The sequence below is a fragment of the Urocitellus parryii genome, chromosome 1, assembly GCF_045843805.1.
Source record: "Urocitellus parryii isolate mUroPar1 chromosome 1, mUroPar1.hap1, whole genome shotgun sequence".
Classification (NCBI taxonomy): domain Eukaryota; kingdom Metazoa; phylum Chordata; class Mammalia; order Rodentia; family Sciuridae; genus Urocitellus; species Urocitellus parryii.
The window spans coordinates 265,342,317-265,472,822 of NC_135531.1; the positions used below are offsets into that span (position 1 = coordinate 265,342,317).

General features: G+C 47.9%; 7 protein-coding genes across 11 annotated transcripts; 5 read left to right on the top strand and 2 right to left on the bottom strand.

The window, feature by feature from the left end:
* Positions 1-608: 608 nt before the first annotated feature.
* Positions 609-31,659, top strand: Arpc2 (actin related protein 2/3 complex subunit 2). The gene is made up of 11 exons (XM_026390385.2): positions 609-702; positions 918-999; positions 9,351-9,385; positions 11,349-11,461; positions 15,444-15,489; positions 18,630-18,816; positions 19,921-20,014; positions 26,430-26,556; positions 27,901-28,001; positions 28,340-28,440; positions 31,193-31,659. Exons 2-11 carry the CDS (start codon positions 926-928, stop codon positions 31,215-31,217), a joined length of 903 nt encoding a protein of 300 aa, XP_026246170.1. The 5' UTR covers positions 609-702; positions 918-925; the 3' UTR covers positions 31,218-31,659.
* A 6,494-nt stretch (positions 31,660-38,153) lies between these two features.
* Positions 38,154-39,380, top strand: Gpbar1 (G protein-coupled bile acid receptor 1). Its single transcript, XM_026390434.2, has one exon. The coding sequence runs from the start codon at positions 38,285-38,287 to the stop codon at positions 39,275-39,277; it is 993 nt and encodes a 330-aa protein (XP_026246219.1). The 5' UTR covers positions 38,154-38,284; the 3' UTR covers positions 39,278-39,380.
* A 289-nt stretch (positions 39,381-39,669) lies between these two features.
* Aamp (angio associated migratory cell protein) lies at positions 39,670-44,606 on the bottom strand. Its single transcript, XM_026390345.2, has 11 exons — positions 44,400-44,606; positions 43,784-43,939; positions 42,942-43,061; positions 42,271-42,410; positions 41,876-42,020; positions 41,617-41,700; positions 41,415-41,530; positions 41,173-41,276; positions 40,944-41,034; positions 40,586-40,740; positions 39,670-40,147 (listed from the first exon to the last, which is right to left on the bottom strand). The coding sequence occupies exons 1-11, from the start codon at positions 44,518-44,520 to the stop codon at positions 40,072-40,074; spliced, it is 1,308 nt and encodes a 435-aa protein (XP_026246130.2). The 5' UTR covers positions 44,521-44,606; the 3' UTR covers positions 39,670-40,071.
* Positions 44,607-44,930: 324 nt separating this feature from the next.
* Positions 44,931-47,348, top strand: LOC113183849 (putative thioesterase PNKD). Its single transcript, XM_026390297.2, has 3 exons — positions 44,931-45,034; positions 45,749-45,917; positions 46,977-47,348. Exons 1-3 carry the CDS (start codon positions 44,968-44,970, stop codon positions 47,167-47,169), a joined length of 429 nt encoding a protein of 142 aa, XP_026246082.1. The 5' UTR covers positions 44,931-44,967; the 3' UTR covers positions 47,170-47,348.
* Positions 47,349-49,001: 1,653 nt separating this feature from the next.
* Tmbim1 (transmembrane BAX inhibitor motif containing 1) lies at positions 49,002-64,926 on the bottom strand. 5 transcript variants are annotated; one of them, XM_077803545.1, is made up of 13 exons: positions 64,841-64,916; positions 58,251-58,362; positions 55,323-55,564; positions 54,121-54,215; positions 53,392-53,456; positions 53,206-53,259; positions 52,544-52,594; positions 51,868-51,907; positions 51,553-51,590; positions 51,286-51,373; positions 50,861-50,956; positions 49,834-49,887; positions 49,002-49,443 (listed from the first exon to the last, which is right to left on the bottom strand). In XM_077803545.1, the coding sequence occupies exons 3-13, from the start codon at positions 55,522-55,524 to the stop codon at positions 49,297-49,299; spliced, it is 930 nt and encodes a 309-aa protein (XP_077659671.1). In that variant the 5' UTR covers positions 55,525-55,564; positions 58,251-58,362; positions 64,841-64,916; the 3' UTR covers positions 49,002-49,296. The 5 variants fall into 5 exon arrangements, with proteins under 5 accessions (XP_077659671.1, XP_077659667.1, XP_026246078.2 ...); XM_077803541.1 differs by lacking the exon at positions 58,251-58,362 and adding an exon at positions 62,161-62,296 and having other exon boundaries at positions 64,841-64,894; XM_026390293.2 differs by lacking the exon at positions 58,251-58,362 and having other exon boundaries at positions 64,841-64,926.
* Positions 64,927-88,474: 23,548 nt separating this feature from the next.
* LOC113183846 (putative thioesterase PNKD) lies at positions 88,475-110,224 on the top strand. The gene is made up of 9 exons (XM_026390292.2): positions 88,475-88,758; positions 103,882-103,997; positions 104,125-104,237; positions 104,999-105,057; positions 105,683-105,775; positions 106,075-106,238; positions 107,058-107,144; positions 107,915-108,030; positions 108,255-110,224. The coding sequence occupies exons 1-9, from the start codon at positions 88,598-88,600 to the stop codon at positions 108,426-108,428; spliced, it is 1,083 nt and encodes a 360-aa protein (XP_026246077.1). The 5' UTR covers positions 88,475-88,597; the 3' UTR covers positions 108,429-110,224.
* A 6,680-nt stretch (positions 110,225-116,904) lies between these two features.
* Positions 116,905-122,786, top strand: Catip (ciliogenesis associated TTC17 interacting protein). The gene is made up of 10 exons (XM_026390307.2): positions 116,905-116,929; positions 117,089-117,181; positions 117,428-117,628; positions 117,900-117,955; positions 118,560-118,646; positions 118,833-119,000; positions 120,343-120,467; positions 121,860-121,936; positions 122,254-122,342; positions 122,535-122,786. The coding sequence occupies exons 1-10, from the start codon at positions 116,905-116,907 to the stop codon at positions 122,784-122,786; spliced, it is 1,173 nt and encodes a 390-aa protein (XP_026246092.2).
* Positions 122,787-130,506: the final 7,720 nt, after the last annotated feature.

Below are 130,506 nucleotides of genomic sequence, written 5' to 3' on the forward strand. Positions count from 1 at the left end.
GAAAGGCTCATCTAGGCAGCCTATTAACCTAAAGGACTACTCATTCCTTTCCTCATCGCCCTTTGAGAAGGCACAATTGCGCAATTGAAATTTATTGTTTCAGACTCCAAACTCTAGGAGGGCAGGTCCTCGTCTATTCATTCATCGCAGTATCACCAGCACTGAGCAAGAGCCCCCTAAATACATGTTGGTGAAATGTATGCATGATGGTGCCTCTGGATAGTCACTATCTGGGATGAGGAAGGGGCATCCCCTACAAACTAGAAGCAAAGAATCCCGCTGAGAGATAAGGGCGCGTTTCTTGAGGGGCCTCTGAAATGACAGAACCGGAAGGTGGAGTTGGGCCTCAGGGACAAGCAGGAAGAAGCAGCTGGATGGTGAAGCAACCTCAGGGAAAGGCCAGCTCGGTGGAGAAAACACTAGTAAAGATTTGGATGAGAGGCGGTTCTTTAGGAAAAGAGAGGCATCACACACGCGCAAGCGCGACCTTTCCAGACACACCCCTTACGTGCCTGCGTGCGCGTGCTGGAATCGAAGCGGAAATGGCGCCGCGGGGCCGCGCATTGGGGCGGCGAGCGGAAGTGGGTGTGAGAGCGGAAGTGGCCGGCTAGAGCCGGGGGCTGGGCGGGGACCGGGCTTGTCGGAGAGGCTGCAGCGGTGGCGGCGGCGGCTCGGCAGGCGGGTTCAGGCTTCTGGGGCCAGGTCGGTCAGGTGGCTGGGTATCTCCACAGTCAGTGAGTGTGCGGGCCAATTTGTGCGTCTTCCCCTTCTCCCCACCCCGGTCCCTCTCCCCTTCTCCTCAACCTCCTACCCCACCCAGCCCCCCTCCTCAGGGGGCAGCAGGGCCGCTCCCTCAGTCTTTCCCTCTCTTGCCCACCCTCACCCGCCCTTGTTTCTCCTTCCCCTGCCCGGGGCAGCCGCCGCCATGATCTTGCTGGAGGTGAACAACCGCATCATCGAGGAGACGCTCGCGCTCAAGTTCGAGAACGCGGCTGCTGGGTGAGCGCGCGCCGGGGCCCGGGGGTGGCGGGGGAGGTAGAGTTGACCCCAGTTAATTCCCGGTGTGGTCTAGCCCCCGGGACCTGGAGGAGAGAGATGGGGATCCCGGCAGGGCATAGGGGCTGCACCAGTGGAGTAGACGTGGGAGACTGCCGGGCGCGGTGGGGTGAGGGGAGAGATGCGTGGGGAGAGGCTCGAGCAGGGATGCGGAAGCGGCGAGTGGACTGAAGGAGCGCGCATGCCAAAGGGCAGGAGACCTGTGGGACGTTAGGACAGCAGGAGCCGCAACTCTGGCCGTGGGAGCCCATGCCTCTGGGGCGAGAAGGAAACCCCTTCCCTCTATATTCCCCGATATTGTTGCGAACCCGGAGAGAGCCTGTTAAGGATTGGGTTGGAAGTAGTTTCAGGAATTCCCAGGACTGGAGGTGGGAAGGTGGTTCAGGTCCAGATCACCACCGGCATTCTTGCTCCCCACCCCCACGTCCTCCAGGGAGTAGGAGGGGAAAAGACTGAAAGTAGACCCAGTCTTGCCCCAGAAAAAAAGCCATCTTCCTAGCTTCTCTTCCCAGCTCTCTACTGTGAGAGACACTAGCCATTTTTATAGATTTATTTCTCAAGCAAAGTTAATAGTCCTTTCCTTATCTCTTTTCTGTGATTCTAATGCTCTTTCTCCACCCCCTTGCCTTTACGGTTATCTTTTAAATTTTTAAACAAAACCCTGGTCTGTGATTTCTTCTGTAGTAATCCTGGCCCAGTTACACGCTTCAGCCTCCAGAATCTACGAAGTTCATAGATAACCTTGGGACATATTCCAAGGCTACCTTCTCTGTCAAACACAAAGATGAACCTCTCCTCCTCCAAATCTGCTTTGCTTTTCTAATATAATATTTAAAACATGAGGTTAAGAGTTGTGTTTGAGCTTCTAATTTTTGGCCGTCTGTGACTCGTTCCTCTGCTTCATTTCCCCATCTGTGAGGATGGGGATTCACATCTTGGTTTCACAGTTAGGAAATAAATGCAAACTGTTTCTGGTGAACCGAGAACCAGAAATAGGAAAGTAAGTGCTTAAGAGATTCACTGAGGGAGAGGTTTGATAGAGGGGAAATTCTACATGGTCATAAATGAACTCGTGGCTTGCAGGCATTTTTAAAAGGTACTAACCCACCACTTAAATCGAATATATTGTGGGTCCTGTCTGTTTTATAAGGTCACAGATTTTATCTATAAAACAAAGCACTACTTTCCTTGAATTAATGCATGCTTTCCTGTGCTGTTTCCTGACAAGGGTTGCAGTTGCTTATATTTTAGTTTGATTTCTTGCCTTCAGTGTCTCTTACCAGTCCCTTCACATTTTAAATGTTCAAGTGAATCAGCCTAGGTTCTCTTTGGGTGATTGCTATGCACATTTTTTGAGCAGTGTCACATAGGAGGAAGCTGGATTAACTTCTGCATTTTCACAACTGATCTTAATGCATTCTCAAGTCCAGACTAGTAAAGAATGAGGCCTGGGTGGTTATAAGTTGATCCATGAGATAAATGGCTATATTTTCAAGTAGAGTCACGCCTTTTAATGTAAGAGTACGTTTACACTTATTTGTGTATTAATAACTTGTGATTTCATAGTATGGCATACTATTCAGAACTTTATTTTTCTTTTAGAAAACTTCTTAAAAAGAGCAGCATTTCAGAGAGATTAAAGTAGGCTGTCAAGTCTGTTTTAATTAGAAATTAGAATTCGAGGACTGTTATAAAGGTAAACCTTGTAGTAGTGGTGAATATTAGTTGGGTGGTAGTAAGTTTTGTCTTTTATTTCCCCTTTGAGATGTGACTTTGAATAAATGGGTTCAAGTCATTCTGCTGAAAATTATTTTGAAAATCTTTGAAAAGGACCATTATATTATGATATAGGTAGGATTTTCCTTTGATTACAGATGTAATACCTAGCAGAAGTTAACTTCCAAGCAAGTGTGAGTTTCTAAGCATACCAGTAAGGTGAGGCAACAGTGAAGTAGTGCAGTGTTAATCAAGGTGCATGCATGTACCAGAATTTACAGCAAGGATGACTAGTGTGAGCATCATAAATATTTATGGGATTCTACCAATACCTAGCACCAGGCAGCAATAGAAAAAAAGGGGCCTTTCAAAGTTACAGAGGCACCAAGGGATGAACTGTGTTGGGGTGGAGATTAGAGAAAGAAGTTAAAGAAGAGGAATCACTTAAAGGAGAAACACTGGAGGTTTGAAAGGATTTGCCAGTGTGGGAACCTGCTGGGAGAGGTCAGCTCCACCCTGTATTTTGTACTTGTCAGAATAAACCAACTAGGGAAATTATAGATCAGCATACCTTTTTCCTGAGTACACATTCCAACTCTACAATGTCCAATACAGTAGTTCGTTCTCTGCTTGTGGCTGGTTAAATTTAAATAAAAATTTTTAGAAAGTAAAATTGAGTTCCTCAGTCACATTTCTAATTGCCATATGTGGATAGTAGCTACTGTTTTTGGACAGTGTGGATATAGAACGTTTCCATTATCACAGAAAGTTCTATTGAATGGCACTGATCCAACTACCAAAAATGAATGCTTGAGATAGTCTTTTGTTTATTTATTTGTTTTTTTCTGGACTACTGGGGTTGAACCCAGGGCCTTGTGCATACTAGGCAGATACTCTACCAGTACTACATTCCCAGCCTTTCTAAGATGGTCTTGAGAGTTCTTTTATGGTATATACTTCAGAATACCATTGCACTAATTTCCTTTAGAGGTTAATTTTTTAATGATGCCTCTCAGATCATTTTGCTGGATCTTCTTGCCTTGACCTTCTACTAAAAGTCTTGAAAATCCCTTGGCTGGGGATGTGGCTCAAGCGATAGCGCGCTCGCCTGGCATGCGTGCGGCCCGGGTTCGATCCTCAGCACCACATACAAACAAAGATGTTGTATCTGCCAAAAACTAAAAAATAAATATTAAAAAAATTTCTAAAAAATAAATAAATAAAAGTCTTGATTTCTTTTAGGGTAAAGCAGTTCTGTCATGTACACTATCTAAGAATATATCCGGTCACAATTACCTTTTAATGTAGAGGTAGTTCTGGCAAAGCTTAAGATTCATTCCAAATAAATTTCTTCTTTTTCCTACCACAATGCTGCTACTATTATAACTAGCTTAATGGAACTATCTATATATGTGTTCTCACAAAGGAATGATTATTAGTAAATTGTCTTCCTGGAAGCCTTACAAACTAACAAAATGTGACTGATTAAAAAGCTATACCCAACACTGCAAATAACATCCTATACAGGTCTTACCAACAGCATAGCCTTTTCCATTTAGAAATTCTTACCCAGACCCACAATTAAAGCAGAAGTAATTTGGCAAATTAATTAAATTCTTTTGTTGCTGTGTACACACCAAGAACCTTTTCAGCCTCAAAAGCAAGGCCTGTCAAGTAAGCTGCAGTCTGGAGTTCAGAACCAAGGAAATGCTGTCAGATGCGAATTGCTGTTAATTTTAAGTGCCTGCTGGCTCCTTGCCACACAGCCTGTGCATATTATGGAGAGCTGTGGTTCTGTGAGGGGGAGTGAAGCTCAGTAAGCAAGCAGTGCCAGTTGGGGTGGGCGAGGACTGTGGGAGGAGAAATTTTAGAAAAGAATAAATTAAATCTTGCTGATACCTTGTTCTCAGTCCCAGATATGCTGCATATGTCCACAGAGAGTCAGACTGGTTTAAAGTGAATCAGAATTAGGACATTGTTTAAGCACTTAGAAGAAGTAGGATGTAGTTGGTCTTTTTACAGGACATTATAGCTAACATACTGCTGCCTGTCCTCTGGCCTCCTTGGGATCATGTTGGGTATGAAGCCCCAGAGTTACACTCAGCCAAACCTTATGTGTACAGGGCTGGGACTGAAAAGTCATCGTTGTTTCCCCAGCATTCTCAATATGTATATAGTCAGCTCAATAGAGTGTTTTCTTGAAGGAATAAATGAAGCCACATAGAATGATTATTGATTTCATTAAAAGATTATCACTCTTCTGACACTTTTAAAAATCTCTTTGTTCTCCATATTTTGAGATATAGCTTAGCAAAGAAGAGGACTACTCCTTATCTAATATGATGAACTTCATAGGCTTTCCTCACAAAGAATAATGTTAGCCTTATAGAGGATTTAAGAGTAATCAGAGTGAGCTGAATGCAATATTCCCTCTAATTCAAGACATAGACTGGATAACTCGAAGAGGGACACAAATGCTCCAGGGGGAAGTTGGATCCTAGGATGCATTTAGGAATGAAAAGTGCAGAGTCCTTAATGGAAAAAAAGGATTAGCTAATACACTTGCCAGGAGTTCTTTGTTGACTGATCATTGACATTCCAGAAGCTTCTTTAGAAAAAGAATAGAAATTTTTTTCTAAGGGATTTTAAGAATAACTCAAAAGAATAATTTGCTCAGCACAATAGTGCACACCTGTAATCCCAGCTAATTGGGAGGCTGAGGCAGAAGATGGTAAGTTGGAGACCAGCCTACGCAATTTTAGCAAGATCCTGTCTCTCTCTCTCTCTCTCTCTCTTTTTTTTTTTTTTTTTTTTTTTTGGTACTGGGAATTGAACTCAGGGGCACTTGACCACTAAGCCACATCCCCAGCCCTTTTTTAGAGACAGGGTCACACTGAGTTGCTTAGCACCTCGCTTTTGCTGACGCTGGCTTTGAACTCATGATCCTCCTGCCTCAGCCTCCCAAGTTCCTGGGATTACAGGGGTACACCACGCCCGGCAGATCCTTTCTATTAAAAAAAGACTGGAGGGGTAGCTCAAAGGTAGAGTGCCTCTGAGTTTAATCCCTAGAACCAAGAAAAGAAAAGAGCTCTTGAAGTCCCTCTGAATAAATTGAGCGTGTTTTAATATCTTGGGCTATCCAATCAGTGACTTAAGGACCATCCAGCTGGCTTGTTCTAGGATTCAACAGTCTTACGCTAATAGGAATCTTATTTCTTCTTGTACCACTGCTAACCAACTCCTGATTCTGAGTGCTACCAGTCCTGAAACTTCTCCCAACCACAACTTCACAGTCTAGTCTCCTCTGACTCTATTCGAGGAGAAAAAAAAAACTAATTTTCTGGTATTTTGTGAACGAGGCGCCATGTTAATATGCTTTAACACAATTTTATTAAATTTCAAAAAGTATCTGTGTGAAAATATAGTAGATCATTTAGAATCGAAAGACTGGATTGGGAGAATATAGACATTGAGTAACTAGTGTGTATTAAGGACTTTTTTGTGCTTCTGTCCTTGTTTTTCCTGATCTTCTTTACCATATGGCGCAGACAGAACATATCATATTTGTATGGCCCAGTTAGGTAAATAGTCTGGCCTAAAGATCCTGCCACTGGCTACTCTAAAGGCTGTGGAGATCATTATCTCTATATCTGTGATTTAGTCATGAGACACTGGTTGGGAAACTTTGTTGAACATCCATCGTCTCAGTTAGGGTTCGCAACAGCCCGTGAGGAAGGTGTTTTTATCCTCAGTGATAAAAGAGGAACTTGAGGCTCAACCACTTTTTAGTATCATTGCCTGTGACCGGTCACAAAACCAGTAAGTGACAGAACTTGGAACCATCAACTCTGACGGTCTTACTTTTTCTATAATTAAACTCACCCCCTATATCTGAAACTTTAGCAAATGGTAGAACAGTAAATATCTTTTTGGCCTATTAAATTATATTCTTCCCTTGGAGACCAGTTGTATCTACTCTTCTGTGCCATAATTTTAAACCACGAAAGATAACAACCAACACCTAGTTCTAGGACCGAGAAACAATCCTGTTAATGGTAGGTTCCACCCTGAGCAGTCTCCATGTGGGAACATGGAGTTTCCAGATCTCTAACTCCCAGATGACTTCTGAAGTCTCCTTTGACCTAATTGTGTCCTTGGCAGCCTTTCTTCTTCAAACCTTTTGTTCAGCCATGAATAGTAAACTAAAATATTAATAGCAATGACTTAACAGATATTCCTAAATCACACAGCAAACCACTTTGGATCAATCTTAGCAACTTTTCTCAGTGGGAATCTATGCTCAGGGTATTTTATGCCTAAGCGGGGCGGGGTGGGAGGGAGGCCTAGGAGTCGAATGTTTAGGGCGGGGAGAACCTTTGGAGTCAAATGTTTATAGCCTGGAACCATAAGATTCTTTATTTATAGTTGATTTTTCTCTTCGTAAGAGGGAGAGTAAGAAATTTAGCCCTTTCTTGACTGAGGTAAAGCCAAAAGGTTAAAGGGTAGGTGTGGGGGTGAGTAACCATCTATTAAGTGATGCAATGTGGACTTCTATAAACTCTGAATCTTCAGCACTGCTAGCCTTCTCCAGGAAAAATGTTTTGTGCATCTTCTTCTTGGACATCATTTTAATTTTTATCATTCAAATGGGCCATAGATTAATGTTGCCATTTCTTTGTTCTGTACTTTTGTTTCTAGAGGTGAGGAATGGTTGTTCTTTGTCCTTGTTTCCTGGCTACAGTTTCAAAGTGAAAGATCAGAGGCGATTTAAATTTTCTTTTTTTTTTAAATGATTTACATTTTCATCTAACTCTTTTCTCACATTCTAAACCCACAGCCTTTCGGTAAGTTCACTGAATACGCTAACCCAGCACACATTTCTTATCACATATGTATGACTTTGGAACCTTCTCCTTTTTTTAAACTTGCGGTACTGAGCATTAGAGCCAGGTCCTTGAATGTAAAGCAAGCAATCTACTACTCAGCTACATCCCCAGCCCTTCTTATTTTTATTTTGAGGCAGTGTCTCACAAAGTTCTTAAGGCTGGCCTCAAACTTGGTGATCCTGGGTAGCTGGAAATATAGCGTGCCATTGTGCTTGACTAGGGTGAAACTTTGTATTACGATTCATATAGGTTGATTTTTCCCCCCCAACAGGATTTACATCCTAAATAGAAACCAATTTTTTGAAAGATGTTGTTTAGCTTCTGCATCAGCTTTTTAATAACCATATTACCTAGTATTTTTTAATACCATGTTACCTATTCCGTTATTTCCCTAGAGAGCAAATCTGTCTTGTTTCTTTCACAAGTGAGAGATCAGAAAGAGCATAAAAGATACATACTTGACTGAGAGGTCTTGAGCAAGTTGTTCAAAATTAAATGTGGAGGGGCTGGGTTTGTGGCTCAGCGGTAGAGGGCTCATTTTCCACATGTGAGGCCCTGGCTTTGATCCAAATAAAATAAAGGTATTGTGTCCAACTACAACCAGAAAATAAATATTTTTTTAAAATGTGGAAATACATCCATGCTGTCTATTAGCTCGTAAAACAAAGCAAGATCACTCGAGTTCTGGGAAGCTAGCTGCTAAAGCAGTAGCATTGTCATTGATTTGCTACTATTGGCTTTAAAGAAAAGGAGAAGATGTAAACAATGTTTCACTGGGGGGGATAATTAACCATTATTGTTCATAGATGGCATGTATGTCATGCTTTCTAGGTAATAGCGAAATATGTCAGATAGAAGTGTGTGTGCCAGGCTAAGGAAAAGTAACAGGTAGTTAATTGTTGTTGCTTCCCAATTCTTTCAGGTCTGACCTCTTGTTTTATATGTAGTAGTTCTATGAGGTTAATGGGAACATGTTATTCTCCCATTTTATAGACAAGATGAGAAAACAAGGGTGTAAGGATGTTATTTGTCCCAAAACATGAACATGAAGAAAAAGCTAGAAAAGGTGTTGACTATTCTCAGGGATTTCAGTGTTATTTTGTGCTATACTCTCTATAAGCACAGAGCTAAGATTTCAAAACAAAAGTAAGGTAGAACCAGAGAGGGATTCATAAAGGAGAGTATTAAGTATTTTGGTGATGTGAAGAGCAGGGAAGGATATGTGGAAGACTTGCAGATGGTCCTTGAAACTGAACATAACTTTTTTGTTTTATGGCCCCAAATCATTCTTTCACTTTAAGCAAATTAAAAATCATTCTACATTATACTTAGCCATTTTCTGGTTGAATTTGTTGCCCCCATCACCACTCTGGGGGGGGGCATTGACCAAAAGATGTTGTTTCGTAGTTCACATATATATGTTCTCTGGATTCAGAATTGAAAGTGAGCACTGATCATGGTAAGAGATTACAAACAACAGGTTAAAAAAAAAAAATAGCTGTCCTTTTTTTATTTTCCACTTTAAGCAAGTCCAAAGGTTCAGGTATACAAATGAATTGTATACTCTATTTTAACAGTAAGCCTGAGGTTTATACAGAATGGTCTAATTGTGAATAAAGCACAGGAGCTTTTCCTAGTCCCCTTGAATGCAGCAGTACAGTTAACTGAAAGCCTTTTTGTTTTGTCTTACAGAAACAAACCAGAAGCAGTAGAAGTAACATTTGCAGGTAAGTGTCTTTCAAACTATTAAGAAAAGATACATAGAAAATAAAATTGTTCCTAAAATAATAAGCTCTGATATCTTGGATTCTGTCCCTTGATTGTCAAGTCTTTTTGATTCTTTTGGTGTTCGATTTTTATTGAGAGTGGGGGAAGTCAAAGGATTTCATCCAGGAGTGCTTTACCATTGAGCTAGATCTTCAGCCCTTTTTATTTTGAGACAGGGCCTCACTATGTTGCTGAGGGCTTTCCTAGGTTGCTGAGGCTGAACTCAAATTTATTTATGATCCTCCTGTTTAAGCAATTAGAGTCACTGGGATTGCAGGTATGCATCACTGCACCCAGCTGAGGTCTTTATTTTAGATGACCACTTCATGGATTTGATTATTTGACAACTGACTTTGGAGTTTGGTAAACTATATAAGATTACTTGTGTCTTAGAAGTTTGGGGTTCATTTTGTAAGTAAGTTCTTTTTAATTTGGAAGTTTCACAGTATTATCTTCTAGTAGCCATTGTCTTAGTGTACCAAATAGAGTTGTGGGGAGACAAGAACATGCTAGAACCTTCCTTGTTCAAGTCAGAGATGACTGTTGCTTTCTATTACCTGTAAAGAATTGCATATCGAGGGCTGGGGTTGTGCCTCAGTGGCAGAGTGCTCGCCTAGCATGCATGAGGTACTGGGTTCGATCCTCAACACCACATAGAAATAAAATATATTTGAAAAAAAAGAATTGCATATTGATACAACTCTCTTGCTCTTTGAACTTTAAGGACTTTTATGATCACTCTTTATAAAGTACAAGTGCTTGACTAGATGATCTTGAAAGACTTCTAGAGTTCTGAAGTGCCATGTGTGGCTTGGAAGGCAGGCACCGTCTCTGTCCCCTCCTACTAACTAGCAATGTAAGATCTCCCTTTGATTCTCTTTCCAGCTGTCTGTGCAATGGCACTCAGCACCTAGCTTCAGAATTACACAGACTAAATCAGTCTACTGTAGTGCAGGAAGACAGCAACTGAAAAGGGCATAGGCCTATAGATAAGAAGAGGTTTAAATGATAACCATATGCAGTAGTAGATCTTCTTGGGTAAAACAGTAATGTTTACAGAATTTTTGAGACAATTGGCTGGATATTTAATATTAAGAAATTGTTTTTAAAAATTACGCCTAACATGGTATTTTTTTTAAGAGAGAAAGAGATATTTTTTTTAATATTTATTTTTTAATTTGCGGTGGATACAACATCTTTGTTTGTATGTGGTGCTGAGGATCGAACCTGGGCCGCACGCATGCCAGGCAAGCGCGCTACCGCTTGAGCCACATCCCAAGCCCCTAACATGGTATTTTTAAAAATCAGACCTGCCACTTAGCTACATCCTCAGCCCTTTTTTATTTTGAGACAGTGTCTCTCTAAGTTGCTGAGACTGACCTTGAACTTGTGGTCTTTCTGCCTCAGCCTCCAGAGTTGCTGGGATTACAGGTGTGCACCATGCACCACCATTCCCAGCATGCACCACCATTCCCAGCTTATAGTTTTTTGTGTTTTTTTAATAGTTTATCTCCTGAAGATATGTTCTGGAGTATACATGGGTCAAATGGCATGATGTCTAGGATCACCTCAAAATAAATCATTGGGGAGGGGTCTAAATGAAATAAGATTGGCACCCTTGGGCTCAATCTCCAATACCAAAAAAAAAAAAAAAAAAGCATTACAATAGAAGTGTTGGGGGGGTTGTTGTTGTTATTGTTGGCTTTGGGTTTCTTTGAAATTTTTTAAATAAGTTCCCTTAGCACCAAGCTGTGGTTAGGGTAAGAAAAGATTTGGCACAACGTTGTTTCTGCTGACTTCCTGCAGACTTCATTTTACTTATATGCCTGTTTATCAGAAGTCTTCCTTATGGCCTGCTCTAAGGTAGGTACTTAGATTGTTTCCTATTCTCAGGGTAAGAAATCTTACTTACTTTCCTCACAGATTTTGATGGGGTCCTCTATCACATTTCAAATCCTAATGGAGACAAAACGAAAGTGATGGTCAGTATTTCTTTGAAATTCTACAAGGAACTTCAGGCACATGGTGCTGATGAGGTAAGAGTTCCACATCATTTTCCTTAGGACTTTTGTTTCTTCTTCATATTTTGTGGGCAGCTTGCCACTCTTAGAAGATCTATGACCCTAAGTCATCCTCATGGGCACCAGCTACTCCATATAGCTTGCCCACCCAACCATTTCCCATATGACTCCATTTCGTATAAACATGTAAAGAAATGTTTTCTAGAAAAGGTTTTGGTTCTTTATTTGCTTGCTTTTTATATTGGAGAGATAAAGATGTTCTTTAACCAAAGTTTAATGACTTTTATCTTAGAGGGATTTGCCTTTTTTCAGATAACAAAGGATCAAGATTTTATAAAAGCAAAACACCTTAGTTCTCCAAAAACAGAGCAAAGAATATGTTCTTGACTAGTACAAAAGTAGCTACCAGAAGAATGAGACAGGTTCTATTCTATTTTTATCACATTATCACGGCAGCTATATAATCAAGGCTTAAATTTTATACTCTCAGTTTCTTATTCTGCAAGTTTAGGTACAAATTATTGCCCTTTAAGTTAAGTTGCTGTTCTTTAGAGTTGGCTTCTTTAAATATCTCTTCTTCCTTACAACTATTTTAGGAGAAACAAGAAATGTCCAAGCCTTGTGAAATTCTTGATGGCCATACCTGATACACTGCTGTCTTGCAGTAGCTGAAGTAGTAGGTTTGGTTCCTGTTGAACTGTAGTTGTTCTAGGGAGAGCCATTTATGGAAGAAAGAAAACGCTGTTACACCAGTGTGCACACATTGTGGTTGGGTCTCAAAGCAGGAAGTATGACTCAGTTCCTGAATCAGTTTTCAAACTTCTTAGTTTTAACAAACTAGACTCGCCTTACTCTTTTGAATGAAGATATAGGAAATAAATAAATATTTCCTTTCTAAAATCGAATAGTAGCTTTTGAATAATTTTAAAATTAAATAATGAAAAGTCTCTTTGTAAAGGAGTATAGTCCAAAACTTAATAAATATTTTGATATAAAAACTAAAATTGGTCTTAACTAAAGGGAATTCCAGTAGCCACAGATAGTCACTTCCCTTAGTTATTCACATGCAGTTGATTTGCCCAGTTCCAGGAAAGAAGGAACATTTATAGAATTTGGATTCAGGGTACTTTAAGAGGAAGACCTAGTCTTGTAAAGTTGGTAACTAACTCTTCTCACCAGATAAAGAACACAAGTAAACAAGACAACTGCTTGAAGGAAGTGTTGAACATTTGAACAGATAACTAAAAAGTTGTATAATCATTTTTCCATAGACAACCCTTTCTAAAAAGCTAGGTGCCGTAATAATCCTGGAAGAGAATACAGCATTGAAGTAGTTGTTTTGTTTTGCACATGCCAGCAAGCAGTCTTCCACCAAGCTTCTTCCCCACCTCCTGAACTAGATGTCTTAAATTTTCTTTCCATTCCTTGCTTTGCTTACAATGGAACTATAGAACATATTGCTATTCTTGTCTCTACCAGAAGGGTCAAAGAACCAGCCCCACCCACTCAAGTGGGTGGAGTAAGTAATGTTAAGTGTTGGAGCTGAGTGCATAGTAAATGGTTCCCTGCCTTGGTTGAACAGTGACCAGCCTGTGATAACCACAGGAAGCTTGTTACTTTGTCATGGGCCCATTTTAAAAGGCTTTTTAATCCGCCTTCGCTGCTGTGTGGGAACATTAACAGTGATGAGTGACAGGTTGCCTCCATCCATCTCCTGGTGTCAGATTGAGAGAGATGGCACAAATTTAAATGTGAATCATAGTTAAAAATGCAAGTGAAGTAATAGGGAATGGCTGGTAAAGCCAAGGAGAGGGTGCAGAGGAGTTGAAAAGGGTATAAACCTGACTCTTTAGTAATGACTGAGTAAGCTTAGAGTTAAACTAAATTGAAGGAACTGTGGTTTCTCACACATCTGATTTCCCCTTCCTCCAAGTACCTCTAAGTAACGGTAGTATGCAGTGCAGAATTGTAACTCAGAGATAGCACAAACTCTTGTGGATGTGGATATTACTTTTCCCCAAAGCCTTTAGGAGAAGTGGCACATGGGACGTCTGAAGGTCAAATACTGTATTCCACCAATAAACTCTGTGCCTTTGAATCTATCCCTTCAGTTCCTGTCTGTAAAAGATCCCTCATAGTGTCCATAACTAGTTCACTAACTAGGAACTACACATGGCATTACTTAACCTGTTACCTTTAACAGTGTGATCATGGACCCATGCTATAACCCAAATTTTCAGATTGGAAATTTCTTCTAGCTATTGGAAAATAGCTAGAAAGTTTATTATTAAATAAATGTGTAAAATACTAGGAAATAATTGTGCAGTGGACTATTTGCAGGCCATTTCTAAGACATTTCTAAAGAATATTTAAGCACAGGCACAGACTTGTGGATATAGCTCAGTGGTAGAATGTTTGCTTAGCATGTGAGGTTCTGGATTCAATCCCCAGCACCCCTCCCCCCCAAAAAAAAATGGGCTATTAGAGAAGAACCTCACTGTTTAATAATTTTTCAAATGGAACATAAAATATATGGTTTATTCCTAGGTTTTGTTTGTTTTTAATACTAGATAGTCCATTGGACATAGATGAAAAGAAAAACACTATTCCTTCAGATGGTTATTGCTCTGCTGAGCACACAACTGTGAATAAGACAAGGGCCTGCTTACATGTAGTATGACTCAGTGCTACCTGTGTTTACAGTGCTTTTCTGTGGCTACTAAAATTCTACTAAAAACACAAAAGCTTGTGTTTTTCATTTTTAATTTTGTAATTCAGCATAGATTAAATACTCTTTAGTATCCCCAAAATACTAAAGGCTTATTTGTGGTGAGAGAGGTAAGAAATTGACTGGCTGTCTATTGACAAAATTCTGCAACCTGTTATACTACTGAGTTTTAGTATATTGGCCTCATTTTTATATTGCCCTTACCTTCTAAGGAATACTGATGACATCTTTCCTCCCATAAGTTTTTAATGGGCTTTAGTCATTATTCCAAGTCTATATTTTGACTTAAAAGTACAAAGACTGCTAAACGCTGGAAAGCTTATTAGATTGTTACTGACTTGAACAGCTACTTTTTTTTTAATACTTATTTTTTAGTTATAGGTAGCCACAATGTTTTTGTTTTATTTTATGTGGTGCTGAGATTCGAACCCAATGCCTCACGCATGCTAGGCGAGCGCTTTACCTCTGAGCCACAACCCCAGCCCAATAGCTACTTCTTTTGTAGCTCCAAATAGCGGCTTGTCCACTGCTTGATGTACCCCATATAACTTTTAAGTCAGAACCATGCCTTCCAAAATAAAAAGCATGTCTCCTTAACCATATAATTTGAGAAGCAGATTCCACCAAGAGAAGTAGTCTTACTGACAGAAAAAATATGAAGGTGTAAAGGGGGCTTTGGTTTTGTCATTTACTTCAAAAAAAAAAAAAAAAAAAACCAGAAAACTACAAGCAGTAAGTTTGGTTTGGGGGCAAAGCCAGATAGAGTGCCACCAACTTGTTGAACCAGTTATTGGTAACTGAGATTCCATTATCTACTGTCCTGTCTTAAAAGCTTTTTATGAGCTAAGTAAATTTAAGATTAGCAGGCTAACAGAAATTAGTTTCCAACAATCCTGTTTTTTATTTGTTCACCCGGGTTGTGGCTTGGCGTACATTCAATTGGTAACTATCAATCTGTTCTCTATGATAGCAATTATCATCCTTCTGCTCTCTCAGAACCAAAAGATGATTGAGTGCAATGCAGAATATGAAGGAGAACAGAGTATCTGAGTCTAATCAAATCTTTGAAAGATAGCTCCTAAACTGATCCAGTTTTAAGAGGCACCTCTTTGGTGACTTAGATAAATTTGCTTCCCCTTCTAGCTTTCCACTTGCCAAATAAAAGTTAAAAAGAATGCTAGCTGAGAAGAACTTGTCAAGTACTTTGAGCCTCAGAAATATAAAAATTATCATGGACTTTGGATTGACTTTTTTTTTTTCCCTTCCTAGTTATTAAAGAGGGTGTACGGGAGTTTCTTGGTAAATCCGGAATCAGGTATGTAGTCATGTGAGCAACTATGAAATAACATGAAGAGATGTGTCCTGTTTGTGTTATGATTTTCCTAACCAAAGGATTTTATTTAAATACTATTCATTTGTCTGCAGAGGCCCAGTCCTGGTTCCACTTCCTCCATAAAAGTAACCTTTAAAGCAGTCTGTTTACAGGTACATAGTGGAGTGTGCAGAATTCATGTTTATTATTAGCATTTTCTTTTTTTTTTTTTTTTCAGAGAAGGGGGGAGAGAGAGAGAGAGAATTTTTTAATATTTATATTTCAGTTATCGGCGGACACAACATCTTTGTTTGTATGTGGTGCTGAGGATCGAACCCGGGCCACACGCATGCCAGGCGAGCGCGCTACCGCTTGAGCCACATCCCCAGCCCATTAGCATTTTCTTGATGGGGCTAAAAATGATTCTTCCTTAATCTTTCAGCCAGGGGGCCACCTCTATTGAGTATGGTGACTAAAATGTCTTTTGAGAAGACTAATAAGCAAATATTGATTCCACTCACAGCCCCTGGCAATTCCTTTCCCTGTACACTGCATATTTGGAGAAGAAATAGAAATATTCGTCAACACTATTTTCAAGTAACAAAAATGTCAGCCCCCTCTTCAGTCCATTTTTCTGAGAGATGATAGATGTGTTTCTTTAAAGAAATTGAAATGCACCATGCCATTCATGAGTAACACGGCTGTGTTCTTTTGCTTTAAAGGAGGTTTAAAGTGTAAAGACAGAATAGCATTTTTAACCCCTGTGACCCAATGGCATGCCTCAGCTTAGAGGATTTAGCAGGGTCCCAGAGTGAGATCCACATAGTAGGATCATTTGAACATAGTATTTATTCCTCAAATATTGTTACTTTATACCTTGACTGATAAACTGTTCTGAGAAGGAAGGTCTCTGTTTGTGTGTCTCCTATTCTATTACCAAGAGTTACTTTGGCTAGTTTTTGTTCCCCAGACCCCCTTAAAATTTGATAAATTCACAACATGACTGCCTCCTGCCCCCATTAGAATTTATGTCTCCTATATTTTTGCTTTTGGTGGGGGGGCACTAATAAAGGTGCCTTTGGAATGTGCCATGTTACTAGGAATATTTGTGGGTGAAGTTTTTGTTTTGAGAGGCTGCCAGGGATCAAACCCAGGGCCTCACATGTTAGGCAAGTCTCTACAAGTGCTCTACCACTGAGCAACATCCTGGCCTATGGATTGAAGTTTTTGGAGTCCATAAATAACACTGAAATTTGTTAATCCTCAAATTAATGTAACAAATGTATCACAGAAATACAAACCAAGATAAATAACACTGTAGGCTTGAGGAATCCAGAGTTTAACAGAGAGGACTAAAGAAACAAACAGATCTAGAACATATGTTGGAACTCTTGAGCATGCTTGTCACAGCCAAGATCCCAACATAGGGAGTTGGTGTTTCTCTCCCTTGGTCTTCTCTTCCATCTCTTGCTATAGCATAAATATTGCTAGATTGCAGACCCTGAGTTCCTACAAGTATAAACATGTGAAAGTAGCATCTTTTCTTCACTTTGTTCGTTGGATTTACTAAGGCAAGTTTAGAAAACTCAACTGGCTATAATAGATTGTTACTTTTCTTCATTCTCAGTATGTCCTATTCATGTCAGAAGTCTTAAAATTTAAGGTTAGACTTTAGTTATAGTTTTATTTGATTTGATTTCATAGACCCAGCAAATCTCTGTTTGCTTGGTTTTCAGGTGCACAAAATGTAGCAATGATTACTATTATTTAATACCAGAATGCCAAAATATGCTAAGAATTACCTAGAATAGATTTACATGGCCTATGCTCACAAAGAGAGTAGATCAGCAAAAAAAAACATAGATCTTAGGAATGCTCTTGGGAAAAAATAAAATAGTGTATATAAGTTTGAGATTTTCAGAATTTTAAGATCAATAAAGTTCTGGTTAAATTATTTCAGTCAGTTGCCTAGAATGTGAAATGATCCTCAGTGATGTACTAATATTCTTACAAAAACATATATAGGCTTTTGGGCACTTATTATGTCACTTGATTATATAATCAAATGGTCCCAGCCCTGTTTTCTGGAATCTGTAATCCACATGCCATAAGAGGCAGAATGTTCTATTGATCAGCAAACTGATTTCAGTTCTTTTCTGTCCCATTTATTGATGACCTGCTATGTTCCAGGTATTTAAATACTATATATTCTTTTAATATTTACAGTAGTCTCCTCCATTTACTTACACCTTTTTTTAATATATGTGGGAATTGCCCAGGTTAGGCAATTTTCCGAGGTCACAAGGCGGCAAGGCCAAGTTTGGACCCCGTTCTGTTCAGCTCAAAATAGAGCCTGTACTAGTCTGTCATGCTGCTGCATTTGGCAAATCACTGCTCCTTTGAACCTCTCTTTCCCTCTGTAAAATTAGAATAACCTTATCTGGCCTGCTGTCAAAGAATTATTGCAGAAATCAAATGCAGCAAAGTGTTTTTAAAAGAACTTTGAAATTTTTACAATATATACAAATAAAAGCTATAGGGAATGTATATATGAGCAGACACTTGGATTTTCTTCCTTGTCTCCTTTCAAAAGGGGTTTACAATAGCATGTTAAAAGGATGTATTTTATTGGAAAGACACCCAACTCTGACAATGTTGGCACATCAAACCAGCAGAAAAAGATTATGTATTTCATTATAAGTCGACATCATGTATGGTTTCTTTTGCAGGACTCTCAGGAACACTAAATTTCTAATCAAATTTTCTAGATTTTGACTTCCATTCCATGTTTATAATATCTTTGATATTGATCCAAATTTTTGCTTAGTGGGTTTTTTTTTAATTTGTTTTAATTAGTTATACGTGCCTAGTGTTTTTTAATTAGCTATAAATATTTACAGGGATTTTACAAGAATTAAGATTTTTATGGAATTGGCCAACATTCTCCCCTTGGTGAAAACTATAGACACTGAGAGAAAGTGAAATATCATCAGAACCTGAAATGTTATTTTGTTATTATTGCTGTAGATTTGTTTTGTTTTTGTTTTTAATTCCTCTAGTCTGTGTTTGCTTGAGAGATTTGGTTTCTTTACAGGAGGTTTTTGTTTTTAATGTGGCTGCTGGGTGATATTTTCCCCCTCCAGGATACAATGTCTCTTTGCTATATGACCTTGAAAATCTGCCTGCATCCAAGGATTCCATTGTACATCAGGCTGGCATGTTGAAGCGAAATTGTTTTGCCTCTGTGTTTGAGAAATACTTCCAATTCCAAGAAGAGGGCAAGGAAGGAGAGAACAGGGCAGTTATCCATTATAGAGATGACGAAACCATGTGAGTATAGAATTTGGTCTTAAAACCTGTTTGTGGCTGTTACACCAGAACGGTACTTAGTGAAAGAAATATAGTATGGTCAGATTTTAAACTCTATCGTATTTATCCCCCTGAAATGCTTTTCTCGTGCTACTTTTTTCTTTTTCTTCTTTTTAAAAATTTGTTCTTTTTAGTTATACATGACAATAGAGTGTATTTTAACATACATACATGGAGTATGACTTCCATTCTTGTCATTGTATATGACATAGAGTTACGCTGGTGGTATAGTCATACATGAACATAGGAGTTTTGGCATTGGCTTATTTCACTTAGCATGATAGTCTCCAGTCCCTCTATTTGCCTATAATGCCATAATTCCATTCTTTACGGCTGAGTAATATTCCATTGTGTGTATGTACAACATTTTCTTTATCCATTCATCTGTTGAAGGGCACCTATGTTGATTTCGTAACTTGGCTATTGTGAGTTGAGCTGCTATAAACATTGATGTGTCTTATACAATTTCTTAAATGATGTAGATGGTAGGGGGGGAAATAGTCTACTTTTCCTAATTTTCATATATTCAGAGTGAACAAAAGATGAAAAGAAAATGCCAGGCTTTCCTTTAAGGAATTAATATTATGAGTCCTGTTTAAGAAAATAGCCCTGAGCTAGGTGTGGTAGCTATTAGACCTGTAATCCCTAGGACTCCAGAGACTGAGGCTGGAGGATTAATAATAGTTCAAGGCCAACTCAAGAGAGACTAGCAGATCATTAGGCAGCATAGGCTGACCATAAGTTAAGTGGCATTCTGAGAATCACTAACTCTAGATTCCATGTCATGCCTGATAATACAAGTTAATAAAATCTACTTTTGATGATTTACACTTCCCACCTCTTAGGATGCATTTATTACACTGACTTTGTTGGCCACAAATACTAGTCTCTTGGCATGCCTTTGCTTTTATGGATTCAGGAATTCCGAAACTTAAAAACTGTAGTCGTCTTTACTTGTAGATGAAGTTATTTTCTTTTTTTTTTTTTTTTTTTTTTAAGATGACCTTATTGCCAGAACCCCCTTCTGATTCTGTACTTAACTCTCCTTGATTTTGTTCCTTTCAGGTATGTTGAATCTAAAAAGGACAGAGTCACAGTAGTCTTCAGCACAGTGTTTAAGGATGACGACGATGTGGTCATTGGAAAGGTGTTCATGCAGGTATGAAGTGGACATCTTGGGGGAAAAACAACGGCATGGTGACTTACATCTTTGCACCAAAACACTGCAAGCATAGAAGCAAGAACCAGCAGCTCTGTTGATGTTGGAACTTGTTGAAGATTTAATAAATACCCTCAACCAAACTCACTGAATGTTACATTTTAGTGGTTTCAGCCTTGTAGGACAGGGCAAGAGGGTGAATTGGGTATTAAACATACTAACGATGACTAAATATTAAGTATAGAGTCTTAGATCTAAATCTTTGGTCACATTTCCTCAGATTCTTAACAAGGTCTATTCTTGGCATGTATTGTTGTACAGTCTTTTAAGCATGGTCTATGGTAGCCAGATACAGTGGTGCATGCCTGTATCCCAGCGGTTCAGGAGGCTGAGACAGGAGGACCATGAGTTCAAAGTCAGCCTCAGCAAAAGCAAGGTGCTAAGCCACTCAGTGAGACCCTGCCTCTAAATAAAATAGAAAATAGGGCTGGGGATGTGGTTCAGTGGTCGAGTGCCCCTGAGTTCAATCCCCAGAACCCCCCCAAAAAAAAAATGGTGTATGATAAATTCTTAAGTAGTAGACCACTGCATTCATAGATGAAGTTGTTGATCTGGTAAAGAGGCTCAGCTTGAGTTGGAATCACTGTAGAATGCCTCCCTAAGAAACTGTGCTTCTGCCAAAAAGGGTAATGGTGTGTCAGGACACTTTGTGATTGGAGTTTTGGTATAGTTTGATTCATTTCATCCATTGTAGCTGAGGCATCTTGTCTGCTAGCCAGTTGCTGACTATAGGAAGAGAGCTAATTGTTGATGTTGGTTTCTAATTGTTGAGGCTGGTTTCTTCTGAGGTAGCTCAGCATTCAAAATAGAGTATAGTAGTTAAAATTTTTTTTTTTTTTTTTTTTTTTTTTTAGTTTTTGGTGGACACAACATCTTTGTTTGTATGTGGTGCTGAGGATCGAACCCGGGCCGCACGCATGCCAGGCGAGCGCGCTACCGCTTGAGCCACATCCCCAGCCCGTAGTTAAAAATTTTTAAGACCTCAGTACATTATCATTTTATTCCTTGTCAGAGTAAGATTTTAAAATTTTGAAACAAAATCTTTTTTGCCAAGTAGAGTTGAAAGACAGCTGTGGGGCTGGGGATGTGGCTCAAGCGGTAACGCGCTCGCCTGGCATGCGCGGGGCGCTGGGTTCAATCCTCAGCACCACATAAAAATAAAATAAAGATGTTGTGTCCACTGAAAACTGAAAAATAAATTTAAAAAAAAAAAGACAGCTGTGCTTAATATACTGAGATTATGTGTTGGTAGCCCTCAGTGACTAGGAAAATCTTCAGAACATGTCCTCAGTTTGATCCATCTCTAGTAACTTTTTGTGTTTTGGCTAATTAATCAAACTGGTTTGAGAGTCTCTGCAAAAGAATTTGAAATACTAACCACTTTGGCATTGATAGTACTAATACACACAAACACACACACACACACGCAAATTTTGAAGGTCCTTAAAGTAAGCCTTGAGACAGTTATTTCATGTATTTTTATGCAGAATTGACAGGGAAATTTAATGCAGTAACTTAGAATTGGGCTAAATCCAAACTAAGGCACTAATTTTAAAAGCTATGAAATATATATTTAGACTTGGCTGGGGTTTCCCCCCACACCAGTCTTGTTCCATTTTATTCCAGGAAATATCTTAACTTATTTTTATACTTTAAACAGGCCTTATCCTGGAGAGTTTATTGGAGATGTTTTCCTTCGGAGTGTTTGTTTGTTTGTTTGGTTGGTTGGTTTTTGTTTTTAATGAATTTAAACTCTTTCCTCAAACTCAAATGGTAGGGTTAGGGGTGCTTACCTAAAAGGAGAAACCGGCTCTGTTGCATTTTTTTAATTGCCATCTTTCCAGTTAGTGACTGTCCATTCTAGTAATGGGAAAAAATTGAGTTCAGAAGCCATCTGTCCTGCCACCCTTTCCAGATTAAGAAGCTGGGGTAATTTTTTGGAAGTGTCCATAACAGTGGACTTTACTTAGTTTGTCCCAAAGTAAATTGTCTGAATTTTTTTCCCTAGGTCTAGAATTTTAAGTTTCTAGGAAAGAAGAGTAGATGCTCAGTACAGAATATTGTGACTTGGAAATATAGTTTGAAGTTCCTGATGGTCACTAATCTGCTTGCTGTGGGCCATTGTGGACTTTCCCCTGCTGGCATGCACCAACAGCCCAATCAGCACAAAAGTCCTGCTTTTGTCACTTACCATGAAGTCTCTGAAGGCTGCTTACTGCCTTTGGGAGAAAGATTAGGAATTGTGTTCCCCCACTCACAGGGTTGCCTTGCTACCAAAGTGTGTTGTCTTTGTGGGTGTACCAGCCAAGCCCTGTAGGGAGCCTAGTAGGTGTCAACCTTTCAGACTCATTCCATGAAAAGCAATAGGACCAGCAGTATGCTCCTAGAGAACTAGAATTCTTTTCATATTATAAAATATTAAAGTCAAGCTACTGAGAAAAGTGAAGTAGAAACCACTAGTTTCTTTATGTTCTGGGACAAGATAGTCTACCTTTTAGGCAGTTCTGAAAGTGCTTTTTGAGGGCACTTTCTATCTATATTTCCTAAAATGAGAACACCATGTCAAAGTCAGTAATTTTGGTAGATATTGCCAAGTTCTTCTCTTTGAGGGGTTGTACTGTTTTTCCCCGAACCAGCAGTGGATGAGTGCCTATTTCTGCTGTGTGCAGTCAAATTTTTGGATTTCTGCTGCTGATACATTAACAGTGATTACTACTACATCTTCTTACAAGTGAGGTCAAAATCTTTTGTTTCCAGGCATGATGGTGCATGCCCGTAAACTCAGCAGCTCAGGAGGCTGTGGCAGGAGGATCATAGGTTCAAAGTTAGCCTCAGCAACTTAGCAAAGCTGTGAACAACTTAGTGAGACCCTGTCTTAAAAATAAATAAAAAGGGCTGGGTGTTTGGCTCAGTGGTTAAACGTCCTTGGTATCACTGATACCAAAAAAAAAAAGAATTTTTTATGTTAAAGACCACGTATTTTTCTTTTTCTCTGAAGTGACTCTTTATGTCCTTTGCTCATATTCTCAATTTCTATATATTTTATATATTTTTTAGTAGTAGATGGACACAGTATCTTTATTTTTATGTGGTGCTGAGGATCAGACCCAGTGCCTCACCATGTAAGGCGGGCGCTCTACCACTGAGCTACAGCCCCAGCCCAATTTCTGTATATTCTAGAGAGGTTAGTCCTTCATCTTCATCTGGTAAGAATGGCAGTTATTTTTCTAATTTGTCCAACTATATTTTGTGGGATTTGTCTTCACATGGTAGTTTGTTTTATGTAATCAAATTGATCAGTTTTCTTTTTTGGATTCTAGAATTTGAGTCAATGTTAGAAAGCCCTCCCTTCTCTAAGGTTATATTTACCTGAAAGATGGATCTTTTTTTGTAAATGACTGCCATTGATCCCAGGAGGAGTTAAGTCTATGCTTGCCAGGAACCGTGTTGCATACCTATAGTCTCAGCAACTTGGTAGGCTAAGATCAGAGGATTGCAAGTCCAAGGCCTCAGAAACTTAGCAAAACCCTATCTAATAAAAGGCCTGGGGATGTAGCTCAGTGATAAAGGACCCCTGGGTTAGATCCCTAATAAGGGGGTGGGGGACTATGGTTATATCCTGATTTAAGATTTTACATTTATAAATTGCTGTATCTGTTTGGATTTGTTCTGAACTTCCTATGATAAATTATACTTTGTTGAAAGAAAGAAATAGTATCCTTATATTCAAAAGATGCTCTAGTCATAGAGAAAAAAGGAAGGCAGTATGGTTGGTTTATCTGTAATACAGACACTGACGAAGATGGGGGAGTGTTAAGATGGATTTGTTGTTTTTAAGTATAAGAGAGATAATCAAGAAAAAGCAAAGACATCAGATTAAAATGTATTATTTTCCATACACAGACTAATGAAATGCTGTCGAATCACCACAAGTTTACAGATTCCCCATCTGTTGTGAATAACACATGATTACCTATGATTTTTGAGACTTTAATATGTGAATAACACATGATTACCTATGATTTTTGAGACTTTAATATGTAGAGACTGAATAAACAAGAAAATACAAGCATTTATTGTTCTGTTTGATCCCTTAAGGCTAAAAAGTAGAACCAATAGAAATTAGAAAACGTCCCAATTTTTATAGATTAAAGGCATTTTCCCAAGAAGGACAATTTCAGAAGCTTTGCTTTGCAAATATTATTTGGGATGATCTTGGCTCCTTCCCTGCTTCCCCAAATATTTTTCCATTGGAGAACAAAACGTGTTGAGGTGGAAACTAACCTGACACAGTTTATAGTCATTTCTTTCCCACAAACTTTCGGAAGCCAGGCAAGGCTTGTTTGGAGGAAGTATCCCAGATTCTGGTGAGTGGCACTCCCTACACATTATCTATCCTTTACTGAGGACTTGCTAATCAGTGTGTGTTCTTCCTACCTGCAAATGGAAACATGCTTCTTACTCTTTTTATGGTGCAGTGATCCTGTATCAGCTGGGGCAGAAGCACTTTCTTTCCTTCAGCAGGCCTGTGCTGGACAGCTTCTTTAAAGGACAGAGGAATAGAAACAAAGATGAATAAAGCAGGAGCTGTGACTTAAAGAACTCAACCTGGTAGGGAAGCCAGACACATTAATATAAAGTGTCATCATAGAAGTTTTGTAGAAAAGAGATGGCAGCACCAATAAGAGAACAGCCAACTCTCCCTGGCTATTGGAGGTGGCATTATAGAAGAGGTAATAAGCAGCAGCAAAAGAACATAGCAGATCAAATTACTTATGTGATCCTGCTTTCAGTTTCCCAACCTCAGAGACTTTGGAAAGCCTTCAGCTCTGCACTTGTGCCCTGTCTTAAAAGGTTATTCAATGAATGAGGTCGTTTTTTGTTTTTTTGTTTTGTTTTGTTTTGTTTTTTTTGGCCAAGGTCGAGGTGGGGGGTTTGCTGGGAATTGAACCCAGGGGTTTATACATGCTAGCCAAGCACTATACCACTGAGCTGTACCCCCAGCCTACCCCTACAATTAATTTGAATCATCCTGTGTGTTAGAAAGATACCAAAGGGATGCCTTCTATCGCTTGTCCATTTACATAGAAATGTATGGACTGTAAAAGTCTGAGGTCTGTAAATTAGAAAATAAAAGAAATAGCCTGATTTTTACATCCTCAATCATTTTTTGATAATTTGGTGAGGAAAAATACATTTTATTAAGAGTGATGAGGGGGCTGGGGACGTGGCTCAAGCAGTAGCGCGCTCGCCTGGCATGCGTGCAGCCCGGATTCGATCCTCAGCACCACATACAAATGAAGATGTTATGTCCACCGATAACTAAAAAATAAATATTAAAAAAAATTATCTCAAAAAAAAAAGAGTGATGAGTTCTTGTATAGAATGTTGATATTTTGTTCAGGGCCACTAAGGAGCAAGAATTAAAAATCATGTTATTTCTCATGGTACAAGGTCTTGCTATCTTTCTGAGCACCAAGACAACTCACAGCTCCATTATCATCTGCTCCCAAGAATGGCTTAAATTTGCTCTAGAGTTTTGATTGATGAATTCTAAATGGTGACAGGTTCTAGGAAACCTCAACAAATAGAACTTGGGTAAAGGTCTGGCACCCAGAGAGCATTGTATTCCTGAAACTGGAAAAAATGGAGGTGGGGGTCATGGGAGTCCTGGGAAATTCGTTGACTCATGAAGGCTTTCTGTGCATAGATGGGAGGAAGGTAAGACCAACTAAAGCCTGTGTTCACCATGGAGTTTTAAAGACTTCCTTAAAAATCCAACCTTTTTTTACATTTACTCATAAGACAGTAAGGAGCAACAGTACTTATCTTAAATGTAACCAGTGCTCTGTAATTTGTTTAGTGTTAGATATAATTTTATCACCTGTGTTAGTCTAAAATGAGAGAAAGGAGCTGGGATTGGTGCATACATGTGATTGAAGCTTCTCAGGAAGCTAAGGCAAAAGAATGTCAAGTTTGAGGCCAGCCTGGGCAACTTGGCAAGAAGCAAGACCCTGTCACAAAAATTTAAAGGGGGAAGGAGAAGCACCACAGTGATAAAGCACCCCTGGGTTTAAAATCCAGTACTGCAAAATAAAAATAAAAAAGAAGAGGAAAAGGATTAGCAATCTTTTGCATCACATTGGAAGATCTGGCTTGTTAAGTACTTTGTAATCTAGCCCTTTTGAACCTAAAGTGCACTAGAGCAGTCGGCACTGTATGGTTCAGGTCAGGCATAGTTTATTTTTAGCCATCTGCTGGTCCAGGGGGCTACAAAAGTCACACTGCATAGGACACACACCATAGCATAAATTGCTGCTCATCTACACCAGCTTATCTTGCTTTGTCTCCACAGGAGTTCAAAGAAGGACGTCGAGCCAGCCACACAGCCCCCCAGGTCCTCTTTAGCCACAGGGAACCTCCTCTGGAACTGAAAGATACAGATGCCGCTGTGGGCGACAACATTGGCTACATTACCTTTGGTGAGCTGGGTGTAGGTGCCTCTCATGTGGCCTTCCTGAGTTCACAGCAGAGTGCATAAATCAGAAGAGCCTTGGTTAATGTTTTAAGATAGGCAGAAGCAGGCATATCAACTTGTTCCTGTTGCCACCACTGTGCCCGTGGGAGGGTGTCACGGTGCACTGATTACAGAGTAGGCCAGGTGCTATTTTTGTACAGTAATCATTTCCTTTTTCTTTTTTCTCCACTGTTTCTTAAATATTAAGGCAAAAAAGGGTAGCTTCTGATGTCAAGAGTTAGGGACAAAACCACATCAGCTTTGCTAAGCAGTTAGAGTTCATTGTCATTTGATATTTCTTGGTTTTTTTTTTTTTTTTTTGCTGCTTAAGCCCGAGCTCAGCTATCATTCATTTATTTTCCTTTCCACTGAAGAAACGAACTCCAGTCTTTTCTCTTTTCCAACACTTCATCCTGTGAGCTGGTTCATTCACACACGTACCTAATGCCACTGAAATGTTTTGTAAAGTTTTATTTAATTGACCTTTGAGCTGAAGGTGTACCTGCTTTTTTTTTTTTTTTTTGGTATGTGGTGCTGAGGATCGAACCCGGGTCGCACGCATGCCAGGCGAGCGCACTACCGCTTGAGCCACATCCCCAGCCCCTGTACCTGCTTATTGATGAATTTCTTGATTTATCATATTATGTTAAATTTAAGATATATATACTTTCCCCCCATATTATTGTCCTTGAACTTGAGGTGCACCTTAATTTTCATGGTGTTCAGTTTAATTGGCAACATCATTGGGGGTCTTGCTGATACTAAGATCAATGAGTAAAGGAGGTGCAAAAGATAAGAGAATTCCAGAAAGCCCAAGGGAAAGGAGGAACACAGATCTGCAGATGATTGGAGCCCAGCCTGTCAAGAAAGTTCAGATCCTTATATCAAGCAGATCCCACTGATTGGTTTTCTCCAGCAAAAATATAAGATCTTCTCTGGGATCACATTTCACTAAAGTCTTACTTTGTACTTCAGCATGAAGAACTCAGGATAGGCAGGAATTGGTAACCATGTGGCAGTCAGGGAATAGATATCAGCATGTACCATCACAAATTCCAGACCTGGAATGAGTGCTCAGGCCCATGCCCCATGTTCTCCCATGAACTCCCCTGTTTGCACTCATTGGCAGCGCCCCCTGGCTATACTCTTCACCCACTTTGTCACAAGGTCAAAACCCTGCTTGTGATTACTGAAGCAAAGAGACTGAACTCAGGCAGAGAGCATGAAGTTGCCTACAGGCTGCTGATCTCTCCAGTCCTTTGGCATTCGTGCTGCGCCCTGATGCCTTGTCTGTTCCCCTCACCCTCAGTGCTGTTCCCTCGCCACACCAACGCTAGTGCTCGAGACAACACCATCAACCTGATCCACACATTCCGGGACTACTTGCACTACCATATCAAGTGCTCTAAGGTGAGGAGGCACCAGCTTCTGGGTCCAGGTTATTGATATGTTTCCTAAGTAGATACTTCCAGGGACTTCAAAAAATCATCCCTTGTGCTAGACGTTGGGGAGTGACTCAGTGGTGGAGGGCTTACCTAGCATGCACAGGGGCCTGGATTTGATCCCGGCATTGAAAAGGCAGAGAGATGAGTTTGTGTTTATAGAATTGCTCCCCTTTCTGTGTGCTATGTGGCCTGGGTCAGTTTCCCCAGTATATGCTCCCAAATTTTCCCAATGGCTATTCCTAAGGAAAGAGTTGTCTTTCTAGAGCATACCTCTGCTTCAGTACCTGCTGTGTTTGCTCCCAGGCCTATATTCACACTCGTATGCGGGCAAAAACATCTGACTTCCTCAAGGTGCTGAACCGTGCACGCCCAGATGCCGAGAAAAAAGAAATGAAAACAATCACGTAAGTAGGACAGGACTGAACTAACCCAGAAGAAAATAGATACTGATGGCCTGGCCCTGCTGGTGTCTGGGCAGTGCTGCGTGTGAGACCAGCAGAACTGGGATGGGCCTGTAGCTACAAGAGTGAAGGTGGGAGTCACAGAGTTTCACTTCTGAATGGACCAGGAGGGGTTTCCTTGTTTCCACATCTTTGTGAGCTGAAAGAATGGCAGCTAGGAAAAACAAAGGGATCTTTTTACTAAATCACTATTCTCAGTGTATGAGAGTAAGTTGCTTATGGACACTTAGTTGTATAAAGAGGCCTGGAATCACCCCAAGTGTTCGTTCTCCTGGTCTGCTCAGCAGGAAGGTGGCGTGGAAAGGAAGGCCACCTTGGTCAGGGTGGAAGTGATGAACAGAGCTGTGAACAGTGTAGCTCTGTGTGGGAGAGCCCAACCTGGCAAAGGACTTAGAAAACTCAGTCTTTGGACAAGGTGTCAGGTCTTAGTTCTGCTCCTGATAAAATTTGAGTTGTCTTGTTCTCAAGACTGTTTATTCTCCACGTGTGCACTCTCCTTTTTTTTTTTTTTTGTACCAGGAATTAAACCCAGGGATGCTCAACCATTGAGCCACATCTCAGCCCTTTTTTGTATTTTTATTTAGAAACAGGGTCTCACTAAGTTGCTTAGGGCCTTAGCCTCCCACGCCGATGGGATTACAGGCCTGGGCCACCATACCCAGTTTATCTGCTGTTTGTGCCCTTGAATTAGAGATGTTGAGGTAAACTAGGCTCCCCTCCCCATCAAGGCCAGTGCACTTGCCAGCACTATTGCTATTAGGAGAAACCTTTGTTGGGTGTGGCATGTAGAAGCACCAAGCTCCTTCCATTGATGTGGAGGCCTCTTCTACCAAGTTAGTTTCTGTTGCCATTTGAAAGGATTCAAGAGCTGTCTGGCTGAATACTGAGCCTCAGGTGAGGGTTTTCAGTCACAGAATGTTAGGTGTTTTCACAAAGCAGTTTAATTCACCTACAACTTTAGACAAAGGCCTTTCTGTATTCTGTGCTGCCACTCAGACCCAAAGGAATGGAAGTCAGCCTGTAGCTGGATCCTCTACTTAGAGTAGCATGTCCAAATGCTATGCCATCTCTAGTCTGCTCTGCAGCTGCATAGCATATCCTAAAATGACAATACTAGGAAGAAGGTAGCAGGTGAGAATGTGCCTGGGGACACACATGCTCTTGCTGCCTCTCCTTTCAGAACCTTGTCTCCACCCTGGCATCAGCAGTTCCCTTTGTTTGCTTGCTCTTCAGAGCGCTTTACTCACCCGGCACTACTTTGTTGGCCTCCAGTGTGAGGCAGCCAATTGCATGTCACTTTCAGGACCAGGAGAGAGGCAGTTCACTAGAGGCCAGGAGGAGAATTGACATCTAGCTGCAGCCAAAGGGTGGCACATACCTGCTCTGGAGGCTGAGAAGGAGGATCATTTGAGCCTAGGAGTTCAAGGCCAGCCTGGGCAACATCTTGAGTCTCAAGAAAAGGGCTCAGGGTGGGACAGGGGACCAAGAAAAATAAAAGATTCCAGGTGTAGTGGTGCACACCTGTAATCCTAGCAACTCTGAGACAGAAGGATCACAAGTTCTTAAGACCAGCCTCAGCAACTTAAGGAGACCCTGTCTAAAAAAGTCAGGATATTGAAATAGTTCCAGAGCTGCCTGCGTCACAATTGCCCTAGTAGTTGTTTGACTACTAACTCCAGCCCTGCTGGTCTCCCATGTAGCAGTGCCTAGCAATAGCTTCCTGTCCTGATGGGAAACCTAGAAAAGGATGAGACTGTGAACATATTTTCCATAAACTTCCATCCAACAACTTAGAGTGGCTCCACTTATTCTACTCTGTGATCTCTTTGACAGAGTTAGGCCCCCAAAAGGAGAAGAGGGAGGGATATAACTGCATTTTCCATGAAAACCAGATTATGTTATTAATGAGGGATAAGAGTTCAGTTGCTCAGCCATGGGCAGGAGAAGCCAGGCGCCCCATAAGCAGAGTGGGAGTAGTTTACAGAAGCATGGACAGGTGAAATAAGGTGTTGGTCCTGCCCTGAGAAGTAGGGCCCTGGATCTCAGGTTGACTGAGAATCAGCACCTGTCAATGCTCTGCTTTTTATCTAGGGGGACAGGTAATCAAATATGATTTCATTTGGGAATGGGTGAGACATTTGGACAGAAAACATTGAGAAGAGAACCCTTCTGGGTAAATATGGGTGGAGCTCAGGAACAGAGCCACTGCATGACAACAGAGCTGTCTTTAACCTTGGAAGGTTTAAAGATTGCCTTGACCTGTCTGCCATCTGGTGAGAGATTAAAGAACTGCTCTCTAGGAGTCCTCAAAGGGATCTGCTGAATAGATGAGCCTAAGCTAACTAGCTGGTACTGGACAACTGAGTGCGTTCTGAAGTTCAGGTCCATCTGGGCCATCTAGAAATTGGACAGGTGATTCTCCATCTACTTGATACATTTGGTGTCCTTAAGGGATTAACATAGTCATTACCTGGTACCCCAAAGTATTCAATAGGAAGAAAGATGGTGAAACCATTCTGCAAAAACTGGGTCTTGCCTTGCCCCTGTGGCTCCAGGACCTCTGCCTGAAGAATCACCCTTCCCTCCTCTTGTTTGGTGTCCCTTTGGTATCCTACCCCTACCTAGTCCAGGACTGTGGGGTGGAAGGAAAGGACAGCCAGAAATCATCCTTCACTCTTACTCTCTGCTTTTGGAGGGGGAAGACGTTTTCATCCCGCTAACTCTTGAGAACAGAGGAGGAAATGCTGGTGACCGAAGGCTGGACCGCTTGCTACTGGATAATCGTAGCCCATCGTGTTGCACCTCTCCAGGTTCTTAAGGGATTCTCCCTCTGGGTTCCATTTTGTACGCATTTGGAAAATAATCTGCAGAAACGAGCTGTGCTTGCAAGGACTTCATAGTTCTCAAGAATTAAAAAAAAAAAGAGGAAAAAAAAAGAATTCCACTTGATCAACTTAATTCCTTTTCTTTTATCTTCCATCCCTCACTCCCCTTCCTTCCCACCCTCTTTTCCAAGCTGTTTCGCTTTGCAATATGTTATTGGTAATGAGTTGCAGGATAATGCAATCCTAACTTGTTTTCTCCTAAATATTTGAGTTCAAAACTCCTGTATCTACAGAAATACGGTTGGGGACATTAATAAAGAAAGTCTTTCTATCTTAATTGAGAATTTGCTGGGTTTCTGGACTGGTGAGTCCAAAAGAGAAGATGAGAGAAGGAGGGCAGACCTGATCTGAGAAACCTTAGGTTCAGGAGCCCATGCAATGTCTATCCTCACCTTTAGAGGAGAGAATGGCTAGCTAGTGAACTAGAAACTTCCCATAAAGCTTGGTTGCTGGGACTACATGGCCAGGAATCTCTGGATAGTGACAAGCAAATTAAAGTGGTTTTGGCTTATTTTGTAATGAATAATGCATAGCATTTCCCAAAGCGTGCAGCATTTTGGTGCACTTAATTCTGCAGGACATCCATGGCTATTCAGGTGTGGATCTCATGCAAACTTACAGACACAGTTCCTCTTTTTCACACAATATCTGAAAAGATGGGCAGTCCACAAAGCTGTCTTTGGAAGATGGCCACATAACAGAGTAGGGAACCTAGCAGAGCACTGATCCCTGAGATAAAATTGGTTCCAGAAATTTGGTTGGTAAGGAATTTATCCAGAGAGTTTTAGGGGCATCTGAAATGGTCTGAGGGCTATCCTAATGGTTTCTGCCTTCTGTCTCATCTCAGGCAGTGTGTTTTAGATTGGTTTGAGGTCCATTAATGAATTTTGAAATCACCCAACTATATAACAACTAGCATTTTTTCCCCTAAACTTGTGATTTTGGAATACCTATAGATTCATATATTTTTTTGTTTGTTTTTGTGATACTGGGAATTAAAGCCTGGACTTAATGCATTCTAGACAAGTGCTCTACCCCTGAGCTACATCCTCAGCCCTACTTTGAGATTTTATTTACCTCCCTTCTAGTTTCCCCAATGGGGATACCTTGAATGATTATAGTATATTGTCACAACCAGGAAAATGACATTGGCAGAGTCTGTCCACCTTCACGTTTTATTTAGATAATAAATATATTTGTTTGTGTCTGTGTTGTGTATTTCTGTGCATTTTCCTCACGTATACTTTGACACCAACATTTTTAAAAAATGGAATAGCATAGGGATATAGCTTTAGTGGTAGAGCACTTCCCTGGCATGCATGAGGCCCTTGGGTTCAACCCGCAGCACCAAAATATATATATGGAATAGTATAGACGGCTCAGTTAGGGGCCACATCCATTCAGTATTGATTTGGAGCCATGTTTTTGTTGCACTCCTACCTGGATGGGAGTGGAGTATCTTTTTACTGAGTCACAGTCAAGTAGTTAGAGTCCCAGATTGCAGGTTGTTTTTTACTTCATTTACGTGGTTTCCAAGGAGCTCCAGGTTCCCTGGCCACCTGCTTCTGGCAGGTGGAAAATGAGGCTAAATGTAAATAAATATACTGGGAGAAGTATTGGGCCCCAATCACTATTTAAGGGGGTTTCAAGGCTGATTTTGACTAGCACCAGTTGTGTTCTCGCTGGCTTCAGCATCACTCCCTGGTAAGTTGGAACTCACTGTTTTCTTGCTAATAGAATCAGATTGTTCTGAAGTACTACAGGTGGCAAAACCAGGTTATTTAGAAAATATAAAGTTAGGAGAATAAAAAGCATTAAACATTCTTTACAGTAGTAAATCCTAAAGAATATCTTAAGTCCAAGATGCTTTGTCAGCATAAAAACCCGTGCTGGTGCAAGCCCCCTTCCAGGTCTATCCCTTTCTCTTTACCTATTTCCAAGATATCCTTGACCTTGGTGTGGAAGGAGTCTCAAGATTCTTGCTCCTCTGTGGGCAAAGAGACCCACCGTGACTTTACTCAAGGCCCATAGGACTATGGGAGGGGAACATCTCATGATGGGGACCAAGCACACTGAGGAATGTGATGTGGTTAGGATTATTATTAACTGGATCACCTGCCCTGAGGGCCCACACCTGGGAGTTTTACATGTCTTTGGATTTGAGCTGCACAGATATGAAACAGGGTTTTGAAGAAACTAGTTCCAATCCAAGTTCCACCTCTGAAGAGTTCTTTGACAAAACCCTAGTTATGTCATTAGTTGGATGTAATGCCATCTACTCCACAGACTGCTTAAAGAAAAAAGATAAATGTTTGTCACATCATGGGAATCTATAATATCTGTGTGTGTTTTGGTTTGGGATTTTGGCACTGCCAGGCATCATCAATCCCAAGACCTCATACATTGTAAACAAGCACATTCCTACTAGGCTACACCTCCTGCCATGTAATTATAACTTAAATGCAACTTAATTTTAGTTTCCTTTATATATTCAAAGGGATTATTGGAGAGTCAAAGTCCAATATAAGACAAACCTTATTCAAGTCCTGGGGTTTTTCCAGGCCTCCCTCTATGATAGTTGTACTTGTGCCTGCTTGCATGGCCCTTATTGTGGAGTTGGGTGGGAGTTGCGCCAGCCAGGACAGTGGGAATCTCTGTACTTGGATGAAGTGGAACCTGAGCAGGAAAGGAAAAAACCCTGACCATTGCAGCAAACTCCTGTGGCAGCTGATACAGGGCAGTTGCCATTCAGGTGGGCCATCCCATTGTACCCTTGATCCAACAGCTGCAGCTGGGTCTGCTGTGATGATGAGTGTGGGGCCAACCTCTTCTGGGAATTGCTGCACACTAGACTTCCTGTGACTTCTAGGGTACCTATCCAGGCAGCTGTCCCAGATCTGAAGAATCTGACCAGGTTTGTTTGGCCACACTGGGGATCAAACCCATGGCTTCCCACAGGCTAGGCTAGTGTCTACCACTGAGCCACAGCCCAGTCCTATCTTGCCATTTAGACCTAACAAAAAGGACAGGATTTCTGCCCAAACAGCTGACCAACAGCTTCCTAGATCCTGGCCAGTCTCTGGGTAGAGCTCATCCACTCTTACCACAGGGAAGTTGAAAATGTTGAAGCAGCAGCTGGAGGTCACCCAGGGTCCACAAGGCCTCATGTACTGCACCCACTGATTCCCAGACATTGTGGGTCAGCAGAGGAATTCAAATACCTAAAAGAGATGGTAGTGGACAGAGAAGGCCCAGAAGGCTTCTGGGCCAGAGTCAGTCACCCTGACATGCTGTATGTCAGGAGAGCAGGTCCCGGCACAACCAGCCAGATGGAGCATCTGGAAACTTGCACCAGAGCCTTCTGGGCAAACGGGAGAAGCCTGAGCATGAGTCAGTCCCAAGGTTTGACGGGAACAGAGAAGAACCAGAGGATCTGATAAGGAAGGAGCAGGCTGAGTGGGGGACAGAACACAGGCTCCCACCCGCCTGAGTTGTACCCCTCACGCGTCATGCCACACACAGTGTTTAGACAGAGCAGTGAAGAAGAAACACAGACATCCTAGATCCTGTGGGGAGGAGGCCAGGGCTGGGAACAGAAGAAAGTCTGTTTATTCCTGGCAGCCCCAAATCCAAGGGGCCCTGCAACCATTTCTGTCCAGATCCTAGGCTGAACTCTCCAGAGCCCGGGATCTCTGCCCAGCCCTGCCAAATAGCATGGATCTGAGAATCTTGTGGAGAATGGGTTTGAAGCTGGCTGTTCTCTTCCTATTATGTCCCCATAGAAGTCCCACCTTGCAAGACCCTGAATGGCAAGCAGAGCCAGTCTCCAAGAGCATGGAAGTCCCCTTGCTCTCTGCTGTGCTCTTCAGATTGTTCCTCAGGTCTCGCCAAGAGCCTTCTTGCTGTGGTTGCAGCTTTTTCCTTCCTGTTCCAGTTTTAAGGGAGTGTGGCTGGGCCCCTCTCCTCCCTCACCCCAAAGCCACACTTGATAGAAGGTGGAAATCAGGCACCATACCTCTTGGCTTTTCTGCCTTCCCTCTCAACGAGTTTCCTCAGTTTCTCTGCAGCAAAGTGTCATTCCCTTGCTTTTCATAGGTCCCCTATCTGCCTTTCTCAGCAGAGTCCTAAAGGGTACAGGTGCAGAAAAGGGCAGAAGGCCTAATAATGTTAATGACTGTCCTTCATTGGGTGCTATCTACCAACTGCTGGTCTGTTTCACATGATCTTAGTCCCGTAAGGGGTGTGTATAATTAGGAGTTCCATTTTTCAGATAAGGAAACCAAGGCAAGAGAACTTTAGCAATCCACCAAAGTTTTGGCCCAAGCTGGAAAAAAGTAGAATCACAGCCCAACTCTTATTCCAGCCCAGTCTCATTCCTCTACTGACCTACATCCCCAGCCCTTTTTATTTTCTGTTTTCATACAGGGTCTCCCTAAGTTGCCCAGGTTGGCTCAAACTTGTGATCCTATGTCAGCCATGAAGTGCCTGGCATTACAAGTATGTGCCACCATGCCCTGGGGGCTCACACATCATGGTGAGGAAGGATAACAGTCATTTGTTGAGATAACACCTCCCTTTAGCATCAAGCACTCGGGTATCTCTGGTTGCTTCTTGGCCCATGATATTCCCCACAGTAACCCCAAAAGGTGGTCTTATAAACTAAAAGGCCCTTCAATTGATGGGATGGGGGACTGAAGATCCCAACCACTGCCACCATCTCTCTCACACACACATACACTACCCTTGGGTGTGCTGGCAGGAATATGGGAGCTGGCTGTGCACTTGCCTGGCTGGCTGCCTCAGATTTAAGGATCATAAAATATAGCTGTACTAGCTGATGTAGGAGGTGGATAGGGGTAGGCAGTCATTACCATTCATTAACTGAAATGCATTTTTCAGATGAGTGAGGCAGTGACAGGCAAGGCTCCCAGCTAGGGAGACCAACAAATAAGTAGGGGAACTTAGGTGGCACCATGTGGCCTGTAGCCAGGGAGAGGGTCACTGGTACTGGAGGATAAGGAAGGGAGACAAGGAGCCAAGAGGGAGGCCTCTCGGTGGCTCCAGCTCAGAATGTGCCAGGTCCCACCCCTAGAGGCGGGGCCAGGGCTGGGCCCGCCAGCCACAGCTCTGGGAACCCGGGCAGTGTAGAGCCTGGACGGGGAGCTGGGGCTCTACTGCCCCAGAGTGGATGCACCATGCACTCGCCGGCCAGGACACCAGACTTGGTCCCAAGCCCTGAAAGGCTAGCTGCTGTGACTCCCTGACACTCAGGAAAGCCCAGGCTGGTGAGCAACACCTGTCCACAGCCACCATGTGAGTACCTACGCCCCTCCCGCCAGTCTCCCAGGCCCAGATCCTGAAAAGGCCACTGCACTGGCCCAGGCCACAGACCTTCCAGGGTATGTGGTGGCCCAGTGTGTACCCTGCTGGGACATTACTCCTGGGGGGCTGATCGTTGCCTTTCTTGCTGCTTCAAGGATCATAAAATATAGCTGTACTAGCTGATGTAGGATCATAAAATATAGCTTTGGTGTAGGTGGGGTGGGGGACTCACTCAGAATAGTGCTAGGAACTCCAGTTCAGACCAAGTCTTATGGGGTTTAATAATGTTGATGGTGTAAGGAGGAAGGAGAACAGAAACTGGGGGAATCGCTGAAAAGGGAAGGATGTCTGGGTGGGAGGCACTGGGAGGAGATTCAGTAAGAGGAAACAGGAGTGGCTGGGGAGGACGGGGTAATGCCCTTGCCAATGGTGTAAGGTACTGGGTTCAATCCTCAGCACCACATAAACAAAGATATTGTGTACATCTACAAAAAAAAAAAAAAAATGGTAACTGGAGGTAAGGGAAGGGAAAAGGGCACTTGCCTAGGGGTAAGGTAGGAAGGGAAGGCAAGAAGGCAACACTGTGCTCAGGGTGGCCTTGAGGCCAATTCTGACCCAGGATGGAGGGAAGGGAGGGAGGAATCCCTTCCTTATTGACTTTGATCCTAGCAACAGCAGCTGCTTCCCTGTTGACAGAAGCAGGAGCTCCCACAGGACCCAGGACCCCTCCCTCTGGCCCCAGCATGTGGCCATGGGGCTGAAACCTGGATAGAAAGTTAAGGGAAGGACAGAGAGGCCAGGCCCTGCCCACCAGCCCCTCCTCCCTGTCCTGTCGGTCCGCTTTAGCATCTGGAAGCACAGGGGTCCTCACTCTGCTTGCTGGCATCTCCACGCTCAAAGCCAAGCATGCATCCCCTCCCCCGCCCTTTCCTCCAGTTCCCCGGAAGAGCCTGTTGCTATCATGCAGTGGATGAGTTTATGGACTGGAAGTCCTACCCGGAGGCTGCTCACTGAGCTGTACCAGACTGCAAGGGTGCAGGGGGTGGAGGTGCAAGGACAGGGCACCCCACTGTGCCCCAGGCTTGGGGAGCAAGAGACCACTCCACACGGGCCAGACCCTGTCATTTCTTTGGGCTCAGAGCCTCACTGGGTGGGGCAGAGGCTGGACAAAATTATTTGGATGGGTCTGCTTTTCAATCTAAATAAGCATAAACACAGCTGCCCAGAGCCCAGGCAAATGACCGAAATGGGCAATGCTGCCTGTTGGAGACTGGTCAACTGCCTGAAAGGCAGCCACTGCCCTGCTACCATACAGGAAATGTGTCACCATACCTCGTTTTTTGCAGAGAAACCCAAAATATGAATTCTTGTATATAATTTTAAAAATTGGCAACTAATTCCAAAAAATGTGTATCGGCACACAGGATATTGCCCACAGTCTGGGTCTGCAGCCTCTGGATTACTGTGCAGTCCCCACCAGAAGGACAGTGACCTGAAGCCCCGCGCTAACTCTGGCCACCCCCTCCTCCATCCAGGCATGCCGGTTGCTGCTCCAGACCTTCCCCATTCCAAGGCCCAAGATGACACCCAACAGCACTGGGGAGGTGGCCATCCCCATCCCCATGGTGGCTATGGGGCTCTCCCTGACCCTGGCAAGCCTCATTGTGGCCGCCAACCTTCTTCTGGCACTGGGCATAGCCCGAGACCACCGCCTGCGCAGCCCCCCTGCTGGCTGCTTCTTCCTGAGCCTGCTGCTGGCTGGGATGCTCACAGGGCTGGCACTGCCCACGCTGCCAGTGCTGTGGAACCAAAGCCGCAGGGGTTATTGGTCCTGCCTCCTCCTCTACTTGGCTCCCAACTTCTCCTTCCTCTCTCTGCTGGCCAATCTGCTGCTGGTACATGGAGAACGCTACAGGGCAGTGTTGCGGCCACTCCAGCCCCAAGGGAGCACTCGGCTGGCCCTGCTCCTCACATGGACTGGTCCCCTGCTCTTTGCCAGTCTGCCGGCTCTGGGGTGGAACCACTGGAGCCCCAACGCCAACTGTAGCTCGCAGGCTGTGTTCCCAGCTCCCTACCTCTACATTGAAATCTTTGGGCTCCTGCTGCCTGCTGTGGGGGCTGCTGCCCTTCTCTCTGCGCGAGTATTGGTCACTGCCCACCGCCAGCTACAGGACATCCGCCGGCTGGAACGGGCAGTGTGTCGCGATGCACCCTCTGCCCTGGCCCGCACCCTCACCTGGAGGCAGGCAAAGGCACAAGCTGGAGCCACACTGCTATTTGGGCTATGCTGGGGACCCTATGTGGCCACCTTGCTCCTGTCGGTCCTGGCCTATGAGCAGCGCCCACCACTAGGGCCTGGAACTCTGTTATCCCTCCTCTCACTGGGCAGTGCCAGTGCAGCAGCTGTGCCTGTGGCCATGGGTCTGGGTGATCAGCGCTACACAGCCCCCTGGAGGGCAGCCACACAAAGGTGGCTGCGGGTGCTGTGGGGAAGAACCTCCAGGGACAGTCCTGGTCCCAGCATGGCCTACCATACCAGCAGCCAAAGCATCATTGACTTGGACTTGAACTAGGGGAAGGGCCGCAGCTGTCTCCTAGAAGCACCTGTCCATCTCAGCCATCAAATCCCTTTCCATATGTCCCCTCTTCTCTGGAACAGAAATCATTCCCCTGTTGGATCCCCACCCTGAGGGAATAAAGCACCTCTGGCCACTTATAGTGATCTCACTCCTTACCTCAAGAGGGTGGCTGGTGGAACAGTCACAGAAAGAACCTCAAGACAGATGTGTGCCAGGGAGACTCCACTCCAGACAAGCACGTAATTGTCAGTGTGAACCAACCACGGCCCCGGAGAGGCTGGGCTGGCACTCTCAACATCCAGCAGTTTGGGAGAGCCTCCCACTGACATGGCCTTCACCACTTCCTCCTTGTATCCAGCCACCACAAAACCTTCACAGACACTGCCTCTGGGAAGTATATTTTATTTACATTTTTAAAATCTGTTAACTAGTATCTCTTCCTCCTTTCCACCCCCAAAGACTTGGGAAGGGAAAGAACGGGAACCTCAAAGACCTACTCCCCACATACAAATACACACCCATGGCTCACACCAGCAAATGAAAGTGAAAGAGAAAGAGGCCTGTCCCTCCCGCTGAAGGGCCCCTAGGTCTGGGTGAGGAGAAGGGAGGGGGCCCGAGGGCGGGGTCTCAAGGAGAAGAAAAGGACAGAGGGAGGCAGGTCAGTTAAAGGGGTTGGGAAGCAATCGAGCCCCCCCTCCTTTTCCCTCTGTACCCTGCGCCTCACAGGGCGAGGGGGGGTCTCCCTTCATCCCCCTCAACACCAGACACCAAGTCAGAGGCCACAGCCATTAACGGTCAGGTCTCTGGACACAAAATACTTTCGCTTTGTGATCTCCTGACGTGGTCACCACCAGGGAGGCATCTCTGTGAACAGAAAGCACAGGGTTGAAGGGACTAAGGCCCTGGGTCAGGCTCCAGCAGCACACTCTGATTCTGGGTCCTTAATAACTAGTGCCACGCTGACCATCAACCCTCCATGCAAATAGCAGAGCGGCAGGAGAGGCAGTCCCCCTGGCATGGGAGCACAGAGCTGAGGGGGATGGAACATCAGTCTCGGCCTCTACACTCATGACCAAGAGGCGACACCCGGGCAGATCACTGCCGACCACTGGCCTAAGACTTGTTAAAAGATGACTCCCAGGGCTGGAAACCCTCAGGCTTCCCAGTACTGCTGCCTCACAGGCTGCAACCAAGCCTTGGGTCTCAATGCCCCCCTCTTGGAAATCCCTTCCATACCCCAAGACCCCATGCTAGTGCCACTTTCCAAATACAGTGGTCCCAGCCCTTTCCCACTTCACGTACTTGCTGAGGGCAAAGTCCAGGATCTCAGCCGTGTGGCCCCGGTAGTCAGTCAGCAGGCGGCCTGTCCGGGCATCCCAGAGGCGCACGACACCATCCAGGCTGCAGGTGTACACCACAGCCGTGCCTGCCTCCCATAGCAGCTGCACGATGCCCGACTGCCCCAGGACACAGAGCAAGGTGGCAGATGTGTCAGATACCGGGGATGGGAGAAGAAAGACATCTGTTCTCAACTCTCAGTGAGGGAGGTTCACAGTGAAGGAGAGGGTAGGAGCCAGGTTTGGGGTGGCGCTCCCAGAGGCCAGGGCTTCTCTGTGACCATGACCACAGCCCACCAGCAACCCAGCTCCAACTACCCTACCTGGTGCTGACACTGGTGCCTGAGGGTCTGGGTAGACAGGTCATAGATAGCCAAGGTTCCATCCAGGTAACCAACAGCTGCCAGCGGCATCCTGGGCAGTGGAGCACCAGGAAGCTTGTGAGACCCTGGACTCATACCCACTCTCCTCCCTAGTCCCCCTGCCCAGCCCCCCACAGGCTTCTCCCCCAGTCCCTCTCATCTCCAGGCCAAGGCTCAGGCTCACACTCACACACTGCAGAAGCCCAAGGACTCCACTGAATTGGATTCGCTCTCCTCCCCTTCTCCCAGGTTGGGCTGGGAGGCCACAGTCTCAGGTCTGAAAACACCCACCACCTATCAGCCAGAGGAGATGATCAGAGGAGGCCTGGACCCTCAGTCCCCAACAGACAGCAGCAGAGTGAGGAACAAGAAAGGAAAGGCAGAAGACTTGGGAAAACAAGAGGCCCCCAGCCAGGCTCCAGGTCCGCTCACCTTGCCAGTGGTGGCACTGACCAGTTTGGCCTGGCAGTCCACAGAGCCAGTCAGGATCAGGCTGCCATCCTGGTTGGCAGCAACACAGGTCAAAGGGCCCTGGTGACCCTCAGTCCCTAGGAAGAAGATAGGCTCAGTCCTGCCCTGATTCTCAGCCTTCTCCCAAGAAGGCCCAGTTTAACACTTCCCCCACCTCTGGTACCTTTTAATACATGGATGGGGTTTCCCTGTTTCAGGTCCCAAATCCTAATGGTGCCATCTTCATAGCCTACCACAGCTCTCTTTCCTAAAGGATCAGGCGCACCAATGAAAAGAGAATAGAGGGCACATTCACACACTAAGCAAGGGGGTGGAGGAGGAGACGAGAAAGGGCAGAGCTGGGGCCCAGAGGGAGCTCAGGGAAGGGCATAACCTGGGATCCCCCTCTACACCCAGGAGAACACGCAAGGCAGTACTCTCACCGTCAGGGAGGACACGACCACAGGTGGCTGGGCAGTTGGGACCCTGGAAGGTCTTGCAGTCACCATTCGGGACCTTCCACATCCAGGTGTTGCCATCAGCTGTGCCTGCCAGTAGGACAGGTGCCCGAGGATGCCACTCCATCCACTAGGCAGAAAGAAGGATCAGCAGGGAGGCCCATTATACCAGCCCACCTAAGGAACCTGTCCCTTAAGTCCCACTGAAAGTTTTCCTCCTTCTGGGGTCGGTGGGAACTTTCAAGTCAACAGGTATATTTGCTATAACTTTGGGTACACTGGCTCAGAGCAGGCTTGTCCACTGGAGGTAAGACAGGCCCCCAAATCTCTTGTCCCAACCTGTGGTTCCACAGAGTTGGATCCCACTCTGAAGAAATTACCTCCAGATCTCCTGCTTCGAAGGACCAGACCTCCTCCTTTGTGTCCACCTGCCACACTTTCAACAGACCACTCATGTCCCCTGTGGCCACTAAGGTAGAGTCATGGCTGAAACCAGCACAAGTCACAGAGTCTTTATGGCCTGCCAAGAAAAGTGGGCAGGAAAAGAAGAAAATTTAGGGTACTTAAGTGCTGGGGACACATGACCCAGATCCCTTGCCCCTGAATGACCTACTAGGGAAAAAAGCAGGCAGTCTCCACCAAAACAAGTGGCCAAACACTGCAGCTCTAGGAACTAACACCTCCAGGTCTCCCCAGTAGAGATATCGCTGGTCCCTCTCAACCAAGTGGAGCCTGAGCTTCCTTTGCCTTGTCCCTCTGTTCCCTCTACACATCTGCCTGAAATCCCCACATCCTTTTCCCACTTACTCCTATGCCAGTGTTACTTCCTCTCAGGCCTTTCCTAAACTCTGTTGGCCAATTAGCATCTCCTGCCCCTAAGCCTACAACAGACTATGTTGTTATTCTTCTTTGTGTTCCTGGGACCCAGCCCAGAGCTGATACAAAACAAAGGTCAACAGATGGCTCTTAGATGCTCAACCACTGCAGATCACCCCCAAAAGATCTCCAAAGGAACACGACCTCCCCCAGGCCTCCACTCCAGCCCCCTCACCTGCACACTCAAAGAGTAGCTCCCCATCACTGAGCCTCCAGACAAAGGCTTTGTCATCTTCACCCCCTGTCACTGCCAAGGTGTTAGTCTTGGGATCCAGGCTCACACAAAACACGGATGCTGTCCCAAAAGATAATCCACAGGTGAGGGGATGGGGCTCCCACCTAGAGTTCTGTCCTTTAGAACCTTTAGGAAGCCCACCCTCTTTCACCCAAAGCAATATGTCTTCTCTCCTGGAAAAAAAAAAGGTGCATTCAAATTCTTCTAAGTTGTAAGCAGTAAGTTGTTAGAGAAATCCTTCCCCAACCTGCTGAGCTCCAAGTCCTTCTCCAGGGCAGATTCATACTGTTCTATTCCCCTCACCACCCCCCACTGAAACTGTGGACAGTACAGGGCTTACAATTCTCAGCATGGGATGCCACCAGGCTGGGTATGAATACAGTGAAGACAGCATCGTGTTATTAGCTTCTTAGTTGAGCTGTTTTTGAACAAATTATATAAAATGTGCTCAAAAAGATACATTTTTCAGCATAAATTACCTCTAATTTCCATTCAGGTTACATTCATTAACTTCCACCAAAGGCTAACTTTTTAAGAGAAAACTTAAGGCCAGAGAAGTTATTGAAGGTGACAAATTGGTAAAAAGGAGAGGAAGGACTTAAACCCAGGTGACTCAATTGACTCCAGTGCCATTCTTCTCTCTGATCCCTACCTGTGAACTACTGCAGGACAAGGCCAACAGCTTTCCCAACTTGTCTTTCATAACGCTCTGTAGGCAGCAAATGTGCAATGCTCAAATGCCCACCTGGACTAATTTAAAGAGGATCTCCTCAGAGGCCTACCTGAGTGCAAGGCAAAGGTGACCTCACTATCATCGGGGCCCTCCATACTGCTGACCACTCCTTCCTGGGGTTCCAGGACCCAGCCCTCCTCGTTGCCCTCTTCCTCTTCTTCTTCCTCCTCAAAGTCCACATCTTCCATCTCTTGGGCCAGATCATCTGTTTTGGGGAGAGTGTTAAAAGATGAGGCTCAGGAGGCGTTAAGAGGGATGGGAATAAGCATGAGAAGGCCGAGGCTGGGGTAGGTCATGTGGCCACGGGGTAGGGTGAAGTCAGACCGCTGGGGTGTAGCGGGGGCTAAGGGGCAGGAGGAGGGGGCGTGTGAGGCGGAGCATACGAGGCAAGGTCTGAGGACCCGGGGTTGGCCGGCAACCGTGTGGGAAGAGAGGACCGAGGGCATGATGGGAAGGGGGTGTGTGAGGGGAAGGGCTAGGGGAGGCGTCAGGGAACCCCCACCCCGCCAGGCCTGACAACTAAGTGTGGGGGCAGGGAAAGGGACAGGGAGAGGAATGTCGGTAGGAATGACCGGTAGGGTGAAGAGGGGAGCGGGGAGAAGCAAGGGTCAGAGGCCAGGGGTTAGCGCCTCCTGTCCCATGGCCTGAGCACAGGCAGTTCTCACCCGGGTCCGGCGGGCCAGGATCTAGTTCTACCACCTCGATAATCTCTTCATCACCATGGAAGCTTAGGGTCTCCAGCGGGGGGGTGTCAGCGGCGGCCCCGCTTTCTGATTCGGACTCCATGCGGCGCAGGCGGCCGATCCACTTCTCTGGGCCCAAACGCCTCCCAGAGTCAGCTCTGCGCGGCGACGCGGAACTCGAGCCCCTCCTCCCGGGAGGAAGTAGGCGTAGGAGACTCCCGGGCAGGAAGAGCGAAGGCGGCCTGGCCAATAGCAACGGGGGCTGACTGGTTGAACCACCAATCACAAGGCAGAGTTGGAAAAGGGACTGAGGCGTGGCGGGGAGAACCCAAACTCCGCCCGGCCTGACTCCGCCCCCAACAGGAGGGAAACAAGCGAGCGTGCGCGCCTCCGGGGTCTCCTGGGAAGAGTAGTTCTCTGGAGTCCGCTCTGCGGGCTTCTGGGAGATGTAGTTTCTGATCTGTATGCAGGACGGAAGGAGCGGGGGAGGCCCCTTACGCAAACTACAATTCCCGGCGGAGAGCGCGGTGGAGGGGGGTGGGATCTGAACATGGCGGCGGTGGTAGCTGCTACGGCGCTGAAGGGCCGGGGGGCGAGAAATGCCCGCGTCCTCCGGGGTAAGGAGAGGGACCCCGGGGAGGGCAAGACTGCAGGAGATTTCTCTTCTTTCACATCCCACCCGGCTATAGCAGGCGGTCGGGGCAGCCAATTCTGCCCACACCACTCTAGGATCTTAGAGTCTGGGGTGAAAAGATGCTCTATAGAGGTCACTCAGTCCATGCCCCTGCCTTCGGGTTACACAACACCTCTGGGGTCTGGCTGCAAGAAGGACCCCCGAAGAATGTTTTAGACTCCCGCGCTCCAGGTGTTTCACACTCACCGCAGTGCAGAGGAAAGAGCCCTGGGCTTCTGAAGGCTTGGGTTCTAAACCTGGGTAATTAGCAGTTTGACCTTGGGTGAAGCAGTTGTTGTCTCTCAGAGCTTCAGTTTCCTCTTCTCTAAAATGAGGGGATGGAGTAGACTATCTTCCTTCCAGGGCTAACATTCTTCAGTTTTAATCCTGTGAGTCCCTTTGCAGTCCTTCCTATCCTGTCGTCGGAAATGAAGAATAGTGAAGCTCGCTCTCCTGGCACCAGGGTGATGAACCCGCAGTGACGTGAAAGTGGCTTCCAAAGATGCCACCTCAGTGGCAGTTTTCCTATTTCCTTTCGGATTCTCCCTAGCACTTGTTACTCCAAACTCAGATCTCAACCGGCCCTTCCCACCCTGTACCCACCTTCCCAGAGCTCCCTCCTCATCCCTGTGCTGACCTTCCTTACCTCCATCCACAGGAATCCTCTCAGGAGCCACTGCTAACAAGGCTTCTCAGAACAGAACCAGAGCACTGCAGAGCCACAGCTCCCCAGAGTGCAAGGAGGAGCCTGAGCCCCTCTCCCCTGAGCTGGAATACATTCCCAGAAAGAGGGGCAAGAACCCCATGAAAGCTGTGGGACTAGCCTGGTGAGTGTTAACTACCTCTTTGCCCACCCATGGGGAGTGCATCCAGGGGAGGGTAGGACCCAGAAATAACTTAAGTTTCAAGTGGCGAGCTGAATCCAAGGTTATAGGAGCAGAATTGTTGGGTTCCAAGAATGGAATCTCAGAGGAGTGGGTCAGGAGAGGTGGGAAAGTATGTGGAATTGTGGAGACAGTGGGTTTTCTGTGGCGTTAGCTGAGCTGAGATGATTTGAACTTGGGTCCCTAGCCTCATCCTCCCTTTTGGGAGCTTGGGGAAAGACCCAAATCCTAGTAATTAGTTGAAATCATGTATTATTTGTATAGTAACTACAAGTTGTTCTGTATGTTATTTGGCTGTGATTCTGATCTTAGGTCATACTATCAATCAAAAGAAAAATAGGGGAAATTAACACTTTTTCACCTCTTGAGGTTTAATAGTACTTTACCATGTAATGTTTTTGTTTTTCTGAGATAAATATTACACTCCCATTTCACAGAGGAAGGAACTGAGGCTCAGAGCTGGAATTCTCACCAGGTCTTGTGACTCCATGCTCTTTCCCCCACACCAAGGCGCCCCCTAGTCGCAGTTACTCAGAGAAGGAAAGGGAGGGGCTGGAGTCGTACCTCAGTAGTAGAGTAACCAGAGAGAGGAAGCCTGGGAGGAGTTGTGGAGTTTAAGTAGAGAGAAACTTGCTAGGACTCAGAGAAAGAGGCTGGTCTGCCTAGAGAATCATGCACAGGCCCTGAAGCAGGAGTGCAGGGTTCATGCTTATGAGTGTTGTGCCACAGGGGAAAGGAGTGAAGAGCTGGGTGTTTTCTGCCATGCCCAGGAGTCTGGACTTATCCAGGAAGTGATGGAAAGTTGTTATGGGGTCTTAAGCAGGGCAGCAACAGGATCTGATTTATGTGGGTCCCTCTAGCAGCCAGCAGAGGGGACAAGTAGACACAAGAGGCATTGCAGCATTCGTGCAATTGAAAAGCTGGAATGATCTCCCCATACCCCCCAGCTCTGGCTCAGGCCTGGCCCCTGCCCAAACCCCGTGCACATCTCCCTACCCTTAGGGCCATCGGCTTCCCCTGTGGTATCCTACTCTTCATCCTCACCAAGCGGGAAGTGGACAAGAACCGTTTGAAGCAGATGAAGGCTCGGCAGAACATGCGGGCGTCCAACACGGGCGAGTATGAGAGCCAGAGGTTCAGGGCCTCCTCCCAACATGCCCCATCCCCTGAAGTTGGTTCTGGGGTACAGGCCTGAGGAGCACTGCAGCAACCCTCTAGACTGTATTTTGACTGAAACCCTGCAGTTTGGCTGATTCTGGTCATTGGCCTGTGAGGTCCACCAGAGGGCGCATGGAGCCAGACTGCTGCCAGTCCCTGCCCCTCCCACACCGAGGAGCCAGCCGAAAGCAAATAAATTTATTGAGTGGAAAGGAAGTAGGTTTGGGTTTGAGTCCCTTGGGAGTGGAGGGGAAGAGGGTGGGGCTGGTTACTCAGGTATGCTCCCTTTCACAGAAGAGCTTGTTCCTGGCTGGGTAGCAGGGCCACCACAGAGGCTTAATCATCACAAGCCTAGGCTCAGGCCCTGGGGATGAATCCCTGAGAGCTGTGGGCCAGGAGGGTGGGGTCCCACTCAGCCTTGAAACAAATAATAAAGAGAATCAAAGGCGGCATTAAGGGTGTGGAGGCAAACAAGCACTACCCTTAGCCAGTCCAAATGACTCAACTTCTCTGGGGCTCAAGAGATTGGACTAGTGCTTTTTAAGACAGAGGTTCTGAACCTTGGTCCATTCATCTGCAAGATTTTATATATGCATATAGCTTTGTGGGGAAGAGAGTTAATTGCTCTCCTGAGCTTTTGTAAAGGACCTGTAACAAGAGGTCCTTTTGGAATCCACTATTGCAAGTTTGAGTTCCCCTTTCCCCCAGCCAACTGTTGAGCCTTCACCAGCCTCTCACATCCCTCCCTAGGAAGTGCAGCAATAAAGGATATTTGTGACCTTAGGAAAGGTGCTGGAGACCCAGCCAGGATGTAGAGGTAGGAAGTGAATGGATGCTTTGGGCAGAATCAGACACTCCCTGAGCCAACACCTTCCAAAGAAGAAAACCAGAGCCACACAGGGTTTAACTTCTAAACAAAACTTTAATACATTTATAATTGTGTCCCTTTGTGTGATATATTTAGGATCAAGTACTCAATAAAGAAGTCCTAATTATATCCTTGGGCTGATGTGGTTTCCGCCCCTACCCGATAGACTGACCCTGTCCCCTCCCCTATTCCAGCTTGAGGCACTTGTATTACAAAGAAGGCAGTGGCTGACTAGAGAGGTGGTCTCAAGTCGAAAAGCCCCCCAGTGGGAGTTCAGAGCAGGCTGAGAGAGGCAGTCACCTTGCCCTCAGGGCCCTTCCTGTTAGCAGAAGGAAGAGCACTGAAGTCTCCTTGGGCACTGAGGTGGTTTTTCTCAAACTGGCTCTGGAGGCCCCAAGGCATTTTCCAAGCCTCCACCCATCTCCTCACCCTGGCTACTTCCATGCCACACTCCTGATCATACAAACTACTCTGTTTACTGACTCTTGTCCCTCACTTTCTGCTCTACCTGCCTAAGCAGAGAAAGCAAAAGACCTCAGAAGCACCCAGGGAAGTCCCAGGCAACTTTGGAGAATGGGGACCAGAAGGCTCCAAATGGTCTGCTCTCTCACACCATCCAAGCCTGGAGGGAGCTCAAAGGAGATGCTCTTTGTATTAGCCCCTGTACTTTGCTCATCTCTTCTTCCCCCCAGCCCTAACCTAGATAAACAATACATACATGTTATAAAAACAAGATGGGGTTAGAATGCGGAGGCCCCTGGGCACAGATCTCTTTTACCATTCTGAGCTAAAAGGTACCAAGTCTAAGGAGTATAGAATAATGGCCTGTAGTCCAGGAGGTGGGGATAATACTGTCTGGCTTTACTGGGTTTAGGAGGGAAACAGGCTCCAGCTACCTAGGCTAGAAGCCCGTGAGAGATTGGGAGGGGAAGCCCTGCACTTTAAAGTCCCTTCTGTGTTCACATTTCCTCTCAGTTATAGAATGGGCTCTTTTCACACACACACACACACCCAAGTGCTAAGAGTTTGGTGCCATATTGTGGGTAGAGGGCAAAAGACACATCCTCAGCCTCATTCCTGCCAAGCCCACTAACAGATCTGAACTGTCCCAGCACCCACTGCCCACCACAGGTTCCCACACCTCCACAGCCAGAGAGGTTACCCATCTCCTGGACAGAAAGGAAACTGGATATGTTACTTGAGGGGAAGAAAAAAGTGTCTGAGGCCCAGACCCCAGTCACAGGGCCCAGCCCTCTGGGGAAGGGAGAGCCCAGCGAGGGTGAAACGGGGGGCTCCTCAGTTGCGATCTCCCAACAGCTGCAGCACAAAGGTGAAGATGTAGACGATATCTGTGTAGATCTGCAGGGCACCCGTGATGTAGTCTTCTGGGCTGATGGTGTGCTTCCGGTTCCCCAGGACCAACTGTGTGTCGTAAGCCAGAAACTGCAGGGACAGGGAAGCCAGAAGTGAGCGCCAGTGAGTACCCAGAGGCCCAGAGCTCCTTTTTAGTCAGCAGAGTTGTCCTGGGAGCCTGTGTGCCACGTAGCAAGCACGCTTAGGGTAACCAACAGGCTAACAGGTGGTCTCTGCCTCCTGCAGTCCACACCAGAAACAGAGGCAGGCACACTGCATCTCCTGCCTAGCATTCCAACAGCAGGTGTGTGACTAAGACAGCAGGAGTGCCCTGAAAATCACGGGAACTCTTGATAGTGGGGAACCCTTGACAGTGAGGAAAGATCGCTTCTGGCTCTGTTCCAAGCCACCTAAATTCACTCGCCGTCCCCTGTCCTCCATCCCCTCAGTTCAGCTTTCCAGAGCACAGCAGGGACTTACCAGGGTGAAACAAATGGCCCCCAAAGCAGCATAGAGCATGTGGAGCCAGTAAATCTGGGAAGAAGGAGATGGGGTGGCGTTAGAAATCTGAGCAAAGTACAGTGAGGCAGGCCTTCAGGACCCAGCTAACCCCTGGGATTCAGGCATCAGAGTGGACAAAACTAGGAAGCCAGCCCACTGGGATCCTGGGGCATGCCCTTCTAGGTCCTAGAACAGATCTGAAACGGTGACATATTTGGCAGAGGGAGCAGAGGCTATCCTAAAATGGCCATATAAAACCAATCAAAGCATCTTTTAGCCAGACCAATCCATAGAGCTAATCTGCAGAGGTGTCCACTGTGCTTCTGAGAAAAAGCAGTGGCTGAGTGACAGCTTTGGAGGGACAGACCCAGCCCACACCAGCTGAAGAGCCCTGTCATCTTTCCTCCAGTCCTGGTCAGCACTCAACAGACCACACAGCCCATCCTGGGATGGACAGAATGAAGAAGGGCTAGGAGGGAGGGAAACCCTAGCCTGCAACCACCCTGATGAGGTTCAGAATTAGGGGGTACCCACAAGGCAGCCCTGCTTCACTCTCCTGTAGGTGCCTGTCCACAGAAGGACAAGGCCAGTCCACGGTGAGATGATCATCAGCCTGGGGACCTCATGTTTTCCTTTAGCTGACTATAGTCAAAGGATTCAGCTCCAGACATCTCCAAAGTCCCTTCCACACAGGTCCATCTTGTTCCTCTGGGTTCCTCTTCCAGTCTGCCTCCCAGAACCTGGTCTCAGCTGTCAGCTCTAATCTACTACTTCCCATAGGAACTCAGTGGCGCTGTCCAGGGCTCCCAGTGCTGTGGCTCTTTCCAAAGAGACACTGACTATTCCCTAACCCAAAAGGATGGTGCTTGTATGTGGATGCCTTTGCTAGCCACTGGAAGGTTCTGAGGTCAGCCTGCCCAGATGAGGGGCCCTGCTACATTTTGCTATACAGGGAGTCTGCAGTGAGGACTGGGTTCAGTGGCATCAGCCCTCATGGGACACTCACATATTTGAAGTATAGCACAATGCTAGTGACAATCCCAGTCACCATCAGCACAATTCCCAGGACACAGAAGAGGCCTGTGCACGAGGTGAAGTCCACCTACCAGGAAGAGGAATGAGGTACCTGTCAGACAACTGCCGTCACTAGCAGCCCAGCCAGACTGGCCTTGCCGCCCTGCCACCCTGCCACCCTGCCTGAGAGTCCCAGTTCTGCCTCCTGAAGACACAGTAATGACCATGTCATGCTAAGGACAGACATAGGAGGCAGCTGTGCAGGTGTAGATATGGGAAAGGGGATTAGGTCTCTAACGGAAATCCCTGGTCTATATGGATCTGGGCCCTCCCAGGCCATTCAAATGCCAAACCCAAAGGGCCAGGTTTCATAATAAAGAGAGGCAGGTGCCAGGGAAGAACCCTCCATTCCCTCACCTTGGTCTGAAAGCAGAAGATGGTGACAGAAATGGACACCACAGCAGTGATGATCATTGCAATGATGACAGCTTTGGTCTGGTACATACTGGAAGGAAGGAGTTAAGAGAAACCAGAGGCATAAGCACATACAAATGACTTCAAACTCCCCACTTCCAGAAGATTCCACCCAGAACCCATCCCCACAGATGACCACCAGCCCAGGAACACCTGCTCCCCAAGAATACACACTTCACATGAAAGGTGGTAGATTGCCCTTGCATGTACCTGGAAATGGTGCCTGTCATAAAGCCCATGGCAAAAGTCTGAGGGAGAGAAACAAAGAAGACACTTAAGAACGGCAGGCACTGGGTGAAGTTCAGTGGTAGAGCACTTGCCCAGCACATGCAAAGGCACTGGGGGATGACCACAGTGGCCTTCCAGAGCTGGGAGTAGATTCGACTGAGCTGGAAAGATGCAGCCACAGAGGGGACCCAGAGCTAGCAGTAAGGATAAGAAGGGGGAGAAAGCCAGGGACATCCTTCCCCAGTGATATCTCTTTCCCTTCCCTGGGACAGCGCTCCCCTACCCTTCTAGACTTACAAAGAGAGCCAGCAGGATGATGTTCCATGGGAACCGGCGCCTTAGGGAGAAGAAAAGGCCTGGTTACATGACTTAGGGAAGTCAGATCCTAGAGGTTCCCTCAGCACAAGGGAGCACCTGGCTCCTGTGCCTGCAGGGACAAGCCCTGCTCTGGGGAAGGGAAGGCTGGCATAGCTTTGGTACCTGCTCAGGGGGTTCAAAAGGACAACATGGAGCAGTGGAGTGGACCTGTGCTATGGAGCCAGAAAGACCTGAAACTGTTTGCCACTATTACTCAGACTACCTGTGTGACTGTGAGAAAGTTGTCCAGCCTCTCTGAGCCTTGAGTTCTTCCTGTTTGGTTTGGGGTTCTTTTTTTCCCTCTCATTTTTCTTTTCCCTTCCCCCCTCCCCACACTGCCTTTTTCCTTTTCTCTTTCCTGTTTATTAAATGGTTAAAATTCTACATATCTTGCAGGGTTGCTGTAAAAATGATAGCTAAATATATCTCAGACAGTGCTATGTAAACCTCTGAACGGTAGTCACCGACATCATCATCATCATCACCACCACCACCACCACCACAGTACTTCTTGTAAGTCTCCATTCGACCACTACAAGGAATCCATTTTCTTCCCAAAATACTCGCTCCTGTCCCACCCCTTTCTCTCCTCATTGTCTAAGGCTCTGGAACTCACCTGGGTCCCTGGCAGCAGGCAAGGGTCAGGTAGGTGACGATGAAGACAGCACTGGGGAAGAAGAGATGGGACATGGTCTGTGGCCAGAGCTACCCTTGGCCGTTTCTCAGCCCAGCCTGGCAGCACTCAGCTGGCCCAGGGCTTGGAGGCCTAGGAAGCTGCTTGGGTCTGAGGGGAAGCTACTCAGGAGAAGTTAGGGCAGAACTACCAAGCCAGGGACCCTGAGCAGTTCTGTAACACACGTGCGGGCCGTAGAAACTGGCTGTGAGAACCTGGGCACTTCCATGCAGACTGTCACCATCGTCTGCTGCCCCACCCCCCGCCCCACCACGTGCTATGTGATTCTGTGACTCCTCACCAGGGTGCACACCCCAGCATGGGAGAATGGCACTGGCCACTGGGAAGGCCCCTCTCAAAAAACATTTTGAGGAGCTGTGGTTGTGGCTCAGTGGTAGAGCGCTTGCATAGCATGTGTGAGGCACTGAGTTCGAATCCCAGCACCACATATAAATAAGTGAGTAAATAAAGATTGATCAACATCCAAAAAAATATTTAAAAAAAAAAAAAAGGCATTTTGATCCATGCCCTGAGTAGAGCCGGTCAACTGGAAACACTGCCAGCCACCTCCTCCCCTCGCCTTGAGTACAGCCAGGCACACTCACTAGGACACGTAGTACACAGCCACATTCCTCCTCACGAATTGGCTAACTGGCTCCCTGTGGAGTCGAGGAAGAGGAGAAGAGTCATTCCAGGGCTTGGCTGCCTCCCCGCCAAGCACCCCCAAGACAGGCAGCTGATCCAGAACTCCCCAGGGTGGAAGGAAGGGTCAGCGAGGCCCAAACACTCACACAAAGGTGAAGATAGCAATGATGGCCACTGTGATGAGCAGCTGGACGGAGATGATGCTGTAAACCTGGAACATAGCCGGCCAGGGGCACAGGTGACCACCCTGTCGGCTGGCCTCTCCCCAGGAAGCAGAACCACAAGACCAAGAAGCCAAAGGAGCACAGGCCCTGCCCTTCCTATCCTGGCAGTGGTGGAAGGGGCTTCTTTTCCCTATTTTGAAGGCTCTACTTTTACTTTGAGCCCTCAAAGAGCCTGCAGCTGCAGCCTGGCCTAGAGGTGACCCCAGTGGGGAGCATGGTCCACATGCTGTTTGAACTTCTGCTCCCTCCCTCCTGTCCAGCATCCAGCTCTGCAGGGCTGCCCTGCACCACCACTGTGGTTCCATACTTGCAGTTCAGCGTGGCACGTCACACATCTGTCTGCCCTGAGCAGGTGCCTTGCAGATGTGAGATAGGAGAGTGGATTAAGAGCTCCCCAGTTGTTTACGGTCTTAACGGGAAAGCAAGGTCTGGGGAAGAGGTGGGAGATTTCCCAGATTGACTGTCCTCCCAAAACAAGGTCAAAGAGAAGGGATGCTGGGGATAGGGAAGCCGGGGAGAGAGCAGTGAGGGCAGGCAGCCAGCAAATTTCTATGAGAATTCTGTGCCCTTGCCTGTGGTTGGTGTGGCCTGGCCCTCCCCAATTCCCACAGCGTGAGGGGCCAGGTCCACCTGCCTCCCAGCCCATCTCACCTTTTGGATGAATGTGTGTCGGACTTTTCTGTCATCCCACTCTCCAGGCCCAAAGCTGTCGCTCACTGCTCTCTCCTCTCCATCATAGCCAGGGCCTAGGGACGGATCACATAGGACCAACTGGAGACCTGGGAATGTAACCTTCATCCCAAAGCCTCTCAACACTGTCTGAAAGGCTCAGGTATCTCCAGCCAAAAGTCAAGTGTTACAGTGCAGAACTCCTTTCCCAGCCAGGGTCCTCTGGATGCCCTCAGAGTGACCTGAGCCAGGGTGGCATGAGGGGGCTTAGGCAAAAGCCAGTCCATCCACATGCATCTCTTAGGGCTTTGTGCAGCCAGCCCACACCATCAGAGGTCAGGTGGTGGTGTCAGGATCTAGGGAGGAAGCAGGCAGGAGTGGGGCTAGCTGGCAGAGCAACAGCCTCAGGGATGGAGGGCCAGAGAAAAGGTGGGGAGAACAGAGGGCAAGGGCCAGGATGTAGCGTAAGCCTCATTGAAAGCAGATCTTTCAAGGGCATGTAGCCTCTCACATGTGAGTGACGCATTCCAGTCCGCACCAGAACACACATGTCCAAGTGAGAGCTGGCCCTACACTTGCATCAGGACTCCAGAGCTGCTGCACAGCTTCCAAACATTGTGTGGATGCCTCTTTGGGAACTGCTGTCAAAATCCAACCAGAAAGCACTATGCATAGTTCAGAAGTAAAGCATATGCTTAGCATGTATGAAGCCCTGGGTTCCATCTCTAGCACCACAAAATTAAAAGGACGCCCAGGAAAAGGGGCTCACTGCATTCTAACCTCATTTGTTTCTGACCTGCCATGATGTTTACCAAGGTTGGCTCCACTTTGGGGTGTTTGCAAAAATCAGACTTTACCTAAAGGATAAGGATTTGTCATCCCCAAGGATGTATTTTAAAAAGTGAAGTGTTTGGGGTTACAGGGGTAGCTCCTAAGACAGACATGGCCCCTGGGAGGGAAGGCACGGACTCAGCTGCCTGGCTGAATAAAGGGGCTACCACGTGGCTGGAGGAGCTGAGGGGGGGAAGTAAGGAAGTAAAACAAAATGGAATGAGAGATCTAAACAGATGAGAGGGAAAAGGCATTAAAAGGGAAGTTGAAGAGAAGAGAGTGAAAGGAGGGGGCCACATTCACCCAAGGGCTGCTCCTCCCGCCCACCTTCCACATCCACTTCCAGGACTCACCGTAGTTCATGGGCATCGGGTGGATGGGAGGCATAGGCTGTGGGTAGCCAGCAGGGTGGCCGTAACCAGGTTGTGGGTAGGCAGGGTAGGCAGGGTACCCTCCTGGCAGGACAGATGGTTGCCCATAGCCCCCAGGGGGTGGAGGGCCAGGATACAGGGGGTTGCGGTCCTCATACGGAGGTGGGGCAGTAGGGTTGGACATGGCCACTCAAGAGCTGAGGGAAAACCCCAGCTGCTGGAACCTGAAATGGAAGATAAGCAAAGTAGTCATGAGTGCCTGGCACAGCTCACTCCACCCCCAGTTCCTCCCAGGCTGTGTCTCCCTGGAGAAGAGAGCCTCCTAATTTTTCTCTGGGTCACACATGTCACTTGCTGCCCATAGGCTGCTTCCCATCAGCCCAACCCCTGGCCCTCTTGCCCTCAAGCCAGCTCTTCATGGAGAGCTGTGTCTTCCCTGTGTAATTTCCTGGCTACAAGAAAGCAGGAGAAGGGGTTAGTGAGGCAACTAGAGTTGATGCTGAGCATCGGATGTGATGCACAAGGGGAACTGGGCGCCTGGGAACTCCCTGTCCTCACATAAAAAAGCCTTCCAGTGTTGATGGCTTTTCAACAGAACCAGGAAAGAGGCTGGAGGGCTCTGGTAGAGCCTCCAGTGAGTCACAGGGCCAGCTGAGACCCTCCAGAGTGGAAGCCCAGCCCCCACCCAGCTGGCTGGAGCACAGAGCCTGAGAGCCAGAGCTGGGGTGCAGCCAAGCTCCGAGTGGAGAGGAGAAGGAGGAGGGAACAGTCTAGCCCAGTGCCAGGGCAGCCTGGCCCCAGGGGAAGAGCCCGTGGACTGGTAGCAGGCCGGGTCAAGGGAGCCTGAGAGGTCTGGGCCAGCAAGCTGCTAGGAGGCCCCACAGAAGAGCAGGCCCGAGACTGGACTTTCAGGTTCCTTAAATAACCAGCTGTGGCGCCTCAGGTAGGCATGTGACAGCCTGTGCACACCTGTTCCCTTCACTGGTGAGCAGGAGCGCACAGTGAGCATGGGGCCCCAAAGGCCCCTCCAAAGGGAGTGGGTTTTGTAGCCCAATATCTCTGGGGTCTTGATGGTTTCTTCTGTCTCCCCCAGGGGCAGTGGCTAGCAGTAAGGAGGGCCAGCTGGGAACTCCCTGTTGTCATTTAAGGGAGCTACAAGATGGAGGGAGTTCCTTAAGTAGCAGGGACAGCCCCACAGCCAGGAGCCCGGAAGCACAGGTTGAGGGGACCTCAGGTTGCACAGCCCCCATGCTCCTTTCAGATGAGAGAATCAAGGCCCAAAACAGTAAACGATTCCCAGGACCACAGAGCTAGCAGGTCAGCAGCAGAGTCAAAATGGATCCCTTCAGGATCTGGGGCACGTGTCCTTTATGTTATGCTGTGCTCTTTATTGCCTCCTCTGCCAAATAAATGTCCCTCAGGCCTGGTGTTCCCCACTGAGGTGGCAGAGCTGGGGGAAGAGCTAAGGTGGAGTTTTCTGTGTCCCTCGTGGGAAGAAGCCCTGACAAATTCTGCGCCCCTTAGACAGGGCCATCCCTTTCCTAGAGCATCGTCCAGGGTAGACCTAGAGGACCCCACAGGGACACCCCAGATCCAGGTCAGCAACCACCCTCAGCCTTTGCAGGAAGCAGAAGAGCCCTAGCTTCTCTTTGTAGGACACCCTATGCGGTTCAGGGATCAGATAAAGGACTGTCTATGTCTTCTTTCTTAGGACAACTAGGGTCATTCAGAAAGGGGAAAGTGGCGGGGATCAAATAGCAGGGCAGGTCTCTGAATGGGTTATTTTGAGAAAAGTCTTTCTCCATCCACCCAGAGTGAGGAGACAGACAGAGCAAGAAAGTGTTGGCCAGGAAGAATGCCTTTCCCGACAGTGAGGTGTGAGGGGCAAAGCGGGTGTCAGGAGAGCAGAGCCGAGCCCTTGCAACGCGGCAGCGAAGCCTGCAGCGACAGGTGCCAGACACACAGGGGAGAGTACAGGAACTGGGAGTGGAGTGTCTGGGGCTGTGTAAGGGAAGGAAGATGGCCTTAAGTAATTATCATATATGAATCTCCTGTAAGTTCAAGGCCAGCCTTAGTGACTTAGCAAGACCCTGCCTCAAGAAATAAAAAGGGCTGGGGCTCAGTAGTAGAGCACTCCTGGGTTCAATCCCCTGCACCAAAAGATAAAAATCTGCTGGGCATGGTGGCGCATGCCTATGATCCCAGTGGCTGGGGAGGTGGAAGCAGGAGGATTGTAAGTTCAAAGCCAGCCTCAGCAATTTAGTGAGGTGCAAAAATGCAACTCAGTGAGACCCTGCCTCTAATAAAATACAAAATAGGGCTGGAGATGTGGCTCAGTGGTCCAGTGCCCCTGAGTTCAATCCCTGGTACCAAAAAAAAAGGTAAAAACGTGGTGTCCTTTTTAGAGGAAGGGGTGGAGGACAAGTCACCTTTGGAATAGGTGTGTCTGCATCATGGCACCATCTCAGCACCCCAGGTCTATCTGACATCCACCACTGGGTTGGTAGTACATATGGCTGGCTGAACAGGCCCAGGAGGCACCTGTCATTAAAAGGCACGCTGTGCACTAAACCACAATGCCACCATTTCCTGGCCCTTTACCTCCTCAGGATGCACTTCTATGAACTGAGGTGAGAAAGACCAGATGATCTCTGAGCTTGCAGCCAGCTCTATCAGCAGATGATGATCCTGGGACCTGAGCTACGCAGGGCCTGCCCTTTGCCCTCCCTATTCCCAGACTGAGAGGTTGCAGCGGCCATAGGTGAACATGACTCACAGAGAGGAAGGTCAGCCTCAGACAGACCTCAAGAGTCTCGTCCAGCCCAGTAGGCTGCTGACTCACAGAGCCCTGTGCCTCCTCACCCTGCCATGTCATGCCCCAACTTCAGAAGAATTCACAAGTTGACCTGCCTGCTGGGAGGAAAGTAGGTCCAAGTCTACTTCTCTGGGGCCTCAGTCACCAGCCCATCTTCAGCAGACAACACCATGATCACTTTACCTCACTATGCCCCAGTGCCTTCACCTAGAAAATGGGGTTGACACTTATAAGAGTCCCCCCCCCACACACACACACACACATACACACACCCCAGAGAATTGTGTGGCATGATGGCACAAGCTTATAATCCCAGTTACCTGGGAAGCTGAGGTAAGAGGATCGCAAGTTCAAGGCCAGTCAGGGCAATTTAGCAAGATATGTCTCAAAATAAAAAGGGCTGGGGATGTAGCTCAGTGGTAGAGTGCTTGCCTAGTGTACCTGAGGCCCTGGGCTTGATCTCCAGCACTGAAAAATACGGATAAATATTGGCTGTTTTCAGTTATTTCATTAAGTCTTTTCAGTAGCCCAGCAGGGTAGATACGGTTGTTATTATCCCCACTTACAAATGAAGACAGCAAGGCTTAGAAGAATGAGGTCACCAGGCCATGGTTACCTTGCCAGGGTGAGATGGAGTCAAGACTCAGGGCCCTAGACTGGCCCAGAGCCATGTTCTGAGTCCCTCTCTCGAGTTCCTCATTTGCACACCCTATCTATCCAAACTCCTCACCCCTTCTCCCATGGCTTCCAGTCTAAGGCCCTCTGTAACAGCAGAAGGCTTACACAGGAAGTGGAGGCCAAGTCAGCCTTCCACAGTGAGCTCCAACCCCAACCAGCAGCTCGAGGCAGAGGCTGGTCCAGAGATTGAGATTCAAAAGGTCAGAGCCGAGAGGACACGCACTAAGGCAAACCTGCCCCTCTCTACTCCAGCCAGAGAGCCACTGTGCAGGAAGCAGTAATCTGTCCTTGTCACAAAGCTGGTCTTGTGGCCAGGACCTAATCCTACCTATTTAGTATAGAGCTCTGGACACAGGAAAGGAGACCTTTCCTGTTAGTGCCTGCCAGGGGGTTGCCAGCCTCCACCACCCTCACCTCTGAGCCATGCCAAGGAGAACAGTGGCAGGAGCCTCAGGGGCCCAGGGCCACCAGCCTCGGCAGCTTCTCGCTTCTGTGTCTGCCCCAGCACCTGCCCAGCCTACGTGAGGGCCCTGCCACTTCCTACCATCAGGGCCTGTGCTGGGGCCAAAGTTTAGGCTGACATCTGTCTAGGGAAGAGGGGGAAGGAGAGGGAGCCAGCTCCTCTCCTAGCCAGACCAAGGGTGATGGCTGGAGAAGAGGGGGGAGAGGAAGGGATGGAGAGAGACAGAGGGAAGATGAGGCCCAAAGCCTACAAGCCAGCCTTCCAGGTTCTGCCAGTAGCTGATGGAAGGCCCCACCGTCTCCACAGGCTGAAAGGGGCCTGTAGAGTTCCCACCAGAAACTGCCTTTTCCTCAAATACAGAAGGCATTCATTTCTACAGATGCCAGCCGTGGGGAGTTTGTTTGCCCACTGCCGTGGCTGCATGCAGCTTGAACCATCAGAACATTGTCTACCTCATGCTTGTGACCAAGGCTTTAGACTCTGCCTGATCCTGGCAGCTCCATCTCGGTTTGCTCCTCTCAGTTGGAGTCCAGAGCCTCTCCTCCACCCAGAGATGGTAGAAACAGAAGTGAGTGGAGCCTGTGGTGGTGGCACACGCCTGTAATCCCAGCATCTTGGGAGGCTGAGGCAGGAGGATCGCTAGTTCAAAGCCAGCCTGAGCAACAGCAAGGCACTAAGCAACTCAGTGAGACCTTGTCTCTAAATAAAATACAAAATAGGGCTGGGGATAGGGCTCACTGGTCAAGTGCCCCTGAGTTCAATCTCCAGTACCAGAAAAAAAAGTGATTGGGCTCTTGGCCTAATCAACACACTTGCTGGTGACCAATGTTTTCCCATGTGAGGAGGGGACTCATCCCCCCGGGCTGTGTCAGTGAGTGTGCCGGGCTACTACCTCGGGCACCAGTTCTCCTGGGGCATATGAGGGGTTAAGGCTCTGGAATCTGTGAAGAGGAGGACAGCTACTGGGGTTACTGCAAGAGGGTGTGTGTTGGAGGGAGGGGCAGAAAGGAGCAGCTGACTGGTCCAGGCAGCCTGCCCTCCTCCCTGCCAAGAACAGATGCCCAGAGCTGAGCAGAACGGAAAGAATAGCTCAGAGTGCACATCTCAGGAAGCCCCACCCAGCAGGCGCTGCGGCACAGTCAGTCAGTCTGGCTCCTTCCCTTGCTTTCCTTTCCCATTCCCCCAGGGAGAGCTCTGCCCCACCACCCTAGCACAGCCACCAGGGCAGAGGAGTAAAACACATTCAGGAGAATTTGGGCAAGTGACCAGGCCTGATTCTGGACCAAGGGAGTCCAGAATCAACCTCATACTCTTTATCTGGCCTGGCCTCCAGGACTAAGAGATGAACTAGAGGGGCCTAAAAATTGAAATGTCAGACTTTAGAATGGGTGCTGCCGGCCCTGGATTGGAATGAACTTGAGAAATCATCTGGCCGTTTGACAGATCAGGAAACCTCAGAGCCAAGAAAGTTCCTGCCCCAGCCCAGGACAGGCCCTCATGGTCATGGGTTTGTAACTTCCCTTCCCAGCCCTGCCCACTATCTGAGAACTCTGAAAGACAGACGCAAGCATACACACCCCTGAGGAGGAGCCAGAACAAGCCACCCATTTCCCAGGTCTCTCTTAAGCTCCGGCTCCGACTGCCAACCTATTGCTTCCCTCTCCAGCTCCAAGCCACCCCTCCCAGCCCCCATCTCTAGCCAGGGTTGCCTTTCTGGATCCATAAGACAGAGGGCTGGCTCCTGTCTCCAAGGGAAGAGAAGCTGCCCAGGGGAGCATGGGACACCCCAGGAATGGCAGCTCTCCCATCACCCATCACCCTTGTTTGGGGGCAGAATTGTGTCATCGAGGCATTAATCCCAGAGACCTCAGCCACGTCAGTGGTCAGGATGGTCTGGAAACGTAGATGAAGAGGAAACCATTGACAAATAGGATGTCCCTTTTAGAGCACAGCCCCTACTCACCTCTGGTGTTTCAACTCTCCTGTCTTTCAGCTGAACTTCCAGGTTAGGAGCAGAGACAGGCAGAGGAATGAGACAGATAATTAACCACCCACAGTGGAGAACTGCAGGTGGGCAGGCACAGAAGAGGACCACTAAGAGTGGCTTAAAGCAGTAAGAACTGTCAGTACTTACTAAGCAAGTAGGGGACTCTGATGCTCACAGAAGCCCTACGATCCTACTGGCCAATAAAACAAATTCAGAGAAAACACATTTAAGGTCCCATAGAGGCAAACAGCAGAGATGGGTCTGAACCCAGAGCCAGTATCTGATGCTAAAGTCCATACCTTATACTTTTTATTTACCTGGTTGGAACAGAAGCCCCTAAGGCACCCCCAACAGTCACTCTGGGAGCAGCCCAGCACCTGCGGGTATGGTGGAAAGACTGAAAATGACCAGAAGGGACTAAGCAAGTGCATTGTCGATACCTATTGCTTTCCCAGTGAAAAGTGATCGGATGGGTGAGTCCTGAGTTAGAAGGCAGAGACCTAATGCCTGTCCTGGCTTTGGTACCAACTCAGTTGCATGAGTCATAGTAGGTCACTTCATATCTCCAGAGCCAGCTTTTACATCTGTAAGATGAGTATCCTGGACCAAAAGATCAAAGTCCTCTCCAACTCTGCCGGTTGCTGATGCTGAATAAGTAGCCTAATAGAACAAAAACCTTCAAAGCAGACTGACATGCCCCCTAAGAAACCTACACTGGAGGGACTACTGATGTGTCACTGGTCCAGTGGACAACTACAGAGGCAGAGGCACATGGAATGCACTGAGTATGGAGATGGCTGTAACTGCCTTTCCTCCCAGACTACACCCGTAATTCCTTCCGGATCCTCCAGTAAGCACCTCCTGGGTTCTCACTCACCCTAAAGCCTGCAGAGAGACAGTCTAACACTGTATGAAAGAAACAGCATGTCAGGAATCAAGAGACCTGGGTTCCTTAGCCAGCTCTGGGAATCCTGGCAAATGACCTCTCTGGCCTCCTGTATCTTCAAATCGGCCTAATTATGGGACAAAAGCAGAGATTAGTTTACCAGAACCAGAAAGCAGAGAGAGAGAGACTTACCAAGCCAGGCAATTCTGAGAAGGCTTCAGTGGATGAATGCAGAAATAAACAGTCCATATCCCCTTCTTGGAAATTCACAAGGCACAGTGATATATTAAGCCTCTGTGAAGTCCTGCCCTAAGAAACCTGTTCAATTTTGTTTAACCCAGTACCCCCCCAAACATTCCCAAGGCTGAAACTCTTTGATCCAGGCACACCTAACATTTGTGGGATGAGGATCCAGACCACCTATGTCTTACATAGTTGTCTGGATCAGAAAAATCTGTGTTCTAACCTCTCATATCTTAAAACTCCTTTGCCTCCACCCAGCCTGCCCTTACTCACACCAAGAACCTTACTCTCAATCAACTCAGTTCCAGGATACTCTGGAGGGTCCTCCATGACCCTAAGCCCCAGAGGCACACAGCTGTTACTGTAACTTCCATGATAGGATTTACTGCCCTGCAACAGAGCAGATCTCCAGCCTGCACAAAACCAGGACACTAGCATACCCTACCATCACCCCTATGTAGGGGAAAAGAACAGATCCTTGCAAGCAAGGACTCATTATCATTCTCGTGACCAATTTATCGAGAACCCTCTAGATACCAGCCTCTGTGGCCAGTGGACTTCTGGATAGCATTACTACTTTAAAATGAGACCTAGGTTTGGGCCTAGAATCCCAGAATCTCAAGGTTAACAGATTTTGTCAAGGTCACCCTTCCACAACATCCTCACAGAAGGTCCACATCATGGTTATCTATGTTGTTAGCAGAATTTCTTTCCAGAGATTTTTATGAGCCTCTACCCTCCAGTTCTTCCAGTTTGGCATTCTGAAGACACACAAGTGTGTGTGTGTGTGTGTGTGTGTCCCTTCACTATGGCTTCTAGGGTAGGACTTCTGCTCTTTCTGAAGGGCCCTGGATGAGAAGTTTTGGGATTGGAGGTGCTGTGCGGTGGAAATTCCCCCATTTCCAGAGAGGAGGCTGAATGGAGGTGGCTATTACCCCGGCTCACGACATGAGATTCTCCTAATGCTTATGCTCTAACCTAACCCGTCATTACCTCTCTGGCGTGCCCATTTTTACAAGAGAGGCCCTGAGGTCATGGCATAAGAAGACAGGGAAGTCGGACCCTTGACAGTCGTCCTACCACTTCATTCTAAGCTGTAAACTGGGTCCTTAAGACTAAGAGAGTCCCCAAGTGACACAGAAGTATGGCTCCCCTTTTGCCCCAGACAAAGCAGCCTCAGGAAGCTCCTGGCTCCCCCTGCCACCACTGACCAGGCCGAAGGAACCAGCTTTGAAACCAAAGCTCACCAGTCAGATGAATATTTCAGAGCCCAAGAGAACTGGACACCTGATGGACCTTCAGTGGCATCTGGCTCTGTTCCTGGTTCCCAGATCTCCCCACTTATCCTATGTCCAGGGTGGAACCCCAAGCCCATGGACACTACCCAGAGACCACAGAGCCCCTCTAGGACAAGAGCTGGTGAAGAACAGGTCAGGCCCAGCAGCCTTTCTCTCCCTCCCTCCCACTCTTCCCATCGCTTTCCCTTTCCCACTTCCCTGTTTTTTTTTAAGAGAGAGAGATTAAGGAGGAGCAGGGAAAGAGGAAGAGAAAGAAACAGGTCCATTTTTTTAAAGAGAGAGTGAGAGAGGAGAGAGAGAGAGGGAATTTTTTAATATTTAGTTTTCAGCAGACACAACATCTTTGTATGTGGTGCTGAGGATCGAACCCGGGCCGCACGCATGCCAGGCGAGCGCGCTACCGCTTGAGCCACATCCCCAGCCCCCTGTTTTGTTTTTACTCTGACTCAAATAGGTTCTGAGGAGGACTGGTGGTTCCAGGTAGCTTCCAGAACTCAGTCCACGGGGCGGTGGTTCAGTATCGGGCTGCGGCCAAGTTATGGTGATGGGGTTGCCACTTCCCCGGGCTGTGGGCTGGGGCTGCCCCGGCTTCCACCCTTCTCTGGGCTGGGAACTCCCCTTACCCCACCACTTTCACACTGCTGGGACTACGCCAAGGCCAGCGGCAACCGGGAAAGGAGGGGCAACCTGGGGTGGGGGCCACCCTGGGCTGGTTCCCCTCCCTCTCTCCCCCTGCTGAGAGCCAGGACAACCCCCAACTCACAGCTGGCCACTCTGAGCCTCGCTTGGGGGACCCGCCCTGCCACAGACAAGCTACTCGTTCCTGTAAGAGAGAATCCCTTCCTAGACCCTGGTCAGTTCACCGGCGCCCACAACAGCTGCTTGGTTCCCAAGGCTAACCAGGTGCCACACGCCCTCCCAAGGCGCATAGGAAAAGCGAAACTCCCCACTGCCAGGGCGAAAGATCCCCACTCTGACGCCGAAGCAGGCCAGCCCCCAGCTAACTCTGGAGGGGCCGGCCGGTCGCGCACTCCGAGAAAGTTTGGGGGCTCGGGGCTAGCGCAACCCAGGCCACCTAGTCCCTAGTAGCCCGCAGTCCCCACCTCCGCCGCCCCGGCCCCAAGCCTTGCCTGCGCTGTCTCCAAGCGTGCGTTCCACTTCCCCGTGCGGCGAGTCCTGCGGGGGCCGGGCTGGGCTGCGCTGGGCTGGGGCTGAGCGCCCCGCCCCGCCCCGTCCTGCCGGCCCGTGGGGCGGGGCCTCGGGGCGCCGCCAGAGGGCGCAGGGGTCCTCCAGGTGTCCTTCCTCTCCGCTGAGAACTAGGGTGGGTACTTCAGATTTAGGGGCGGTAACGCTCGTTGAGGGAAATTCAGAACACACGCGATTACAGAAAGAAACTCACTTTTTTTCACCCATCCCAAATCCCAGGGGGAAGCTTTGGGTGCTCCTTTGCCTGCATCTGTGTGTACTGTACTTGCTTTTCCAGAGGGGTCCTGTAGGAAAAGTTTCTGTTGTTTTGGTTTGCAGTACTGGGAACTGAACTCAGGGTGTCTCGCATAGGCTAGGCAAGCGCCCTACCACTAGCTACATCCCCAGCACTTTTTGTTATTATTTTGAGACAGGTTCTACCTAAATTGCCCAGACTGACCTTAAATTTGTCATCTTCCTGCCATAGCTCCCAAATCACTGGGATTTCAGGCCAGCGCCACTAAGCCAGGATTCTTTTTTTTTTTTTTTTTTTTTTTTGAAAGGAGGTCTTGCAATGTTGACCAGGCTGGTCTGAGTCACAGGATCCTCCCACCTCTGCCTACCTCTGGAACTGCTGACGTGAGCCACCACCTGACTCACTGTTTTGTTTTACTTAACATTTTATCTTGAGTATTTTTCTCATCACTTACTAGTCTTTGAAAGCACAGTTTTAGCCGTCGCGGTAGCACACGCCTATAAATCCCATCAATTTGGGAGCTGAGGCAGGAGGATCACAAGTTCAAAGCCAGCCTTAGCAATTTAGTGAGACTGTCACAAAATAAAAAAGGTTGGGAGTGTGACTAAGTGGTTAAGGATCCCCTGGATTCAATTTTTCAATTTCCAGCACCAAAAAAAAAAAAAAAAAAAAAGCACAATTTTATAGTGAAAGAGCACTTACATTAGCAGGCGTTAGACCCTGGGTTTAATTTTTTTATTATTATTTTATTTTTTGAGATGGGGTCTGGCTGTATTACCCAAGCTGACCAAGAACTCTCCATTCTCCTACCTTAGCCTCCCAAATAGCTGGAATTACAGGGATGTGCAGTGCTAGAAAGTATAATTTTAATGCTGTAAAGTAGTCCATCACGTGGTTACACTGATTTATCAAATCAATTTCCTACTACAGGACATTTGTTTCCCATTTTTACAAGTCTGTGATGAATCATTGACAGGACTTTTAAGTAAATGTACTTCCTCCACCCCCATCATTGGGGATCAAACCCAGGGGTACTTTACACCTGATCTAATATCCCAGCCCTTTTTTTAAATTTTGACACAGGGTTTTGCTAAGTTGCTGAGGCTGGCATCAAACTTGTAATCCTGCCCCAGCCTCCCATATCGCTGGAATTAGAGACATGCACCAGGGCCCCAATTAAATGCATATTTCAAATTTAAAATTTCCAAGTATGTAAACATAGATGTGGGACTTAGAACCTCTGCTTGGAATTAGTCTGCATTTCTTAACAATGGGTATACATTCAGTTATGGGATTTTAACGTGTACAAACCTCATAGAATGTACTTACCCAAACTTCAACAGCTAGCCCACACATCACTGGGCACTATAATCTTACAGGACCAAGGTCTCTCTGTTTTTTTTTTTATTAAACAAATTATAATATACTCACAATATATAATACCAATCAGCAATAAAGAAGAATGAACTATTAATACATGCTGCAATTGCAGATGAAATCTCATGTTATGTTGAATGGAAGAAGTTGGACACAAAAGATAAATATGATTTGTATTATATGAAGCTCAAGAAAAACAAAACAAATCCATGTTCATAGACATCAGAATAGTATCCCACTCCTCTGCGGAGGTCAATACCTGGAAAGGGGTACCTGGCAATTCAGAGTGACATGAGAATGTCAAAGACCTTGGTCTGAGTAGGGGCTTCAGGGTGTAAACATATGTTAAACATTCATACAATTGTGCATGTGAGGTCAGAGTAGTTTACTGTGTGTAGAATATACATCTGTAAAAGCATTAGATATGTGTTATATGCCTCAGAATGATTCACAACAAATTATTTTCTCCTATACAACCCCACAGAAGGGAGAGGCTAAGGGTGATACAAAAGGAAGATCAGGGTCCAAACTGGGGAGGAGAGGATACAATTTAAGTATCCAGGCAAATACAGGGACTTTCTCTGTGTTTATTGCAAGGAACAAACAGTAAACATAAATTTGTTGTACTTATGAAAAAAAATAAATGAAATAAGTAAATAAAATAAATTTATTGCACTTATTAAACTAGTAAAATAGTGGGGCCAAGAAAAGGTCCTAATTGGAGGGGCCCTGTACAGATACTTTTTATGTTTTATGCCACATCATATCACATACATTAAAAAAGAAAAAAAATTTCAGCTCTATGCATATTTTTGTTCTTTAAATTTTTTTTATCTAGGTACCCATATATCCTCTCATGTAAATAGGATCATATACTTGCTTGTGAGTTGCCTTTTTTTTTAAAGAGAGAGAGAGAGAGAGAGAGAGAGAGAGAGAGAGAGAATTTTAATGTTTATTTTTTTAATTATCGGCGGACACAACATCTTTGTTTGTATGTGGTGCTGAGGATCGAACCTGGGCCGCATGCATGCCAGGCGAGCGCGCTACTGCTTGAGCCACATCCCCAGCCCTTGCCTTTTTTTTTTTTAATTTGTTCTTTTTAGTTATACATCAAAGTAGAATGTATTTTGACATATCATACATACATGGAGTATAACTTCTCATTCTTGCAGTTGTACATGATGTGGAGTTTCACTGGTATATTCATATATGAACATGGGAAATTTACACACAATTCATTCTACTGTCTTTCCTATTCCCACCCCACCTCCTTTCCCTTCATTCCCCTTTGTCTAATCCAATGAACTTCTGTTCTTCCCTCCTCCTGCTTATTGTGAGTCAGCATCCACATGTCAGAGAGAACATTCAGCCTTTGTTTTGGGGGGATTTGCTTATTTCACTTAGCATGATAGTCTACAGTTCCATCCATTTACCAGCAAATGCCATAATTTTATTCTCTTTACGGCTGAGTAATATTTCATTGTGTATATGTATCACATTTTCTTTATCCATTCATCTGTTAAAGGGCACCTAGGTTGGTTCCATAGCTTAGCTGTTGTGCACTGAGCTGCTATAACATGAGGTCCCTCTTTGATCCCATTATGTGGCACACCACTGTGCTTCAACCTGGAAAGCATGTGTTAGTCTTAAAGCTTGCACTCAGGTGTAGATTACCATTATTAGTGCACAACCTTGGGCTGGGGACTTCTGACCCACTGCCTCACCCCTCACAGCCACTCATGAAGAAGAACATCAGCTCTGTGGTACACAGGAGGGAACGGTTTCAGAGAAACTGGAGCTTGTCCCAGTTTGTGTGGTTCCAAAGTCCATGTTCTTTCCTTTATGTAGGAAGGCTGCTGGTAGATGAGCGTGGGTTTAAAGTACTTATCTAGTGCTAAAAGCCTCTGATCAGCACCACCTTTAAATGTCTTTCACAGGTGGTTGACACTTTCCCTTTTTGAATGGACAGGGATTGGCTTGACAAGCACAGCTAGAGGTTAAGGCAGCTATGCAGCTAAGACCACCAAGCCCATCAGTAGGCTCTTCTGCTTACATCATTATCTCCAGTAGCCAGCCCAGTGTATTTGTAGAGCAAGATTTAAGAAGGGGGCCCTAGGATTTATCTGGAAGCTCATTTGCATAGTAAGCATAAGCGAAAGCAATGTGCTTGTCAGTAAACAGAGTAAGCAAGATTAACACTTAGATTATACATTTCCTACCAATCAAGATATCAAGGTTTTAGCCCCTGTGGTGGCACACACCTGTAACCCCAGCAGCTCTGGAGGCTGAGGCCGGAGGATCAAGAATTCAAAGCCAGCCTCAACAATTTAAAAGGCTCTAAGCAACTTAGTGAGACCCTGTCTTTAAACAAAATATAAAAACAAAAGAGCTGGGGATGTGGCTCAGTTGTTGAGTACCCCTGGGTTCAACCCCCAGTACCAAAAAAAAAAAGTGATGTTTTTAAAATTGACACCCCGCCCCCCCACACATACTAACTGAGGAGTTACATAGGGGGATTGGTGAACTAGCCCCCCAAACACCCCAACCCTTCAGTGTACTCCAAAGTCCTACAGTCTCCCCCCAAAATGTGTTCACCACAGCAAGTACAGCTTGGGTGCTCAATTTTGGTCTCCCATTGCTGGAGGAACAGAGTCCCTAGGTGAACCACCAGCCCTACAGAGTCAGGCTGGACCTCCTGATGTCCCTTGGCACTTTCTGCTTTCTATACCTAATCCATTCCTGCTGCTATAGTCAAAATGTCTTAGGGGCCGGGGGCTTGATTCAGGGGTAGAGCATTGGCCCAGCAAAGACCCTGGTTTCAATTCTCACACAAGCAAAGAAAAAAGAAAGGTTACACTGGGTAATACATAAACAATATGAATTTATTGCTCACAATTCTGGAGACTGGGAAATTTAAAGTCAGGTGCTAGATTTTTCCTGGTGAAAGCTCCCTCATCTTCACTATATAGGGACACACAGACAAGCCCCACACAAGCCTTTATGAGTGTTCTTTTACCTGAGCCCGTTTTCTTTTCTTTTTTTTATTATTATTAGTTGTTCAAAACATTACAAAGCTCTTGACATATCATATTTCATACATTTGATTCAAGCAGATTCTGAACTCCCATTTTTACCCCGTATACATGTTGCAGATTCACATCGGTTCCACATCCACTTTTTAACATACTGCCATACTAGTGCCTGTTGTATTCTGCTGCCCTTCCTATCCTCTACTATCCCCCCTCCCCTCCCCTCCCCTCCCCTCCCATCTTCTCTCTCTACCCCATCTACTGTAATTCATTTCTCTTGGTTTTTTTTCCCTTTCCCCTCACTTCCTCTTATATGTAATTTTGTATAACAATGAGGGTTGAGCCCGTTTTCTTTATTCTGAATTTTTATATTTGGCACTAGGGATTGAGCTCAGGGGCGTTTCACCACTGAGCTACATCCCCAGTCCCTTATTTTTTTTATTTTTTGTCTAGAGATTAGGTGTCTCTAAGTTGCTGAGCGTCTCACTCAGTTGCCGAGGCTGGCCTCAAACTTAGAATCCTTCTGTCTCAGCCTCCCAAGTCTCTGGGATTCCAGGTGATTGCCACTAGGACCAGCTCTTGAGCCCATTTTCTGATTATGGCAAAATAATACCTGAAGCACCTGGCCTGGAACAGCCCTTAGCTCACAGTAGGTATTCAATAAAGATGTCTTCTGCTGGAGTGCCAGGCAGTGGTAGAGCTCTTGCCTAGCATGTATGAGGCCCTGGGTTCTATCCCCAACACTGCAAAAAAATAAATAAATAAATGATGTCTCCTTCTCTCATCTGGAAGACCCACCCTTAGCAGGCTGTTAATTTACTGTCTACCAGGCAAACAGTAATTTCTGTCTCTGGTGATAATTAAGCTAAGGGACCCAGCCTCAGCTCAAGGAATTCACTATCAAAAGAAATCAAAGAGACAGCTTATTAAGAAATAAATAAAATAGAAATAAGGAAGCTCACTATCTAGGGGCTGGGGTGTAGCTCAGTGGCAGAGTGTTTGCCTAGCATGCATGAAGCCCAATTGCCAGCTCTAACAAAAAATTATAAAAGGAAATAAAAAGAATTTCACTTTAAGCCTTGCTTCTCACTCCATGCCTGTCTGGAAAAAAAAAAGAAATAGTGCTGGACAGTACATCAGGAACCCAGGAATGGACATTTTACCCCATGGCAATGGGGAACCAGAGGATCCCCTCTGAACACAGGCATCGAGGAGCTGGGAGCCTTGGGGCCCCTGGAGGAGGGCCGCCAGCTTCAGAAGAAGCAGAATGCCCGGTTAAGTCTGAACTTCAGATAAACAAGCAAATAGTTCTTTTGTATAAGTATGTCCCATTGTCCTATGCAATATTTGGAAATACTTCTACTAAAAAAAAGTGTTCATTGTTTATCTGAAGTTCAAGTTCAGCTAGGCATCTGGTATTTCTCTGTCAGTCCTACCCCTGGAGCAAAGTCAAGTTAGTGGGGGCATGGGGGTTTGAAAGCATCAGACTGTTGTTTACTTTAGGAATGGGGGTGCTCAGGCCGGGAGATTGATGGGTCGGGGAAGACTTGGGGTAGGAGATCCAGGGTGGATCCTGAAGGGTGTGGGTAGGGTAAACTTACTGGGAGTGGAGGTTCCAAAGAGCTTTCTCTGCTGCTCCGCCCTCTCAAGCCAGCCCAGGGGCTCTACTAATTCCTCCCATAGCTATTGGATTACCTAGTATTTAGTGGGTTACTCAACCCAAATGAGATATTTCTGTTTATCACTACTTTTTCAAAGAAGTTGCCTTTTTGTACTTACTGAATTGGGGTATTTAACCCAGCCTGGGGTAAATATGTTTTCTCCCCTCTGAAGAGCAGGAACAAAGTCCCATTTATCCCTAAGCCTCAGCACTGCTGTCCCCATTGTCTGTAGAGTTGAAGGCCCTTCAATGCTCTCAGGTAGGGTGGGGAGGGAGGTTGGGCTTTGGGGGCTCTTTCCTTACAAATTAGTCTTATTGCTCATAAGATTTTTTTTCTAAAGAAAGAGAAGCGGAAGAAATGGTGAGTTTGCCTGTTCCAAGAATGAAGATTCAGTCCTAGCTTTAGCAACGAACAGCTCTGAATCCTGGGACCCATCTCTTCATTTACTTTTTTTTAGGGCGGGGGGCGGGGATGGTATTGGGGATTTAACCTAGGGGTGCTTTACCATTGAGTCACATCCCCAGCCCTTTTTATTTTTTATTTTGAGACAGGGTCTCACTAAGTTGCTTAGGGCTTTGCTAAATTGCTGAGGCTGGCCTTGAATTTGAGATCCTCCTGCCTCAGCCTCCTGAGTCACTGGGATTACAAGCATGTACCTCTACACCTGACTCATCTCTTCACTTACAGATGCTCTAATCATATTATTTTTTCCCTCCTGTGACTTTTGAAGCCTCAGGTAAAATCATCTGTGCAAGATATTGCAAATGCATGTGGTGATGCTGAGCAACTCAACTCCAGCTAGAATTGGAAGTGGGCTTCAATGCATGGAAGCCTGGGCATAGAACCAACCGGGCATCTGCCCTGCTTGGGCCAGAGCCAGGCCCAGGGCATGCTTTCTATTGTCCCTTGACCATTAGAATCACCTGAGGTGTCTGTGAAAGCTGCACATACTCTTGGGGATATCTCCCTCCAGAGCTGAGAATTAGAATCTTCAGGAAGGTGTAAACAAGGACTCCAGGTGATCACCAGCCAGCTCTGGGCTTAAATGCAAGTTCAGATCACTTTACTGGCTGTGTGACCTTGGGAATATTACATAACTGCTCTGGTCCTTGGTCTCCTTATCTATAAAAAGGGAGGCAATAATATAGGGTGGTTGTAAGGATTAAAAATAGCCATTGTTGCTGGTTGTTGCTATTGTTGCTTGAGGCAGAATTAAAACTGTCCATTGTTATTGTTGACAGTTGTTATTGTTGTGGAGATAGAAGCCTAGTGATTCTCTCAGTGATGGATACAACCTACAGTTTAGAAAGAGGAAACAGGACATTGTGGGATGGATTTGCTTCTTAGTAGGGGGGTCAGGCTCCAGCTGTGCCCTCCCACCTGTCCTCTGCCCCCTCTAACCTTGGCCTCCTGGGCCATCCAGGCCTGTTGGGAGTTCACCCTCCTCCTCTCCTGCCTCCCAGTTAGGAGGCACTTTCCTCAGCTCATTTGTATTGTGTACCCCAGAAAAGCCAACGGCTATTTGCCCTTATTCTCAGCCTAAGAGCATAGCTGTCTAGACCAGTCTTCCCACAGTCGCACCCTCCATAATATCCAAGAGCCCCAAGCTCTGGCTACTGTTTTTACAGATCCTGGCTCTGACAATTCTATAACCATATTTGGATCAATAATCTATTAATCTTACCACCTTTGTTTCTTTCCTTTCTATCTTCTTTCTTCTTGCTGCTGGGGATGGAACCCAGGGCTTCTCACATGCTAGGTGAGCTCTCTACAGTGAGCAGCACTTACCCCCTCTTTCTGTCCCTCACATCCTCACTCCCCTCCTGGACCAGCTTACACTCCTGTATTACAACCACTGCTTTGCAAACACCCTCCACTCTGCCTTGTGGTTCTCAGCAGTGAAACCTCAGCCTGCATCCACACAGCCGACAATGAGAAGGAAAGGTGCACTGGCCCTCTCGGGTCTCTCTTTAAGTTCATGAGCATCTTTGTTCTCCTCATCCGTTCATACTAACCTTCCCATCCTGGGTGCTTACTGCACACTTTCTCCAGGTCCTTCAAAACTCTGGTAACTTCTCTTGCAGCCTGGCTCTCAACCTTAACCTTGCTTCCCATGGCATTTGGCAAAGAAAAGCAAGCAATCAGAGAACTGCCACGTGTATCTCCAGTCAGATAGGAGATTGCTTTCCAATGTGCGAACAGATCACGTGGGGATCTTGTTGAAATGCTTGCTTTAGCTAGTTGATAAGGGGCCTGAGATTCTGCATTCCTAATGAGCCCTGGGTAATGCAGCAGCTGCTCCTTTGACTACATTCTAAACATTGTCCCAAAGGTTAACTCTTAATCCACACTCCCATCCTCACCCCAGTGTGAATGAGGATTCAAGCACCTTCCTCATCTCCATTAAAGAGGCAAAGAGGCAAGATGCATAGGAGGAACTGGAAGAAAAGACATCAGAAAACACTCCTGCCTGTGAGTGCCATCCATGGAAGTGTGACATGAGCCACATTTGTCATTGCAAACTCTTCAGTAGCACATTTTAGGTTTTTTGTTTGTTTTGTTTTTTTGAGATAGGATCTCACTATATTACCCAGGCTGGCTTGAACCCATGGGCTAGGCAAATCCTCCTGCTCCAGCCTCTTGAGTAGCTGGGACCTCAGGTGTGTGCCACCATACCTGGCTTGCTAATTCACTTTTTTGGGTTTTTTGTTTTTATTTTTTCAGTGGCATGGGGAACTGAACCAAGGGCTTCAGGCATACCAAGCAAGCACGTTGCCACTGAGCTACATCCCCAGCCGTTTTTAAGTGTTTTCTAATAACTGAACAAGTATCATTTTGATATTTAAATGTAAATGAATTAAAATTAAATAAAATTTAAAGGTCAGTTTTACAGTTGCACCAACACATTTTAAGTCTCAGTGGCCAAAATGACGAGTGGCTGCCATATGGAACAGCACAGCACATAGCAATCGTGCTGCACACGTACTGGGGGAAACCCTGCGGTCAGAGTCTGGGTCACAATTCATCTTGGTCCTCAACCCCCAGATGCCTAGCCCAGGGCCTGAAACCAATGCTTCCTACAGAGTTTAGTGTGTCAAAAATAGTCCTCTAGGAAGAGTAGAGTCAGGCACAATCAGTTCCCAATAATTACCACTAGGGGGCAGGATCTGGCTATTACTGCTTGGCAAGAAAAGGGGAAGCCCAACAAATAGCCAGATGGATGGGGTCGGCTCAGTGTTTTCCATACTGTAGGAGAAATTGATTAGTGGGTCATAACCAGCATCAAGAAAATAAAAAAGACTACATAAAATGGAAATATTGTTTCATGATACTTTGTTTTAGGTTTCTTTATACTGTATATGTACAATGTATGGGTTTGATTGTAAAATATATTATTGAAGTCTAGGTTGGAAAAAAGTTTCACTCTTCCGGCTGGGGTTGTGGCTCAGGGGTACAGCGCTCGCCTAGCATGTGTGAGACCCTGGGCTCAGTCCTCAGCACCACATAAAGATAAGTAAATAAAGGTATTGTGTCCATCTACAACTAAAAAATATTTTTAAAAAAAGAAAGAAAGAAAGAAAAGGAAAAGAAAAGAAAAAAAGTTTCACTCTTATAACTGCAGATAAAGTGGTTGAAGCTAAGTAGTAGATGCATAAGAGCTCACCATCTCACTTTCTCCCTGTCTTATGTATTTTTTTAATTTATATTTCTCTCTGTTTTTAGATACTTTAAATTCTCCATAATAAAAAGTTAGTTTATAATGAAACTGAAGGACCTGGTGCCTTCAGAGTAGCACACAGGGACCTCATCTAGTCTGGGCTTCTTACAGGGTGCTCCTCTGAGAAGGCCACATGTAACAGTAGCCTGAGACAGGCAGAGGAAAGAGAGTGTGTGTGTGTGTGTGTGTGTGTGTGTGTGTGTGTGTTTTCATGCTTGTGTGCTCCCAAGCAGGCTACCGCCATCCTCACAGGGGAAAGCACAGGGTGTGTGAAGGTGGCTGAGGTGGCCCTGGAGCTGAAAGATCTTATGGCATTCCATAAACTTCAAGGAAATTGTTAGGCACTGGGAATTGGCCTGAGGTGACTGGGGAGGTGGGCAGAGACCAGGTCTAGAGGACTTAAGGATCTGGAAATGTGCCCTAAAGGGAAGCCAATTGAATGGAGGGTGAAGATCTGGATCCTGAGCTGTGGGCTGCGGGAGGAAGGTCAGGAGCTGACTCCTGATGGGCCGCTGGCCCCCACGCTGGCCCCCACGCTGCCATTCCGAGCCACCATCTTTGGTCTCATCTGGCTGGTTGGCTTCTAGTCATCTCACATCCTGCTCTTCCCTACTGTGCTTGGAGCTGGTTCACATGGACACCTCAGTGGGCTCTTGGTCCTCCAGCGTTGGATGGGTTTGATCAATGGAGATTTCCAGCAGGGAATGGGAATGGAGTTGGAGAATTTTTTCTTCCTTCTCCCTCCCTGAAGAGTCACCACAGACTGATAATCTCTCATCCAAAGGTCACAGCTCCTGTCCCATGACCCTCCACACAGCTCTTTCTCTCTGCTCCCTCCCCACCCCCTTCAAGCCTAGGGTTGGTGACAGAGACCCACTATCACCAGCTCCGAGGAACTGCACTATCTCTTATCTTGCTCTACTCTGCCCACAGCTCCAAAGGCTTGTTGAATACAGTAGCCCCTCCTTATCCTTAGTTTTAGTTAACTGCAGTCCAAAAATATTAAGTGGAAAATTCCAGAAATAAACAATTTTTACTATTGTTGTTTTGCTTTTCTTTTTCAAGCTGGAAATTGAAATCCGTACCTTTGGCATGCTAAGCATGTGCTCTACAACTAAGCAACACTCTTGGTCACAATTTATGGGTTTGTTTTGTTTTGTTTTGTTGGGTACCAGGGATTGAACTCAGGGGCACTCAACCACTGAGCCACATCCTCAGCCCTACTTTGTTTTTTTTTTGTTTGTTTTGTTTTGTTTTGTTTTTGTTTTTGTTTTTAAGAGACAGAGTCTCATTGAATTGCTTAGTGCTTTGCTAAATTGTTGAGGCTGGCTTTGAACTCCACAATCCTCCTGCCTCAGCCTCCTGAGCCACTGGGATAACAGGCATGCGCCACCACATCCAGCTACCAATTTATGTTTTAAATAACTTTTTTTTTTTCAGTACTGGGAATTGAATCCAGGACCTCATGTATGCTTGGGAATTGCTCCACCACTGAATATATCCCAGACCTCAGTTCATAAGTTCTAAATAACTATATTTTTGCAGTACTGGGATGGAACTCAGGGACTTACCCATGCTAAGCAAGTGCTGAGCCACATCTTCAGCCCTTTAATAACATTTATTATATTGTTCTATTTTATTATTGTTGTTAATTTCTTCTTGTGTCTAATTTATAAATTAAATATGCCTAGACCTAGCAAGGTGATGTATGCCTGTAATCCAGTCGCTCAGGAGGCTGAGACAGGAGGATCACAAGTTCAAAGCCAGCCTCAGCAACTTAAAGAGGACCTGAGCAACTTAGTGAGACCCTGTCTCTAAATAAAATATAAAAAAAAGGTTTGGGAATGTGGCTCAGAGGTTTAGCAACCCTGGGTTCAATCCCTGTTACCAAAAAAAATAAATAAATAAAAGTTTGCCTTAGTATATCTGAATAGGAAAATGCTTACATGGTCAGTTCTGGGACTGTCTGCATTTCAGGCATCCTCTGGATTCTTGGATGTGGTCAGGGTCACTGTGGTCCTTTCACGCAGCTCTCCTCAGATTGCAAATCCAAGTCTGCTGTGTTTCCCCGGGGCTGGTGCACTTTCTCCCCAGGCTGGCAGCAGAGGTATCAGTGGACCGCATGGACTTTGGATCCCCTGAATCCAGACTTGAATTCAGACTCTGTCACTTGTTAGCCCTGTGCTGGGGTAAGTCACTCGGCCTGCCTGAGCCTCAGCACTCTCATCTCTAAAGGAGGATGCCACGACCCTTGTTTACTGCGTTGTCACCACAATTAAATAACAGTGTAAAGGGCTTCTCCACAGGGGTCTGGGGCTCAGCAGTCTGTCGAATTCTTCCTTTCCCTTATTGTGCTGCAAGTGTCAACCAAGTGGCTAGGTACTAGGGAGTGAACAGCACTGTCTCTGCCTATAGAGAGGTCACAGACTTGTGACCCTGGGGCCATGGCCATAGCCCCAAGTGGGAAAGTAGCTACTTTCAAACCATTTATTTCTGTTTGACTATAATGTGGCACTTTCTGTGGGTCTGCAGATGACCTGGCAATATAAACATTTCTTTATTTAGCTATGCTGGGTATCAAACCCAGTGAGTGCCTCACACATGCTAGGCAAGTGCTCTACCACTGAGCTATGGGCCCAGCTGGTTGAATTTATTTTTAGCTTTGAAGGAACTGTACTCAAAGGACAGATCAGCCTCCCAGAGCACAGAACTCCCTCCCTCCCCTCCACCCAGAGCCTGTTAGATTCCCCAGATTGTGAATTGAGGCCTTAATTAGTTACAGTTACTCCTGAAAGTGTATAATGTCCCCTTGGGTGTGTTGGAGCCAGAGGTACCTGGTAGAAACCTGCCTAAAGCAGGACATGGTGGCACAGGTACATACCTGTTATCCCAGAAACTAAAGCAGGACTATCATAAGTTCAAGGCCAACCTCAGCAATTTAGTGAAACCCTGCCTGAAATAAAAAACCAAAATGTCTGGAATGTAGCTCAGTGGTAAAGCACCTGCCTAGCATGTGCAAGGCCCTTCATTCAATCCCCAGTACTAAAAGAAAAAAAAAAAGGAAAAAGAAATGTGTCTTAAAGGATTTCCTGGTGACATGGACAGAGGACCCAGGACAGCAAGCAGTGGAGGCTGGCTTGAAGAAGTGGGGGCACACTGTAGAAAAAAAAAAAAAAAACTAGAAAACAATATGGTTGAGACCATATTGCTAAAGCAGGTGCTGTAAACTTATAGTGTCAACACTGGCTTCAGGCAGAGGGATGCCCGATTGGAGCAGGGCTTTGAACCCTTCATCTGAACTGCATAAGGCTGGAGGTCCTGGAGGGGCCAGGTATGAAGACTGAGGGCCCAATTTGGGGCAGTGGCAGAGAGGAATGAAAGGAAAGGATCCCACCCTCTGTGTTCAGGCCTATACTGAAGCACAGAGAAGGAGCAGATGCTGATATTGCAAGGGAGATAAAATAAACATCAGCAAACATGAAAGGAGTCCCTGGTGGACCAAGTGCCCCATCCTTGACCTGTGTAATCACCAGTCATCTTTTGGGTGTGTGTAGGGGGGTAGTATTGATGGAACCCAGGGGTGCTTTATCATTGAACTACATCCCTAGCCCTTTGTATGTTTGTTTGTTTTGTTTTGTTTTGTTTCAAGACAGTGTCTTGCTAAATTGCCAAGGCTGGCCTTGAGCTTGCTATTCTCCTGCCTCAGCCTCCTGGATCATTGGGATTACAGATGTCTGCCACCACACCTGGCTCACAATCTTTAAAGTAGTTCACAGAGGATCAATCCCTCTCATGGAGCAAGAGAATGAGGCTTAAAGTGATTAGGACCTTTGCCCCAAGGTACCACATTAAGTCAGTAGTGGGTACAGGATGCAATTTAGTCCATCTGAGTCCTGCACCCACCTTCTCACCCTCAGCTCCTACCCTCCTTAGCCACCAGGAACTGCCAGTGTTGGTGCAGCAGCCTGATGAGGAGGTGACACAGCAGTGTGTGTAATAAGGGGGACGTCATCACCCAGGCCTAAGGGGGCAAGGAAGAAGGCCTTCCATGGGAGCTAGGGCTGTAGATTGGTTTGGTCATTTGACAATGAATGTTTCTGGGATCACTGTTTGCCAGGCACTGGCTCAGGGACTGGGACGACAGCTGAGAGCAGACAAAAATCTCTGCCTCACAGAGCACATGTGGACCTGGAAGAGCAGTCTCGCCTCTGTGTGGCATGCTTTCTGGGTCCCAGGCACTGTTCAAAGAGCTCCACGTCATTAATTTCTTCACAATAACCCTAGGAGACCCTATTACCTCATTTTACGTATGGGGAGATTGAGGCCCAGAGAAGCTATGAATGACTTGCCCACGGTGCCAGGGTTTCTAAATGGTGAGTCTGGAACATGCCAGGGAACAGAGTGGGCAGACAGCAAAACAGCAGATGCAGAGGTTGACGCTGAGAACCTGGCCTTCTGCAGGGTCAGTGCTGCTGGAACCCGAGGCCAGGAGAGAGGTAGGGAGACCAGCAGAGATGGAAGAGAAGGAGGTGAGGGCTAGCTGGGAAGGGCTGAGACCTCAGGTGTAGTGGTCAGGATGGTCTTCCCCAGACAAGGTAGCACCAAAGCATGTTAACAGAGGAAAGATGTGCTCAGCTTTATGATTCATAAAAAACCCTTGGAGGGTGAATAGGAGGCCCCCCTGGAGTAAGGGGGACTGTGGCAGGGTCTCAGAGAGCGAGGTTGAGAACCAGCTATAAAAACAAAGTCAGGACTGGGAGTGGAGCTGTAGTGGAGCGCTTGCCTAGCACACAGGAAGCCCCGGGTCCAACCTCAGCACCACCAAAACAAAAACAGAAAAAGTTTTTGAACATCTCCATGCCAGGCACTGTGCAGAGTGTGCTCAGCCTGAAATATCTCCTTGGATCCTCACAAAGTGTAGGACACAAATCCTCTACTCCTCCTGACCTATAGATAGGAGGTGTGGACTCAGAGAGGTGACAAAATTTGCTTTTGTTCAGGGTCACACAGGTAGGGAGTGGTAGAGACAGGGTCTCAGTAAGTTGCCCAGGCTGGCCATGAACTTGTGATTCTTCTGCCTCATCCTCCAGAGCAGCTGGGATTACAGGTGTGAACCACCATGCCCCGCTAAGATTTTCTCTTAAACTACTTCTAAGAGTCCCAATGGTTGCTGCAGTTCCAGGCATCACAGGCAGATGATAGTATCCTAGAAAAGCTCCCTCTTGATAGAAAGAAAGGGAATGTATGAGAGAGCTACACTTAGGAAGGACCTGTAGCCCAGTGGTATTTCATTGGCCTATAATGCACAAGGTCCTGGGTTTGATCCCCAGCACCTCAGCCAAAGTATATCCTCTAAATAACAAGAAGAAAGAACCTTCCAAGAAGACCTTCGGCCTATTTCCTCCTCACCTCACCTGTGTGAGGTGACCTGGAGCACTTACTCTCTCCCTATTTGATTTATAGGGCTATTGTGAGAGTTGAGGGTTAATCTGCAAAGCACTTGGAATAGTGCCTAGTCATGGTGTGCCCTATATAAATATTTGCTATTACTATCTGATGGCAAGAATTACATTCCTGGGTTTAACCAGAGCTTGACTGAGCAACGAGTGCACCAGTTGGCTTGAAACAATAAAGGTCCACCCAATCATGGCTGGGGAGGGACTCAGAGGCTACAACTATTCAGAGGAGAACTGGCAAAATGGAGGTCAGTAAGGGAAAGGGAGTGGGGTAGAGTAGGGATGTCAATCAGCAAACAAGATCTGCCATATCATGTTGTTGATTTATTTTATTTTATTTTTGCTGGTACTGGAGATTGGAACAAGGGCACTCTACCACTGAGTTACATTCCCATTCCCAGTTCTTTTTAAACTTTTTCATTTGTTGCTTTTAGTTATACATTAAATTTTATTTTGAGATAGTGTCTTACTAAGTGGCCCAGGTTGGCCTTGAACTTGAAATCTTCCTGTCTCGGTCTCCTAAAAGTTTTTTGAATTTTCAAGTAGCCAAAAGGGTAATTGCTTCCCTTGTCAGGTCTTCTGTTGCTTTTTGTTTAAATTTAAGAATCATATGTCTATTAAAGAAAATTAGAATAATACTTGTATCACTTTTAGCCTTATAAAGTCCTCTGTTATTCAGAGATTTGACATGTATATTATTTTATTCTAATTTTGGATGGTTTAATTTAAGTTAATTTATTTTTGCTATGCTGGCCCTGAACTTATGATCCTCTTGCCTCAGCTTTCTGAGTAGCTGGGATTATAGCCATGTGCCACTACATCCAGCTTAATTTTATATCCTTAACACTGTAATTCATCTGGACTTTATTTTGGTGGACTCTGTGAGGCACAGGTCTAAACTACCTTTTTGTAACTAGCTAGTCCATTGTCCACACAGTGTATCTTTCAAGCACCATTAATAAGTAATCTGCTTCCTACTGTATTTGTCAGCTATTGTTACAATGATGCTGCATAACAAACCAACCCAAAACTGAGAGGGAGGGAGGGAGTGGGGTGAAAATATGGCACAGTGGGATGGGAATGTGGCTCTGTAATAGAGCACTTGCTTAGCAAGCGTGAGGTCATGGGTTAAATCCCTAGCACCACAAGAAAAAATATTTTAAAAGGCCGAGTACATGGTGAACAAGTACATGGTGAAGGGCACGTTACAGGGAGAGAAAAACTAAGACTCAAATGTAACCCATAACACTGTTAAAGACAGCCTTTTCTTCAGAAAATGAAGCTGTCTTGAGATAAAGGCAGATAAGAGTCTAGAAAGGGGGTCAGCAGAAGTTCTTTGTTCTTCTGGTTCTTTTTTGAGGGGGTGGGGAGACTGGAGATTGGCCTCAGAGGCATCTTACCACTGAATAACATCCCCAGCCCCTTTTATTTTTTATTTTGAGAAGGGTCTCTCTAAGCTGCTGAGGCTGGCCTCAAACTTGTGATCCTTCCGCCTCAGCCTCTCAAGTATATAGGATTACAGGAGTAGGCCACCATGGCTGCCTTTGAGGGAAGTTTTTTAATTTGAATTTGCTCATATGAGGAAGAAAGTAGAGAGAGAACACTTAAAATATATGAGCAAGAGAGACTAATAGGCCAGTTGCGGTGGTGCACACCTGTAATCCCAGCAGCTCTGGAGGCTGAGGCAATAGGACAGCAAGTTCAAAGCCAGCCTCAGCAACTTATCAAGGCCCTAAGCAACTTATCGAGACACTGGGTGGAAAATAAAAAATAAAAAGGGCTTGGAATGTGGCTCAGTGTTTAAGTATAGGCCCTGGGGGTCCATCCCCAGTAGAAAGAAAAGGAAGAAGGAAAGAAAGAAAGAAGGAAGGAAGGAAGATGGGCTAATAGAACTTTCTCTAAAAATTCATCAAATAAGTAGCAAGATGTTTAGGGGGCATCTGGACACATAACTTGGTTCTCTAAGAAGGATATTTGATGGAAGCAAAGGAAATTAAGTTGAGGCCTGAGGTTGGGGTAAACAGGGGTAGAAAAAGGAGATGTCACAAAACAAAAGTATTGCCAGGCGTTGGTGTTGGGGTCTCTGTGAGGCCTGAACTGTAACAACTCTGATTGACGGGGGGCAGCAGTTTTCTCTAGTCCTTTCCTTGAAATGGGAGCAGAAAAGAGGATTGTTGGAACAGGCAAGTCTGTCCATTGGTGGACGAAGGCTGAGAGGTGAGGGCTGAGAGGTGAGGAAGGGAACAGCTGGTGAAGGTCAAGGATTGAACCAAGTCCATATTGAAAGGGAAGAAATACGGGTGGGAGGGATGGAAGGGCTGGAAGAAATCAGTTTTGAGGAGCTAAAGCTGGAGGGTCCTGTGTCCCGGGGAAAAGAACATTAGAGTTTAGGTTTTCAGAGGTAAGAGAAGTTCCAGGTGAATGCAGGGTAAGGCCACATGAGCAGGCTACTGAATGACATTGAAGACCTTGGAATTGAGGTCAGGAACTGAGAGCAAGGCAAAATCACCTATGCAGAAGGCAGACTGTTGGGCTGAGGCAGACTCCTGAGTTGAATCCCCAGGTCAGGGGTCCAGGAGTCTGCATTTGATATGCTTCTTGAGTGGATCTGGGGCTCTCTGAAGCTTCAGAACTACCTGAGCTAAGAGAGCAAGCCAGGATTGTTACCTAATGGCAAGAATCCAGCAGGAAGAGTAGAAACAGGTGTCTAAGTCCTTGGAGTCTGGGCGGGGTCAGAGGATGTACTGATGGGGAGGGGTGGAGAGATGTTTTTATAGGAGTCAGGAAGAGCTGTGGTCTTGACCTGCAATAAAATTAGCACATCCCATTCTAACCTGGAGCTGCATCAGGCAGGAGATTGGTTTTCTCTGCAGGAGGCAGAAGTGAGGGGGTGAGAGGGAGGTGGAGATGGAGGGAGGGGAGGTGGGAGGGAGGGAAGGGAGTAGAAGATGGGGGTCAGATTCAGTCAAAACAGAGCAGGTGGCCAGGCGCCATAGTGCACACCTGTAATCCCAGGACTTCGCTGAGGAAAACAGACTCGTGGAGGAGCAGCGCAGGGCACTCAGAGAGGAGGAGAACTCCAAGCTTTATTTTACAGGCTGGCAGGCCCAGAGGAGATCAGACTGCAAATTCTGAGTAGTCACCATCAGTTTTCACAACATTTATAGGCTATCTAGCGTCATGAATATTCTAGTCTAAAAGATACATAGTTTTGTACGGGTTTCAAGGGGAAGCACAGAGTGTGATAAGGGGAAGAACCAACTCCTTTTACAAGGCCTTTGATAAATCTCCAGCCTTGGGCCTGGAGCCTCTGAAGGGGCATAGATACTTCAAAGGAAAGTAGTTAGATCCTAGGGGACAGCATTTACAATCCAAAAGATTGCTGACTAGAAATGGGAGGGGAACTCTCCCTTTCCCAGGCATTAATTCTCAGTGTTTTTAGTGTATTTTACATCCAGGCTTGAGTTAGTTACCCATTACAACTCAGGAGGCTGAGGCAGAAGGATCCCACGTTCAAAGCCAGCCTCAGCAACTTAGTGAGGGCCTAATTTAAAGAGACATTGTCTAGGGCTAGGATTGTGGCTCAGTGGTATAGCGCTTGCCTGGCACGTGTGAGGCACTGGGTTTAATCCTCAGCATCACAAATAAATAAATTCAATAGTTATTGTGCTCATCTACAACTAAAAATATTTTCAAATGGGGGGGGGTCAGGGAGGGAGCTCTTTGAGAAGGAAGAGGGTGAGGAGGATCTGCTTCCCACCAAATCAGGGTTCTGAGGGAAGCCCACATCAGGATGGTAAGTTTTAGGTGGCCAAAAAATGAGAAAATGGAATGATGTGGCTGGGGCTTGGCAGAGCAGGGACCAGGGCAGCCCAGCTACCACTTCTGAATCGGGTTAACTTCACTCAGCTGGACTGACTTTGTCCCCCTGATCCATCAAGCTGTCTCTTTTTTCCTAACATTCAAAAGCTCCAACCATCAAAACTCCTTCATGGCCATGTCATCATTGTCATTGTCCTTGAAATCATCATCATCATCTTGCCAGTGATTTCCTGTATGCCAACCAAGCACTAGTCATCCAGCTTGAGCCGGGCTGCAAAGATGAGGACAGGCTGTTCATTCTAAGGGCACAGCCCAGGCTGGCGGGCGGAACAAGAGGCAGATGTGAGAACCCCACCCCCACCCACCCCGGGAACCTGGGGGGCGCTTGCCCCTTGTAGTTAAAACTCTGAAACCACCACACCTCCGGTGATTGTTGGGTCTCCCCAAAGAGAACTATAGAGGCAAACCCTAGCCTTTGCCATGCCCCCAGGCTGCTCTGGAGAGGACACTGTAGCCAAAGATCCAGAGGTGTACGGGTGCCCCGGCTGGGGTCTCCTGCAGCTTTCCCACATGGTTTGTTCTGCTCCCTGTTCAAGACCTGCCTCTTGCTTGGAGTTCAGTTTCCATACAACTCTCCTTCAGGGACCAAGCTCACTGGTCCGAATAAGAGGGTTCCTTCGACAGTCACAGTCTCAACAGCAATATAGATTGTCATTCATCCATTCTTTTCTTCTATCATCCACTCATTCATTCAGCAAATACTTAACCAAATGTCTTCTCTGGGCTGGGGATGTGGCTCAAGTGGTAGCGCGCTCGCCTGGCATGTGTGCAGCCCGGGTTCGATCCTCAGCACCACATACAAACAAAGATGTTGTGTCCGCCGAGAACTAAAAAATAAATATTAAAAATTCTCTCTCTCTCTCTCTCTCTCTCTCTCTCTCACTCTCTCTTTAAAAAAAAAAAATGTCTTCTCTGGGCCAAGAATTATACATACCGCTGACTTCAGGGCTTATATTCCAATGGGGGTGATAGACAGGAACCACAAAATAACGTCAGATTGTGAAAAGTGCCTTTAAGGTGAAGGAAGAAGAATAACTCAAGTAATTTAATAGTGATGGAGTGGCCCATGAAGGCTTCTTGAAGGTGTGACTGTTTTCTTTAATTTGATGTTTACATTTGGTAAAGTGCACAAATCTTAAGTGTAAAGCTTGGTGAGTTTTTATATTTGAATATGCCAGTTTCTCAACATGTACTACAAACATTTGGGTCTACATATTCTTTGTTGTAGGGGCTTTGTCCTGTGCATTGTAGGATTTTTTTTTTTTTTAGTATTAGGATTGAACCCAGGGGTGCTTAACCACTGAGCCACATCCCCAGCCCTGCCCCCTTACTTTTTAATTTTGAGAAAGGGTCTTGCCAAGTTGCTTAGGGCATCACAAAATCACTGAGGCAGGCCTTGAACTTGCAATCCTCCTGCCACTGCCTCCTGCGATGCTGGGATTTCAGGTGAGTGCCACTGTCCCCAGCTGCATTGTAGGATTTTAACAGCATCGCTGGCCTCAGCCTAGGTACCAGTAGCACTCCTCTACCCAGTTGTACTTGAGAGCTCCTGGTATGTCACACAATCACCACTCAGCTGGAGATGTGAGTTATTTCTCATCTGTTGGCATTTGAGCTGTTTAAATAACTGAGGGGACTATGTACCAAGTGGATGGAGCATGAGCAAAGACCCTGAGGTGGAAATGAGCTTGGCACATTCAAAGAACCATGTGACTGATCTGTGATGACAAGAAGAATGGCATCTGAGGAGGCTGAAGAGACAGGCTCTATCAGTCAGGGGCCTTGTGGGCTATGGATAGGAGTTTGATGTTTCAAGGAACATTGTGTAATATGCATCTGGCATCCTACCAGACACTGGAGAGTTGAAGGTGAATAAATAAATTATAATCCCTATTCTTAAAGAAGACAGTAAAGTCTTCAAGACTGTGGACTCTAAGATAGACATGTAAGCAAAGAAGATATGGTGTGGGTATTGCGTTTATATCCTGAATGATAGGATTATGTATAAGACCGAGAGTTGGCACAAGGAGAACATGCTTAAACCCACACTGGAGGTGGGAGGGTTCAATAAAAGCTTTCTTGAAGCAAGTGCACCAGATCTGAATCTTTAGGGAACAAAGAATGATTGGCATTCCAGGCAGAAAGCACAGCATGTGTAAGGGCACGGGGGTGTGAAACAACATGGGAGATTCCAAAAGTTATAACTAGTTAGGTATTACAGGGTATAAGGTGCAGGACAGGGTGGATAATGAAGCATCAGTCTAGCTGGGACAAAAGATTCTCATGGGAGAGGAGGTGAAACGAAAGCAGATTTGGAGCAGCCATGGGAAGTCTTCCAGAACAGACCAGGGTAAGGAAGGATGATTTCCTGAGACTGTATGAGTCCCCCAAAACACCCATCCTTCCGCTTTTTCCCCAGCCTTGTCTTCTCCTTGTATTTCACAAAATGCATCTTGGATTTGTTATCTCTAGTCTTAATGTGATCATATGGCTTGAGATTTAGGATCCAGTTGTCTGTTTTTCGCAGGCTCATACTTGAGCCTGCATTTCCTGTTTCTGATCACAAGGAGTGTGTTATAATTTCTCAAGATAATGCTTGCCTGGCACAGCCTCATCTGGAGTAAGGTGTGTTTATAATACACCTTATAATAAGTAAAAATTCTTCACTTTGCATGTAGAGACACAAACTCCACCATCCTGGAAGAGCTTTCTGCAAATTAGTTTATCAGTCTTCCTCTCCCTCAGGCCTTCTCTGCTGCACCTGCCCTTTCTGTGCCAGGCACTGAGAAGTTGAACTGCAGGCAAGGAACAAGATGGATATGGGTCATAAGCACTGTCCCTCAAGATGTATCCATGTAAAACAAGCTCCATGATGCGTGTGTGTGTTAAGTATATACATATTGCAATTGCATTTGGGGAAAATTTCACCCATCCCTTGGCTTTTTGGGTAGAAGTAGGAAAAGGAGGGTACATTGTACACAATGATCCTACAGTTATACACTCTGCACAGTGTGGCTGCCGCCTTTAGATCCAAAAATCTAATCCTTGTATTTCAGAGGAAAGAGAAAATGTATGATGTGGGGGTCAGGTTATCTGGTCTTAGACCAGAGCACAGGAAGCAGGGAAGAAAACAAGAGCATTGCCTCACCTGCTTCCCTCCACACCATCTCCCAGAGGGAGCCCTGGTGAGCTTGATTGCTTGCAGCATTTCCTTTCCTTCCTGTACTGCGCCAGGGCAAGGCCGGATCCAGAGGAGCCCAGCCCTGACTCCTGTGTGCCTAAATTTGTAGATTTCACCTCCCTTGCCCTCTTGCATCCACTTCTATCCCACAGCCATAAGGACTTCTGGAACACTTTCAGGAAGGCAGCACTAAGGGGTGGAGGGTAGCAATGTGGAAATCCCATGGGGCATGGGAGGGAGGATGCCTTGATCCTAGACCTGGCTCTGCCCCACCTCACTGCATAACCTTGATCAAGTCATTCAGCCTGAGCCTGGGCGGCCTCTTATCCTACTGACATGGTGAAATGCCACCTCCTCAGGGGGCCCTCCCCATCTAAATTAGTCGTCTCTGCGCTCCATGTCATTGTCCCCACTTTTTGCTTCCTCTATAGCACCACAATTTGTCATCATGCGTGCGTGTGTGTGTGTGTGTGTGTGTGTGTGAAGTATATACATATAATTGTTTGCTAACTTGGTTTGTCTCCTCACTAGATTCTAGATTGTAGATTGTAGATTCTAGATTCCAGGAACACAGGCTGGGTATCTTTGACCCTTCATCCTCAGATGCTGGCGCAGTGCCTGGCATTTAGGAGGAGCTAGAAAAGTAATTTAGTGAATGAATAAACTGAGTGAACAGCAACTGACTCAGATAAACTTCCAGGTTCCTTCCACCTCAAAAAGTCTCTTTAGGGCTTCTTGCTAGAAAGGCCACTCCAGAGCCTCTCCCAAGGTCCCCTGGAGGGGGAAGAAGGAGGCACGGGCTGCGGGCTTCTTTTCCTTCTGAGGATTCAGGCGACTGTAGACCCAGATTAGCCAGGTCCGAACCTCGTTTGGGTCGGGCCTCCTGGCGGGCCAACGAGGAGTAGAGCCGGTCGCCTCCAGCCGGGTGGCCTTCTCCCCGTGCGCCCGGCCAAGGCTGGCGAGGGGGCGGGTCCGATTTCGAGCCAGGGGCAGGGCGGCGCCGCAACGCCCTGAGCGCCCCAAGCCCGCGCGCCCGGAGCCCGGCCCCCATCCCGCAGCTTGCCCGCGTGGGGCCGGGGGCTCGGCCGTCGCCTAGCAACGCCCAGCCACGCCCCCGGCGGCCGCCGGCGCCGCCCCCTAGCATGGTCTGGGTCGGCTGGCCTGCGCCTGGGCTGTGGGTGGCCGGCTGCGGGCTGCTGCTCCTCGCCGTAGTTCTGCTCCTGAGTCCCCGCAGCTGCCGGGTGCGGCGGGGCCTCCGCGGCCTGCTCATGACGCGCAGCCAGCGGCTGCTCTTCCGAATCGGGTGAGTGCCCGGGCTTGGGCCGATGCGGGTTCGGGAAAGCGCGAGCGCTGGGAGAGGGGACGTGGAGGCGGGACTGGGGTGCTTGGGGATTAGGACCGGGCTTGGGCTAGAGGGTCCCGGGTAAGAGCGGAGGGATCGGGAAATGGGATGGAGAAGCCTAGGAGTTTGCAGCGACTGAGGAAGGACAGGAGTTGGAGGGCTAGAGAATTGGGACAGGCCGAGGAGGTCCAGGGAGCCAGGGAGCCAGTGTGAGAGGGCAGCTGGGAAAATGCTCCAGATAAGAAGCTGGAGACCAGGGAGCTGGGAAGTGGGGATCTTGCAGGGGCCTCGGGCCGGGAGACGGGACCTGTCAGGATGGAGGGCAGGAGACGTTGGCTCAGCTGGCAGGTGCAAGAGAGAAGGAACGCCCCAGACCAAATAACTGGCACTGAAACCGCCCCTCCCTAATGTATCCCTGCCCCATCACCCAACTCCCTACCACTCCAGATAGGTTCTTTTGTCCCAAGCAGGAGTCCCAGCCATATAGATCAATCTGTCCCTTTTCTCCTACACCGGACCCTGGAGGCCCCCGGCTGGCTGAGAAATCTGACTGGACTAACAGCCTGATTGTTGAAGGCTCATTGACCTCCAGTGGCTCTGTCCCCAGCATACCCTTCCCTCCCCTCCCCCTGCCCTGCTTTCCCTGACCAAGGCTAGAGCAGTGACCAGTGCTGTCTGCCACAGAGACAGGGAGACAGGGGAAGGAGCCAGAAAAACACAGGCTTCTGAGGGCTCCCTGGCCCCCTACTTCCAGTGGGACCATGGGGCAGAAACTCAAGCCCCAGTGTAAGGACAGTGATTTTGGGGGATGAGAATTGTGGAAGCCCTGGCTAAAGGCCAGGTTGCTGAGAAGGCCAAGTCCTGGGAATTTCCTGAGGTTCAGAGAAGGCATTGTGCAATTCACCCCTCCTCCCCCACCTCCCCAGATTCCCCCCCAGGCTTCAGGCATAGGCATTCACTAGCATTCAGAGAAATAGAAATAGAAAGGCCTAGTGGGACGAAAAAGAATACTGGGGATGAAGGAAATCTTGTACATGACTTTTGGGATACTTGTGTTGCCATTATCCCAAACATTGGTCACATTGTAGGTAATGCTCCAACCAAGTTGCCATTGCTCGTTATTTTAATGCTATTTCCCATTGCAGATAGCATTAAAATAATGACATTTTGAATATATTAATATCTTAATATTTATGAGGGATGTTTTTGTTTTTGTTTTGGTGCTGGGGATTGAGCCCAGGGCCTCATGTATGCTAAGCATGTCCTCTACCACTGAGCTACACTCTTTGGAACAAAATTTAAAAAAAAAAATTTATTTTACAAAATTTCTGGGAATTTGACAGCTGTCTTTGAGAAGAAAGTTTGAAGTCTTTCCAGCTTCCAAACTTGGTAAATTTGGTTGAGTTCAGTGGTGCTCACCTGTGATCCCAACAACTCAGGAGGCTGAGGTAGGAGAATCACAAGTTCAAGGCCAGTCTCAGCAACATAACAAGGCCCTGTCTCAAATTTAAAAATGAAAAGGGTTGGGGATATAACTCAGTGGTAGAAAGCCCTGGGTTCAATCCCCAGTACAAAAAAAAAAAAAGTTTATCATACAAATGGCCCAAGGAAATGGAAAATAGGAATGTCCATGAGGAACTGGAATTAAAATTGCTGAGATCAGAATGTCCAAGATCATTCTATCAGAATTGTGAGGTTTTGGGTATGCCTAGAACTTGAGATCCAGAAATTTCCAAATTCCTGAACTTCAAGTTCTCAGAGATTCATTATTTCTATGGCTTTCCTTTGTCTGGATTTCAAGATTGCCTGGAATTAACTTCCCAAATTGGCAGAGCAGAAGGGTGTGCCTGGAATCAGAATTCCAGATCCTATGCTCCGAGGTCTGAGAAACAATTGGTCCAGTCCCCTGGGGGGCAGACCAATGGCTGCTGGAGAGGCGAGCCTAGCAGGAAACCCATGGGAAAGTGTAGGCTAGAATGTGTAGGCGTGGTAGTTGGTGCTGTGGGCGCCTCCAGGCCCACAGGAAGGATGGGAAGGGAGGGGAAAGCACATGGGCACCTGGCTGGGAGGACCACAAATGGAGGATTGGGTGGGGTGCTGGAAAGTAGACCCTGGGAAATCCTAAACAATGGCCGGGAAAGAGGCTGTTTGTATCATTAATAATGATACAGAAGTGGCATTTGTCAACTTTATAAAAGGCTTTCCTCAAACACAATCACTGGTCTTTTGGAATGGGAATAACTGGGCACAGTTGAGGTAGGCAAAACTGAGGATAGACACATGCATTTGGGGTTCTGTGGGGGCTGGGAGGGTATACAGTAGCTAAGCACACAGCATGTCACCAGACAAATCAGCTCTTGAATCCTGGTTTTGTTGTGCAGTGGCCATGTGACCTTGGACAGACAACCTTTCTGTGCCGTTTGTATCTGTAAAATGGGGATGGCGAGAGTGCCTGCCTCATAGGGCTTCTCTGAAGATGAAATGGAATTTCACGTGTAGGTGCCCAGGGCCTGGCTCAGAGTAGGTCCTCAGGAAATGTGGGTAATTGCTGTAGCCTGGGATGGGCAGGAGGGAGGGTACCTGGCGTGACCAGCTCCTTCTGGAGCTTCCTAGTGTCTTCCACGGCTGTCTACCTGCCACATCCCTCCATTTGTTAACACCTCACTGCCCTGGGCAGAGACTAGGATCACAGACAGGAGCAGAATGTGGCCTCAGTGCTCCCGGGTGGGGGAAAGGTGCACATGAACAAATGTAAACAGATATCCAAACTGGTGCAGGGGAGGGGCACTGCAGGAGCTGGAATCGGGAGGAGGGGACTCTTGCATGTGTGCCCCTGCTTCATGCCACAGTTTCCCTCTTGCCCCTTTGCCTTCTCGGAGATAGCTGAGAGGATTTTGCAGAACAAGGCCCTGAGGAGAGCCTCTGTCTGCTGAGGGAGGTCAGTGGGGCATAGGCAAGGCTCATGCAGTGGCCTGCAGAGTTGAAGGTAGATATCGGCAGCCTTTGGGAGTGGACAACCCTAGCTGGCCAAGCCCCTCGCCCCCTCATTCCTGTGCATCAGGGATCCTTCTTGGCCATCCCACACACACACCTGAATAAAACCAACCGTCCCCAGGGTGAACCTTACTTGCACCACTTCTGTAAGAGGAAGCCTTTTATCATGGCTAGTGGGGCCCATTGTCTTGATGCTGCCGGTGGCAGGAGTCCTGATGGGAGGATCCCAGAATGAAGGACCATCTACCCTGCTCTGCTCATGGCCTGAATAAAAGCCAGCTGAAGGTCAGGGCGCTGGGCTGTCTGTCAGCCTGTCAGGAAGGGGGAGGGGGAGAGGGTTCTTTTCCTTTCTTCAGGCCTTTGGGACCTGGAGAAGTCACCTGCCACCTAGACCATGGCAGCCCCTTGGCTTCCCTTTTCTCCCTATGGCACACCCTCCCCTACTGCCCAACAGGTGTCCGGTTCCCAAACCACGGAGCACAGCTGCTAACCTCCATCCAGGTCTTTGTAGCTCTCAGCACCCAACCCCAGACCTGCCCAAGTCCCCTTCCCCAGGACTCTTCCTGTACTCTGTCTGACCTGTCAGTACGTCTGTCCTCCCCTGTGTCTCTTTGGTCTAGTTTTATTGCATCCTCATTTCTCTTCACAATGCATCAAAATCTGAACTTCTCCCCACCCTGCTTCTCCTCCCACCTGGCCTCCCATTGCTGTCTCTGCCCTCCAGCCCCTCAGTGTCCTCAGTATGGCGACTAGAATGAAACTCTTCTGATTTAAGTTGGAAGCATGCTGTTCCTCTGCTCAGACCCTTCAACCTTCCATCTCTCTTACAAAGAACGAGTCCATTCAAAGAAAGACAGCCAGGTGCAGTGGTGTGCACCTGTAAACACAGCAGTTTGGGAGGCTGAGGCAGGAGGATCTCAAGTTTGAGACCAGCTTCAGCCACTTAGTGAGGCCCCAAGCAATTTAGTGAGAACCTATCTCAAAATAGAAAAAATAAATAAATAAAAAGAGTTGGGGATGTGGCACCCCTGGATTCAATCCCCAGTTAAAAAAAAAAAAAAAAAAGAATAACTTCAATATTCTCTGCCCCTTTTTACCCGACATGTGACATGTAAACAGCAATGTCCCGCCTCTGCACACTCCATTCTCTCTGCCCTGCTTCAGTCTCCACAGGACCTGTCCCCACTTGACATGTTATACATTGACTTGTCTATTTGTTTATTGTTTTTCTCCTCCAACCAGAATATGGCCACACAAGGGAAGAAACTTTCTTCACTACCGTGTCCCAGCCTTCAGAGCAATGCCTGGCTCATGTTGGCCCTTGCTAGATGTTTCTGAATTTTCAAACTGGCTTGGCCCAGGTGCCATCTCCTCCAGGAAGCCAGCCCAGCCTCCTCAGTCCAAATTCATCTCTGCCTCCATACTGGACCCTGCCACCCTCTTTCCTCTTACAGATTCAGTGCACCTTCTTGCCCGTTCTGGGGTCGACTCTGGTTGCCACAGGCCTGGCTCAGGGAATGGTTGAATCAAGAGAGCCTAGGATCAGGATGAGGAAGAGAAGGGGAAGGCCAAAGTAAACCCACCCCAGGCCAAAACAAACAAAACCCAGAGCCCTGCTGGGCAAGTGGCCTAGGAGTACAGGCAAGGAGACTGGCCCAGGCCGCCCACCCAGCACGAGGCTCAGTGGAGGGTCCTCCAGCTCTTACTGTGCCTCCTACTGTGCTTCCTGTCAGGTCCAACAGCCCCGAGCACCACTCCTTCCCCTTCTGTGAAAGATGACTGTCCTCTGGAGGGGGCTGCGAAGTCTAAGGAAGAGCTGTCCCAGGATGGCAGGAAATGCAGTCTCCTCTTTGGGCAGAGAAGTGACACCCCCACCCAGGCAATCTGGCAGCTTCAGGAGAACCTCACCCCCTAGGTGTCCTTAGCCGGCTCAGGTTCTTGTTCCTGAGTTTTGAAAAAGCACAAAACAGGGAGCTGCTGTCTATTGCAAAGAGACCTCTGAACAGGCCCTGACTCCAACAGAACCCTGTGTCCTGGTGGCCCTCCAGATCCCTCAGCACTCAGATGGCCATTTCAAGTTTTTTTAAAATATAATTTTTATAACTTTTTTTTTTTAATGTGGTGCTGAGGATCAAACCCAGTGCCTCACATGTGCTAGGCAAATGCTCTACTACTGAGCTGCAATCCTGGCCTGCCATTCCAAGTTCAGTGTCATTAAGAGTGTCCTGTTGCAAGCTAGGCATGACTGCATATGCCTGTAATCCCAGTGACTCAGGAGGCTAAGGCAACAGGATCAGAAATTCAGGCCCAGCCTCTGCAACTTAAGAGAGGCCTCAGCAACTTAATGAGACTCTGTCTAGAATAAAAACCAAAAGGGAGTGTGGATGTAGCTCAATGGTAGATCTCCCCTGGGTTCAATCCCAAGGAAGGAAGGAGAGAAAGGAAAGAAGGAAGGAAGAAAAGAAAGCCCTGTCCCTGGTCACATGCAAACTTGGGCAAGCTGGGTCCTGGCCAGAAGCACCCTTGACCCGAGGCCTCACCAGCCTGGGCTTAGTTGTTGGGTCACAGTGGAATCAGGGACCCACTAAGGCCAGGAGCCACTTAGAAAGTACTGGAGGGGCTGGGTTTGGCGGCGCATGTCTGTAATCCCAGTGGCTCAGGAGGCTGAAGCAGGAGGATAGTGAGTTTAAAGCCAGCCTCAGCAATTTAGTGAGGCCCTAAGCAACTCGGTGAGACCCTGTCTCAAAATAAAATACGAAAAACAAAGGGCTGGGCAATGTGGCTCAGTGGTTGAGTGCCCCAGGGTTCAAACTCCTTATAAAAAAAAAAAAGTACGGGGCGGGGGGGGGGGGGGGACCTTGGCAGTAGGGACTTTTCAGGTCATTCTGTTGAGTACAGACCCCTTTATGCTCATCCCCTCCTGGCTTTGCCATCCGAGGCTCATGCCCAGATGGCACAAGGGCCTGAGGGAGGAGGAGGAAGAAGAAGAGTTCCATTGTGTTTTCTGTGTACCAGAGGGAGGGGTAGGAGGGCTCTGACTCACGGTCCCCAGCTGTCCCACACACCGTCCCCTAGGCTGGAGGCTCAGCCTCGGACACTGAGGCCATGCTTTGGCTCAGTGAAGTCAGGAGGTGTCTGTGACCCGACACTGCAGGGCTGGTGCTCTGCAGGGAGGCCGCTGGGCAGCTGCAGTTCACCCAGGGCCACTGCTCCCTGCTTCAGCCCTGCCTTCTCTGCGGGGTGATTTTTTTTTGTCTCCCACCTGGGTCCCAGGGGACCAATTAGGAAACTTTTGTTTTAGGTGAGGTGATGGTGGGTAGTTCCGGGCAGAACTGCTGAATCAGAATTCAAGAGAGGAGGAGGGACAAGAGAAATAGAGAAAAATCAGAGTCTCTCTCTCTCTCTCTCCCCCCCCCCCCCAGAACTGGGGATTGAGCTCAGAAATGCTCTCCTTCAGAGCTATGTTGCCAGCCCTTTATTGCATTTGGATACAGGGTCTTGCTAAGTTGCCCAGGCTGCCTCCTACTTGCTTGTGATCCTCCTGCTTCAGCCTCTTGAGTCGCTGGGATTGTAGGTGTTCACCACTGTGCAGCTCAGACAACCTTCCTGTTTAGCCTGCACCCCAGATCATTCAGGAGCAGTTGGCCAGGGCCTTCCTTTGAGAAGCTCTGTCCTGGATCCCAGCTTGCTGACCCTACTTGGGAAACCGTGGCAGAGTGTGAACCCACCTCTGGTTCCCAGGGTTGTCAATGTCACCTTGTGAGTTATGTGCACTTTAGGGGGACACTCAGATTAACAAAAAGGGAAGCTGAGGCTGGGGAGTGAATGAGTCTTGCCTCTTGCATCCAACAATAGAACAAAGCTATGTACCTGGTAATGACTCAAGAAACCAGAGGCCAGCTGAGCTTGGTGGGGCACCCCTGTAACCCCAGCAATTTGGAAGGCTGAGGTAGGAGGATTGCTAGTTCAAAGCAGCTTTAGCAAAAGCGAGGTGCTAAGCAAATCAGTGAGACCCTAAATAAAATACAAAATAGGGCTGGGGATGTGGCTCAGTGGTTAAGCACACTTGGAGTCAATCCCTGGTACAAGGGGGGGAAAAAGAAAGAAATCAAGTATGAGAAAAAAAAGAAATCAGGGGCCAGGGTCTAGGATGGGGCTCAGTGGCAGAGCTCTTGCACAGGACCCCGGGATCAATCCCCAACACTGTAGAATAAAAGCGGCATTGCAGCCAGGTCAGGTGGGGTGGGCCACAGGCCATACATAGCTTCTTCTCAGGGACTCCTCCACTACCACATTTTCTCCACTGGGCTTTGTTCCTTTTTTCCTAAATTCTCTCCTCTATCTGGCTCACAGTGGGACCCACAGAACCATCAGCCCCGCCAGCCGTCCAGGATCAGGAATCCCAGAGCCTGGATTCAGAAGGGCCCTTCATAAGTCCTGGGTCAGGGTCTTATCCTGAGACCCCTGGGTCCCTGTTCCTCTGCAGTTGTGTGCAGGACGCTGCCTGGGTAACAAGTTAGCCCAGAGAAAGGATTCAGAGCTGTCCAAGCTCTGGAGGTCCCAGAGGCCAAATTCTGCCCTGTGTGTCCAGGTCACTGTAACCACCCTGACATATCATTTTTCTCAGAAAAGGCCCTCAGAGGAATTGGAGTGGCCCTGAAATAGTTCAGAACCACTCTTCTCATCCTACCCCCTCATTTGGGGTTTGGGGAGGAATTGAGTGCCCGAGTGGACTCCCAATCAAGATGCCAGGAATGAACCTCTGCCTGCAGTCATTATGTGGTATCAAGCGAGCCCCTTTCCCCTCTCTGGGCTCCATTTCCTCATCTGTAAAATGGGAGGACCACAGGACCTGCCTCAGTCCTGTTTTGAGGGTGACCTGCCTGAGGTCAGGGGTGGGAAGCACGTGACTCAGGGTGTGCCCACAGGCGGAGGCAAGAAAGCTGCTGATGGTTATTAAAGGTGAGGCCTGAGCTCCAGAGGGGACCTGTGACCTGAGCTGGGCAGAACAGGGGCTGGGGCCGGGGGGCCCAGCTGCAGACTCCAGCTTCCTCCTTCCCCTTCCTGGCCTAGAGGCCCTGGCTGCAGACCACACGGCAGAGAAAGTTGGGATTTTGTGCCCCAGTGACAGAAACCCCACCCCTGCCCTTGGGTCTGGGTGACCTGCTTGGCAGAGCACCCTGCTCACCCAGGTCTGTGGAGGCAGCAGGGAGAGGGAGGGACATGGGAAGCAGGTGGGAGGAGGGGGAGACGGGTGGAGAGGACTTAATTCCCTGGGCTTCCCAGGATCCAGCAGCCTGGTGTCCCTTGGGATCTCCTTTTTGGCCTCCGTCACGGCACCATCCACAGGCCAGGCCCTCTCCTGGCCTTGCCTACTCACTAGCTAAAAGTTCTTGATGCCAAGGGCTGAGCTGGGAGCTCTGGCAGGATTGCCAGGATCCCTGGGGAGCCACAGGAGACACAGGTGGGAGTCTGCCCACCCTGGGCCGGGCACTGACCAGGGCGCCTGGGTGGAAGCCATAGGCATGGCCTCCGCCTCTAGGAGCCAGGGGGGTGGGGGAGGGCCGCAGGCCCCAAATGGAGCAGAGAAGAGGTTTTCTGCTGGCCTCGTCAAGGGCCACTTCTCTGAGGAGACAGGTGTGAGCAGAGCCTGAAACACAGTTCATGGAGAAGGCCCTGAGGGTGGGCAGGAGGGCATTGCAGGCAGGGACAGCGGGGGCTGCCAGAGCAAAGGCAGGGAGCAGTGGGGTGGTTCTGAGATTTTAAAGACTTAGTCCCTCATTCAAAAAAGGCTAGATACTAGAGCAAGCCTCTGTCCCGCCCCCAGTTTAAGAAATAAGCCCCTGTCGCCCTGCTTACTTTACCACCCACATCTGTATCCCAAAATGGTAGCTCTGTGGTTTCTGCATGTGTTGGCATTTTTAATAAATGTCGTCAGCTGTCTTCTCAGCAACCCCTCTTTTAGCTTAATGGTAGATGTCGAGCCTTGAGCGTGTGGAGACCCGTTATGCTAGATGGTTGGTTTTGCTGGCCGTGTAGGTTTCCAGTGAGTATGTCACACTTGTTTATGTATTTGCTGATGGGCATTTGGGGAGTTTCCACCTTCCCACTCTGGGAGTGCAAGGCTGTCATTAAACAGATCAGGAGACACAGATCTCAGGGCTCACAACAGGGCAGCCCATCCCCCTGAGCCAGCTCTGGTCCTGGCCCTGAGTCACCCCCACCTGGATGACTCAGCATCTCTGACTACCCGCTGTCGCTGCCTGCAGGTGCAGCAAGCCAGGGAGTGCTCAGAAAGGGAAGTCAGACCATGGCTTCTCTGCCTTAGCCTGGCAGCAACTCCTCTCCAACCTTGGCCTGACCTCTGCCTGCCTCTCAGATCTCTGTCCTCCCAGCCCTGCCGAGAGACTGAAGCCCCCCAGAAACTCCTAGAACATACCATATACTCCCTCCTGCCCAGGCCTTGATACCACGCTGCCCAGAACAGTGCCCGCTGCAGTGTCCGACTCTCAACTTCCAGCTTCCATATCACCTCTGAGAGAAGAGATCTTCCCTGGCCACCCTGCCACAGTCAGGCCTCTTCCCTTAGGTCTCTCTCCTCCTTCCCCAGCTCGAATTAACCGATACTTTGCTGACGTGTGCATTTTCTGGTTTGGCCTCTGTGGCTCTTCCTGTCACTACTGCACAAGCTCCCGGAGGCGGGAGCCATGGACCTTGTCTTCTGCTCTCCCCCCTGTGTCCCACAGTGCAGTAACTGTTTGCTGAGTCAAACAAGCAAAAGAGAGGGACCTGGTTTCCCCAGTCCCTTAGTACATGGTCCCTCCTCACAGTCTTGCTCTTCGTTGGGCGACAAAACCAAAGCTCGCATGTAAGCATCCAATAAGGCAGGGAAGGACATTTCTCAGTCCCTCCCAGCAGATGACCCTGTGCTAGCAGCTGTGTGGCTGAATTTAGGAAGGAAGTGGCAGTTGCTCAACCCCTCCCACCCTGACTCGGGCCTTGCCTGTTATCTTGCTCTATGCCACTTAGTCTCTTCAAAGTCCCAAGTGTGGCTTGCCATTCTGTGGATAAGGAACCTTATCTACAAGACCCACAGCCTGCCAAGGGCACAGAGCTGGTGTAGGGAGAAAACGAAGACAGAACAGGCCTCAACATGGCGCAATTGGTGTCGGGTACAGAGGAAAGGTGCTTGTCTCATTGAACTTTTTAACTTTTCATTTTGAAATAATTTCAGAATTGCCAAAATAGCACAAAGAATTCCTATATACCCCTTGCCCAACTCTTCAAATATTAACATCTTTCATAACCACCGGACAATTATCAAAACCAACAAATTAGCATCAACACAAGAGTGTTAATTACTCTCAGAACTTATTCAAATTCTGCCAACTGACTCCCTAATATTATTTTTTCTGGTCTAGAATTCAATCCAGCTTCCTGAGTAGCATTTAGTCTCCTAGTTTCCTCTGATCTGGGACAGTTTTTCAGTCTGTCTGTCATGATGTTGACACGTTTGAGGGTTTCTTATGAATAAATCATGGTTATGTATTTCTGGCATGAGTACCGCAAAGTGAAGTCATGCCCTCCTTGGCATCATATTGAGATATTGAGAAGCACATGATGTCTGTATACTGTGACTGCTGAGGTTTTTTTTTTCTTTGCAGGGCGGGAGATGGAACCCAGGGCCTCACCTATGCTAGGCAAATGCTCTGCCTGCCCCTGAGCTACACCCCCAGGCCTGAGGTTAACTTTGATCTTGGTTTCAGGTGGAGTCAGCCAGGTTTCTCCCCTGCTGACTAATTAGACTCTTGTGGAGGAGATACTCGCAGGCTATGCAAATTTGCTCCTTCCCAGGTACTTGGCTGACTGCCCCCAGCGCCCAGGTGTAGACTGCGCTCCTGTGCCGGAGCTCTCAGTGCTGTCTGTGTGTTGAGCCTCGGGGAGGGGAGCGAGGGAGGCTGAGGGCCAGGGAAGGCTTCTTGAGGGAGGAGAGGGCAGCACAGGCAAGGGACCTGCCCAGGAGGAAGCACGGAGGAGGCGGGCTGTGCCCTCCTTCTTTCCCATTCCCTCAGGCTCCTCCCCTGCAGGGTCCTGCACAACCTCCGGCTGCAGGCCACTGTGGGGCCTGTCCTCAGGCAGCTGACAGACACCCGAGCTCACCCTTCCTCCAGCTCAGGACCTTCAGGGACAGTTCAACCCCCCAGTTCCTGCTCCAGCAGAGAGGGGCAGCAGCCACAGCTGTCCACTCACCACCTCTCTCCAGCGTGCACACACACACACACACACACACACACACACACACACACTCTGCCACGCCTGGGTAAATTGTGGAGGGAATGAAGAAGAAGGTCGCCCTCTTCTCAGGATGGTAGAAATGCTGACACCTGTGTCTCCCACTCGCTTCAATCTGCTATCCTCTACCCTCTCCAAGAATATTCAAGGGATCAGAGGGACACTTGGCAACCTTAATGTGTCTTTGTTATTTCTTAATATGTCTTTCAGTTTATATATATATTTCTTTCTTTGCCTCCCCCCTTCTCTCCCCTCGTCTCTCTCTCTCTCTCTCTCTCTCTCTCTCTCTCTCTCTCTCTCTCTCTCTCTCTCGCTCTCTCGCTCTCTGTAGTGGGGATTGAAACCAGGTGATACATGTGCTCTACCACTGAGCGACATCCCCCTCAGCCCTTTATTTTATTTTGCGACAGGGTCTCTCACTGATTTGTCCAGGCTGGCCTCCTCCTGCCTCAGCCTCCCAAGTTCCTGGGGTTACAGACATGCACTATCCCTCCTGGCTTTATTTTTCATTTATTTTTAAGTCCATTTTCTATCTTTTGTATCTGTGTTTTCAAGTATTAATTTTTATGCTGGTTGATTACAAAATGGAAAGTAAAACCAACCTGAGTATACAACAATAAAGTTTTTGGTTTTGTTTTTAACTTTTGTTTGGGGAGGATCTTATTTCTGAACCACAGGATTCTTTTAGAGTTTCTCACTTACTCTGGCTCTCTGGCTCTCTCCAAAAGTATTTCATGTTCACTACCAGATAGGAAGAAAATCCAGCCAGGTGCTGGGCTGCATGCAATCCGGCAATCCCAGAGATTCAGGAGGCTGTGGCAGGAGGATCACAAGTTGGAGACCAGCCTGGGCAACTTAGGGAGACTCTGTCTCAAATTTTTAAAAAGGGTGGAGGTGGTACTGGATTAGTCATTCAGTGGTAGAGCACCCCAGGTTCTGTCTGTGGCACCACAAAACAACAGTAACAACAAAAACACAAACAAAATCTATTAAAGATCCACTGGTATTTTCACTGAGAGCCACTCTCAACGACTCAGTGCCTTTTCAATGGAGATGTACACAAATATTCTAAAAAAAAAAAAAAAAAAAAAAAAAAACCTCCATGTGCTGTTTATAATTAATTCCTGCCATCTGTTTTCTGTTGTGCTCACTCAGCTATTTTAGCAGCACAACACAGAAAGAATAGCCTGTCCCCAGCAGCGGGTGGCCGGAGGGGCTGGTTGCACTTCCCCTTCTTCTGCTCCGCAGACTGCACAGCCTGTCCCAGACTTCTTGACCGTCCCCTCCTCAGAGAGGCCTAACTTCTTTAGGAAAGTGTGTCTAACGTGGCAGTTCCTCCGTGATCCTTTCCCTGGTTTTAGTTTGTCATCTTTACTTGTTGACTGTCCTATTTCTCCTGCCAGAACATAAGCTTCAAGTGGCTGGTGACTTTGCCCTGGGCAGTGACTTTGCCCTGCACCCTGTGCACACAGGGTCTGCCTGGCCAATAGCCAGGGCTCAATAAATATTGCTGAAGACACAGAAGCACGAGCGGCTGAAACTGGCTCAGAAATAAAGCCAAAATAGAGGACCTATTTTTTAAAATGGCCTTAAGACCCATAAAAGACCACAAAGCCCCCTCAGTGCAGGGGTGTGGGGGGCAGGGAGGATACTGATTAAACTTCAGCTGAACCATTATTCCCAAATTGTCATGGAGGCCTGCTTGCTTCTGCCAAACTGCAGAGGAATCAGCTAGTTCTTCTCTGAGGGCCTGAAGAGAGGCTCCCCCACTCAGTGTGCCCCCTGCAAAACACATATCAGAAATCCTGGAGAGGTATGGGGTCTGTCCTCCATCCTGACTCACTCTTCTGCCTCAGGCTTCAACAGCCAGAGTGCCTTCCTGCTTTCTGACTAGCTTGACATGCATCCCCATGCAGACTGCCCCTGACCCCATCCCCAGCCAACTTAAAAGTTTCCCTTCCCTGAAAGAACTGGCTACATAATTTGTAAACCTAGCCTAAAGTGAAATCTTGATCCTCTTGTTTAAAAAACAGGGGCAAAGTGCCATTAAACGTACTAAAAAGTAGAGCCAGGCATGGTGGCCCACACCTGTAATTTCAGGGAAGCAGGAGGCTGAGGCAGGAGCATCCCAAGTTCAAGTTGCTTAGGGCCTAGACTCAACAACTTAGCAAGGCCCCATCTCAAAAATTTTTTTTTAAAAAGATCTGGAGTGTAGCTCAGTGATAAAGTATCCCTGCGTTCAATCTCCAGTATTACCCAAATCAATGACAAGTCAAAAGTATGATCATAAAAGAAAAGAAACACTTCATTTTTGATAACTTTTAAATTATTATTTCTACCAGTACTAACCACTTACTGAAAATTAAGGAAGGACTGAATGAAAGAGGACAGATTGGTCATCTCATCTTTCCTTCCCCTTCTCTGTCATCATCTGCATCATAAATGCACTGATGAGTTAGGAAGGAAGTCACAGAGTAGGAGAGGTGGCTGGAGGGTTCTTTGGTCATTCATGTTCCTTGGAACACTGTCGTCTGTGCATTTGAAACAAATCCTAGTTTCACTGATAGCTTGACCTCTGGGGTCAGCCAGCATCCCCAGCCCTCAGTCACAGATGTGCACTTACCTGTGGTCACTCCGGGTCTTCTTGAATTTCCATGCGTCGGGATCCCCCAGAATTCTGTGCTCACGAGCATCTCTAATACAGTATGTGTATGGTAGAGTGGAATGGAGACTATTCCTACCACCGTGTGTTCCTCTTCTGCTCATGTGCTCCATTGTCGCCTCAGACTCTACTCACAAGATGCAAGTTCAAAGATAAATTTATTAATAATTTCAAGATGTGCCAAGAGCTGTGGCACACACCTGTAATCCTAGTGACTCGGGAGGCTGAGGCAGGAGGATCATGAATTCAAAGTCAACCTCAGCAACTTAGCAAGGCCCTAAGCAATTTAGTGAGATCTGTCTCTAAATAAAATATAAAAAGGACTGGGGATGTGGCTCAGTGGTTAAGCACCCCTGGGTTCAATACCCGGTACCCTTCCCCCCAAAAAAAGAATTTCAAGATGGTAACAGCAGAGCATTAAATTGAATGGAGCCTGTCTTAGAATGGGCCCTCCTAACTGCACAGGCTGCACACCTGTGAAGCCACCTCTGTATCCTGACATTTTGTGTTTGGAAGACTGTCACCATGGTCCTCTCTGTGGCCTTTTCCCAGTGAGCCCAGGACGGCCTGGAATGATGATGGGATTGGGTCATCCGGCCTCGCCTCTGGATGCTTCCACTACCAAACAATCAAATAGAACTTTCTAGTTTCCCCAAACAAGTCCTGCTGTCTGCTGCCTCTGGGCCTCTGTTTCCTCTGACCCAGTGTGTCTCAAAGTTGTTGCCGGACCAGCAACAACATGGAAGTTTCTGGGTCTCAGCGCAGACCTTCTGAAGGTGGAAACTGGGGTTGGGCCCGGGGATCTGCTCCTTCACAGGTCCTGGGGGGATTGCGATGCCTGCCTGGCTCCACCAGCCCGGCTCCTCCTGAGCTGCTTGTCCTCCCTCAAGGCCGCCTCCTAACTCCTCTCCACCCCCTTAGGCGGGGGCCAGCTGTAGATTCAACCCGCAGTCCCCCTGGTGGCTGCAAGCTCCAGGTGTCTGTCTCATGCTCCCTCTTGTGTGCTGACAGGGCACACAGTAGGCCAGCAACGTGTGCTGATGGAATCGCCTCGGCTGAGGAGTCGAGCTGTGGGGCTGCAGGCATGACGAGGGGACCCTGGGAGTCAGGGCTGACCCCTGCCATCTGCCCTCCAGGTACAGCCTGTACACCCGCACCTGGCTGGGGTACCTCTTCTACAGACAGCAGCTGCGCAGGGCCCGAAATCGCTACCCCAAAGGCCACTCCAAAACCCAGCCCCGCCTCTTCAATGGTGAGTTTTGGGGCACCCCTGGCGGCATCCCCGGGGGTGGGGACACACTCCCTGCACCCTCCCCTTCACTCCCCGGAACTACTGGGCTCCCCACCCACAGCCCATCTCTGTCTGTGTGTGTCCCCAGGAGTGAAGGTGCTTCCCATCCCCGTCCTCTCGGACAACTACAGCTACCTCATCATAGACACCCAGGCTGGGCTGGCTGTGGCTGTGGACCCCTCAGACCCTCGAGCTGTGCAGGTGAGGCGGACGCAGGGGGCACTTGGGGTCGCTCTTGGAGGTTGACTTCTTCCCTTGCTAGAAAGGGATGACCCTGGTCCCTCCACCTGCGATGTGCGACCCCTCCATGTGGAGGTGTGTGTGCAGGCCTGAGAGCACTGACCTCCACAGCATGGGGGAGGGCCGGTGCCCTGGCAGGACTGGAAGGAGGGGGCAGGACTGGGGGGGAAGGGGGGCAGGACAGGGGGGAGGGGGGCAGACTGGAAGGAGGGGGCCAGGACTGGGAGGGAGGGGGCCAGACTAGAAGGAGGGAGGCAGGACTCCAGGGAGTGGGGCAGGACTGGGAGGGAGGGGGCCAGACTGGAAGGAGGGGGACAGGATTGGGGGGAGGGGGACAGGACTGGGGGAGGGGGGCAGACAGGTGCTGGCCCAGGACTGTGGGTCTAGTCAGTTTCCAAGCTGTCTCTCACTCTTTGCCCCTCACCCCCCTACTACCCTCTGGCCTCTCTGTCAGTCCTGGGATCTCCCTCCCTTTCCCAGTTTCTCTGTGTGTAGTGCCTGCGTGTCCCTGCTAGAGCTCGCTCTCCCTTCCCCCTCCCCGTGCCCACCCTCCCGCCCTCTTCCAGTGCCCCCAGCCGGGACCGCTCATTCCCCCCTTTCTCCGCCCCCCATTCTCTCCCGTTTCCTCTCCCGCTCTCCTCTCCTCAGCACCCACACCCTGGTCTCTCAGCTTGTCCCCCTCTGCGTCCTGCTCCCCCAACTCAGTGCCTCCTCTTCCCCAGGCTTCCATTGAAAAGGAGGGAGTTACCTTGGTTGCCATTCTCTGCACCCACAAGCACTGGTAAGGGGCTGGAGGGGCTCTGGGGGTCTGGGGGCAGAGAGTCTTCCCTAGCCCATCCTTGCCCCACTGCAGGGGTGTGGGTCAGAACTGGGCCCAGAGAGGGCCAGAGCTGGTGGCAGAAAGTCAACACAGTTACCCAGCACAGCAGGGGTGGAGTTAAGGGGCTGCTCTCCCACCACCATCTTAAAAGGCAGGACAGTCACTCATCCTCCATTCTGTGGCCATGGAGTAGGTATGTGACTGAGCACCAGCAAACCTTGTGAACTCTTCCAGCAAAGCAAACAAGTCTAGTAGGGGATACACTGCATAAAGGACCAATGGTTATGAACATTTAAGTGGCAGGTGGCACAGGGCGTAGGGGATGGGAGGCACTAGGCAGGCTGTGACCAGATCTACTTGTGAGACTTCGAGGATGATTACTGGAGCTGAGAGGAGCCAGAAAGGTCAGTCAGCATTGGCCAGGCTGAGCTCTTTGGGGGTGGGGGGTGCCAGGTAGTGGGGGCGGGGGTGGTGGGGGTGGCAGTGACATTCTGGACAGGAAAACAGCTTGAACAAAGGCCTGGGGATGCTTTGGATAAAAAGGAGGCCCAGGGACAGTTGGCTGCCCATCTCTACTGTTCTACAGGGACCACAGTGGAGGGAACCGTGACCTCAGCCGTCGGCACCGGGACTGTCGGGTGTACGGGAGCCCTCAGGACGGCATCCCCTACCTCACCCAGTAAGTCCCTGGCCCAAGTTGGGAGGGCCTGGCAGAGGGCATTAGCTAGATCTTTGTTGGCATCCTTGCTGGCTCTTAGCAGATCCAAGCCCAGGTAAGGATTGGCACTCCCTGCCCTCCAGCTAGCCCAGCTATGGCCCCCAAAAGAGGAAGAGGAAAGGTTTGGATCTGACCCTGGGCACTAGGTGCTTTCTCCCTGACATGGAAGCCCACCCCCTGCAAATCGCCCAGACCCCTGGGCCTGTGGAGGGAGTGGGGATCAGCTCTAGTTCCCTCTCTCCCCATTGCTTTGCCTCCAGCCCTTTGTGTCATCAAGATGTGGTCAGTGTGGGACGGCTCCAGATCCGGGCCCTGGCCACTCCTGGCCACACACAAGGCCATCTGGTCTACCTGCTGGATGGGGAGCCCTACAAGGGACCCTCCTGCCTCTTCTCAGGGGACCTGCTCTTCCTCTCTGGCTGTGGTGAGTTTCCCCGAAAGAGGAGAGAGTGGAGAGAGGTTGGGACAGAGACAGGACAGCTGTAGTCCATGTCACACATGAAAGTATTGGTTACAATGCGTATGTTGCTTTTGTGTCACGCAATGTTTTTGGTTTGTTTTTTCTTGGTACTGGTACCCATGGGCACTTTGCCACTGAGCTACATACCAGCCCTTTTTACTTTGAGACAGGGTCTGCCTAAGTTGCCTTGGCTGGCCTTGAACTTACCACCCTCCTGCTTGAGCCTCCCTAGTCGCTAGGATTACGTACAAGCACCATTGCACCTGGCACCCAATTGTTTTTTGTATCCTCAAGACTTTCCACGGGGGAAGGACAGAAGAGAAGATCCTGCACCTGAGCAAAGACCTCAAGGGGCACTTATTGTCACTGGGTGGGGCCTGGCTCTCTGAACAGTGACTAGAGGGACTAGGTTGTGGAAAGCTGGGGACCCCTAAGTGAGGGGAGATCTGTAGACAGGTGGCAATCCCATGTCTTAGGCTGCAGAGTCCCAAAGGGCAGCCAGGCAAAGAAGCCCCCCATGGAAAAGAGCAGCCCCCCGCCTCCCCAGCTTGGGCCTCAGGAGGGAGGCCAACCTGAAGGTTCTGCAGCCCCCTCCCTCCAGATGCCACTGTGTGCATGGAGCCTGGCCTTGGGCAGGGTGACTGACAGGCCCAGTTCTCAGTGGGAAGAGGGAGCTAAATTCCTGGAGGTGGGTGGGAGGGGCATGGCCAGAGCTTCCAAGTTGGTCCCCAGCCCTCTTCAAGTACCATATCCTGTGTCATCCTGTGCCCTTGACCCCACCAGGACGGACCTTTGAGGGTACCGCAGAGACCATGCTGAGCTCGCTGGACACTGTGCTGGGGCTGGGCGATGATACCCTCCTGTGGCCTGGTGAGGCACCTTTCCCCTTCTCTATAGCCCCACACTGGGCCTGGCACCAGGGTGCTCCACCCCTTCAGTCCCCTGGAGCTGGAGCCAACCCAGCTTCTGGCCCAGGGACAAAGGGTTCCGCCTCAGGGGTGGGCAGGCTCCGCCTCCCATCTTCAGGAGTGCAGTCCTGGCTCCTTAAGACTTCTGCTTGTCACACCGCCATCCCCACCAGCCAGCCGTTGGCCTTGGGAGCCCTGCAGGACCCAGAGCATTCCAAGGGGATGTCTAATTGTTCATAGCCAGAGTCCAGAAAAGTTAGTAAACGCATCCCACATGTATCCATTGCCTTGTATTTTTATAAAAACATTCACAAGTATTAATTCTCAGAACATAGATTCATTCATTTGACAGGTACTTAATGTGCACCTGACATGAACCAAGCTCTGTTCTAGACACTGGGACCCCAATGGTGACATCTGTGCCCTGTGGCATATTGTTTTCTCTACTTGCCAAACTAGAAAACTCTGGCTCATTGACTGAGGTGACATGCTGGGCAGTGGCAGAGTGTCCTCCCGGCTCCAAGCCTAGTGGTGTGTGTCGTCACCGCCCCCCAGCCTCTGCCTCTCGCTCCTGACTGACTTGTGCCCACAGCTGGGGAAGCAGCCCTGCGAGTGGGTTTCCTGGAAGCCCGGCCTTCCTTCCTGGTGGTTGGGTAACCATAGGCCTGGGGACAGGGAGGACTTTTTCCGGCCACACCACTGATCTGCCTCATGCCTCATGGCCTCTGCCAGGTCACGAGTATGCAGAGGAGAACCTGGGCTTTGCTGGCGTGGTGGAGCCCGAGAACCTGGCCCGGGAGAGGAAGATGCAGTGGGTACAGAGACAGCGGATGGAGCGCAGGAGCACGGTGCGGGGCTCGGGAGCCCGAGGGACAGCAGCCCAGGGGACAGCATGGGCACTCAGCCCATCCTGAGCCTGATACTAAGATGGGGCTGGGGATGCCTCTGCAGAGCTCTGGCCTGTCCAGTCAGAACTCCTGGACCCAGGATGGGTGGGGGCTGGGGCAGCCTTCCTTTGTTGGGTCCCTTTTCCAGCCTCTGTCCACCCAGCCTGGTGCCTCTCACCCTACAGTGCCCGTCCACCCTGGGAGAGGAGCGCTCCTACAACCCATTCCTGAGGACCCACTGCCTGGCACTGCAGGAGGCTCTGGGGCCAGGCCCGGGCCCCACAGGGGACGAGGGCTGCTCCCGGGCCCAGCTCCTGGAGGAGCTCCGAAGGCTAAAGGACACGCACAAGAGCAAGTGATGCCCCAGTCCACCCCAGCCAGCCTCCCTGCAGTGGGGAGGCTGCCCGTCACCTGCACATCACTGTCCTCCTCATGGCTACCACCACCACCTCCACCTGCGCCCCCAGTGGACATCGTCCCCTCCCCACTGGTCTCGGGGAGGGGAAGGGCAAGGTGATGAGATCAAGAGTGGCCAAAGGCTGGGAGACCCCACAGAGTGAGGCTGATCATCAAGGGTGACAAGAAAGGAAGGACGTTGGAACATCTCCAGACCCTGGTTACTAGGAGGCCCCTCTCTGTTCCTGCACTCCTGGGCCAGCAGGGAAATGTGGAGGCTACTGTCAGCCCCTTCCCCAGGAGGCCTGGCTTTCACTGTAGCCCCAGACTAGGGCGGCAGGAACCCTGACCAGGCTAAGTCCATCTTCTGCCTTTGCCCCATCAAGATTGAGGGACAGACTCTTCCCAGTAAAATGGTGTCAGGTTTGGTTCCTTGGGAAAGTGGTCGCTGCAAGGCTACCTGCTCTGGGTCACTAGGCCTCTGCCCCTCCTCCCAGCCTCTCACCCACCCTACCTTGCCAAGGCCTTTGCGGGCAGAGCCATTCCCAGAACCCCAAGGGGCTGGAAGTCTGTCTCTAATCTCAGCCTCCGTGGGCCCCCGGCAGCCTAGAAGCAGGAGGGTCCTGGTTGTCAAGGAAACCTCTGCCTTAGGCTGAGGAGACCCCGGATGCTGAGTTGCAGAGCCTGACCACCTGGCCAGCCACAGCTCCCTACATATCTGGCCTGGGCCTGTCTGCTGGCCTCTGCCCCTGCCGTGGGTCCCAAGGGCTTCCCAGAGGAGAGAGAGCCACAGTCTGCCTCTGACCAGTGCAGTTCCCTCCTTTTGGCCCTTGCTCTTGGGAATTTCTGCCTGCCTTCTTCTAACAATCTCTCTTGCTGTATCCTCAATCCCTCTCCTCTTTTGAGTTCCTAAAGATTTGGTTTGGGGCCCTGACATTCATCTTGGCAGTTTGCCAAGAACTTCCATTCCCGTGATTCCCTCTGGCCCCTTGGCCCCTCCCTGGCAGGGAGGAGGGCTCTGCAGCAGAATGCAGAAGTGTGGGAGCCGTGGTGGCCTCCAGGGCCCTCGCCCTCTGCTCCCGCCTCCTCTAGCTCTGCTTCTCCTCTAGTCTCGGGTCCAGGTCCCTTTGGGGCCTAGAGAGGGACCCTGTGGTCCTCCAGCAGGCGTACCTGGGGTCAGCCAGGAGCCTTCTCTTCAAGTGTCAAAGCCTTGCCTCGGGCTCTCCTCACCGCTCAAGACCCTGAGATGCCCCCTACCCTCTCTTTCCCCTCCTCATCGGGCCTCCCTGCCCTCTGCAGCCGCAGCCCCTGGAACAACTCTAGCAATACCACCAGACTGGTTAGCAGTCTGCGCCCGAGACACAGTTTCATGCCTCTGTGCCTTCGCTCACGCTGTTTCTTTGAACCGGAATGCCTTCCCCCGCTCCCCCTGCCTCAGCTGCCTGGCAAACACCTGTTCATCTCCCCCAGAGCCCTCCCCCGGAAGGCACCCATGCCCCTCCTCCCCAGGCTACCTCTGCACTTTGTAAATGCTTCTCTCTCTCTCTGTCTCTCTGTCTCTCTCTCTCTCTCTCTCTCTCTCTCTCTCTCTCTCTCAGCACTTATCATACCCTATTTTACTTGTTTACATGTTTGTCTCCCCTTCTAGACTGTGAATCCTTAAGGGCATGGACTGTATCTTATGCATCTCTGTATTTCTGCGCCTAGCACGGTGCCTGGCACAACAGTAGGCGCTCAATAAATGTTGAATGAATGAATGATTTAACTAAGGTCTGACTACTCAATGACTTGTCTTTACTGCTGTGTGAGTGAAGACAGCAGAGAACTTTCTAACCATTTTCCCAACTCAGTCCCAGGTCCTATAACTTGGGGTTGCTACCTTTGAAAAACTTTGGTCAGAAATGGCACCCTAGGGCTGGGGCTGTAGCTCAGTGGCAGAACACTTGCCTAGCACATGTATGGCACTGGGCTCAATGTTTAGCATCACATAAAAATAAACAAATAAAATAAAGGCATGCTGTCCATCTACAACTAGGAAAAATGTTTTAATTAAAAAAAAAAAAAAGAAGAAGTGGGACGCTAAATGTATTCTTTCCACAACCCGTATGCATTTGTTCAGGGTTTACAATCTGCTTACTTCAGTGTTTTCCAAACCCTGAGGTGCACAGGTGGACCACAGGGCAGGGAGGGTGGGGAGGCGTGACTACACTTGGTCACAGCACTTCAAGGGCACAGCCTGTCTTTTTTTCTTTTTGAACCAGGGATTGAACCCAGAGGTGCTTAACCATGATCCACAGGGCCTCGCTAAATTGTTGAGGTGGTCTCCAACTTGAAATCCTCCTGCCTCAGCCTCCTGAGTTGCTGGGATTACAGGAGTGAACCACCACTCCTGGCTCTAGCCTGTCTTTAACACCGCTGTGAAAAGAAAGAGCCAGACTTCAGCTCCACGCCTTAATTGAGTACCTGTTTCTAATTAAATTTTAACAACATCTTTGTATTTCTCTTTGGGGCCAATATTTACTTTTGACAAGTGACACTAATTTGATTGTAGATGTTTATTGAAATGGGAAAACACAAAGAAAAAGTGAAACTTGGCTATGGCCAAACTGAAGGTAGGAATGAAGACAGGAAGCACTGGCTTAGTGACACACGTTCTTGGCCAGCCTAGAGCACAGATTCCCCCTGGTCATAGTTCAGCCCCTCTTAGGATCCCTCACCCCAGGCCAGGGACCCTGGCACTGGCTCTGGCCGTCCTGAGTCAGGCTGGGTTGGGATGGGCCACAGTCTTCGCCTCCTAGAGAAGGTGGCTCTCTGTACTCAGGGACGTGTCTGGCTTGCTGCTCTCTGGGCAGGTGAGGACCAGGCTCAGGACTCTGCAGGTCACTCTGGGGATGCTCAGCTTCACATCTTCAAAGAGCCTTTGGTGGCGGGTCTCTGGGCTGGTGAACACTTTCCCAGGGCCTGGGACATCCTCCCACCTGGCTGGCTGTCCTGAAGGATGGAAAACACATGCCTCTCCTGAAGCTGGCACTGCCCAGTAACAATCACACCGTGTGTACCTGCTTATAGGACAACAGGTGTCACTCACCTTCAAGGCCTGGTTACAGTCCTAGTTCTGTCACTCAGCCTCCCAGTGACCATGGGCAGGTCAATTCCCTGTCCTGTTTCTTCACTTTTCAGTGGAGAGGACACAGTGAGTTAGAACCCTTTTAGGTACAAGTGTCAAACACTCAACACAGAGTAGCTTAACCCAAAAGGAGAATCTGGAGAGGAACAGCCTCCTGACTGCTCAGGTGGGAAAGCAAAACGTGGAGAAGCGCAGGTGGATCCAGGGATTCGGAGTATCTTCCTTCAGCTCTGCTTTCTTCTCCATTAGTGTCACCCTCAGTCAGGCGTTCTCCCTGCAGTGGAAAGAGGCTAAGTTACAGCCTTACAGGACTCTACTCCACCACAACATGCAGAACCTCCAATAGTCCCAGGGCTTGAGTTTCACTGCTCCAGCTTGGCTCATGGGCCCAAGGCTGAAGGAATCATAGACCTTAGGAGAATGGGCTTCTCTCATTGGCCAGGACAGGTCATCTGACCACACCCACAGGGACTGCATCAGCCCCATTGTGCCACACTGAACCAGGGGTCAGGGGCAAAGGAAGAAGGGGTCTGATCTAGAAATGATGCAAGATAGAGAAATCATAAATCTTCATTCATGATTCCACTTATCAATGGGCTTGGTGGTTCATGCCTGAAATCCCAGCAACCCAGGAGGCTGAGGCAGGAGGATCACAAGTTTGAGACCAACCTCAGCAATTTAGCAAGGCCCTGAGCAACTTAGTAAGACCCTGTCTCAAAATTAAAAAAAAAAATTAAAAGTGCTTGGGGATGGAACTCAGTAGTAAACGTACACCTGGGTTCAATACCCAGTACCCACCTTCAAAAAAAAAAAAATCGTGCCACTTATCAGAGGCTATTATGAGGATCAGATGGGGAGAGGCATATGAAGTCACTCTGAAATAATGCTACATCAGATTTCTGGTGCTATGATTAATTATAGAGGGGAAAAATTTAAATCCTATTTTTTAATTGTCAGCTTTACTGAGATATTCACGTAACAGAAAATTCACCTTTTTAAGTATATAATTCAGTGGGTTTTAGTATATATAGAGTCTGTGATCATCACCATAATCTTTTTTACAACATTTTCCTTATTCCAAAAAGAAACCCTGTCCCCATTTGACATCCTGCTCAGTTTCCACACCCCACCAAGACCCAGCGCTACGGAACTACTGACTACTGTCTGTCTCTACAGATTTGCCTTCTAGGCAGTTGATATATGGAATCAGACAATCTGTGCACTTTCCTGGCCTCTTCTGTCCCACGTGTTTTCAAGGTTCATCCATGTTACCTCATTTAGCAGTACTGTGATTCTAGCCACATGAGGCTGAGGCACATTGAGCCTTGTGGGCCAGCCTGCATAACATCTCAAAGAAACAAAAAAGGAAAATAAAATTAAAAGCAGTACTTGGGGCTGGGGATGTGGCTCAAGCGGTAGCGCACTCGCCTGGCATGCGTGCGACCCAGGTTCGATCCTCAGCACCACATACCAACAAAGATGTTGTGTCCGCCGAGAACTAAAAAAAAATATTAAAAAATTCTCTCTCTCTCTCTCTCTCTCTCTCTCTCTCTCTCTCTCTCTCTCTCTCTCTCCTCTCTCTCTCTCTTAAAAAAAAAAAAAAGCAGTACTTCATTCCTTTGTATAGCCAAACAACATTTTTTAATGTGGGTATGCATTTAACATATACATCCATTTGACAGTTTATCCATTTTTATCCATTCCACAGTTGAAGGGGAGTTGGGTTGTTTCTACTTTTGGTCCAATAGGATGGTCCATTAGGAACAATGTCATAAACATTCATGGGCATGTTTTTGTTTTGTTTTGTTTTGTTTAATGTTTTGTTACCAGGGATTGAACCCAGGGGTGCTTAACTCCTGAGCCACATCCCCAGCCCTTTTAATTTTTTTTTTTTTTTTAAGATAAGGTCTTGCTAAGTTGCTTTGAACCTGTGATCCTCCTGCCTCCCAAGCTTCTGGGATTGAAGGCGTGTGCCACCATGCCTGGTGATGTACAAATTTTTCTATCGAAAATGTTTTCAGTTCTCTTGGTGATATACTTAGAAGTAGAATTGCTGACTTTTTGAGGAACTGCCAGACTGCTTTCCAAAGCAGCTATAAGTTCCCTTAAAATCACTGACCTTGCCTTATGTGAGGAGAGTTATTCAAAATTCACTTTGGTACTGGGTGTAGCAGTACACGCCTATAATCCCAGCCACTCAGTTGGCTGAGGCAGGAGGATTACAAGTTTAAGGTGAGCCTCAGCAATTTAGGAGACCCTGTCTCAGTGAAAAAGAAAAAGGATTGGAGATGTAGTTCAGTGGTATGAACATCCACGGGTTCAATCCTCAGTATCATACACAATTTTTTTTTTTTCCTTTGGCTTTTAAAAATTTATACTCAGTGGGGGCTGGAGATGTGGCTCAGCGGTAGCGCGCTCGCCTGGCATGCATGTGGCCAGGGTTCGATCCTCAGCACCACATACAAACAAAGATGTTGTGTCCGCCGAGAACTAAAAAATAAATATTAAGAAAAAAATTTAAAAAAAAATTTATACTCAGGGTTGGGGGTGTCGCTCAGTGATAGACCACTTTCCTAGTATATTCAAGGGTCTGGATTTGATTCCCAGCACCACCAAAAATAATTAATACTACAAATAAAAATACTCAGCTTCTTAAAATGCAAATTAAAAAAACATAAGTATTTTTTAAACTTTTAAACTTAGCAGTCATATTGTTCTAACTATAAGTCTGGCAAATGTTAATAATTTTTATTTTTTCTTTGTTACCAGAGATTAAAACCAGGATTGCTTTATTACTGAGCCATATTCTTGGTGATTTTTATTTTTTATTTTGAGACAGGGTCTGGCTAAATTGCTTAGGACCTCACTAAATTGCTGAAGCTGGTCTAAAACTTTCAATCCTCCTGCCTCAGCCTCCTCAGTTTCTGGGATTACAGGTGTACACCACCTACTTTTTATTTTTGAGACAGACCCTACTTTTTATTTTTGAGACAGGGTCTTGTTAAATTACCGAGGCCGGGTGAGGTGGCACACACCTACAATCTCAGCAGCTTGGTAGGCTGAGGCAGGAGGATGGAGAGTTCAAAAACAGCCTCAGCAATTTAGTGAGTCCTGAAGCAACTTAGTGAGATCCTGTCTCAAAATTAAAAATAGAAAGGGCTGGGGACGTGGCTCAGTGGGTTCAATCCTCAGTACAATAAAATAGGCTTGCCTTGAACTTGTGATCCTTTGCCTCAGTCTCCCCAGTTGCTGGGATCTATGATCCAGTGTGGTATGTGCCACACTCTCCAGCTCTTTTTAATCTTATAATGTTTGGTCCTTTTACAATCTCAGTAAGACTTTAAATAAAAGTCCAAGTCTAAATCAATTATTCAATTGAAGTATATATTTATTAATTTTCTTTTTATATACATACTTTTTTTAGTTATAGTTGGACCCAATATCTTTATTTTACTTATTTATTTTTATGTGGTGCTGAGGGTCAAACCCAGTGCCTCCTGCCTGCTAGGCGAGCACTCTACTGCTAAGCCACAACTCCAGCCCCTTAATTTTCTTTTTATTTATTTTTTATTTTTGCAGTACTGAGGACTGAACCTAGGGGCACTCCACCACTGAGCTACATGTTCTTAGCTCCACTCTCTGTTTTGTTTCTATTTTTGTTTTTGTGGTACTGGGGATTGAACCCAGGGTCTTGTGCATGCTAGGTAAGCACTCTTTCACTCAGCTATATCCTCAACGCCCCCCGACTCCTTTTCTTATGTTTTGTTTTGAGTCAGAGTATCACTAAATTGGTCAGGCTGGCCTTGAACTTGCCATCCTCCTTCCTCAACCTCCTGATTCACTGGGATTACAGGCATGCTCCACTACACCTATCAGGAGCCCCTTGAATTGCCTCTGTAATTCCACTGATTTGGGAGCCTGAGGCAGGAGGATGGCAAGTTTAAGGCCAGCTGCAGCAATTTAGCAACACCCTCTCTTAAAACTAAAATAAAGCTGGTTTGGAGATATAGCTCAGAAATAGAGGGCCCATAGATTCAATCCCCAGTACCAAAAAAAAAAAAAAAAAAAAGAAGGAAGAAAGAAGGAAAAAAAAACATAGTTTAGCAATGCAGTCTTCTGTGGAGTATCCTTGTTCCCTCTCATGATCCAGGGGCTGACTGGGAGCCAGGGCTCGCTGACACTGCCCAGCATCCAGAGAAAGGATCTTTTTTTTTTTTTTTAATTTTAGATCATCATTATTATTTTTTAAAGAGAGAGGGAGAGAGAGAGAGAATTTTTAATATTTATTTTTTAGTTCTCGGCGGATACAACATCTTTGTTTGTATGTGGTGCTGAGGATCGAACCCAGGCCGCACGCATGCCAGGCAAGCGCGCTACCGCTTGAGCCACATCCCCAGCCCCAGAGAAAGGATCTTATGGCCTATCACTAGCCCAGGAAATCACACTCAAAATTCAAAGTATGTTTTCTACTGAAGGCAAATGGTTTCACCTCTTTGTATGTAAAGTCAAACCTGGGCCAGGTGTGGTGGTGCACACCTGGAAACCAGTGGCTCAGGAGGATTAGGCAGGAGGATCACAAGTTCAAAGTCAGCCTCAGCAACTAGGGAGACCCTGTCTCAAAAAAAAAAAAAAAAATGCTGGGGATGTGGCTGAGTGGTTAAGTGCCCGTGAGTTGATATAAATAATAATAATAGGGCTGGGGATGTGGCTCAAGCGGTGCTCGCCTGGCATGCATGTGGCCCAGGTTCGATCCTCAGCACCACATACCAACAAGAATGTTGTGTCCGCCAAGAACTAGAAAATAAATATTGAAAATTCTCTCTCTCTCTCTCTCTCTCTCTCCTCTCTCTTTAAAAATAAATAAATAAATAAATAAATAAAATTCTTTCTCTCCTCTCTCTAAAAAATAATAATAATAATAATTGTTATTTTTAATTAATAAAAGAATAATTATTAATTAATAAAAGAAAAACCTGATAAAATGAGGCATCATAAGCTGGGGGCCATCGTATTAGGACTACAACTTGCAGAGCTCTTCAGGCAACATGGAATTGGGTTCTGTGGTTGTGAGACTCCTGGCCCACGGTCACAACTTCTGAAGTTCTTTAATGGGCCATTTCTTCCCCTGCCTCTTAAGAATGTCAAATGCTCCCCCTGCTGGACAAGGCTTCAGGCTTGGGCTGAGCACCAGAGCCTGCGTGGTCAGACTTTTCCTCCAAGGTCAAGGTGTAGTGAAGGGGCCCTTTAAGAGGCGGCAGCTAGTCCGGTTGCCAGGGAGACGGCTGGACACAGCCCCGCCGGCTGCAGACAGCATGTCTTCCAAAGTTCAGTCCTCAGGTGGGACGAGGGCGGCTGGGTGGAAGCGGGTGGGGGCTCTTTTCCCTTACAACCCCCTCCAGGGTCGTCCTGGTGGACTCAGTTCTTGGGGACAGAGGCCGGGACTGGGGGACTCCTGCCCGCCCCGCCCTTCTCCCCATCTTAGCCTCTCCCCCGCAGTCCCCAAAGGCAAGGACCACCGGCCCTCAGGCCAGGAGCGTCAGCCTCTCCCAGAGGCCAACGCTGAAGCCATCGACTTCCTCAACTCCCTCCGTGAGCCCAGACAGGGGGGAGGGGACCGAGTCTGGGAGGAGGCAAGGGGACAGGCCCGGACGGTCCCCACCCCTGTCAGCTCCCTTCTCCTAGAACTAAAATGGGCGCAAGGCCTGTTGGCTGACGTTGGAGGGATGCGAGGGGGAGAGGGGTCTTCACCCGGGCTCCTGCGGACGGCAGGGGGGAGGCGGGACAAGCTTCGAGGACTCCAGGGCTGACCAGTCCCCACCCGCCGCCCCACCCAAGAGCCCGAGGAGCTGCCGATGCTCTTCTTCTCTGAGACTCTGGCCATGGTCTCCGACACCGGGGAGCCTCGGGGAGAACTGACCATCGAGGTGCAGAGAGGGAAATACAAGGACGAAATGAGCATCATGTCCCAGTGCGTCCTCGTGCACGCCTTTAGCCATGGCCTCCTGGATAAAACCGTCTGTGGAAACTCGCTCCTGGGTAGGATTCCCGCTGCTGATGTCACCACATCCTTCCCACCCTGCCACCCCTTCCATTCCCAGCCTCTTTCTTCAGGACCTATCTCTTGATGAGACATGGGGGAGGCGCCACTGGGCGGTTATTCACAGACACAGGAGCAGCACTGACCCACCCCATAGTTTTCCTGTGGCCACATCACACCTAGTCCTCCAGCCTGGGCCCACCCTCCTTCCCTTCCTTCCATCTTGGGCCCATGACTCCTGTGACATGAAAGTTTGTCCCTGCACCCTAGGCTATCTCTCCCAGACTTTGGAGACCATGGAACAACATAGTCGAGAGTTCATCAAGGTACTTCCTGGGGTCCTGTGTCATGCCCTGACTGACAATGAGAGAACAGAGAATCTGAGGGAAGGAGGGATCTCCCTCACCCTGTCCCCACCGCCCCCGCCACACACACACAGTTTGTCCTCCTGATGCACAAACTGAACCCAGCCCCACTTGGTCCTCCTCTAGCCTGAGAGCCCAGCATCTCCTGGAGGATCATGGGGGCTGGCCTTTCCCAGGGCCTAGCTGGTCCCTAGGATCTGTCACCATGTGGCCTCCAAACCCTCTGGCTCTGTGCTCCTCACCCCCCGGCTTCGGCCCCCTCACGAACTTCTAGAACCTGCCATGACTGTCTACACAGTGGAAACCACTCATACCTAGAGCATTTCCACAGAGTCGTTCCCATGTTTTAAACCTGTGTTCTGAGGCGCCCTGCTTTTTAGCTAGTACCACACCATCCTCTGGCTGCTGTTCATGAGCTTGGCCATATATAGAAGGATTTTCTGGTTGGTTGTATTTTAAATCAAAACCTTTAAATCTCAGTTTTCTCATTTATAAAGGAGAATAGACAGGTGACCTCTGGGGACCAAGGAGTCTCTGATTCTCCACCACATGTTCTGGCCCTTAGTTCCTCATCCTCCCCATGGAACACAAGATGAGTTTGCTGAAGCAGAATGACCAGCTGGCCATGACCAGAAGCATCAAGGAGGGTGAGGTAAGGGTGAGAGCCAGGTGGGCACCACCCTTCACCTCCTCCTCAGAACCACAAGCACTGAGCTGGTGGCGTGCGGCCAGGAGTCTAGACAGAGGACACCCCAAGGACCCACACCCATAACTGCTTTGCCCACCCTGCCATCCCCTTCCTGGCTGGCGGTTCTTGACCCAGATCTGTCCTGAGCAGGAAGTGAAGACTGGTGTGGCCTTCTTCCCCTCGCACTCAATTACTGGCTTCATCTCCGAAGCTGCCAACCTGGTGCTGTTGAGGTTGATGGCTCGAAGGCAGAAGGTCCCTCAAAACGCCCGCTTCCTGGCCTTGGACACTGAGGGCAAACTGTGCTACTCCACCTATGTGAGGGCAAGGGATTTGGCCTGGGGACAAACTAGAAGGGACATGAGGGATGCTGGGCTGGGATGCAGGATAGCTGTGGAGTGGAGAGGGAGTTGGGGTGGGGATAAATCAGGAGGGTGGGAATGAGATATCTGAGGGCAAGAGAAAGCAAGAACTGATGTCAGGTGCGGTGGCACACGCCTGTAATCCCAGCGGCTCAGGAGGCTGAGACAGGAGGCTCAGACAGGAGGCTCACAAATCCAAAACCAGCCTCAGCAACTCAGTGAGGCCCTGAGCAATTTAGCAAGACCCTGTCTCAAAGACAAAAAAATAAAAAGGGCTGGGGATGTGGCTCAATGATAAAGCACCTTGAGTTCAAATCCCTGATACCAAACAAACAAACAAACAAAAAAAGATCAAGTGGAGGGGGGCAGGTGAAATGAGTTCTACAAAAAGTGGGAGCAGTTGAGCAAAACAACCTTTTGCATAAAAGCCAGTCTTCAAAAGTCAGTACAGCAGAGGGATGCTTTTAAAGACATGTCATCCAGGGCCCCGCACATGCTAGACAAGCACTCCCCTGCACCCCCAACCCAAAGACACACCATTTTTTAACTTGGAGAAATGCAGTTTTTCCCCACTTACTTAAATATTAAGTGAGAGTGTTCCTTTTTTTTTCTTTTATTTTGGCTAGAAGTTCACAACACACCTGGGACCTCCTGCACTACATGCTTTTACAGCTGCCCTGTGAACACACACTAGTTCCAGCAAGACACTTTGGGGGTGGATCTGCCTGTCTTTGACTGACCTCCTAAGTTACCTTCTGTCTTGTCCATCACAAACACACAAGCAAGCGCATGCCACAACCCCCCATTTTCTTTGAAACACCTGTTTAATGTTAGAGCTCGTCTCTCCATGGCAGCAGCTACATTGGTTTAATTTCAACTACGTTAAGGCAGGCTGCCAGCAGCTGCGTGGCCTGAGGCCATCACAGATCTGTCCAGCCTCTCTCCTCACAGCCTTGCTACTTCCCCCAATTGGCCCCCAAAGCTTGCACCTCCTCCTCACCTTCCCCATACTGACTGACCCTCCTCCCTATAACAGAATCTGCCAATCACAACACTTGGCCACAAAGATGGCATGGCAGGGGCCAGGGGCCAGCTGAAGCTGGTTCTCTGAAAGAAGGCCCAAGTTACCTGGGGGTTACAACTCAAATCTTGTGGCACCTGACGGTGTGGACAGCCAAGAGTTGCTAATCACTGGTGAACAAGGAAAAGAGGAGGAGGAGGAGGAAGGATCAGGCTGAGATCGGGGAGACCCTGGTGGCACCCACCTCACCACCCTCCCTTCGTTTTGGCTGCTGCAGCGAGCCCTGGGCTTCCAGAACATCCAGGTGGGCCACCAGCAGTCCGAGGTGTTCATTGTGGAGCACACCGTGCACTCGAACGAGGGTATCCCCATGTCCTGGCAGTTCTGCATGCTCTGTGATGGGTGAGCCTTCTCAGGGGTGGACAGTGTCATAGACAAGTCTGGTGCTCAATGATGGGGAAGGGACATGGGCTGGGGATGGAGCAAAGGAGAGACTACCTATTCCTGGGGACACCTCCAGTAAGAGTTGTCATTGAGATCCCAGTGTCCCCTCCACGCCACTCGCCCTTTCTTCATTCATGGGCTCCTTCTCCGATGCTCACAGTGCCTCCCAGAACTTCCCACAAAGAACCCCAACTGGCTGAGGAAGGAAATGCCAACCCCGCAGAGCCTACCAGCTAAGGCAGTGGCCGTGGACGAGGGGAATATTGAGGACACCAGGGTTTGAACTGGACACTCGATTGAATCGGTGCTGGAGCACCCTTGGCATACCACCAAGTGGTCACCAGCAGAACACTGACCCTGAGAAAAACTCATGTGGGGGAGAATAATTTCTTTCTTGAAATTTCAGAAGTATTGATCTAGAAACTTCACTGAAAAAAAGTGACCAATATGTTTGGCTTTCCTTAGTTTCTTTGTATGTGTCACCTATGAAGGAGGAGGTGTTTTTTGTTTTGTTTTGTGCTTATACCTTTGAAAGTCTAAGTCTTTTCTTATTGACTTTTTTCTTTTTTTAATCCCAGGGATTGCTCTACTTCTGAGCTACATCCCCAACCCTTTTATTTTGAGACAGAGTCTCATTAAGTTGCCCAGGTTGACTCAAACTTGTGATCCTCTTGCCTCAGCATCCCAAGTAGCTGGGATTACAGGCATGCACCACAGCACTTGGCTTTTCCATTTACTTATTTTTATTTATTTATTTATTTATGGGCATCCCTGGGTGGGCTCCATTTACTTATTTTTTTAAAAAACAGGCACCTGACCCTTCCAAGCCCTGGGCAATTATTTGGAACAGGGAACTCAAAAGATAAGAGAGAAGGTAGAATTAAATAGAAAGAGGAGCATTCTCAAGGGGGCATTGTGGTTTCTTAGCTAGCTCAGGCTGCCATAACAAAGTGCCACAGGCTGGTGGACTTAAGCAAGAGGAATTTATTTCCTCACAATTGTGAAGGCTGAAGTCCAAGGTCACCATGCCAGAAGTTGGTTTCTGGTGAAGACTCCCTTCCTGGCTTGTAGATACCTGCCTTCTGGCTGTGTCTTCATGGGCCTTTCTTCCGTGTGTGGATGAATAGAACTCTCCCGTGTCCCTTCTTGTTCTTATAAGGATGTCAATTCTATGGGATTAGGGACCCCCTTGAGACCTTACTTAACCATATGACCTCCCTAAAAGCCCTCTCTCTAAATACCATCACACTGGGGCTCAGAACTACAACACATTTTGCTTAGTTCCTTCCTGTCCCCAGCAGGTGGTCCAGGAAGGCCCACTCCTCCACCTTCTTCTGTGTTGCCTTCCAGGCACCTGGCTAAGAGGATCCAGGTGGGCTCCCCTGGGTACTGCATCATCACCAAGATGCCCATCTTGAGGAAGGAGGGTAAGTAGAGCCCAGGCCCAAGGCAGCTGGTGGGAGAGGGGAGGAAAGGGGAAGGAAACCAGGGTCTGCAGGGTTTGGCCAGCACACTCCACGTGGGATGGGACCGAGCCTGGAATCCAAAGGAGAAACTCTGTCCTCCTGCCCCTGACCCCAAGGCAGTTAGGGGCGGGCCTCTTTTGCTAGGAACCCCTTGCAGCAACTCTGCCCTGTGGGCAGAATCCGAGGTTGGTCCTCAGCTTTCCATTTGACAGCGGGAATCCTCTGGGTATCCAGAAAGGTTGGGGTGGGGGTAAGCAGCCTTCCTCCTCCCGGTCCAGATGTCGTAGAGCCAAAGCCTGTGTTTGAGAAGAAACCCCTGGAGTGGGAGGAGGACCTGGAGCTCTACTCTAAGTTCCTGGAGCGGAAGGTAAGGAGCGGCAGCGGCCAGTCTGGGGTACCCCCCCCCCCGGGCCATGAACCCCCCATGACCGATCTCCCTGTCCCTCCCTCCTTTCCCCCTGCCCCCTCCCGGCTCTGAACCGCACACCCTGGGGGCCCTGCTGGGAGCGGGTGGGGGCTCCCGGCGCGGTCCCGGCTCCGACCCGGGCCTCCCCGCCAGGAGGAGCTGCGCCTGAGCCACGCCAGCTACCTGCGGCAGCACCCCGAGGCGCAGGCGCTCGTCTCCGACTTCCTGCTCTTCCTGCTGCTGCGCCAGCCCCAGGACGTGGTCACCTTCGCCGCCGAGTACTTCGGCCCTTTCGCGGCGAACCGCCCGCCCTCACCGCCCTTGCGCTCCTCCCACAGGCCCAGCCCCTTCCGCTCGCCGGACCCGGGGGACGCCGCGGGCTCGGGGGCGGGCTGGGCGCCCTAGGCTGGCGGGCACCCAGCAGGAAACGGGGGCGTCGCGGCGGGGCCCCTCGGGGACGTGGGCTGGTCCCTCCCCGGGCGGGAGCGTCGGCCCAGCTGCGGCTTTTGTGGGAATAAACGGGGCGCTCCCGGCGCCGCTGGGCCAGCAGGGACTCCCCCTGGCCCGCGCCTGGTGCCTTCGACCCCACGAGTGGAGCCAGTCTCAGTCTTTCCTCCTAGATGCCGGGCGCATTGTTATCCCATTTCGCAGATGAGAAAATAGAAGCCTAGCGACTCTTAGAGTTGGCGCGGGAAGCAGGATGAACCTGGACACTGCTCTTGAGTCTCCGGGTAGCAGACATAGAGGGGCGGGGACCTTGGCGCTCAGAATCCTTCTGGATCCCACTAAGCACAGTCGCCCGCCCGAGGAGGGTCGTGAAACACCCCTGGCCTTGCTCTACTCCTTGGTGCTGCATCTTCTCCGCGTCCCCACCGACACACAGGAACCCTCAAACGGCGGGGGATCCCCAGGCACTGGCTCTCACTAAGTTGCTGAGGTTGGCTTTGAACTTGCGATCCTCCTGCCTCAGCCTCCAGAGCTACTGGGATTAGAGGCAGGCACCACTGTGCCAGGCTCGAGGTAGGGGACACGTAAGGTTTTCCAGGCAGAGAAAATGGCATGAGCAGAGGGTACCAGCAGGAGAGTGGAACACATCCCACACCACCTTCTGGTAGAAATGGTCTGTGCCTGTGATGTCCACAAGGAAGCCACTAGCCAGTATGGGCGTTCTGTACTGGAAAGGTGGCCAATGTGACCAAAGAATTGGAGCTTTACTTTTGATTTAAATTAACTTTCAAGATAGAGTGGCTACCATATCAGAAGCATAGCTCTAGAGAACAAATTCTTACCCCATCTGGCAGTCAGCCCAACAAATACTGCCTCCCTTCACAGACTAGGATTATTCTGGGAACTGGGAGATCAGCAGTGATAAGACACAGTCCCTGTCATCATGGAGCTTACAGGTAATGTGGGGAGACGGACCCCCCTCCAAAAAAAGCATTATTTCTTATGATATTTCAGATATTTAAAAAGCCGAGTCATGGGTAGAAAGTGACTCAGGGGGTTGGAGGATTGAGGGTGGGGACTTCAGGGAAGATCTCTCTAGGGAGTTGAGCTGGGACCTAAATGATAAGGAGTCAGACTGAGGGAAAAGCATTCTAGGCAGAGGGAACAGCAAACACAAAGGCTCTGAGCACAGCATGTTGGGGAACAGAGCAGGGAGGCCTGGCGGGTTGGACAGGGCTGGCTCACCACCAGGCTCCTAGGCCTCAGCATGTACAAGTGGAGAACCAAGGCGGGCCCAACCCATGCACCGAAGGCTCCCAGCTATATCCCCAGGCCCCCTGCAGTCCTGGACACCCTGCAGGTGGAGGAAAGTGAAGAGGCAACTTCCAGCCTCTCTGTTGAGCTCTTCTGCATTAGGGAACGTAGGAAGGAGAAGTCTGACCACTCCCTGTCTCCTCCGGGACACCCATTGCAAAAGTGGTTTATTTTTAGATCTTACTGTTTGTCCCAGAACTTCTATGACCCCTTCTTTTGCTCCATAATACCAAGAAATTTATTAATCTATCTATCTCTCTCTCTCTCTCTCTCTCTCTCTCTCTCTCTCTCTCTCTCTCTCTCTTTCAGCATTAGGGATTGAAGCCAGGGATGCTCTACCAGTGAGCCACACCCACTGGCCCTTTTACTTTTTTATTTTGAGATAGGATCTCACTAAATTGCCCAGGCTAGCCTTGAACTTGCAATCCTTTTGCTTCAACCTCTGACCATTTCCTGGGGAAAAAAAAAAAAAAAAAAAAAAAAAAAAAAAACACCTGTTGATCCCATGAGCCTATCTGGTCAGCACCTGGGCATTCAGTGGTGGGCAAACAGGCCAGGCCCCTGCAGGGCACAAGGAGCTCAGAAAGGGAGAGACTCTCGTCATCCCGTGGACGAATGTGTAAGGGTAGATCACAGAAGGGGTAAGAAGGAAGCTGGGTGTGGGCTGCACACCTTTCATCCCAGCTACTGGGGAGACTAAGGCAGGAGGATCACAAGTTCAAGGCCAGCCTGGGCAACTTAGTGAGAGCCTGCCCTATATAAAATTAAAAGGGATGGGGATGTATCTCAGTTGCACAGCACCCTGGGTTCAATCAGTGCCACAAAATAATAACAATAATAATAAATAATAATTATTGTTATTAGTTAATAAATAATAGCAAATAATAATTATTATGTTATTATTAAAAGACTTTGTTATTATCATAAAGGGCTAAGAAGGGAACATATGCATGCAACATGGAAGTGTGCAATTCAAACTTGACCTCATCTGAGAGTCCAGGGATTCAAAGATAAATAAATAGTAATCGTAAGGTGTTGGGGTGTAACTTAGTGGTAGGGGACTTATCAAACATGCATGGGGCCCTGGGCTCAATTCCACCACTTCAGAAAAATAGTCCTGGTAGTAAGTGTAAGTCTGCAATTCCTGTGATCACAGCATCCCTAGGAGGTGGGTTAGTCCACCTTCTGTTGCTCTAACAAAATGCCTGAGACTGAGTTATTAATAAGGAACAGAGGTAGCTGGCTGGTGGTTTGGAGGCTGGAAGAGCACCTGCATCTGCTTGGCGTCTGGTGAGGCCTTCTGGCCGCATCCTGACATCTCAGAGACTGCAGGCAGCTGCCCAATCTCTCTCTTCCTCTTCTTCTTTTGTGTTTGTCTCTGAGTGGAGGGGAGGGTGTGGTGCTGGGCACTAAACCCAAATTGAACCCAAAGGACGCTCTACCACTGAGGGACACCCCCATACACCCTCAGCCCTTTTTATTTTGAGGCAAGGTTTCACTAAGTTGTGGAGGCTGGCCTTCAATTTGCAATCCTCCTGCCTCCTGCTACACAGAGCAGGGAGTTCAACCCAGAGTGTCCGGCTCCAGGGCTCATGAACTGATCCATTCTGATAGAAAGACCCCAGTGGCTGCCTCACAGCAGAAAAGAGGCCCCTCCTGTTTTAATAATCCAGAGCAGGGGGCTGGGGATGTGGCTCAAGCGGTAGCGCGCTCGCCTGGCATGCGTGCGGCCCGGGTTCGATCCTCAGCACCACATACAAACAAAGATCTTGTGTCCGCCGAGAACTAAAATATAAATATTAAAAATTCTCTCTCTTTCTAAAAAAAATTAATAATAATAATAAAAATAATCCAGAGCAGGCTTGACTGGACACTGCATTTCCCCTTCCCCAGGTGCCTGAAAACTGCCTTCCTCCCTAGAGCATTGCCACCAGAGCAGGGCATTGTGCTGACAGAGCACACAACCTTGCTTGGGAAAGACCATGGAGAGCTTCCTGGAGGAGGCCACACCAGGCAAAGGTTGTGGAGGATGGAGGTTGGAGGGTTGGGAGCACTGAACCTATGGGCTACTACAGGGCTCAGGACAAGCTGATGAAGAGGGCCAGAGCCTAACCAGCGTGTGGCCTGCTGTCCCAGACACTAAGACTCTGGACGTGAGTGAGGCAAAGGCCTGGATGTCCACCTGTTTCTGCAAGTTTCCCTTCCCACAAGAAGCCTTGAAGAGAGCAGGTGAACTAAGAGCAGTGCTATAGGTAGAGCCTGTCTCAGTCTGTTCAGTGCTGCTATAACAGATTGCCAGAGGTTGGGTGATTTACCAAGAAAAAAAAAATGTATTTCTCACAGTTCTGGAACTTGGGGGAGTCTAATGTCAGGGTGCTGGCATCTGTGGAAGGCCTTCTTGCTACATCACCCCATGGTAGAAGTCAAGAGGGAGAGGGGGGAGAGAGAATGCAAAAAAGATGAAGTTGGGGTCTCAAACCCTTTAATAATTGATACTAATTCATTCACAAGCCCCATGAGCTAAACACCTCCCAACACTGTTGCACTGGAGGTTAAGTTTCCAGTGCAGGTTTTTGGGGACCATATTCAAACCATAGCAGAGCCCTAACTAGACAACATTAAAACCAGGCTGGTAGTGCTTGGGGAGGTACAGACCTTGTCTTTGGACTCTCTGTCGGTTCTTCCCTTTATTAATCCTCTGGTTAAATCTGAAGTTCCCCTGAAACCAGCACGAAAAACCTGCTCCTGCTCAGTTTGATGGTTTCTCCGTTTTGTTTTATGACGTATTGCATCAAAATTGTTCTCTACTGGGGCTGGGGCTGGGGCTCAGTGGTAGAGCACTAGCATGCATGAGGCACTGGGTTTGATCCTCAGCAACACATAAAAGTAAAAGTTGTGTCTACCGAAAACTAAAACATAAATATTTAAAAATTCTCTCTTAAAAAAATAAAAATAAAAAATAAATAAAGGTATTGTGTCCATTTACAACTAAAAAAATTCTTTAACAGGAATTGTTCTCTACTATTTTAATCATTATAAATACCTCATGTTTGAGATCTTGGCAAGGCTTTGGTGGTTGAATGAGTCCATTCTGGCTGCTATAAGAAAATACCTTAGGCTGGGCGCTGTGGTGCGAGCTATAATCCCAGCGGCTTGGGAGGCTGAGGCAGGAGGATCTCAAGTTCAAAGCCAGCCTCAGTCATTTAGCAAGGCCCTAAGCCACTCAGGGAGACCCTGTCTCTAAATATTAAAAAGCTGGGGCTGAGGCTCAGTGGGTAAGCACCCCTAGGCTCAACCCAGGTATCAGAAAAAAAAACTGCGTAATTATAAACAACAAATTTATTGCTGACAGTTCTGAAGGCCAGGAAGCACAGACTCAGGCGATAGCAGGTGTAATGTTTGGGGAACGTCTTCTGTGGGGCTGAAGGGCAAACAAGTCCCCTCAATCTCTCGTACAAGGGCACAAATCCCTTGTAAATGGAGCCTCATGAGCTGATCCCTCCAGAGGCTTCATCTCCTATTGATTGGTTCTGTTGGATTTTGTTTGTGGACCTGGGGAGTGGACCCAGGGGCACTCTACCACGGAGCTACATCCCCAGTCCTTTTCATTTTTTATTTAGAGACAAAGTCTTAAGAGTCTGAGGTCAGCCTTGAACTTGCAGTCCTCCTGCCTCAGCCTCCTGAGTTGTTGGGATTATAGGTTTCACCTCTGCACTCAGCAGGAGCTAGGTTTTGAAATATAAATTTCTAGGGGACACAAACATTTAGACAATAACAGTGGGAAAACCTGAGAATCAACTATTAGGAGCACCAATGTGTGTAACATTTGGCATTCCAAAGAACTGACACTGGGCTGGGGATGTGGCTCAAGCGGTAGCGCGCTCGCCTGGCATGCGTGCGGCCCGGGTTCGATCCTCAGCACCACATACCAACAAAGATGTTGTGTCCGCCGAGAACTAAAAAATAAATATTAAGATTCTCTCTCTCTCTCCTCTCTTACTCTCTCTTAAAAAAATAAAAATAAAAAATAAATAAAATCCAGGTAGATGTTACTTTAAAAAAAAAAAAAAGAACTGACACTGACTGACAACATTTTGGAACTCAGGACTGGGGATGTAGCTCAGTGGTAGAGCACTTGCCTAGCTTGCAGGTAGCCTTGGGTTTCACCCCCAAACACAGCTCCCCCAGAATTATTTTTTTTATTTATTTTTTAGTTTTAGGTGGACACGATATCTTTTTTTTTTTTTTTTTAATGTGGTGCTGAGGATCAAACTCAGTGCTCCGCGCATGCCAGGCGAGCACACTACTACTTGAGCCACATCTGCAGCCCCGCCGAAAACTATTTTTTAAGGCTGAATAATATTCCATTTTGTGTATATGCCACATTGTCTGTTTATCTCGTCAACTGTTAATGGACACTTCGGCAGTTTCCACCTTTTGGCTGCTGTGAACAATGTTGTCAAGAGTATTGATGAAAGAATGTCTCCCCACATTTTTTTTTTTTTTTTTGGTACCAGGGATTGAACTCAAGTGCACTTAACCAACTGAGACACATCCCCAGCCCTTTTTATTTATTTTTTATTTAGAAACAGAGTCTGGCTAAGTTACTTAGGGTGTCACTAAATTGCTGAAGTTGGCTTTGAACTCAATGATCCTCCTGTCTCAGCCTCCCAAGCTGCTGGGATTACAGGCATGCACCACCATACCCAGCTGTGTCCCTGTTTTCAATACAACCAGGATAGTGACATTGACACAATCCCATTGATCATTTTCAGGTGCCCTTCTTTTTCCTATATTCATGTGTGTGTGCATGCATGTGTGTGTGTGTGTGTGCGTGTGTGCGTGTGTGCATGCCCACATGTGGGTGTAGCGGTTCTGTGCAGTTCTGCCATGTGTGGTTTCGGTATCCACCACAACAGTGAAGAATCTGAATGGCTCCAACACCACAAGGATCCCACAAGTCACTCTAGTAACCACATCCATCCCACCTCACCCATCCCTAACCCCTGGCAACCACTAATCTGATCTTCATTTCTAAGATCTTGTCATTGCAACATGTCATTTAAATAGAACAATAATACAGAATATAACTTTTTTATTTGTTTCGTTTTCTGTTACCCATTGAACTGCATCTCCAGTCCTTTTGTTTGTTTTGAGAAAGGATCTTGCTAGGTTGCTGAGAGTCTCCCTAAATTGCTGAGACTGGCCTCCAACTTGTGATCCTTCTTCCTCAGCCTTCCCAGTTGCTGGGATTACAGGTGTGGGCCTGAACTGCACAGAACCAGCAACATTTTGAGATTGGCTTGTGTGTGTGTGTGTGTGTGTGTGTGTGTGTGTGTGTGTGTGTGTTCCTGGGGATTGGACCCAAGATGTTCCACAAGTCAGGCAAGCACTCTACCACTGAACTATACCCCAAGCCCTTTTTAATTTTTATTTTGAGATAGCATCAAGGCTGGCCTCAAATTTCCAGTCCTCCTGCCTCAGCCTCTCAAACAACTCCAAATTACAGGAGTGTACCACTGAGTCTAGCTATCTTTTTAAAAATAGTTGAACACAACATCTTTATTTTATTTATGTTTAAATAAATAAATGTGCAAGGCAAATGCTCAGCGGCTGAGCCACAGCCCCAGCCCCTAGCGATTTTTCATTCAGTACAATTTCCTGGAGATTTATCAAAGTTATTATCAATACTTTGTTTCTTTTATTGTTGAGTAGTAGCCCATGGTATGCATGTACTACAGCTTATTTAGCCATTCATCTGTTAATGGACATCTGAAATAATTACCATTTGGGGTTATTACAAATAAAGTTCCTATAAACATTTATGTACAGGGCTTTATGTGTGTGTGGACATAAGTTTCAGTTTCTGGGATAAATGCCCAGCGGTGTATCCTGGCATGGTAAGGACCGTGGTTTGGCTAACCATCCACCTGTTGAAGGACATCTGGATTGCTTCCAGCTCGGGCTATTATAAATGAAGCTGCTGTAAACATTTGTGCATAAATTTTTTCCCACATTGTACTGAGGATTGAAACCCAAGGACTCTCTGCCACTGAGCTATATCTGCATCCCATTTTTTTTTCTTATTGGTACCAGGATTTAACCCAGGGGTGCTTAACCACTGAGGCACATCCTCAGCCCTTTTGTTTAATTCTGAGACATGAGCTGGGAATGTGGCTCAGTGGTGGAATGCTTGTCTGGCCTACATGAAGCCCTGGGTTCAATTCCTAGCACTGCAAAAAAAAAAAAAAAAAAAAAAAAGTAAATGAGAGAGAGTCTCACTAAATTGCTGAGGACCTTGCTAAGCTGCTGGACCTCAAATTTTCAATCCTCCTGCCTCAGCCTCCAGAGTATCTGGGATTAC

What these genes read in the sequence shown, in the direction of transcription:
- Arpc2 (XM_026390385.2), top strand. Translation starts at nt 926, where the DNA reads ATGATCTTGCTGGAGGTGAACAACCGCATCATCGAGGAGACGCTCGCG. An exon ending in TTGGAAAGGTGTTCATGCAG is followed by an intron (nt 20,015 to 26,429) that starts GTATGAAGTGGA and finishes TTGTCTCCACAG; the next exon opens with GAGTTCAAAGAAGGACGTCG. An exon ending in CATTGGCTACATTACCTTTG is followed by an intron (nt 26,557 to 27,900) that starts GTGAGCTGGGTG and finishes CCTCACCCTCAG; the next exon opens with TGCTGTTCCCTCGCCACACC.
- Tmbim1 (XM_026390293.2), bottom strand. Translation starts at nt 55,524, where the DNA reads ATGTCCAACCCTACTGCCCCACCTCCGTATGAGGACCGCAACCCCCTG. An exon ending in GCCTGCTGCCAGGGACCCAG is followed by an intron (nt 51,908 to 52,543) that starts GTGAGTTCCAGA and finishes CTTCTCCCTAAG; the next exon opens with GCGCCGGTTCCCATGGAACA. An exon ending in ATGACAGGCACCATTTCCAG is followed by an intron (nt 51,374 to 51,552) that starts GTACATGCAAGG and finishes CCTTCCTTCCAG; the next exon opens with TATGTACCAGACCAAAGCTG.
- Catip (XM_026390307.2), top strand. Translation starts at nt 116,905, where the DNA reads ATGTCTTCCAAAGTTCAGTCCTCAG. An exon ending in CGACTTCCTCAACTCCCTCC is followed by an intron (nt 117,182 to 117,427) that starts GTGAGCCCAGAC and finishes GCCCCACCCAAG; the next exon opens with AGCCCGAGGAGCTGCCGATG. An exon ending in CTAAGTTCCTGGAGCGGAAG is followed by an intron (nt 122,343 to 122,534) that starts GTAAGGAGCGGC and finishes CCTCCCCGCCAG; the next exon opens with GAGGAGCTGCGCCTGAGCCA.
- Aamp (XM_026390345.2), bottom strand. Translation starts at nt 44,520, where the DNA reads ATGGAGTCCGAATCAGAAAGCGGGGCCGCCGCTGACACCCCCCCGCTG. An exon ending in TCGAAGCAGGAGATCTGGAG is followed by an intron (nt 42,021 to 42,270) that starts GTAATTTCTTCA and finishes CTTTCTGCCTAG; the next exon opens with TGGATGGAGTGGCATCCTCG. An exon ending in TCCTTGGGCTTCTGCAGTGT is followed by an intron (nt 41,035 to 41,172) that starts GTGAGTGTGAGC and finishes TCCACTGCCCAG; the next exon opens with GATGCCGCTGGCAGCTGTTG.
- Gpbar1 (XM_026390434.2), top strand. Translation starts at nt 38,285, where the DNA reads ATGACACCCAACAGCACTGGGGAGGTGGCCATCCCCATCCCCATGGTG.
- LOC113183846 (XM_026390292.2), top strand. Translation starts at nt 88,598, where the DNA reads ATGGTCTGGGTCGGCTGGCCTGCGCCTGGGCTGTGGGTGGCCGGCTGC. An exon ending in GGCATCCCCTACCTCACCCA is followed by an intron (nt 105,776 to 106,074) that starts GTAAGTCCCTGG and finishes CTTTGCCTCCAG; the next exon opens with CCCTTTGTGTCATCAAGATG. An exon ending in GCTCTTCCTCTCTGGCTGTG is followed by an intron (nt 106,239 to 107,057) that starts GTGAGTTTCCCC and finishes TGACCCCACCAG; the next exon opens with GACGGACCTTTGAGGGTACC.
- LOC113183849 (XM_026390297.2), top strand. Translation starts at nt 44,968, where the DNA reads ATGGCGGCGGTGGTAGCTGCTACGGCGCTGAAGGGCCGGGGGGCGAGA. An exon ending in AAATGCCCGCGTCCTCCGGG is followed by an intron (nt 45,035 to 45,748) that starts GTAAGGAGAGGG and finishes CTCCATCCACAG; the next exon opens with GAATCCTCTCAGGAGCCACT. An exon ending in AAAGCTGTGGGACTAGCCTG is followed by an intron (nt 45,918 to 46,976) that starts GTGAGTGTTAAC and finishes CCCTACCCTTAG; the next exon opens with GGCCATCGGCTTCCCCTGTG.